General features: G+C 42.4%; 1 protein-coding gene and 1 pseudogene across 2 annotated transcripts; one reads left to right on the top strand and one right to left on the bottom strand.

Annotated features, from left to right (window-relative positions):
- Positions 1-54,859: 54,859 nt before the first annotated feature.
- LOC120113227 (QWRF motif-containing protein 2-like) lies at positions 54,860-103,820 on the bottom strand. 2 transcript variants are annotated; one of them, XM_039134023.1, is made up of 8 exons: positions 103,646-103,820; positions 99,200-99,430; positions 73,398-74,926; positions 70,943-71,062; positions 59,811-59,927; positions 59,627-59,716; positions 55,803-55,910; positions 54,860-55,430 (listed from the first exon to the last, which is right to left on the bottom strand). In XM_039134023.1, the coding sequence occupies exons 3-8, from the start codon at positions 74,760-74,762 to the stop codon at positions 55,374-55,376; spliced, it is 1,857 nt and encodes a 618-aa protein (XP_038989951.1). In that variant the 5' UTR covers positions 74,763-74,926; positions 99,200-99,430; positions 103,646-103,820; the 3' UTR covers positions 54,860-55,373. The 2 variants fall into 2 exon arrangements, with proteins under 2 accessions (XP_038989951.1, XP_038989950.1); XM_039134022.1 differs by lacking the exons at positions 99,200-99,430; positions 103,646-103,820 and having other exon boundaries at positions 73,398-75,152.
- Positions 103,821-117,403: 13,583 nt separating this feature from the next.
- On the top strand, positions 117,404-117,522 carry LOC113461140 (annotated as a pseudogene).
- Positions 117,523-118,777: the final 1,255 nt, after the last annotated feature.

Here is a 118,777-nt window from a genome sequence, read left to right on the forward strand (position 1 = left end):
CGCATTAATTGTTGAGTAAGCCGGAGGTCTGTGGAGACCATGCTCATTAATTGTTGAGTACGCCGGAGGTCTGTGAAGACCATGCTCATTAATTGTTGAGTACGTCGGAGGTCTGTGGAGACCATGCACATTAATTGTTGAGTACGCCACCTAGGGCGTGCGGACGTCAGGCGTATTAATTATGGAGTAAGCCACCTAAGGCGTGATCCTGCGTCGAGCCGTAGGAGAAAGTACTCACAATGGACAGTTGGTGGAGTTCGACTCCCAGGGTCGGGCGTCCTTCAGGTCGGGCGTCCTTCAGGTCGGGCGTCAAGTTCGGCCGCCCGAGGTCGGCCGTCATCCGGTCCCGTACACTACCCCCCGACTTCCGAGTTCGAGCTACTCACGAGCTCGAACGTGGAAAGTAGTAGTCTTTATTATGGTGGCAGGGATCGAAGAGAGTTGAACTACGCTGGCGCCCCCACGCGTCCCGAAGCGTTTATAACGGAAGGGAGGCGGGGGGTGGCGCCTCTTCGCCCTTCGTTGCCGTTTCGTATGGTGAGCTCATGATGGGGTCCCTGGACTTGATGGGGCGACACCTCGACTCTGTATTCGAGGCGCCCTTCCTGAATAAATGCGCTGTCTTGATCCTCGAGGCGGACACGTGGTGTGATCTGGACGGGGGATGTTTATTGAGTCGAACGCTTTGAGGTCGGATGTTAGATTAGCCGTTCGGGGCCTAAAGCCAGGTCGGTCGTCCGGGGCTGAAAGTTAGGCCAGTCGCTCGAGGTCAGACGCACTTAGTCTTGTATCGGCCGAATGGGGACTTGAGAGGCTAAAATTGTGTCGGCGCTCCACGCGTCTCGGGGCTCCTTTAATGAGGGGAGCGGGGGCGACACTTGCTTGCCTTTCGAGGCGATCCGGCGTAGCGGGCCCATGATGAGGCCGCGAGATCCGATGGGACGGCGCCTCGATTCCGTACCCGAGGCGCATGTCCTGAGTAAGTGCGCTACTTCGGCTTCTGAGGTAGATACGTGGCGCGATCCAGGCGAGAGACGGAATTCGGGGTTGCTAATATGGGCCGTTGGAGGGGCCTATATAAACCCCCCATGTCGTCCCTAGAAAAGGAGGCTTTTGTTTGCTTCTGTTGTCGCTTTTCCTTTCTCTTGCTTTCTAGTTGCCGCCGTCTCCTCGGCGACGCCCGGAGCGATTTCCGGCGACCTAAGGGCGATTTCCGGCGACCTCCATAGTAGGTCGCTCTTCCACATTAGCTCGGAAGCTTTTAATTTTCTTTTCCCATCTCTTTCTCTCTCTCCTTCTGTCTCTTCTTCTTTCTTTCCGTCTTTGATCCTTGCTCCCTTCTTTCTCAAGATGGGGCTTGGTCCTGACGAAGTCGGGTCCACTTTGACCGAGGAGGAATTGGAGCTGGTCCGCTCCCATTTTTTCTTCCGACCCGGGTTCCGACTCGAGCTTGCAGGGTCGGAGGATCGGGTGACCAGACCTCCACCAGGTCGGATCGGAGTGTACGTCGATACACTCTGGGCCGGCCTGCGATTCCCCCTCCATGAGTTCGTGAGTGATTTGCTGATGGAATATCGGCTTGTCCCCGCACAGCTCACTCCGAACTCGTGGAGGACTATTATCGGGTTTATGTCCCTCTGCCTTGCGCACGGGATCCCGATCTCGGTGAGCGTTTTCCGCCAGTGCTTCATATTGAAGACAAATCCGGTGGATATAGAGTGGCTGTACTTCACCTGGAGGAGCGGTATGTCGCTCTTCCGGGGCGCCCCCTCCTCCATTCATGAGTGGAGGGGAAAATATTTCTTCCTTTCTTCCGAGCTCTCGTGGGGGTTCGACCCAAGGTGGGGACGTCCGAGTTTGAAGGCCTCAAATAGACTCAGTGGCCTCTCAGTAGACAAGCAGAGGGCCTTTGATGCCCTACGAAGCCTTAGGAAAGACATCCTCTCGACCGAGTTTCTAACCGAGGAAGCTCTGGTGGAGGCCGGCCTGAGCTCGGCGAGCCTTGCAGGTAAGGGCAGTTGTGCTATCCCTTCATCTCTTAACGTTTACTTCGTTTATTTCTTTTTCTTGTTTTTCTAACATTAGTCTGACATTTGGCAAAACTTTTTGTTTCAGACATTCCCAGTATGCCGACTAGCAACACGTCCCTCTTCGCTCGGCTGAAGAAGCGAGGGGTTGAAGCTGGTGGGGCTCTTCCTAAACCCCGGAAGAAGTCCAAGCTGGGCGCCATTTCCGCCTCTGCCGAGGTGGGAGGCCCGGAAGCGGGAACCTCGGTAGCCGTCCGAGGGCGAGCACCGGCCGCCGAGCATGTGAGCTCGAGCTCTGCGGGAGCATCCGATTCGGCGGCCCCATCCTGCCCCGCCCCCGTCTCCTAGCAGGAGGGGCGGACGATCGTCCGACCGCGGCGCTCGGGGCCCGAGCCGAGCAGGGGCCCCGGGGGTCCCGGATGTCGCTTATCCTGGCGCCCCAAGTTCGGACGAGCCGAGCTCTTCGAGGGGCCTAAGGGGAGAATCGGCCGAGCCAGGATCCCCAATCCTTGAGGGGAGCTCGGCCTTCCATGATGCCGATGTTGCGCGCGCGGTGTTCCGACGCGCCATATTTCCAGCGGATCGGGCCGAGTTCCGGAGCTTGTCGCTGGAAGAAATCGTCGATCAAACCTACCGCAACACGGTTCGGGTAAGCCACTCTCTTAATTTTCCTTCGGTCACTAATATATATTTTTTGTCTTCACTTATGGTTGCTTTCTTAGCAGCATGTTCACGAGGTCGATACCCTGGTGTTCATTGCCCAAGGATGCCAGGAAGAGACTCGGCGACTCAGCCAGCAATTGAAGCCGGTCAAGAAAAGAGTCGCCGAGCTGGAGGCCGCGCTAACGGAGGCCGAAGCGCAAAGGAGGCGACGGAGGCCGGGCGACTAGCCATTGTCGAGGACCTCGAGAAGGAGAGGGCTGCTCACTCCCTGGCCAAGTCGGCCCTGCGCGCTTCGGAGGCACGTCTGATGGAGGCCCGATCTGAAGTTGCGGGCCTGAAATACGAAGGCGGGGTCTTGCGCTTGAAGATCGAGCAACTTGAGGCCCGGGAGAGGAGGGCGCTCGAGCGAGCCGAGCATGCCATGGATTTCTTCAAGGATTCGGAAGAATTCTGCAACTGTTGGGGTATGTGGAGACTATTGGTGATGAAGAGAATTGAAGGAGAATTAATTCTGCATAGTTTTGTCTGGCGGACTGTCGGAGTCGACTCGAGCTACAGTCGAGTCGACTCGGGAACAGCCGAGTCGACTCGGGAACAGCCGAGTCGACTCGAGGCTCGTCGAGTCGACTCGAGAGGAGAAAAGCCGCAAAAACCATGTTTCTGTCTGGACTGTCAGAGTCGACTCAAGCTACAGTCGAGTCGACTCGAAGCATCGTCGAGTCGACTCGAGCCACAGTCGAGTCGACCCGAGATCGTGCCAGTCATACTGAAAGTTGTCCAGACGTGCCCGAGTCGACTCGAACTAAAGTCGAGTCGACTCGAGCTCGCAGGAAATCATACGGATGAGTTTTCTTTTGGTGTTTTGTTGGCGTTTCGACGGCTATGATCATCTGAAAGTCTTGAGACTATATATAGGACTCATGAGAGCCCTAGGGTATAGAGATTGCCGTATATTTGAGAGAGACTCTTGTTTTGTGAGGCTAGGGTTCTATCGAAGAAGAGGATTGGGATCCTACTTCTTGTGCAAAGGGAATTCTGTGTGAATCTCTTGAAGAGCGATCGCTTGTGATTGTTCGGGTGTGTGCTATCTCTGTAATCAGATCATCCTAATTGAGATTTGGAGCGGTGGAGGACGTAGGCTACTTGTAGCCGAACCTCGTTACATCTTTGTGTTTGCTTTGCTATTTTCTTCTTTCTTCTTTCTTTGGTCTGATAATCCGTTGCGGTGCTCAAGTGTTTTACCCTATTGATACCAGGGGTAATCTTTTGTCCTTCGCAGCGGAAGCGAAGTGGTGATCCTTGAGTCCGGTGTCGAGGGAGCGAGAGAGTGCTTATCCATTTGTTTCTCTCTTAGCTTGTCCGACGTTGGTGGTTGTACCGGTGTGAGTGGGTTCCGGTGCAGGTCGCTGCCAACAAGTGGTATCAGAGCTATTGGTTTTCTGCGATGGCGGATGAAGGAAAGGTGCGAATTGAGAAGTTCAATGGCACGAACTTCGGATTTTGGAAGATGCAAATAGAGGATTACCTTTACCAGAAGGATCTCTATTTACCTCTTGGAGGTAGAGCGAAGAAACCAGAGAAGATGTCCGATGAAGACTGGAAGGTCCTCGATCGGAAGACGCTCGGCACCATTAGATTGTCACTTGCATCCCAAGTGGCATTCAACATCAAAAACGAGAAGACGACGATGGAGTTGATGACAACATTGTCGCGGATGTACGAGAAACCCTCAGCATCAAACAAGATATTTCTCATGAAGTGGTTGTTTAATCTTCGTATGAAAAATGGCGGCAGCATAGCAGAATACCTCAACGAATTCAATGGACTCACGGCCCAGTTGGAGTCAGTGGAGATTAGTTTTGACGATGAGATTCGGGCATTGCTAATCCTCTCCGGATTGCCTGATAGCTGGGAGGGCCTGGTGATGGCGGTGAGCAACTCTTCGGCGACGGGGAAGTTGATCTTTGATGACGTTGTGGGAGTGCTTCTAAGTGAAGAAGCAAGAAGGAAATCTTCTGGAGCTACGGAGTCATCTGGAAGTGTACTAAACACCTCTGACCGAGGAAGACAAAAGAAGGACGGTCGATTTCGAAGCGACTCGAAGTCGAGATCCAGCAGGTCTCGAGCACCTCAGAACAAGGGAGTGAAGTGCTGGAACTGCGGAAAGACGGGGCACTTTAAGAGGGACTGCAAATCTCCTAAAGGGAAGCAAGGCGACCACACCGAAGGAGTCAGCAAGGATCTGGCAAATCTTGCTGAAGACGGTGATATAGATGCCCTCGTTCTATCTTTATCTACCTGTGACGAGTCTTGGGTGATAGACTCGGGCGCGTCTTTCCATGCTCATTCCAACGGAAGCTTCTTGGAGGATATGAGAAGGGAGACTTCGGCAAAGTCTACCTAGGGGATGGAGAGCCTTGCACCATACAAGGAAGGAGAAGCGCGGAAGTGAAGTTGATTTCTGGATCTTCACTTGAGCTTGAGGACGTACGGCACGTGCCTCAACTGCAGAGGAATCTGATTTCTGTTGGACAGTTGGCGAGCCAGGGGTACAAGACTATTTTCACAGCTGATCAGTGGAAGATATCCAGGGGTTCGTTGACGGTGGCTAGTGGCGAGAAGGTTGGGACACTTTATGTCGCCAACGGCACGGAGAACTCTATTGGAGTTGCTGCAGCAGATGTGGACGCCAAGTTATGGCATTGCAGACTTGGGCACATGAGTTATCAGGGACTGGAGGTGATGCACCAGTTGGGAAAGCTGCAGGGTCTCAGGAGTGTTGAGATGGACTTCTGTGAGGATTGTGTTCTCGAAAAGCAGAAGCGTGTTTCATTCAATAAAGAAGGTAAACCTCGGAAGCAAGAAAAGCTAGATCTCGTGCACACGGACGTGTGGGGGCCTGCACCAGTTTCTTCCATTGGTGGATCTCAGTACTATGTTACTTTTATTGATGATGCTACCAGGAAGCTTTGGGTGTTCTTCTTGAAGCACAAGTCAGAGGTATTTGGGGTCTTCAGGAGATGGCAGGTGATGGTAGAACTCGAGACAGGAAGGAGGTTGAAATGCCTGAGATCGGACAACGGTGGTGAGTATTGTAGCAGGGAGTTTGAGGACTACTGTGCAGATGCTGGGATCGTCAGGTAGAGGACAGTTCCAGGGACACCACAATAAAATGGAGTTGCTGAAAGGATGAACAGAACAATTAATGAGCGTGCCAGGAGTATGAGGATACATGCTGGATTGCCACAGCAGTTTTGGGCGAAAGCAGTTAACACTGCTGCCTACTTGATCAACAGAGGGCCATCAAAGAAACTTGAATTTGGGATTTCTGAGGAAGCATGGACAGCGAAGAAGATTGATTTGGCGCACTTACGAGTATTCGGTTGTACCAGTTATGTCCATGTTGATTCCAGTCAAAGAAGCAAACTAGACGCCAAATCAAAGAAGTGCATTTTCGTTGGATACGGAGGTCAACTGTTTGGGTACCGGCTGTGGGATCCCGAACACAGGAAGATCATTCGTAGTAATGATGTGGTATTCAATGAGAAAATGCAGCAGAGCTATGAATCAGAAATAAAACCTGTTGAGCCGTGTTTTGTGGATCCTGAAGAGGAGTCTACAAATTCTGGTCAGAAGACTCAGTCAGAGCAAGAACCTGAAGCATTGGCACCCCCTCCACAACTAAGAAGGTCCACTCGTAGTACTCATGGGAAGCCTCCTCAAAGGTATGATGGGACTCTTAGTTATTTGCTGCTCACAGATAATGGCGAACCTGAATGCTTCACGGAGGCATTGGAGGTTGATACCAGGAAGGAGTGGGAGTTGGCCATGGATGATGAGATGAAGTCATTGGAGCAGAATCAAACGTGGGATTTGGTGGATCTGCCTAAGGGGAAGAAAGCACTGTCAAACAAATGGGTTTACAGGCTGAAGGAAGAGCAGGGTGGGAAGAAGCGGTACAAGGCCAGGCTGGTTGTAAAAGGATTTCAGCAGAGAGCAGGTATCGACTTCACAGAGATTTTTTCTCCTGTAGTCAAGATGAGTTCTATTCGAGCGGTGCTGAGCATGGTGGCAGTAGAGGATCTTCACTTAGAGCAACTTGATGTAAAGACGGCCTTTCTCCATGGAGATCTCGATGAGGAGATATATATGCAGCAGCCGGAGGGATACATTGCAGCTGGCACGGGTGACTTAGTCTGCAAATTAAAGAAAAGCCTCTATGGTTTGAAACAGGCACCCAGACAATGGTATCTCAAGTTCGATAGTTACATGCTTGAGATATGATACAGGAGATGTCAGGAGGATCACTGTTGCTACTTCCGGGACTTCGGTACATCTTACATTATCTTGTTATTGTATGTTGATGACATGTTAGTTGCAGGAGCTAGCATGCATGAGATTGCAAAATTGAAGCTGAAGCTGTCAAGAAAATTTGCAATGAAGGATCTAGGAGCAGTGAAACAGATCCTTGGGATGCGGATCAGCAGAGATAGGTCTAAACATATCATCAGACTATCTCAGGTGGAGTACATCAGCCGAGTACTCAGGAGATTCTGCATGGAGAGTGCCAAACCTGTTGGCACACCGCTGGGTGCCCACTTTAAGCTTTCAAAAGGGCAAAGTCCGAAGACACGGGTGGAGGAGCTCAATATGTCAAAAATCCCGTATGCATCGGCAGTGGGGAGTGATGACCCAAAGATTGAGTTAAAGATTGATTTTGATGATCACAAAACCTTGAAGTATAATTACTAATGTTTATGTTGCAAGAAGAAAGATATTTATTTTGCTAGAAACATAACAAGTTGGAAGAATAGAAGAAGGCCTCAAAAGCTCTCAAAAAGTTGGAAGAAAGATATACTTAATTGGCCCAAGTTTCAAGTTCAAAGGATTCAAGTTGGAGGAGCAAACTCAAAGAAAGATTCAAAAGAATAGTCCTCGAGTCGACTCCTGAAAGTTCCGAGTCGACTCTGGCACTCTAGAGCTTCAAAGAACAGTGCTCGAGTCGACTCCGGAACTTTACGAGTCGACTCCGACTGAGAACAAACAAAAAACAGAGAGTTGATTTTCAGTGCTACAGTGCTCGAGTCGACTCCCAGGTCGACTCCGAGACTGCGAGTCAGCTCCCAGGTCGACTCCAGGACTGCAAACAGACAAAACAGAAAGTTGATTTTCAGCAGAGTCGACTCCTACTTCAGCCGAGTCGACTCCAGCACGCTGGGAGGCGTAACGGCTAGTTTTTTCTGGGCTCCAACGGCTCTATTCTTGTCTCTAACGGCTAGATTTTTATTTCCAAGTCATCCAAAGCTATAAAATCAAGAGGAGAGCTAGGGAAGAAGTTATGGAAGTGGGAGAAAACATTTAGGGAAGAGATTTCAAAGAGATTACAAGAAAAATCTCCCATAAGCACAAAAGAGCCATCCAAAGCGAAATAGAGAGAAGAAGAGCATCCTAGTGAATCCCAAAGCTTCCTCTCCATCCGTGTGCTGCCTCAATCATCCTCTACCTCGTGCCAAATCAGAAGAGGGTCAAGTAAAGAAGAAACCGAGTTCCTTCATCTTCAAAATTCGTTTGAGAGCTTCTCTTTACTCCATTTGTTTATATTTGATATATTTGCTTAGTTAAGAAGCTTGTACTTGCTTTAAATTCTTAGTCTAATATCTTGTAACTTGATTCAATCAAGGGATTGAATCAAGAGGTTAAGGTTTGTTGGTGAGCCAAAGGAAAACCAACGGTGTTAAGGTTTGTTGGTGAGCCAAAGGGAAAACCAACGTTGTAAGGTTGTGGTTGGTGAGCCTTTGGGGAAAACCAACTGGGTTGATTGTAAACCCGGAAAACAATCGTTGTAAGGTTGTGGTTGGTGAGCCTTTGGGAAAACCAACTGGGTTGGATTGTGAGCCCGTGAAAACAATCGGTAGGTTCTAGTCGGTGAGCCTGTGAAAACCGACCGAGTTCGTTGTGATCTCGCAAAACAACAAGTTGGGTTGTGAGCTTGTAAAACAACCGGCTGTAATCTGAGGAATTATAGTGAAATTCCCAAGAGGTCTTGGGGAGTGGATGTAGGTGCTGGGATGCACCGAACCACTATATTTTTGTTGTGTTTGTGATGCTCTTTGTTGTCTGACTTCCTCACTCACTTACTTACTTAGATACTAAGCTTGCTTAACTCTTCTTCGTGCATCCTTTAGTTGCAAGCATATTCAATTTACTTAATCAAGTCTCATTCAATTGAATTGCATACTTGGGCAAACTTAGACTAATCTTTTATTGAATCCGCTGCTTAATAGTTGATTAGATTAGAATCATACTCTTGCTAAGTTTAAATTTCACTAAGCATCCATACAACTTAGCTTAATTAACTCTAAAAGATTAGAAGTAGTTTAAAAGTTTTTAAAAGACTCAATTCACCCCCCCTCTTGGGTTGTCACCTTGGGCAACAAGTGGTATCAGAGCAGGTGCTCAAGATTAATTATTGATCTCACGATCAAGAGCCAAAGATCATGACAACTCAAATAGATAGTTTTCTAGGAGAGGGACAGTTAATTGATAGCCCTCCACTGTTTAATGGCATAAACTACACATATTGGAAAGCACGCATGCGCATTTTTATTCAATCACAAAACTATTATTTATGGAAAATCATAATAAATGACCTTCACACACTCTCTCAAACTATTAATGAAAAGGACTTAGCACAATTGAATGCTAATGCTATGAACATATTATATTGTGCTATTCATGAAACGAAGTTTAATGAAATTTCTGCATGCTTATCTGCTAAGGAGATCTGGGATACTTTAGAAAATATTTATGATAAATCTCAGATTAGCTCACATGTGCTTCAATTGCGTACTAACAATGAGATTGCAGAATCCTCCACAGTAGCCGAGTCGACTCCTAGTTTGTCTGAGTCGACTCCTAGAGAAGAACAGTCTGAAAGGCAGAGACACAGTCTTGAAGACCCTATGAACGAGTCGACTCCAAGTAGTTCCGAGTCGACTCCCAAGTTAGCCGAGTCGACTCCGACAAGGCCCGAGTCGACTCCGAGGCAGAACAGTTCAAAAGACAGAGAATCATCTTTTAGGCCTCTGAGAACGAGACGTCTCCCGAAGATCTCGAGTCGACTCTCAAGTCAGTCGAGTCGACTCCAAGTAAACTCGAGTCGACTCGAGGAAGAAAGAACAACAAAAAAATTCAAAAGCTTCCTAAAGACAAAGAAGAAGAGGAAGCAAGAAGAAAAAAAGAAAGAGATAAAAAGGAAGAAAGTTTTGACCAAGAAAGAGTCAAGCAAGAAATTAAAAGCCAGAAGCAACAATGAACTACAAAAGGTAACTAACTTATGTTTTATGGCACTAGAAGATAAAGTAGAATCTGAATCTAATGAATTTCATGAAGAATATTCTTATGATGAACTATTAAATGCTTTTCATGATTTGTATAGTGAATGTAGAAAATTAGCTATCAAAAATAAAAATCTTAAAAAGCTAAATCTCGAAATCTCAAAAGAAAAAAATTCTATTGCTGAAATATATGACAAACTAAATTCTGAAAATGAAAGCTTAAGGTTAAATTCAGAACAATTGATTCAGAAAAATCAGAATTTAATTAAAGAAAATCAAAACTTAAATGAAGAAATTAACCAATTAAAATCTTTTATTAACAAATTCACTGTAAGTTCAGAAAGATTAAAAATAATGTTTGAAAGTCAATATGTTGCTTATGATAAATCAAAATTTAGCTTGACTCCTTTACTTAATAATAAATCTCTAGAGAAAAAGGTTATCAATTCACCAAGCAAACCATTAAATAAGATAACTTATTTCAAACATAAAAAGAATGGGCATAACAACTTTACCTATCGTTCTAACATAATTAAATCAAGTGGTAAAGTTATTACAATTAAACAAATCTGGGTTCCAAAAGGAACCATATGTCCTAACTCTCAAGGACCCAAGCAAGCTTGGATACCCAAAATAAAAATATGAGGATGTAGACATAGATGTGCCAAGATACCCATGGAACAAATAGATTCATACAAATGGGTGTTCTAGACACACGTCAAAAAAAATGAAACTTAAAACATACTTATGAAAAGTAATTTTAAATAAAAATAATAATAATAATAATAATGAAATCAGTAATCCTTGCATCTCATCATTATTTTTGCTTTAGTATTTGATTAAAATATGAATTGTATGTATTGATCAATTTTGTGATATAGAAAATACTTTTGGAAATATAATCAAATCACTTCATTTTATAGTATACTTTACTCACTATTGGATAAGTTGCTAAATGATTAATCAATTTATTAAGAATAACTCTATGAATTCTCTATATGCTTGATTGAGAGTTTTTATCCATGGCATTATTGTTTATTGATCATAGATATGATAATGTGTACTTGGTGTGCTTTTGAATATATGCACTATGAATACCAAGATTAAAGAAACCATCTTTGGCATATAAAATCAACTCATGCTAGTATGTACTTAATCTCAAAAGACCTTGCCATTGGCTTACTTAGATTATCTTCTGAAAGGTCAAAGTTTGCTATGCATGCTAACTAAGGAAACAAACAAAAATCAATTTCTAAATCTAAAGATGTTGTTTCCATCACTAAGTTTTCAAAAGCTTACATTGGATTTGTTCTTGGCAAATAAAATTGAAATATTTTCTGTATTTGCTAAATCTTGTAAAAGTGTTTCAAATAATAAAGGTTTCCAAACTATGAAGATAAAGAGTATCATGGCACAGTGTTGAAAACCAAAATCCTAATAAAGTTCATATAGAAATTAATTATTTCAGCACCAAGGACACCATAAGTAAAATAGGGTTAATAGAATTCTTGAAGAAATGAAAAAGACAATTGTGTATGATAGTCATCTACTTAAATATTTTTTTAAAGCTATCATCACTGCTTGTCATACATATGATTTCTATTAGATCTATTTTTGATGAAAACTCCTTTTGATCTTCTGAAAAATAGAAAATGAACTATTACATATCTTTCATATTTATCAGTAGTATATGTTATACTTGATATGGTTTCTTGAAAGTAATGCCAAATCTGATAGAGATATGTCTATTCTTGGATATCATTCATCAAGCAATGCATATAGAATATTCAATGAAAAGATTTTAGTTGCAGAAATATCAATTCATTTTATTCTTTATGAGACTAATGATTTATTATCAAGATACTAAAATCAAATTATATATGTATATGGTTAATCTTTTACATATAACAATCTGAAAACATGTTAATAATTAGAACCAAATTGAGTTTTTCAGAAATGCACTTAATGAAGAAAAATTGATGACTACTAAAAGACTAAATCAAAAAAAGATGAAATAGATCTTGATGAGATTCTTGTATGATTAGAAGTAAAGATCACCATTATCATTTGCTTGCTTTATGAGCTTTATATTCTATCAAATGAGTGTGTAGAATGGACTCCTATGTGCTTACTTTATTAAAAAAGATATATGTTAAATAACCACCATATTTGAAAACACTCATTACAAATATGATAAAGCAATATATGATTTGAAACAAGCATCAAAAGCATGATATAAAAGCTTAAGCAACCTTTTTGATAGAAAGTAATAGTGATAAATCTTTGCATCAAAAAGAAGAATTTGTGATATCTTACTTGCTCAAAGTATACATTGATGACATCATTCTTGGTTCTACTAATGGAGATTTATATGAAGATTTTACTAAGCTCATGCAAGGTGAGTTTGAAATATGTATGATGAATGAATTAACATTTTCTCTCGAACTCCAAATTAAGCCAAACAAGAAAGGAGATCTTCATTGACCAAAGTTAGTCCACAAGAAAACTCTTAATAGAAGATTGGCATGAAGAATGTATGTCTGTGACCCCATCTTGTAGAAATTGAAAAGGATGAGCAAAGTAGATCTATTGTTTTAAAGCTGTATTGAAGCATGATAGAATAACTATTTTATCATACAGCTAGTAGACCAGATTGTATGCTCATTATGTGCCCTTGTGCAAGACTTCAATCTAACTTTAATGAATCATATTTTATTGATAACAAATAAATCATAATCTGAATTTTGATAGAAACAACCGTTTAAGATAAGTTGATTAAAACTTAGCTAACATGTCTTATTGATAATTATCTTAAGCAAATAGAATCTAAGCTAAATTGATTCTGAAAATAAAAAATTGATTTGACCTTGATAAATCTTTCTATTGCCTCACATGCTTGTCCTTGAACCATCTTGGTTAATGAAACTATCTCTTTAGTTCAAGTGATATGTGCTTGCTTATATTTAGGCAATCTCTTGAGTAAAGTGACTCAACATGCAACTATTGTCATATCTTATATTGAGTCATCTAGTTAAAAAATATGTTGGATGAATGTTTTGTATCTTGAAGAAACTAATGACTTTCTTTCAAGAAAGAAAATGAGTTAGTTAATAATGCAGGATCCTTGAGCAAGAAAATGAGAGATCTCAACTTGAAGGATATCTCCATGTAAGATACAATAAACATTCACATGCAAACAAGAGAGAGGACCTTCTTCAGCCAAAAGTTCATACATAAGAAATCTAGTAGGTATTTGACTGAAGAATGCAGAATGAATTGGTAATTCTAGATACTTCTCTCATAAATTAATTGAGCAAAGTCAATAACTTAAATCTTATTATGGCATGATTAAGGTCTTTAATTATAAATTTTTGATATCATGTCTATATATATATATATATTGATTGACTTATACTTTTAGAAATTGTTTCATGGTTGCCCAAACTAAAATATATCTTTGCCTATGTCATAACCATGAAATACACAAGTCTATGCTTAAAATTTTGATTTAAAATAACTTGTGAGAAATTATGAATCCTTGAGCACAATGAAAATGTTGTTTGCATGATATACATCTATATGATACATAAGATTATTTCTTTATTCTACTCTTTCATGTAAATTACTTGAGAATAACAAAAAGAGAGAGAGATAAAGAAAAGAAAATGGATATTATTCAAGAGATGTAAAATCTAAGCAAAGGCAAATACTCCAATCTTAAGGAAAAGCAAAACAAGCATAATATATTCGGCACATTTGGAAGGGATAAAATTCGTAATTAATTACACTTAAACAGGGAGAGTTTGAAGTGAACTTTATAAATTTTCTATATTGCTCATCATAGGGATGGTGCCAATGGGGAGGCTAGTGGTAGTACCCGGCACTATTTGACCCAACTATTCGGTGTAGGGTATATTAGGGACGGCACAAGAGGGAGGCTAGTGGTAGTACCTCGTGCCCCTTCCAACTCCACCGGATAGGGAGCAAATAGAGTATAGAGCATAAGAAAGTAAAAAAAAATGAAAGACAAAATAAATGAAAGTATATAAGAAGAATCAAGTCATTTTTTTTATCACTTGAAAACACACTTTAAGGATGAAATCAATGCAAGATTATATTTAAATAGGGGGAGTTTATTTAAAAAGAATTGATTTTGATCCTTGACATGCTTGTTCTTAGTATTTTTATGCATGACTTAACACATAATATATTTTGCATGTGGCATGATGTTTTGAATTATGAGTTCTCAATATTTTGTAATGCCCCATGCTTGGATAAGTTGATTGAAATAGGTCTTAACTTGGAATATGTCTTAACTTTGCTCACAAGTCTTTGCTTCACCCTTGCCTCAAACTAACTTGTGTTCCAATGCTTGAATGTTTAAAATACTACATAAAGTTTTTTTTTTAAGTAATATTAAAAAGAAATTTCAGTTTTATCATTCACGATTAACTTTGAAAGTTAAATAGATTTACAAAAAGAAGAAGAGAAGGATATTTCTATTTAGGCAAAATGAATTGATCTTGATCTATCTTTCTACTTGCCTAACTTTGATACATAATGTCCTAATACTTGTTAAAATATCCTTTATTTTGTATCGAAACTCAATATTAAATACAAAGATTCTGAAAGTGCTCGAATGTTATTGAAATATGTGTTTTCAATCTTAGTGATTTAAGATGAGCTACAATGTAGAAGATACATATCTAAAATTATAATTGTGAAAGCCTTCTTGGAAATTCTTATGAAAATTCAGAATCTAATTTTGTATAAAAGCTTAAACTTAACTTAAAAATGCTTATATTGTTACATCTTTGTAACCTTAGTTATATGCTTCAATGATCACGTCATTCAGGAGAATAACTGAATATAATTTCTAAATAAAAATTTTAATATAAGAAAAATAGAATTAATTTTGACGCCTTGGTTGATTGTCTCGATACGCATCCGAAACATATCTTTTCTTATCCTTAAAGTGTACTAATATTGGTCTAAATGATGTGTCTTTTAATGATCTTAATTGCAAACAAATATTTTTAAATATATGATTTTATTTTGATATTAAAAAGATTTATTGTGCTTCATGTATACATTGCTGAAAAACTATAATTAAGAAATTGAGTTCTATAAATATATATACTTCAATGATCATCTATATGTTTTTCTCTCCTACATTATTAAAGACTTCCATCAATATATATATATATATTATTAAGAGAGTGAATGATCTTAAGTCTAGAAATATTTCAGCTCACTCAAATGATTCTTAAAAGAAAGAAAATGTAAATGCTTTTAAAAGAATTTGAGCTTCAAATGAATCATTTTCTGATTAATATTTCAGTACATTTTCTCAAAGATTAAGAGGAAGCATAACTTGTTCTTGAAAGATTAAAAAGAGTGATTGCTATAAATTTTGAATAATTCTAGATCACTCTACATTCTTGATATCATAAAGTTTCAGTTTTATTCACGTTTATCATTAAAATCTGAAATTCAACAAAAGAAAAGAATGATTAAAGAAGAATGCATCTTTTGAGGGGGAGCTTTAGATATTCAGTATCTTATCCTATAGTTACTTTAATGCATACCTTGAATTTTATGGATTGATTTTGATGAACCTCCTTATATTGCAAGACTTGCTTTAATTATATAATAAGTTTATACCTTGAGATGAGTTCTATAAAGGTTGTCTTATCTCAAACCTTGAGTCTTATGAAAATAAGCTGAAACTTATAGAAAATATATTTTTGAGATTGACAATTTTATTGAACATTATCTTCAAATTCTAAACTCTTAAATGGAATGATCAATTGAGGAGGAGAAAGAAAATTTCAGAAGGAGAGATCTGATGGAACTTAATCGCATAAATCTATAACTAAAGGAAAGAAAATGAATACTAAATGAAAAGTGATCCTAATACTCTCCAATATGTGTCATCTGAAATTTAAATCTGAAAATCTTTATGATACACCTTGAAGCTTGTTATTTGGTTAATATATCTTATGCATAAATCATGAACCAAATTGCAATTCAAACAGATGATCTTAAGAGCCTCTAACTTAATGAAAAAGGGGGAGAATAATGTGTTGAATTTTTTTGAGTATCTCTCAGAAAATCTATTTTGAGAATTCAGTAATGAGTCCTAATTGGCTTGTTCTTTAGAACTTCAATTTTGTGCCAATTCATTATTATATGTATCAAAATGTACTTATTTTTAAAGGAATAAAAGAACTTTGAAATTATACTTAAAATATTGCTATTATACTCCAAAAAAGAAAATTAGTTCAATTGCTCTCATGCTGCTAAAATACTTAATATATTGGGCAAAAGATCAAAAATGAACAAGCTTTCATACTTATTATTAAAAAATGATTAGATTTTTATTCGTGCTTTTCTTGAATATCATTTGTGGTACTTCTTGAATTAACTTAAGAAAGATTCCACCTACACTTGAGTTGAAAACTATCCTTGGAATCACATTCGATGTGCTCTCATCATCATTTGCCTATTCTAATTAATCTGATTCTGACATTATTGCCTTGAGTTATATGATTCATATTTTTGCAATAATTTGACATGCATTAATTGAAAATCAGAGTACTATAAGGAAAAGAAATATTTGAATATTCTTATCTTTGTGCTTAATGTTTCACTATCTTTTTGATGTTGTCAAAAAGGGGGAGAAATATCTAAGTATATGCTCATAATGCTTTATGTGTTGATTATGTTAAGTTGATTAAATCTAAAGCATTATCATGAAGTATATTTTAAAGATACATACATATTTTCTACTTCATGCAACTTAGTTATGCATTAGTTCTAGAACATAATCTATTTTATATTGCATATACTCCAAGTTTTGTCATCATCAAAAAGGGGGAGACTGATGACCCAAAGATTGAGTTAAAGATTGATTTTGATGATCACAAAACCTTGAAGTATAATTACTAATGTTTATGTTGCAAGAAGAAAGATATTTATTTTGCTAGAAACATAACAAGTTGGAAGAATAGAAGAAGGCCTCAAAAGCTCTCAAAAAGTTGGAAGAAAGATATACTTAATTGGCCCAAGTTTCAAGTTCAAAGGATTCAAGTTGGAGGAGCAAACTCAAAGAAAGATTCAAAAGAATAGTCCTCGAGTCGACTCCTGGAAGTTCCGAGTCGACTCTGGCACTCTAGAGCTTCAAAGAACAGTGCTCGAGTCGACTCCGGAACTTTACGAGTCGACTCCGACTGAGAACAAACAAAAAACAGAGAGTTGATTTTCAGTGCTACAGTGCTCGAGTCGACTCCTAGGTCGACTCCCAGACTGCGAGTCAGCTCCCAGGTCGACTCCAGGACTGCAAACAGACAAAACAGAAAGTTGATTTTCAGCAGAGTCGACTCCTACTTCAGCCGAGTCGACTCCAGCACGCTGGAAGGCGTAACGGCTAGTTTTTTCTTGGCTCCAACGGCTCTATTCTTGTCTCTAACGGCTAGATTTTTGTTCCCAAGTCATCCAAAGCTATAAAATCAAGAGGAGAGCTAGGGAAGAAGTTATGGAAGTGGGAGAAAATATTTAGGGAAGAGATTTCAAAGAGATTACAAGGAAAATCTCCCATAAGCACAAAAGAGCCATCCAAAGCGAAATAGAGAGAAGAAGAGCATCCTAGTGAATTCCAAAGCTTCCTCTCCATCCGTGTGCTGCCTCAATCATCCTCTACCTCGTGCCAAATCAGAAGAGGGTCAAGTAAAGAAGAAGCCGAGTTCCTTCATCTTCAAAATTCGTTTGAGAGCTTCTCTTTACTCCATTTGTTTATATTTGATATATTTGCTTAGTTAAGAAGCTTGTACTTGCTTTAAATTCTTAGTCTAATATCTTGTAACTTGATTCAATCAAGGGATTGAATCAAGAGGTTAAGGTTTGTTGGTGAGCCAAAGGAAAACCAACGGTGTTAAGGTTTGTTGGTGAGCCAAAGGGCAAACCAACGTTGTAAGGTTGTGGTTGGTGAGCCTTTGGGAAAAACCAACTGGGTTGATTGTGAACCCGGAAAACAATCGTTGTAAGGTTGTGGTTGGTGAGCCTTTGGGAAAACCAACTGGGTTGGATTGTGAGCCCGTGAAAATAATCGGTAGGTTCTAGTCGGTGAGCCTGTGAAAACCGACCGAGTTCGTTGTGATCTCGCAAAACAACAAGTTGGGTTGTGAGCTTGTAAAACAACCGGCTGTAATCTGAGGGATTATAGTGAAATTCCCAAGAGGTCTTGGGGAGTGGATGTAGGTGCTGGGATGCACCGAACCACTATATTTTTGTTGTGTTTGTGATGCTCTTTGTTGTCTGACTTCCTCACTCACTTACTTACTTAGATACTAAGCTTGCTTAACTCTTCTTCGTGCATCCTTTAGTTGCAAGCATATTCAATTTACTTAATCAAGTCTCATTCAATTGAATTGCATACTTGGGCAAACTTAGACTAATCTTTTATTGAATCCGCTGCTTAATAGTTGATTAGATTAGAATCATACTCTTGCTAAGTTTAAATTTCACTAAGCATCCATACAACTTAGCTTAATTAACTCTAAAAGATTAGAAGTAGTTTAAAAGTTTTTAAAAGACCCAATTCACCCCCCCTCTTGGGTTGTCACCTTGGGCAACAGGGAGCTTGATGTACGCTATGGTGTGTACGAGACCAGACATTGCTCAAGCAGTGGGAGTTGTGAGTCGCTTTATGAGCTGCCCAGGCTTGGAGCATTGGCGCGCGGTCAAATGGATACTGAGGTATCTGAGAGGAACTGAGCACATGTCATTGTGTTATGGAGGTTCTGAGATCCAGCTACAGGGCTCTGTGGACTCAGACATGGCAGGGGACTTGGACGGCAGAAGGAGCACGACAGGGTACTTGTTCACCTTGGGCAGTGGAGCCGTCAGTTGGATTTCCAGGTTGCAACCAGTTGTTGCATTGTCGACTACGGAGGCGGAGTATGTGGCAGCCACAGAGGCGTGCAAGGAACTAATATGGCTTCAAGGCTTGATGAAGGAGCTTGGGAAGGAGCAGAAGGATTGCATGTTATATTCAGATAGTCAAAGTGCAATTCATCTGGCGAAGAATTCAGCTTTCCATTCAAGGACGAAGCATATTGACATACGGTACCACTTCGTGAGGTCATTGCTCGAGCAGAGACTTGTCAAGTTGGAGAAGATTTATACAAGTCAGAATCCTGCAGATATGTTGACGAAGGTCGTCACGGTGGAGAAGCTGAGGAGTTGTTCAGCTTCTGCTGGTCTTCATGCTTGAAGACGTTGAGGAGGCATCGTACCGATTTCACTAGGATGATCCAGTTTTTCAGTGGGAGCACAGAGGAGAACCAAGTAACAAGAGGATATACCCAAGGTCTCCAAGTGGGAGATTGTTGGGGTATGTGGAGACCATTGGTGATGAAGAGAATTGAAGGAGAATTAATTCTGCATAGTTTTGTCTGGCGGACTGTCGAAGTCGACTCGAGCTACAGTCGAGTCGACTCGGGAACAATCGAGTCGACTCGAGGCTCGTCGAGTCGACCCGAGAGGAGAAAAGCCGCAAAAACCATGTTTCTGTCTGGACTGTCAGAGTCCACTCGAGCTACAGTCGAGTCGACTCGAAGCATCGTCGAGTCGACTCGAGCCACAGTCGAGTCGACCCGAGATCGTGCCAGTCATACTGAAAGTTGTCCAGACGTGCCCGAGTCGACTCGAACTAAAGTCGAGTCGACTCGAGCTCGCGGGAAATCATACGGATGAGTTTTCTTTTGGTGTTTTGTTGGCGTTTCGACGGCTATGATCATCTGAAGGTCTTGAGACTATATATAGGACTCATGAGAGCCCTAGGGTATAGAGATTGCCGTATATTTGAGAGAGACTCTTGTTTTGTGAGGCTAGGGTTCTAGAGAAGAAGAGGATTGGGATCCTACTTCTTGTGCAAAGGGAATTCTGTGTGAATCTCTTGAAGAGCGATCGCTTGTGATTGTTCGGGTGTGTGCTATCTCTGTAATCAGATCATCCTAATTGAGATTTGGAGCGGTGGAGGACGTAGGCTACTTGTAGCCGAACCTCGTTACATCTTTGTGTTTGCTTTGCTATTTTCTTCTTTCTTCTTCCTTTGGTCTGATAATCCGTTGCGGTGCTCAAGTGTTTTACCCTATTGATACCAGGGGTAATCTTTTGCCCTTCGCAGCGGAAGCGAAGTGGTGATCCTTGAGTCCGGTGTCGAGGGAGCGAGAGAGTGCTTATCCGTTTGTTTCTCTCTTTGCTTGTCCGACGTTGGTGGTTGTACCGGTGTGAGTGGGTTCCAGTGCAGGTCGCTGCCAACAGCAACATGCTGGAGGAGGAGACCATGGATGGATTTCTCCGCAGCTTCAAAAATTTTCGTAGGCAGATGGCTCAGTTCTGCCCCCAGCTCGATCTCTCGAGCATCCGTCCGAAGATGATATTGGGCGCCGAATTCGATGACGACGTTCCCACAACCCTCGCATCCGAGGAGGAGTTTGCCGCGGCCGAGGCGGATGCAGCCGAGCAGGCGGCGATGGAGGCTCCTCCTGGGGAAGTCGCCGAAGACGCTCCCGAGGCGCCTGCCAAGGTCCCTACGGCAGATCCCGAGCCCGCATCCGCTGAAGGCTCCCAGGTCATTACCATAGATGACCCCGAGAGTGACGCTGGCGCGACTGCCGCCCCTTAGGACTTGAATTCTTTTTCTCTTTTTCATTCGTTTTCTTCAGTTGTAACCGAGGTCGGTGCTTCAACTTACTGTTCCACCGACCTTCAATTTTGTATCCTAGCCTTTAGGCTGCTTATCAATAGAAACATGTTTTTTAGCTATGTGTTTTGCTTTTCTTTCCTCCGACTTGTCCAAGTATTCGAGCCTGGCTGAGTTCAATGACTTAAGTTTGGACTATGCTCGCTACACTATCAGGCTTAGGCTCGATAAAAATGACTTTTTGGGGTCGGGCTCAGGTCTTAGGACATTTCACCAAGTCTTTGGGCCCGGTTAGGATTGTAGATTTGAGTTCTATGTATTCGAGTTCCGATCACGCCGATTAGGAGGACTCCGAGCTCGGACTCTAGGAACATTCACCAAGTCTTGGAGCACGGATTTGAAGCTCGCAGGGGTCGCCGGGTTTGGCTTCTGGATTTCTAAGGCACCAGGCTCGGGCCTCGGACCTCCAAAAGGGGTATTGTTAGACCTGCATGGGCCACCACTGGGGTATTTGGCCAAGCTTTTGAGCTCGGCTTTTTCGAGCATAGGTTCATAAAAAATGTTAGGGTTGGTCCCTAAAGGGGATCGTGAGCCAATGGTCGAACTGTCGTCGGGGCTTTCATAGTTGTTGGCCTCGGGCTCAGTCGAGGTTCTGGCGAGTGAGTCGGAACCTATAGAGAGTGCCTTGGCCCTCTTGAGCCCGATCAGCGCGCCCGTGGTCGAGGTCGTTTCCACAGGTTAACGTCGATGTCTCGATGCATGGGGGCTGAGTCGAACCCTTATGCAGAAAGGTTTGTATGAATTAACATGGGGATCACCAGTGGAGGAAGCGCGCACGAGGTCGGTGGGACCTCGGTCTTGGATCGACTCAGAGGGGCATCCCGGCCTTGGCCGAAAGGAGGCCCCAATCTCAATCGGGATTTCGCTGGCAGTACATAAGTAGATGAATATAACGAAGCGGATGTCAAGTGGGATGTACCTCTTGCACCTCCGAGACCGAGCGCTTCGTGCTGAAGCAGGTCGTTTTGTTTTCTGGCCAGCCTTCGGAGTCGCCCTTTAGCTTGGGGTTTGTTTTGGGAATACCAATCGAACCGGGAGGTATTGCCGTTGTTGGAGATTTTCACGAGCGTTGTTCCGTTGTTGCTGTCGAATGTCCCGGAGGATCGCCAAGGCACTGTCCCCGGTCTCCTTAGGTTAAGGGAGCTTGAGCTCGCCATCGGCCTAGCGGTACTTCTCGAGGTCGAGGGAGTTTGGAACTCTACGGTCGACACACGGGGCATCCCGACCTTGGTCGACGTATCGAGCATGAGGTCGAGGGAGCTTGAGCTCGCTGTCGACCTGATGACGCTTTCCGAAGTCGAGGGAGTTTGAGACTCTACGGTCGACACACGGGGCATCCCGACCTTGGTCGAGGTATCGAGCACGAGGTCGAGGGAGCTTGAGCTCGCTGTCGACCTGGTGACGCTTTCCGAAGTCGAGGGAGTTTGAGACTCTACGGTCGATACACGGGGCATCCCGATCTTGGTCGAGGTATCGAGCACGAGGTTGAGGGAGCTTGAGCTCGCTGTCGACCTGGTGACGCTTTCCGAAGTCGAGGGAGTTTGAGACTCTACGGTCGACACACGGGGCATCCCGATCTTGGTCGAGATATCGAGCATGAGGTCGAGGGAGCTTGAGCTCGCTGTCGACCTGGTGCCGCTTTCCGAAGTCGAGGAAGTTTGAGACTCTACGGTCGACACACGGGGCATCCCGACCTTGGTCGAGGTATCGAGCACGAGGTCGAGGGAGCTTGAGCTTGCTGTCGACTTGGTGACGCTTTCCGAAGTCGAGGGAGTTTGAGACTCTACGGTCGACACACGGGGCATCCCGACCTTGGTCGAGGTATCGAGCACGAGGTCGAGGGAGCTTGGGCTCGCTGTCGATCCGATGATGCTTCCCAAGGTCGAGGGAGTTTGAGACTCTACGGTCGACTCACGGGGCATCCCGACCTTAGTCGAGGTATTTGAGGAAGATCGAGGCCGGGCTCGACGTCAGCGCGGAGGGACACTTCAAGTCCAACCGAGGCATCTGAACTTAGTCGGGCGTCCGAACTCTATTAGGCATCCGAGCCATGCTGGGCATCCGGGCTTGGTCAGGTAATCTGAGGATCGCAAATGTCCCAATATTAGGAGAAACACAGTATAATTTAAGGAGAATCGTAGGTAAACAATCGTGAGGAGGCGGGATTCATGCTCCCGATCACCAGGGACCCCTTAGAGCTTTTACTGGTAATACATCTGTAGATTCTCGAAATTCCAGCTTCGTGGAATGGGGGTCCCTTCGAGAGACTCCAACTTATATGCTCCGGGTCGTTGTACTCGGGCAATTCGGTACGGTCCTTCCCAGTTTCGAGCGAGCTTTTCTTGCTCGGTGGGCTGAGAAGCTTCGGCTCTCCTGAGGACGAGGTTCCCTACCTTGAAGAGCTTGGGCTTGACTCTGAAGTTGTAGTATTGGGTCATTTTCTGCTGATACCTTGCCATGCGGACTCGGGCGACCTCTCGTATTTATTCGACGAGGTCCAAGTTATTCCTGAGCCGAGAAGAGTTGGAGTCGGCGTCGTAGTGTTCCACTCTCGAGGAGGGGAGGCCGATTTCGAGCGGGATAACGGCCTCCGTCCCGTATGCTAGGTTGAAGGGGGTCTCGCCCGTGGGTAACCGGAACGTAGTCCGGTAAGCCCAGAGGACGTTGTACAGATCCTCGACCCACTGTCCTTTGGACCGATCAAGCCTGGCCTTGAGCCCCTGCAAAATGGTATGATTTGTTACCTCAGTTTCTCCCTTTGTTTGGGAATGGGCGACCGAGGTGAAGCGGTGGTCAATGCTGAGTTCGGAGCAGAATTCTCTGAAGTGGATGTTGTCAAACTGACGGCCGTTGTCAGATATAAGGATACGGGAGAATCCGAATCTGCAGATTATGGACTTCCAAACAAAGTCCCGCATTTTTTGCTCGATGATCCGGGCCACAGGTTCGGCTTCGACCCATTTGGTAAAGTAGTCAATGGAGATGACCAGAAATTTTCTTTGCCCGATGGCTAGGGGGAAAGGTCCCAGGATATCAATCCCCCATTGGGCGAATGGCCAGGGGGCAATAATCGAGGTCAGCGGGGCCGAAGGTCGGCGCTAGATATTGGAATTCCGTTGACACCGATCACACCTCCGGACGAAGTCCATTGCGTCCTTCTGAAGTGTGGGCCAAAAGTAACCTTGGCGCAGGATCTTATGCGCTAGTGCTCGGCCTCCCAGGTGGTTCCCACAAATCCCTTCATGGACTTCTCGCAGAGCATAGTCTGGCTCCGAGGGGCGGAGACATTTAAGAAGAGGAGAAGTAAATGACCGACGATAGAGCTTGTCTTCATATAGTATGTACCGGGGGGATTGACGCCTGATCCGGCGAGCCTCCAGCTCATCGTGAGGGAGGGTCCCATCCTGCAGATAGTTGATGAACCCGTCGATCCAGCTTGGCTCGATGTCGATGTACATGGTCGGTTCAGGTTCCTCTGTATTGGGTATTTGGAGGTATTCGAGCACCGTTGCCTTGGAGATGCGAGAGGTCGCCAGCTTTGACAGTTGGTCAGCCCTGAGGTTCTCCGTTCTGGGGATATGCTGGATGCTGAAGGAGCCTAGGGCGGATATAAGTTCCCGCACCTTTTGAAGATATTTCTGCATTGATGGCTCCTTTGCTTCGAAATCTCCCTGGACCTGGCTCACTACTAGTTGAGAGTCACTGAAGACCTTTAGGTCTTCTGCCTTCAGCTCCTTTGCCAACTTGAGCCCGGCAATGAGCGCCTCGTACTCTGCCTCGTTGTTTGAGGCTGGAAACTCGAGGCGTAGGGCCTGCTCAGCCACCATCCCATCTGGGCTGGTGAGGGTGAGTCCCGCTCGCTACCCCCCGAGGTCGAGGAGCCGTCCACATATAGGACCCATGGCGGCCTCGGGGTTTCCTCTGTTGGCATGAGTGGCAGCTCGGGGTCGTCTGGCAAAGTGCACTCCACGATGAAATCGGCGAGTGCTTGAGCTTTAATAACTGGCCTGGGCCGGTATTCAAGGTCGAACTCCCCGAGCTCAACCACCCATTTGGCAATCCTTCCGGCGCGATCCGACCTCTGCAGTATTTGCTTCATAGGCTGGTCGGTCAGTATGGCTATGGTATGGGCTTGAAAATAGGGCCGGAGTCTCCGAGCTGAAATGATCAGAGCAAAAATTGTCTTCTCAAGCTTAGAATATCGGGTCTTAGCATCCCTGAGGATCCGGCTGGTATAGTAGACAGGCTTCTGGAGCTTGTCCTCTTCCCGGACCAGGACTGAGCTCACTGCGACCGGGGAGACGGCCAGATATAAATAAAGAAACTCGCCTTGCCGAGGCTTAGTGAGTAGCGGGGGGGAGGCCAGAAGGCACCTGAGCTCTTCAAAGGCCTGCTGGCATTCCTCCGACCATAGGAAGTTTTTTGGTCGCTTAAGGATCTTGAGAATGGAAGGCAGCGCTCGACCGACCTGGAGACAAACCTCCCCAAGGCTGCAACCCGCCCAGTGAGCCGCTGCACTTCCTTGACTGTCCTTGGAGGTGTTATCTCTTGCAGTGCTCGGATCTTCTCGGGGTTGGCTTCAACTCCATGCTGGGTTACTATGAAGCCCAGGAATTTGCCCGAGGTGACTCCGAACGCGCACTTCGCAGGGTTGAGCTTCATTTGGTATTTTCTGAGCTTGGAGAATGTTTCATTGAGGTCAGCCACATGGTGCTCTGCTGCTCGGCTTTTCACCAACATGTCATCCACGTAGACTTCCATATTTCGGCCGATCTGATTCTCAAAGATTTGGCTGACCAGCCTTTGGTATGTGGCTCCTGCATTCTTCAACCCGAATGACATTACTTTGTAACAATAAGTGCCCTTGTCGGTGATGAAGGTCGTCTTCTCCTTATCTTCTGGCGCCATTCGGATCTGATTGTATCCTGAGAAGGCATCCATGAAGGTTAGCAGCTGATGTCCCGAGGTGGAGTCGACGAGCTGGTCGATGCTGGAAAGGGTGAAACTATCCTTCGGGCAGGCTTTGTTCAGATTGGTGTAGTCCACACACATGCGCCATTTCTCGTTGGCCTTCTTTACGAGGACCACATTGGCAAGCCAATCTAGGTAGGAGACCTCCCGGATGAAGCCGGCCTCAAGGAGCTTATCCACTTCCTCGACTGCCGCTTGCTGCCGTTCCGGGGCAGAGCCCCGTTTCTTTTGTTTTAGAGGCCTGCAGATCGGCTTCACCTGGAGTCGGTGGACCATGATCTCAGGGTCGATTCCCGGCATGTCGGCGGGCGACTAGGCGAAGACGTCAATGTTGGCCCGGAGGAATTCGATCAGGCGCTTCCTTTTGCAGGAGCTTAGGCCGGAGCCGATCTGCACAGTTAGCTCTAGGCAATTTTCTTGTAAAGGGATTTGATTAAGAAGCTCACCGGGCTCTACTTGCTTCTTCCAGAGGTCGTCCCGCACGTCCAAGGTTTCTATGGGCAGCGTGCGGCCCATTGCCTGATTGGCACCTCGGCTGATAGCTCTTGCCGACTCGACGCTTCAGTTGGTTGCTTCGCTTTGCAGGTCACCATGTAGCACTGTTTGGCTATCAGTTGGTTCCCGCGGACCTCGCCTGCTCCTTGGTCGGTGGGGAATCGCACGAGTAGGTGGTAGGTCAAGACCACGGCTCGGAGGGCATTTAGCCCTGGTCGTCCGAGGATAGCGTTGTAGGCTGAGGGTAGGCGGACGTATAATTAAATTTCAGCAATATTTTAATTTTAAATTATATAATACATGGTTAATTTTTATGCAATCATCACTCATGACTTTGGTAATCTATTAATTTTCTAAATAAAGAATTGTATTATTATAGTTGTAATTTGCAACATATTGGAGATATTTTAGATTTTGTTATTGTAACATATCTTTCATTATATATTATTTTTTTAGTGATTTATCTTCTACTATTAATTTATTTTTTAGAGTGTTGCCCAGATAGACAACCCAAGAGGGGGGGGGGTGAATTGGGTTTTTAATATAATTTGGCTAATTAAAACTTTGTGGATGATTAATTAAAAACTATAGCAAGTTATTTAATTAAAGCCTAGTGCTGTGAGTAATGTGCGGGGAAGAAGATGAGAGACAATGCACTACAAACACAAAGTTTTATAGTGGTTCGGAGCTAACCCTTGCTCCTACGTCCACTCCCCAAGTCTCACTTGGGAATTTCACTATAACCCCCTTGGATTACAGCCGGTTGTTTTGCAAGCTCACAACCAAACTTGTTGTTTTACGAGCTCACAACGAACTCGGTCGGTTTTCCCAGGCTCACCGACTAGAACCAACCCCGATTGTTTTCCCGGGCTCACAATCAAACCCTTACACACGTTGGTTTTAACTTGGCTCACCAACCAAACTTAAACCCCTTGATTCAATCCCCCGATTGAATCAAGTAAATACAAGAGATAGAAGAAAACAGAAAATAGCTTCTCAAAAAGCAGATTTAAGACAATATAATCGTAAAGGAGTTAGAAGCCCTCAAACGCTTTTAAGCTGGTGAAGAGGTATGGCTTCTGGAACTCCGGTCTCCTCTTGAAAGAGTGGTCGACTTGAATGCAGGAGGAGGAAGCTTTGATTGTTGGGAAGAAGTTGTTGGAGCAGTAAATGCAGATCTCCCCTTTTTCGTTTAAGAGCACTTGGAGAGCTTGAAAACTTGAATGCTTGGAGTGGAATATCTGTTATCTGCCTTGCTACAGTCCTCTGTGGCTATTTAAGCCAACCCCCACGGAAACTAGCCGTTACTCTACTTTTTCTGGCCGTTCTGCACACTCTGCGCAGCCTGACAATATGACCGTTGGTGGGTTGGAGTCGACTCGCGCGATCAGGAGTCGACTCGGCTGTAGCAGGAGTCGACTCACGCTTTTCCGGAGTCGACTCGGCAACTGTTCCAAATTTGAATTAAAGTTGCCGTCTTGACTGGGAGTCAACTCGTCTTGACCTGGAGTCGACTCGCCAACTTCTGGAGTTGACCTGGCAATTTTTGGAGTCGGCTCATCCACTGAAGTCCGTGGATCCAAATTTGAATTTTGTCCACTCGAGTCGACTCGACTGTCCTTGGAGTCGACTCGAATCTCAGAGCCCGAACTCTCGATTCTCTGTCGTTTGGCTCATCCAGTCTTGGAGTCGACTCGAACCTCCTTGGAGTCGACTCGGCTCTCAGTTTCCGAAAGTTGGTCTTCTGCCTTTTGACGTGTAGCTTGTCTTGGAGTCGACTCGAGCTGTCTGTGAGTCGACTCGAATCTCAGAGGCAGTAACATGGTCTTCTGTCTGTTGATGGTCGCTCAGTCTCGGAGTCGACTCGTGTACTGCGGGAGTCGACTCGAATCTCAGAGTCCGAAAATCGTTCTCTGACTTTTTCCTTGTGTTCCTCTGAGAGTCGACTCTTACCTTCTTTGGAGTCGACCTGCCAACCATCGGAGTCGACTCGCGTTCCACTGGAGTCGACTCGAATCTCAGACCCGAAAACTGCTCTCTGACTTTTCTGCCTGTGACTGCTTGGAGTCGACTCTTACTTCCCTGGAGTCGACTCGGTGAACATTGGAGTCGACTCGCGCACTTCAGGAGTCGACTCGTTGACAGGTTCTGAGATGAAGCTTTCTGTTCTTCTTTCTGTTCTCAGTCGGAGTCGACTCGTACTAATCTGGAGTCGACTCGAGCTCGTGCCAGTGAACTTGATACTCTTGGAGTCGACTCGTGATACTCGGGAGTCGACTCGAGTCTCAGACATTGGTTCATGCAGACTTCTTAACTTATCCAAAATACTATAAACCAAGTCTAGAAACACTTGGACAGGATTTTCACTGAAACACTCAATTGAATTCATTAGTAATCACAAGATATACTCAATTGCTTTGAGCTCATCAAAATCAAATGGGGTTTTAATCAATCACTCCACAATCTCCCCCTTTTTGATGATGACAAAACTTTGAGTATATGTAAAATGAATTGCTCATAAAACAATGAAGTAAAATCCATAAATGAATTCAAATGTCTGATAATTTAATTTATCCAAGTTTGAAAGGAGTGAAACATTAAATTTCGGAGTTAAAGCTCCCCCTTTCATTTGGAATTATATAAGCCTTCATATTATGCAATCAATTGTTTGGCTTATATGTCATTAATGATTTAGCTTGATTAAAATTCAGATTCTCCCCCTCAACATATGCATTCAACTATATTTTGATTTTCTGAATTTCCTCTTCATGCTTTGAAGTTTTTTTTTTTGAACTGAATTTTATCTTTTTAGAGGGAAAATCTGTCAATTTGTTCTTGAGTAGGATTCAGCTAATCTCCGAATATCCCTTGAATAGATTCTGGAGATTACTCCATTAGGAGCCCCAAAAGAGAGATAATGAGCCTCGAGGTACCGAATCCACTTAGAACAAATTTGTGTGTGTTTTTAAGAATTTATCGTTTTATTTATTTCCATTGATTTCTTTTACATATTTTTTTCAATATTTCTCCCCTTTTACATATTTTACCATATTTTATACATATTTCTCCCCCTTTTTGTCATCATACCAAAAAGAAGGTAATCACACACAATCAATGGCACAATCAACAAATGGCACATCAAATGGCACATAATTGAAGATAAAATGTCTACTCATTGTATTGATATGAATGTGAACACATTTGAGCATACAATAAGTAAGGTAAAACAATACGTCACACAAAAACATCTATGGCCTCCTCGAGGATGAGGCTCCCCCTCTCGAGGATGCATCTCCTCCTCTGGAGGGTGTGGCTCCTCCTCTCGAGGATGCATCTCCTCCTCTGGAGGATGTGGCTCCTCCTCTCGAGGATGTGGCACCTCCTCTCGAGGATGGTGCTCCTCCTCTCAATCGGCTCTGCTCCATGAGGAGGGTGACTGCATCTGTCACATGTCCGAGCTGCGTGATAATAGACGTGGTGGCTCTGCTATGTGTAGTGGAGAGCTCTATCACCGACGCCTGAAGCCCAGTCACCGATGTCTGTAGTGCGTCCAGCTTGTCGATGAGTACATTCGACAAGCGCTCGGCCCCCTCGGTGGTGGTGTGCATGTCACGACCTATCTCCTCTCGCATCTGTCGAGTGGAGCTCGTGACCTCATTCATGCTTTGGAACTGGGCCTGGACCAAACTCCGGATATTGTAGATCTCTTCCCGTACATGAGCCGTCATGTCAGTCACGGCTGTCAAGGAAGGGACCAACTGAGAAGATACGGGTGCAGGAGTGGGAGCAGGCACCGCACCTCGGAGCTCCCGAAGCAGCTCGTCCCTCAGATCTCGGACGATCTCCTGCCGCAGCTCCCGGAGCTGCTCTGGATCAATCCGAACCTCCATAGATGGTGTAGCTGAGGAGGAAGGTCCGGCAAAGGTGGTAGGAGCAGGAGGAGTGGATGGGAGGTCTGGATGGTCTGGAAGGTCTGGGTAGTCTGAATCTGGCTCAGGACTGGGTGATGGTTTGGTGGTCTGAGCAGTGAGAGTAGACTTCCTAACCCAGATCCCTTCTCTCTTCCGAAATCCCATCCTGTGCATAGTCCCCGTACACAAGCGATCAGTCCATCGCAAGGCACGAGAGGGTTCCCTCTCAGGAATGGGAATCTCGTACTGCCTAAAAAGAAGAGTGAATAACATCCCGTATGGGAGTGAGAGCCTAGGTCTATCTAGGGGCTCACACATATACCTATAAATGAGCTTTGGGAAGTTGATCGGGGTGTCCTGAAGGATATAAGACATAATAGCTAAGTCCCTCTCATTCACAAAATCAAATCTCCCTGTCTTAGGGAAGATGGACCTGGACAGAATGCTCAAAAGGATTCTCACTTCAATAGGAAGTGAGCTAGCAGATACCTCATCTAGGGGGGACTGAGGTGGATGCCCTAAGACGACCGTAAGGGCCGCAACTCTATCCTCAGGGTGTGCGGGAGCCACCCCTACTAATGGAAGGTGAAGGATATGGGCAATGAGGTCCTCTGTGACACGCAACGGGACACCTACTACCGTACCCTCGATACCTCCATCTCCCCGATGGACGGTACTGTAAAACTCTTGAACTAGGCCAGGATAGGTGGGAAGGTCCAAGGTGAGGAAGTACTCTAGGCCCTGGGCTCTAAGCCTATCGCCTATGGTGAACCCCTCCCGGGAGAGATAGTCGAAATCGACAAACCTCTCGGAGGTGACGGCCTTCCCGGCCAACGGCCTAACGAGAACCACCCTAGGCGGGGAACGATCCGGAGGTGGTTGCCTCGCGGGATCGTGCCGCGCCTTGGAGCGTCGCTCGGGACCGGCCTCGGGACGGGACCTCTTCCTAACGACGGTCTTACGAGGCATCTTGACTTAAACGGGAAGAAAAATACCTAGAGGACGGTGAAGAACCGACAGAGGAAGCTCGGGACGGACCGAAAATGACCTAGGAACGGACGGAAACTCAATGTCCGGCGAAGAATCGACGGGAAAAGGGCTTGGAGACGATCGGGGATGACCTAGGAGTCGGCTCTAGGGCTTTGTGAACAGTGGCGGCTTGAGGAAAAGTGTTTGCGAAACGACAAACCTAGGGTTAAAAAGTCGGATCCCGACTGCGAGTCGACTCCCCTGAGTTGCGAGTCGACTCGACCTCGAGTCGACTCCAGAATATGCGCGAGTCGACTCTCTGTTAGCGCATGTAGACTTCGAGTCGACTCCCGACAGTGTGCGAGTCGACTCCCCCTCAGCTGCCAACTTTGCGAGTCGACTCCCGCTAATGCGCGAGTCGACTCCCCCTTAGGAGCCGGCTCTGAAACTTACTCGAGTCGTCTCTAACCTTGGCACGCACCTAAAAACCATGCCATAATCGTGCCAAATGAGGGAAAATCACCTAATTAAGGACTGATTTGATGATCACTGCATAGAAACTCTATTTTAACCTCATTCTAATCATCAAAATCAATTAATCTAGTGAAAAACTCCCACTAGGATGGATCAATCACTCCTAATCCCCTTCTAAGCACACTAAACCTCTCTTCACTTAGGGGTTTTGTAAAAATGTCTGCTAATTGATTATCAATACACACAAATTGGAGTGACACATCACCATTCAATACATGATCTCTTATGAAGTGATGTCTTATCTCAATGTGTTTAGTTCTTGAGTGTTGAATTCGATTTTTAGTTAGATTTATGGCACTTGTGTTATCACAATTAATGGGAATTTTATCTTGTTTAATGCCATAATCTTCTAATTGTTGTTTAATCCATAAGATTTGAGCACAACAACTCCCGGCTGCAACATATTCAGCTTCTGCAGTGGATAATGCAACCGAGTTTTGTTTCTTGCTAAACCATGAGATTAGGTTTTCTCCTAGAAATTGACAAGACCCGCTGGTACTTTTTCTATCAAGCTTACATCCAGCGAAGTCTGAATCTGTGTACCCTATTAAGTTTAGGCTAGATTCTTTAGAGTACCACAGCCCTATGTTCTTAGTTCCAATTAAGTATTTAAAGATTCTCTTAACTGCAGCTAGGTGTGATTCTTTAGGATTAGCCTGATATCTAGCACACATGCACACACTAAACATAATATCAGGCCTACTTGCAGTAAGATATAGTAAAGAACCTATCATACCTCTATAAAGTTTTTGATCTACAGATTTACCTGATTCATCTTGGTCTAACTTGCATGATGAGCTCATGGGGGTGCTGATTGACTTGTTTCCCTCCATATCAAACTTCTTGAGCATCTCCTTGATATATTTTGCTTGATTGATGAAGATGCCTCCTTCAGATTGTTTGATTTGAAGCCCGAGAAAATAGTTCAGCTCTCCCATCATGCTCATCTCAAACTCACTCTGCATCAAATCAGCAAATTCCTCGCAGAGGCGATTGTTAGTAGCACCGAAAATGATATCATCAACATAAATCTGTACTAATAACATATCCTTATTTTTCTTTTTCAGAAATAATGTTGTATCTACATTTCCCCTAGAGAATTCATGTTCTAATAGGAATTTACTAAGTCTCTCATACCATGCTCTAGGTGCTTGTTTTAGTCCATAAAGCGCTTTGTTCAGTTTATACACATGATTAGGGTATTGATGATTTTCAAAACCAGGAGGTTGTTCTACATACACCTCCTCATTAATAAACCCATTTAGAAAAGCACTTTTTACATCCATTTGATATAGCTTGAAGTCCTTAGAGCATGCATATGCTAATAGAAGTCTAATCGCCTCAAGTCTAGCTACGGGAGCAAAGGTTTCATCAAAATCTATGCCTTCTTCTTGATTATAACCCTTTGCTACTAGTCTAGCCTTATTCCTTATAACAATTCCATTTTCATCTAGTTTATTTTTATATATCCATTTTGTACCTATTATTGGATATTCAGAAGGTCTCTCTACTAGATCCCACACTTTGTTTCTAGTAAATTGGTTTAGTTCTTCTTGCATTGCATTTATCCAATTTACATCATTTTCGGCTTCTTCTATATGTTTGGGCTCAAAGTGTGAAACAAAAGCTAGATGGTTATTCAAATTTCTAAGAGATGCTCTAGTCCTAACCGGTTGTGATGGGTCATCTAGAATTAGTTCCTTAGGATGCCCGTGAGCATACCTCCAAGCTTTAGTTAGCCCATGATCCACTATAGGCTCTTGGTTTGATGATTCTCCTTCAATCAACTTTTGATTACCATCTTGTAATCCCACCTCATCTATCTTTTCTTCAAGTATTTCAATATCATCATCAAGATTGGCTTTCTTACTAGAGGAGATGTCACTAGAGTCATCAAATACAACATGTATAGATTCTTCTATAACTAGTGTTCTTTTATTAAAGACTCTATAGGCTTTACTAGTTGTAGAATAACCTAAGAATATTCCTTCATCAGATTTGGGGTCAAATTTCCCTAGATTATCTTTCCCATTATTATGTACAAAACACCTACATCCAAAAACATGAAAATAGTTAACCTTTGGTTTTCTGTTTTTCCACAGTTCATAAGGTGTTTTCTTTATGATGGGTCATAATAGAACTCTATTTAATATATGGCAAGAAGTATTAATGGCTTCTCCCCAAAAGTACTTAGGGAGGTTACTTTCACATAACATCGTTCTAGCCATTTCCTCTAGTGTTCTATTTTTCCTTTCCACAACTCCATTTTGTTGTGGTGTCCTAGGTGCAGAAAAATTATGGGTTATCCCCTTTTTACTATAAAATTCATCAAATAATTGATTTTCGAATTCGGTACCATGGTCACTTCTAATGGCTATGACTGAAGACTCTCTAGCATTTGTTACTTCCTTATGGAACTTTTTAAACATGGAAAATGCTTGGTCCTTATGTGCTAGAAACATGACCCATGTGTACCTAGAGTAATCATCTACTATGACTAGACCATATTTATTTCCACCTAGGCTTGTTGTTCTAGTTGGACCAAATAGGTCCATGTGTAATAATTCTAGAGGCCTAGAGGTAGAGACACATTTTATGGGTTTAAAAGAATTCCTAGATTGTTTGCCAAATTGACATGCTTCACAGATTTTGTTCTTTTCAAATTTTAACTTTGGCAAACCTATCACGGAATCTCTTTTAACTAATTTAGTTATTGTGTCCATGCTTGCATGACCTAACTTACGGTGCCATAACCAACTAGCATCATTATCTTTAGTTTCATTAACAACTAAACATTGGTTATGTTTTGCAAGGTCTTCTAGGTCTACCACATATACATTTCCACGTCTAATCCCTTTAAAAACTAAACTATTATCATTAGGATTTGTTATAATGCATAGTGATGGTTTAAACATAACATCATATCCTTTGTCACATAATTGACTAATACTTAACAAGTTATGCTTAAGACCATCAACATATCTAACATTATCTATAAAAGTAGAAGGGGTGATTTGAACTTTACCAATACCAATGATGTGACCTTGGTTGTTGTCTCCAAACGTCACAGCACCTCCCTTCTTAGCTTCAAGGGTGAAAAATTGGTCTTTATCACCCGTCATGTGCCTTGAGCAGCCACTATCCAAATACCAGCAATTTTTGTTGACCTTGGCTGCAAGACACTCCTACACAAGCAAGTCATGTCATCTTAGGTACCCAAGTTTTCTTGGGTCCTTCATGGTTAGTCAAGTTGGTTCCTTTTGGAACCCATACCCTTTTAATTTTTCTTTTAGTTTTACTTTTCCTAAAATTACATGCATTTGCTTTATGTCCTACTATTCCACAACAAAAGCAAGTTATTTTCTTAATTTTAGTTTCCCCAGCTTTAACAAAAAAGTTACTAAGAAGTTTTTGCTTATTCTTTGGTTTATACCCTAAACCTGCTTTATTAAATACCGCACGTTGACTATTTAGTATCATGTTTAATTTTTCAGAGCTATATGTGAATTTTTCAACTATGGGTTTATATTTGTTAAGTTCTTTAGTTATTGTTTGTTTTTCGGCTTTTAGATCATTAAGTTCTTTAGTAAGATCCTTATCTAAGGTTTGTTTATATTTTTTAAGTTCTGAAAATTCCTTAGTTAGTTTTTCATTTTCTTTAGTTAAGGTGTTAGTCTTTTGAGTTAAAAGTAGGTTGCTTGTTTTAAGTTCTATATTTTCTTTGGTGATTAAATCCTTATCCTTAACTAATTTATCGTATTTATGTAGGTATGATTGATTAGTTATTTTCAGTTCTTTATTCTTAAGATTTATAGCCTTATATTCTACCATTAATTCATTAAATGCATCATAAAGTTCATCAAAAGAAAAATCAGGATGCGTGTCGGAAGTTACCTCGTTTTCGTTGGCCATGAAACAGAAATTGGCCTTCTCTTCTTGTTCATCATCTGATGAGGAGGATGATGAGTCGGAGTCCGATAGGGTAGTCACAAGTGCCTTTTTCTTCTTGTACTTACTCCCCTTCTTCAGTAAGGGGCACTCTGCTCTTATGTGACCCGGCTTCTTGCACTCGTAACAACCAATCCCCTCATTTTCCCTTTCCTTACCTTTGTCCTTGCGGTAGGAATTTGAGGGGCCTCTCCTTTGATGATAGGACTTCTTGTGGTTGATGAATTTCTTGAACTTGCGCACAAGAAGAGCCTCACCACCATCTTCCTCATCTTCTTCTTCTTCGCTGCTGCTGCTGCAAGACAAGTCCTTGTTAGAAGAAGTAGATTTAAGGGCTATTACCTTTTTCTTATGGGAGGACTCTTCCTCGTTGTGTTGTTTCATGGTGAGCTCGTGCGTCATGAGGGATCCAAGAAGCTCCTCAAGTGGTAGCTTGTTCAAGTCCTTGGCTTCTTGAATTGCTGTCACTTTAGCTTCCCACGACCTCGGTAGACACCGAAGGATTTTCCTGACAAGCTCACTGTTAGTATAGTTCTTGCCAAGGCTTTTTAGGCCATTGACAATATCAGTAAACCTAGTGAACATGGATGTGATTGTTTCATTTGAATCCATTTTAAATAGTTCATATTTATGAACCAAGATGTTTATTTTGGAATCCTTGACTTGATTCGTGCCCTCATGGGTCACTTCAAGTCTGTCCCAAATTTCTTTTGCTGAATTACAAGTTGAAATCCTATTGAATTCATTACGGTCTAAGGCACAATAGAAGACATTCATTGCTTTAGAGTTTAATTGTGCCTTCCTCATGTCATGTTCATCCCAGTCCATTTCAAGTTTAGGTACCTTAACACCATCTACGTATATGGATGGGATGTATGGCCCATTTACTACAATGGACCACATCTCATAGTCTTGGGCTTGGATGAATATTCTCATCCTAGCCTTCCAGTATGAGTAGTCAGATCCATTGAAGAAAGGGGGTCTTTGGGTGGACTGACCCTCAATGTGAGAAGATCCAAATGGGGTTGTCATTTTGATCTTTTAACTCTTGAGTGGAAGAGTTTTTGGCTCTGATACCACTTGTTGCCCAGATAGACAACCCAAGAGGGGGGGGTGAATTGGGTTTTTAATATAATTTGGCTAATTAAAACTTTGTGGATGATTAATTAAAAACTATAGCAAGTTATTTAATTAAAGCCTAGTGCTGTGAGTAATGTGCGGGGAAGAAGATGAGAGACAATGCACTACAAACACAAAGTTTTATAGTGGTTCGGAGCTAACCCTTGCTCCTACGTCCACTCCCCAAGTCTCACTTGGGAATTTCACTATAACCCCCTTGGATTACAGCCGGTTGTTTTGCAAGCTCACAACCAAACTTGTTGTTTTACGAGCTCACAACGAACTCGGTCGGTTTTTCCAGGCTCACCGACTAGAACCAACCCCGATTGTTTTCCCGGGCTCACAATCAAACCCTTACACACGTTGGTTTTAACTTGGCTCACCAACCAACCTTAAACCCCTTGATTCAATCCCCCGATTGAATCAAGTAAATACAAGAGATAGAAGAAAACAGAAAATAGCTTCTCAAAAAGCAGATTTAAGACAATATAATCGTAAAGGAGTTAGAAGCCCTCAAACGCTTTTAAGCTGGTGAAGAGGTATGGCTTCTGGAACTCCGGTCTCCTCTTGAAAGAGTGGTCGACTTGAATGCAGGAGGAGGAAGCTTTGATTGTTGGGAAGAAGTTGTTGGAGCAGTAAATGCAGATCTCCCCTTTTTCGTTTAAGAGCACTTGGAGAGCTTGAAAACTTGAATGCTTGGAGTGGAATATCTGTTATCTGCCTTGCTACAGTCCTCTGTGGCTATTTAAGCCAACCCCCACGGAAACTAGCCGTTACTCTGCTTTTTCTGGCCGTTCTGCACACTCTGCGCAGCCTGACAATATGACCGTTGGTGGGTTGGAGTCGACTCGCGCGATCAGGAGTCGACTCGGCTGTAGCAGGAGTCGACTCACGCTTTTCCGGAGTCGACTCGGCAACTGTTCCAAATTTGAATTAAAGTTGCCATCTTGACTGGGAGTCGACTCGTCTTGACCTGGAGTCGACTCGCCAACTTCTGGAGTTGACCTGGCAATTTTTGGAGTCGGCTCATCCACTGAAGTCCGTGGATCCAAATTTGAATTTTGTCCACTCGAGTCGACTCGACTGTCCTTGGAGTCGACTCGAATCTCAGAGCCCGAACTCTCGATTCTCTGTCGTTTGGCTCATCCAGTCTTGGAGTCGACTCGAACCTCCTTGGAGTCGACTCGGCTCTCAGTTTCCGAAAGTTGGTCTTCTGCCTTTTGACGTGTAGCTTGTCTTGGAGTCGACTCGAGCTGTCTGTGAGTCGACTCGAATCTCAGAGGCAGTAACATGGTCTTCTGTCTGTTGATGGTCGCTCAGTCTCGGAGTCGACTCGTGTACTGCGGGAGTCGACTCGAATCTCAGAGTCCGAAAATCGTTCTCTGACTTTTTCCTTGTGTTCCTCTGAGAGTCGACTCTTACCTTCTTTGGAGTCGACCTGCCAACCATCAGAGTCGACTCGCGTTCCACTGGAGTCGACTCGAATCTCAGACCCAAAAACTGCTCTCTGACTTTTCTGCCTGTGACTGCTTGGAGTCGACTCTTACTTCCCTGGAGTCGACTCGGTGAACATTGGAGTCGACTCGCGCACTTCAGGAGTCGACTCGTTGACAGGTTCTGAGATGAAGCTTTCTGTTCTTCTTTCTGTTCTCAGTCGGAGTCGACTCGTACTAATCTGGAGTCGACTCGAGCTCGTGCCAGTGAACTTGATACTCTTGGAGTCGACTCGTGATACTCGGGAGTCGACTCGAGTCTCAGACATTGGTTCATGCAGACTTCTTAACTTATCCAAAATACTATGAACCAAGTCTAGAAACACTTGGACAGGATTTTCACTGAAACACTCAATTGAATTCATTAGTAATCACAAGATATACTCAATTGCTTTGAGCTCATCAAAATCAAATGGGGTTTTAATCAATCACTCCACATAGAGTAAATTACTACCATCAACTTATGGTAAGCTCAAAGCATATGCAAAGAAACTCGATCATGGCCGGAGGGCGGTGCTGCTTTCTACTTTCATTGATTCAATTTCAGATTTAACCTAAGCCAAACTGACCTACATGCGCTACTAGCTCATACTAAATATCTTAGAGCACATGTATTGCATATATGCGTCAATGATGAGCAGATCTAAAATGTTCAATTTAGTAACTTTTGTCCCATGGGGAGGATCGTTAAGTATCCAATATTGTGATTGCAACCATATGAATAAAATCTTTGGTGATGGGAAGATTGGGAAGACTTGACACCTGAATAACTTGTGGAGAAGCAGCAGTAGTAACACAATCACATGATGTCAATCTAGAATTATAGGAACCAAGTCGCAAATGAACATCTTCTTGTCTCACTATATACCAGAGGGTCAAAGCATTGGGGAAGGGGAAGTGGCAAGAGACGTTGGAAGTGCCCAAATTCCTGGAAGACTGGTCACAAAGTTTGCCTCCCACATTTGGCCACCCAAAAGAATCCTTGGTGAACTCAATAAAGTATCAGCATATTTGTGCCACACCGATCAATACAGTTGTCACGCCCCGGATCCGGATCCGTGACACGGCCATGCTATTGCCGACTACCGCCCACAATAGCACGAAACCTTATGCAAGGGTAACAGGTAGCCAAAAAAAATAGTCAAACTTTCATATATTAGAGTATTTGTGGTACAACTTGCTGGTTGTTACAAAATACAGAGTTCCTATACAGTTTATGTACACAAAAGTATATATGTTTCATCTCAAAAATAAAGAAGCCTTGTTGCAAAAGAAAAGTGCCTCTGACAGCTATCACTGGTGGTGATCTGAAAGAAAATATAAATGAACGGGTATGAGCTACACGGCTCAGTAAGTAATCCTGCATAATCTTATTGGATCATTTATAATGCTAAACATATTTAAACAGGGTTTGAGAAGCTGACATGTACACTATCTAACAAATCATCATGATAAACATTTATATTGAATAAATAAATCAGTATTTTATATCAACAAGAATTTTTCATAAAATATGTACACATATAACGTAAAAACCATAACCTCGACATGCCGTGGTTCATACTCTCGGATGCTACTGTGAAGTCGTTATCGGCCACTGGCAGGGCCAGCTCAGTTTTTTATCAGCCACTGGCAAAGCCGGCTCAGTCATTCTCGGCCACTGGCAAGGCCGGCTCAGTTGCATTCAGCCCGTAGCATCAAGAGCCCATAGTACTTCTTGCAAGCAGTACACTTAGCTAGATGCAATTGTTATATCAACTTGCACGCATGATACTTTAAAATCAGCATAAATGTGATGCATGTATAGCCATAAATTATGAGATCAGGCATGTTACTTATTTTTCAATGTATGCTATACATGAAGTATGTATATGAACAATACTTAGAAAACCTTAATAAACATGATGCTCACATGATCTTTATTAAGATTAAAGAACATGCTACTTGCATACAAATAACTTATACATTGATAATTCATGTAACATAACATGTTCCATAAAAGATTAGGACAGGTTACTTACAGTAGTTCGCAATCCAAATTTCTTAAGTCCAAATGACAGATCTTTAATCACCTAAAACCACATCATAAGAATCATGTTATTCTCTATTTATTTATTATAGAATTTAGTTCATCTTACTATGGACTTGCGTGGATCCCATCCAAGGATCTTAACCCAATCTAATTTACCCAATTTGAAGCCTTAAGGTTCAATTAAAGCCAAATTGGGTCCACATGGATTAGTTGGGCTATTAATAAAAGGGTTGGGCCTGATTTATGATTAAGTCCAACCTTTTCTAGCTAATTTGGCTTTTTGATTTGGTCAATAGACTTAGTCCCAAGCTCAATTGGGCTTAAATTTTGGTTTAGGGTCAATGTGGCTCATTTGGACCAGAGTCTGAGTCAGTCCGAGATCAATTTGGCCTTCTATCAGTTTAATTGGACTTGAACTGGACCTGATTTAAAATTAATTGGGTCTGCTGAGACCAACGTAACATAAAGAGGATTCAGACCTAGCTCAATTGGGTTTAATTGGGTTCGGATTTAACCCAATTTGCTCAATTGGGTTCGTTCATACTAAGTTAGGTTCAGACTCGACGTCATTTGGGCTTGAATTTAACCCGTTTTATTCAATTGGGTTAGGCTCAATTCTTATTGGGTTTACTAAACCCATTTTCTGTTATTTGGGCCTAACGGGTTTCGGACCCGAACCCGGATCCAACCCGTTAGGCAGACCCGCTTAAGGGGTCTTTCTCGGGTCTTCCAGAGGCTTCGCCTCTTCATCTCCTGCTCCCCTCTCTCTCTTTCGGTCTCTCCCACTCTCTTTGTCTCTCTCTTTCTCTCCTTCGTCTCCACCGAAACCCTAGCCACTCTGGCCGAAACCCCCGGCCTTCTCCTCCTCCAGCCTCTTTCCCCGTAGCCCTCCGGCTCCTCCCCTTCCTCTTGCTGGCAACCGGGGGAGGGGTGAGACTCCGTCGACCCAACGGCCGAGGCGGTGCTTCCACCCCGAAGAAGCAGCGGACGGAAAGCCGGCCCTTCCTCTTCTCCAAAGTGATGCCGGAGAAGAGGAGGGTCGGGAGGTGGGGCCGAAGCCCAGTCTCCTCCGGGAGATCCTCACCTACTCCGACGACGGCGAGGTAAAGCCGCCATCCGAGGATGAAGCCTCAAGCGTCCGGTAAGCCCCTTCTCTCTTTTTCTCTCTATTTTTTTATTTACCTTCTTCTGTTTCCTTTTCCCCTTTTTCTTCTCTTTTTTTTTATAGCGGCGCCACCACCTCTTCATCGGAGAAGAGGTGGGGGCTCAGCTGGGGTTGGCGGCCCTATGGCCCTGTCTGTTGCTGGCTCGGCCAGACTTGGCGGGCCGTGGCCGCCCCTGTGCCCTGTTCACCAGCCGGCCGAGTCCGGTTGGGCTCGGCCCGGATGAACACCGAGCCTGGGCCTAGGCCAGACCTGGGCCATTCTCAGGCCGGCCTGCGGCCTGTGAGTCCGGCCCGCGGCCTATAAGTCTGGCCCGTGTTGAAGTCCAGCGGCCTTCCTCCCATCTCCTCCGTGCCGGTCTTCTCCTCTCTGATTCACTGTTGAAACACAGAGGAGAACACTCCACAGAGGAGTTTCCACCCTTTTTTTTTGTTTAAACCCTATTTACTTAAGTACAGCAGCTCTTACCTTGCTTCGGTTGGTTGCAGCCGAGCAGTATAACCCTCTCGAAATCCCTCCTTCCTCTCCTAGGGCTTCAAAGCTCCTTTATCCTCCAGCTCCAGGGGTCCGGCATTTCTGGTGCAGTCCTCCAGAGGGCTAGGAATTAAGAGGATAGAGTAAATCGTAGGTTAGCAAACTAAAGATTTTTATAACATAGCCTAAGAAATGACCCTTTGGAGAGGTGGCATCCTCTCCTTCCCCCTTGCTCTGGCCTCCAACTTTCCCCCTTCCTCAGGCCAGCTAAGTCCTCCATTAACCGATGATGAGAGGTGGCGGGCTCCTAATTTGCATGGTTAAGGGCCAATAGCTGGCCTTCCCTTTACTGGCCAGCTGGGGCCCTATCATTTCTACCCTCAGGCGTGAGGTGGCAACCCTCCTTAGGCTGCCATCCATGGGTCCAATACGACCCACAATACCTGGCCCAAATACCCTCAAACTGGGCCTCAAAAGTATTGGGCCCAGTTAGTATTGAGCTCGGACATTACATTCTTTCCTCCCTAAATAAATTTTGTTCTTGAAATTAAACATACCTCAATTCTCGAAGAGCTAGGGGTAACTCTGACGCATCTCTTCTTCCAGTTTCCAGGTAGCTTCTCTTTCAGTGTGATTGGTCCATTGGACTTTAACGTAGGGAACCTCTTCATATGTCAAATCTTCATTTATTTGCAGAGGTTCATATGCACCACATGGCTAGGATCCGGAATATACCTTCGTAGTAGAGAGACATGAAGGACATTGTGTATGCCTGATAGCTCTGGAGGCAAGGCCAACTTGTAAGCAACCTTGCCTACTCTGGCAAGAACCTCGAATGGACCGATGTAGCGAAGACTTAACTTGTCGTGTCTCCCAAATCGGGTAACACCCTTTGAAGGAGAAACTTTTAGGAAGACAAAGTTCCCCTCCGAAAATTTCAATGCCCTTCTCCCTCTGTCAGCCCATCTTTTATGTTTGTCCGAGGCAGCCTAAAGCCTTCACTTAATTAGAAGCACTTTATCTCTGGTATGCTGAACTAGTTCAGGACTCAGTAACTTCCGCTCCCCGACATCAACCCAATGTAGAGGAGATCGACATTTTCTTCCATAGAGAGCTTCATATGAGGTCATCTGAATGCTGGAATGGTAACTATTGTTGCAAGCAAACTCTACCAGAGGTATATGACTAGCCCAGTTCCACCTAGATCCATAGTACAAGCTCTCAACATGTCCTCCAGAGTTTGGATTGTCCGCTCTGACTGATCATTAGTCTGGGGGTGATATGCTGTACTGAGTCTCAATTCGGTACCTATAGTGATGTAGCACAACTACAGAGAAAGAAGAGGAGGAGGAAGTAGAAGGGAGGGAGAAGGAAGAAGAGATTATAGAGACACAGAAAGAAGAGAAGAGGAGAAGGAAGAAGAAGAAGAAGAAGAAGAACAAGAAGGAGGCTAGGGTTTTTTCATTCAATCATCAATCGCCTCATACATGAGAGGGGTGGTCTTTATATAGACTTTACACATTGATCCAATTACATAAACCCAATTGACTAGTCTAATAATAAAATAATTGACCAAATTGACTTGACTAAGACAAAAGCAAATAATGCAATAAAAAAAAATAACTCGGACTCAAATAGACCCAATCCGGGTCTGACTCAATCCGGAGGCTCAGGATCATCTAAATGAAGGGCTCTGATGTCCCCATCAATTCCTTCCGGATAGAAAAAACTCGATCCCGTCGAGTATAGGTCTGGCTGGCTGTCGTACTGCTTCAGGAGATCAGGGTCAAGGCGCTACAACTGAGCTCTAGAAATCCACGTCACGTCAGACTTTGGTCGACCTTTCCACCGAACAAGGTAACGTTGGTAACCACCGTTCCTAGTTGAAATAACCTGCTTATCCAATATATGTTCTATTTGTTCTCTGCGTGCATGAAATTTGGGAGGTGGTGGCTCAACAGCAGGTAATAGTTCAGGATGTTCAACATGGGCAGGTATATCAATAAAGAGGTCAGAAAGCATGAATATTATTTTTTTGTATGGGACTAAATCTTCAATATTAAATGTTGCACTAATCCCATAATCATCAGGAAGATCCATAACATATGTATTCAAACTGATTTTCTTTAAGACTTTGAACGGTTCCGCACTACAAGCTTGCAATTTCTTGAACGTTTCTGAAGAAAGTCGTTCAAGCCTAATTCTTATCATAACGTAACCACTTTCACTTAACTCTTTATAACATCTGTGTAAATCAACAAGAAATTTATATTTTAAGTTATTAAAATGACTACAATTGCTAATTTTTTGATGCAATGAATGTAGATGTGATGCAAATAATTGTGCAGACTCAAAGACTCTATACTGATGAGACATGAAAATAAATCTATGGGTTGCCTAGGTTTGTAATCATGCACCGCTTCGAATGAACTCATGCCTATGGACTTATTAACCAAACTATTATATGCAAACTCAACTGTCGATAACATTAAATTTTAGGTCCTACCATATGCATTCGATCTAGCCTATGATATGGAAGGTTGGACAGAGATGCTCCGGAAACTAGATCAATTGCGCATTGGATATCACGCATTGGAGAAAGTGCATCCGGAAGATCATCAGGAACTACAACATAAAACTCCTCTATAAGGGAAACTACTATAGGAAAATGTTCAAGGTTGGACTCTGCATGGGTGTCTTTAGCTACAAGTGCCAACTCAGATGGCTGGTTCTTAATATCTTTCACTACCTCTTCCACAGTAGTGATGTAAAGTGGCTTGGTTGTACTTAGATCAATAATCTCCCTTTGGAAATCATTTTGGACAAAGTCTAATTTTCTGGGTTCGTCTTCATAGTCTTCTATATTTGGTTCATAGACTTCTTCGACATATTCGACCTCTTGGCTCCTAACTTCTAGTTTAGTAATCAGACTGGTCTTAATGGAACATTGGGATGCCATGTGGCCGAATTGTTGACACCTAGAGCATTGGGTTTGGTGCCTAAGAAATGGGGAAGGATTATAGGTGGTGCGACCAAACCGATTTTAGGTTGGGCTACAATAGGGGTTGGCGGTTTAGGTGTCCTAGAATTTCGCATGAGCTTACGGATCTCTTGTTTGAATTCCTCATGTCCAGCCCGCATGGCATCGAGCTGTTCTATGAGAGATCTATAAACGTCGGAATTCATGGTAGCTACAGAGATTTTAGATTGATTAAAATAGTACTCCCAATTACTATGGGTTGGCATACAATGACGACACTAGGTGATGATGTGAAATGCAGTGTCACTACTGAGACCCTAATAAATGTGATGTGAAATACAGGACAACCTACTAATGCCATCCATTATGATTTCAGAGATCAACAAGTTTTCACAAGAATAACTTAAAGTTTAAATGTTGCTATTTTTTACTTCGGTTATTCAGAATTAAGAAATTAGATTGCAATCAAGTAGTACAGTTTTTCTAATCCTAAAGTAATCTGATCGAAGAATGTTAAAAAACGTCCAGTTGCTAGGGTGTGCTAATTTAATATCTAGATTTTAAAAGGCGAATAAGATAGGTTTGAAAGTAGGGGTTCTATGTTTTGAATTTTGACAGCAAAAGTAAATTTCAAGAATATGGCTATCATGCAAGAGAACTAAAACATAATTAAATGAACAAGCCTAAGAAAATGGAAACCTATCACTTGTCGTGAAGCAGACGAGCAGAGTACGACACAACAAGTAGGCTCGGCAAATGACTTCAACCAGACCTGATTCAACAACTTGGCGGGGGGACAAGCAGCGGCCCGAGACATGACTGATCTATGGGCCTACAGCTATGGGCCTGTAAAATAATGGGCTAATGGATCTTGAGAGAAGGGCTGGGGAAATTGGACCCGAAGGCCTTGGTGGACTGCGGCTTAGATAGGGGGCTGATAGGACTCGGGTGAGGTTTTTGGTGGGGTGTTGGGCTCGAGTGAGTTGCAGTGGCCGAAGAAAAAAGGGTTGAGGGAAAAGAGGGGAGGCGGAAGGTGATGGGGGTTCGGGATGGGGACGGCCGGCGGCGGAGCAGAGGCAGGGGGATGGATCTCGGCACCGAGAAGGAAGCACAGGGGTGGGGCGGCTCTATAGTTCGGTGGCGGCGTGCTCAGAGGACACGAAGAAGCGCTGCGGGCGGTCTGCTCAGGGAAGGCGGCGTTCGGAGGGAAAGCTCGGTGGAGGGCTTGGAGGAGGCGGTGCCTAGCAGAGGCGGCGCTAAAGCAGTGGAGCGGCGCTGCGGTCAGCCGCGGAGAAGGAGGCGCACGGCTTGGCAGCGCTGCGGCGACGGAGGGGTGGCGGGGATGGCTGACCGGTGCGGCGACGCTACTCGTCGGGTGGGCGACGATTGGGCAGCTGCGGCACGGTGATGACATGGCTCGGCAACAGTGGCGGCGCGGTTCACGGCGCACGCGGAGGTTCAAGATGAATAGTTACATAGGTAAGGCTTTTTTTTTCTTTTTTTTTGTCTTTTTTTTTTCCACATGCAAAGCACGCGCTACTCTTTTCTTTTCTCTTTTTTTTTGGTTGGAGCCGGACTCGGGCTAGCGGGTAACGGGCTAATGGGTTTGGCTCTTACCCGTTAACGCTGGTCTTCTTCAACCTCCCGATGGATTCGGGAGGGCGTGCCGCTCTCCGCAGTGGTGCTTGCGGGCAGAGTGAAGATCCCGGCCGCAGCTCTGCAGCGACGGGGGCGGCCAACCACAGGTAGGCGGTCATGGGCACGAACGGCAACCGGTCACGGGTGCAGGCGGTGATCTCCTCTGAATATCAGCCATGTTGGAGTTTTCGGCGGTTGTGGCGACGGCTCGGGTGCAGTCAATGGCGGTGCGGCGTGCGGCGAAGGGAGTCGTCGTATGGGAGCCGATTAGCCGAACCTTTCTGGGTTCGTGACAGAGAGGGGAAGCGGCAGTGGGATGCGGTGGAGGAGGACCTTGGAGGAGGTGCTCGGAGGTCGAGGGCGTACGGTGGCAGCATGAGGAGGAGGCAGGGGTGGGTGAGAGCACAGCGACGGGGAAAGGCAAACCACGAAGGGGCTATTCCTTTTTCTTTGTTTCTTTTTTTTTTTTTGTCTTGGCGTTCCTTCATGTGAGGTCTGAAACCCCACGACACAGGGAGTAGGGGTGCAAATGGGTCGGATCAAGTCAGATCCTGGGTGATCCCGATCCAATCCGGTTTTTTGTTTGGGTCCTAATTTTGGACCCAGATCCGACCCGGTTGAAGATCGGGTCGGGTCCGGGTCGGGTTCGGATCTCAACCGGGTTTAATTTTTTTATGCTTTTGGAAAAGAATTTGGGCAAATCTAATTTGGTCATATCATAATTATAAGGTGCTGGGTGACCCATGACTTGAAAGACTTGCAATTGACCTCCAGTCAGAACAGATGACCCCTGACTTACTAAGTAAGTCGGTCTACAAGCCAAATTTCATATCACATTATTTTTTGTCCATATGACTGATTGGACGGAACTTGGTGTCTCCTAGCTCCCCTCTCACGAGGACAAAAAAAATCCCAGACCTTCTTCCAAAATCCAATTCCATTGCAGAAAACTGGCAAATGACCCATATTCAGTTCAGCGTTCCCTCACTTAAAAAAAAAAATAGAAACAAAAAAACAGAACGAAAAAAAAAAAAGCCAGCTACCGAGACACCAGAGGTATCAACAGTGTAATAGATCGAGAGATGATCTTGACGGACCAATATTGCCACGACCCACACAAAAAAAAGAAAAAAAAAAAAACTCTCTTTTGCTCTCTTTTTTTCCCTCTCTCTTTCTCTCTGCGGGTCCGTTCGGTAAACCCAGACCCGACCCAAAAAATAATTCGGATCCAATTTTAGGACCCAACCCGGACCTGCGGGTCCTAAAATTCAGGTCGGGTCGGATCTACGCGGGTCGGGCCGGGTCGGATCTCGGGTCGACCCGACCCATTTGCAGCCTTAACAGGGAGGGGAAGAAAAGGGTTTCTTTCCGTAGCCTGACTCATGGCAGCCTAGAAAAGAAAAAGATTTTGGCAACAGAGGCAAAACCAGAAGCTCTGATACCAAGCTGATGTAGCACAACTGCAGAGAAAGAAGAGAAGGAGGAAGAAGAAGGGAGGGAGAAGGAAGAAGAGGTTATAGAGACACAGGAAGAAGAGAAGAGGGGGAGGAAGAAGAAGAAGAAGAACAAGAAGGCTAGGGTTTTTTAATTCAATCATCAATCGCCTCATACATGAGAGGGGTGGTTTTTATATAAACCTTACACATTGACCCAATTGCATAAACTCAATTGACTAGTCTAATAACAAAATAATTGACCAAATTGACTTGACTAAGACAAAAACAAATCATGCAATAAAAGTAAATGACTCGGACTCAAATGGACCCTATCCGGGTCTGACTCAATCCAGAGACTTAGGATCATCTGAATGAAGGGCTCTGATGACCCCATCACATAGCCCTCTGAAAACTTCTCCAGAATCTGGATACGAATCGGGGGTCGCGATCAGAAATAATGCTCACTGGCACTCCATGCAAGCAATATATATTTGAGCCAGTTTGTCCAATGGGGTACCAATCCTGAAAGGTAGGAAGTGAGCCGATTTTGTGAGGCGATCAACAATCACCCATATTGCATCATTCTTTCTCATTGTTCTAGGGAGCCCAGTAACAAAGTCCATAGTAATATGCTCCCATTTTCACTCTGGGATTTCTATTGGTTCCAGTAATCCAGCCAGCCTCTGGTGTTCTACTTTTACCAGCTGACAGGTTAAACATCGGGCCACAAACTCAGCTATCTCTCTCTTCATACCCTTCCATCAGTAATGTTCTCGAAGATCCCCGTACATCTTGGTACTGCCAGGGCAGATAGAGAAACGAGACTGGTGGGCCTCTTCCAAGATTTCCTTCTTCAGGTCAGCATCAGCTGGAACATACAACCGGTGACCAAATCTCAGGGTGCCATCTGGGTGGATCTGGAGTTCGAGTCGCAACCCTTTCTCCACTTCATCCTTGAGCTGACAGGTGTGCACATCAGACTGCTGAGCGACTTTTATTCTGTCGATCAGTGTTGGTTGTATTCTCAAAGTGGTCAGCAAACTTCTTGCAGTTTGTGTAACCACCTTAACTTGCAACTTGTCAAGATCCCTCTGAATCTACGGTTGAGTAGTGAGTAATGTAGCGGAGCCCACTGCCAACTTTATGCTCAGAGCATCAGCCACCATATTGGCCTTTCCTGAATGGTACTTAATGCTCAAATCATAATCCTTTAAGAGCTCCAACCACCTTTTTTGCCTCATATTCAATTCTTTCTGGGAGAATATATATTTTAGACTCTTGTGGTCAGTGTATACTTCACAGTGTTCGCCATATAGATAGTGTCTCCAAAGTTTCAAGGCGAAAACCACTGCAGCTAGCTCTAGGTCATGGGTCGGGTAATTCTGTTCATAAGGTTTTAGCTGTCTTGAGGCATAGGCTAATACCTTACCATTTTGCATCAGTATGCAGCCTAACCCATTCTTGGAGGCATCACTATAAATAGTAAATTCTCCAGTTGAGGACGGCAAAATTAAAATTGGAGCAGATACTAACCTCTGTTTAAGCTCCTGAAAGCTTTTCTCACAATTGTCGTCCCAGATAAACTTGGCCCGTTTCTTAGTCAAACGGGTCAAGGGAGTGGCTATTTTGGAGAATCCTTCCACAAATTGTCGGTAATACCCGGCCAGTCCCAAGAAATTTTCTTTGACGTTGGTGGGATGAGGCCAATCCACCACCACTTCTATCTTCTTAGGATCTACCGATACTCCATCCTTGGAGATCACATGACCGAGAAATGCCACACTATTCAACCAAAATTTACATTTGCTCAGCTTGGCATATAACCTTTTCTCTCGAAGAGTCTGTAGCATTGCTCTCAAATGATCTTCGTATTCTTCCCTGCTCCTTGAGTAGATTAGTATATTGTCAATGAAGACTATCACGACATGATCCAAATGCTGCCTAAAGACTCTGTTCATTAAGTCCATAAACATAGCCGGAGCATTGGTCAGTCCAAAAGGCATAACCAGAAATTCATAATGCCTGTACCTGGTTCGAAATGTAGTCTTTGGCACATCATTAGCTTTGATCTTTAACTGATGGTAACCGGACCGCAAATCTATCTTGGAGAAGACTTGGGCACCTTACAGTTGATCAAACAGATCATCGATCCTAGGCAGAGGATATTTGTTCTTTATTGTTATCTTGTTCAATTTTCGGTAATCGATACATAGCCGTATACTCCTATCTTTCTTTTTCATAAACAAGACAGAAGCTCTCCATGGAGACGCACTGGGCTGAATAAACATTTTATCTAAGAGTTCTTGTAATTGTATCTTCAATTTCCTTAGCTTAGCAGGAGCCATCCGATAAGGAGCCTTGAAGACGGTTCCCACTCCTGGTGCGAGATCGATAGTAAATTCGATCTCTCGATCAAGGGGTAATCTCGATAATTCATCCGGAAAAACATCTGGGTATTCCCCGACTATTGAAATATCTTCCAATTTGATCTCTTCTCGGGTATCCGTTACACAGGCCAAATAAGCCGTACACCCCTTTCTTAGCGCCTTTCCGGCTTTCAAAGCGAAAATAAAATGCAGTGTTGAATTACCTTGAATGGGTGTGTCGCCCTAAAAGAAGAACTCTTGTTCTCCAGGCATCCGGAATACTACTCTTTTATTGTAACAATTAATATGGGCGTGGTACTGAGAAATCCAGTCCATTCCCAAAATGATGTCGAAATCTTGCATGTCAAGCCGTAGAAGATTTGTTTCTAATTCTTTTTTCCTTATCTGAATTATGCAGTTTTTGTATTTAATGTCAAGAACTACTGTTTTCTGAAGGGGTGTAGCAATATGCCATGGTTCTTCTAATTTCTCAAATGTGCAGTGTAATTGTCTGAAAAAACTAACTAATATGAAAGAATGCGTAGAATCAGAATTGAATAGAATAGAGGCATGAACCGAGTTGACTGGTAAAGTACCTGTTACCACTCAATCGCAAGTTATAGCATCCTGACGAGTCAGTACAAAAACTTGAGAGTTACTCCTCGGCCTCTGGTCCTCTGGTGCAGAACGTCTGGGCTCATCCCTCTTCCAGCTCGAGCAGTCGCGCGAAATATGTCATGTCTGCCCGCAAGCAAAACAAGCCCCAATTTTCTTCAAGCAGGTCCCACTATGGTATTTTCTGCAGCTAGGGCAACCTCGATTTTGTCTCTTTTTAGTCGTAGGCCCCTTGCTGCCTCCAGGCCCACTGCTCTGCCCTCCAGTCAACCTGGTCCTCTACAGGTCATTTCTCTCTCTATCAGACCTTATCAAATCAGCCTCAACCTTTAAGGCTTGATCCAACACATCTCTGTAGCTTGTGAATAGGTGGGAGGATATTCGGGACCGAATCCCGTATCTCAATCCTTGCTCAAACCGGTTTACCTTGCTTCTTTCCTCCTCCATGAACTAGGGACAAAATCGTCCGAGCTCATTAAATCTATTGGCATACTGCAGAACATACATCTGATCCCACTGGGTCAGCGCCAAAAATTCATTTTGCTTCATCTTGCTGACTAAGTCCGAAAAATACTGAGTATGGAATAACCTCTTAAAGTCCTCTAAGTTATTCTATTGGCAGTATAAGCCGTCTCCATGGCCGTTCACCAATATTCGGCATTCCCTTTTAGCATAGGGATTGCCAGTCTGACCATCACTTCGTCGAGAAAATGGAGTGCTCCGAACATTTTCTCCATTTTCCTGATCCATGCTTCTGCTGCCATGGAATCGGGTCCACCATCAAATGTTGGTGGGTTTAGTCTGCGAAATCTCTCGTAGTAAGAATCTGCCAGTTGTATAGCAACCAACTGCATCTGCTGCTATTGTTGGAGCAGTTGTGCCATCAACTGATATACCTCGGCTAGGTCTGCTTGACCTGCTACAGAACGTGGAGAATCCTGAAAAACCACTGATAGCTAGGCTCGGGGGAGGGTGCTCTCCTATCATCATCCATGTCTCTTAATGGTCACCTAGAAGTCAAAAATTTTAGAGTAAGATTACAATAAACTAACATATTATGACAATCTCTATAAGCTATAATATTCTTAACTACCCATTACTCCAGATTTTTACGGTTATTTTCTTGTTTAACCTAGAGCTCTGATACCACAAGATGTCACGCCTCGGACCTGGATCCGTGACACGGCCGTGCTATTGCCGACTACCGCCAACAATAGCACGAAGTCTCATACAAGGGTAACAGGTAGCCAAAAAAAACAATCAAACTTTCATATATTAGAGTATTTGCGGTACAACTTGCTAGTTGTTACAAAATACAGAGCTCCTACACAGTTCATGTACATAAAAGTATATATGTTTCACCCCAAAAATAAAGAAGCCCTGTTGCAAAAGAAAAGTGCCTCTGACGGCTATCACTGGTGGTGATCTGAAAGAATATATAAATGAACGGGTATGAGCTACACGGCTCAGTAAGTAATCCTGCATAATCTTATTGGATCATTTATAATGCTAAACATATTTAAACAGGGTTTGAGAAACTGACATGTACATTATCTAATAATTTATTATGATAAAACATTTATACTGAATAAATAAATCAGTGTTTTATGTCAATAAGATTTTTTCATAAAATATATACACATATAACGTAAAAACTGTACCTCCGATATGCCGTGGTTCATACTCTCGGATGCTACTGCAAAGTCGTTATCAGCCACTGGCAGGGCCAGCTCAGGTTTTTATCAGCCACTAGCGAGGACGGCTCAGTCATTCTCGGCCACTAGCAAGGCCGATTAAGTTGCATTCAACCCGTAGCATCAAGAGCCTATAGTACCTCTTGCAAGCAATACACTTAGCTAGATGCAATTGCTATATCAACTTGCATGCATGATACTTTAAAATCAGCATAAACGTGATGCATGCATAGCCATAAATTATGAGATAAGGCATGTTACTTACTTTTCATAGTATGTTATATATAAAGTATGTATATGAACAATACTTAGAAAATCTTAATAACATGATGCTCACATGATCTTTATTAAGATTAAAGAACAGGCTACTTGCATACAAATAACCTATACATTGAAAATTCATGCAACATAACATGATCCATAAAAGATTAGGACATGTTACTTACAGTAGTTCGTTATCCGAATTTCTTAAGTCCAGATGACAGATCTTTAATCACCTAAAACCACATCATAAGAATCACGTTATTCTCTGTTTATTTATTATAGAATTTAGTTCATCTTACTATGGACTTGCTTGGATCCCATCCAAGGATCTTAGCCCAATCCAATTTACCCACTTTGAAGCCTTTAGGGTTCAATTAAAGCCTCTCTCTCTTTCTCTCCTTCGTCTCCACCGAAACCCTAACCGCTCCGGCCGAAACCCCCAGCCTTCTCCTCCTCCAGCCTCTTCTTCTTCCCCTGCAACCCTCCGGCTCCTCCCCTTCCTCTTGCTGGCAATCGGGGAAGGGATGAGACTCCCTCGACCCACCGGCCGAGGCGGTGCTTCCACCCCGGAGCAGCAGCAGATGGGAGGCCGGCCCTTCCTCTTCTCTGAAGTGATGTCGAAGAAGAGATGGAGGGTCGGGAGGTGGGGCCAAAGCCCAGTCTCCTCCGCGAGGTCCTCACCTACTCCGACCACAGCGAGGTAAAGCCGTCGTCCGAGGATGAAGCCTCAAGGGTCCGGTAAGCCCCTTCTCTCTTTTTCTCTTTTTTTTATTTACCTTCTTTTGTTTTCTTTTCCCCGTTTTCTTCTCTTTTTTTTATATATATAGTGGCGCCACCACCTCTTCACCAGAGAAAATGTGTGGGCTCAGCTGGAGCTGGCGGCCCTGTGGCCGCGTCTGTTGCCGGCTCGGCTAGACCTGGCGGCTCGTGGCCGCCCCTGTGCCCTAAGGCAGCCACAGCTAAGGCTGCGGTGCCCTGTTCACCAGCAGGCCGAGTCCGGTTGGGCTCGGCCCGGATGAACATCGAGCTTGGGCCTGGGTCGGACCTAGGTCATTCTCAGGCCGGCCCGCGGCCTGTGAGTCCGGCCCATTGCCTGTAAGTCCGACCCGTGGTGAAGTCCGGCAGCCTTCCTCCCATCTCCTCAGTACCGATCTTCTCCTCTCTGATTCACTGTTGAAACAGAAAGGAGAACACTGCACAGAGGAGTTTCCACCCATTTTTCTTTGTTTAAACCCTATTTACTTAAATACAGCAGCTCTTACCTTGCTTCAGTTGGTTGCAGCCGAGCAGTATAACCCTCTCGAAATCTCTCCTTCCTCTCCTAGGGTTTCAAAGCTCCTTTATCCTCTAGCTCCAGAGGTCCGGCTTCTCTGGTGCAGTCCTCCAGAGGGCTAGGATTAAGAGGATAGAGTAAATCGTGGGTTAGCAAACTAAAGGTTTTTATAATATAGCCTAAGAAATGACCCCTTGGAGAGGTGGCATCCTCTCCTTCCCCCTTGCTCCGGGAGCCTCCAGCTTCCCCCCTTCCTCAGGCCAGCTAAGTTCTCCATTAACCGAGGATAAGAGGTGGCGGGCTCCTAATTTGCATGGTTAAGGGCCAATAGCTGGCCTTCCCTTTACTGGCCAGCTGGGGCCCTTTCATTTCTACCCTCAGATGTGAGGTGGCAACCCTCCTTAGGCTACCATCCATGGGTCCAATACGGCCAACAATATCTGGCCCAAATACCCTCAAACTGGGCCTCAAAAGTATTGGCCCAGTTAGTGTTGAGCCCAGACATTACACAGTGATCACTGGAAGATAAAATAACATACCTCAAAAAGGACATGCATCACATACAAGCTACACAAAAATGTTTACATACACTGCGTCATTGAAATAGTGGTGGCCTAATAGGGGTACATATAGGAGAAACAAATACGAAAGTAAGTTCAACGAAAAATGAACTCCTTTGTGAATTTTGATTAATTTTGCCACTCATATCGTGACAGAAAGAGGTATCGTTCTTGACAAGTGCAATGCCCACAGTGGAATACCACCAAAGCAACACAAACAATGTTTGCATTTTTTCTGTCTAGGTCTTCGAACAACCATACTATATACCAACGGAGGGATAAGATACAAAGGACATTTTGATAAAGAAAATGTTGATATTTCTTCTTCCTAAACAAAAAAAGATACAAGAAAGCATTACATACATACAAAAGCTTTCCTTTGATCAGCATAAGAGAAGTATTCTGTATACAGCTAATGTATATCCTGCAAGGGAAAAGGCCATTCCTGTGGTAATATGCATACAAAGATACATGAATCAACCACCCTAAGTGAGATCAACAGCAGATTTACAGCACTCGCTTCGCACCCAACAAACCACCATGCCTTATTATTATTGGCACAATCTCCAGTTAGAAAAAGAAGAGGGAGCAGTGATGTTAGTGATCACAAAGGCAGAAACAGAATCGGGCTCTACAATTTCATCTAGTTGGGTTTCCGTTTTAGTTGCAATATGTGTCCTTGCAGGCTGCATTGTCTCACCTGCTTTCCAAGCATTTCATATTAACAAATAATATGTGACAGTTGTCAGTTGTTAAGGAAGTAAGGAACTGTTTTAGCTTGCTCTGATGAGACTGCATCAGGAGGCAGATGGGGTTGCATAGGAACTTGAGTTGGCATCCAACAGAACCCCTACCCACCCACTCACCAAGGGAAAAAACAAGAAAAGGAAAAGAGAAACCAACCCGATGAATCGTGCCATTGCCCATAATCACATGCAGGGAGGGGCACAATTCATGGGAATGTTGGATTACACTTCCGTTCCTGTGGCTTCCATTTGCCTCCTAAAGTGATCACATCGAGGAACCAGTTAAACTGTTTCCAGAAAATAATAAATCCGGCAGTGTGACTTACGTGCGTAGCTGCAACCATGGACAAGAAATCTCTGGATTGATCCAGTAATGCTTGCTCTTGAGCTGCCATTTTAGCAAGTTCCGATACCAAGGAACTCATCCCTTCTACCTGTACACAATGCTTTAAATTTACATCATGAGAGAGAGAGAGAGGATCATTCACATACTGCAAGCCTGACCATACTCGAAGAAATATAATCAGATCAAATAAAGATTGAAAATAAAGGAGAGAAGCTTTTACCCTTATTTTTTAAAAAGATGCATTACCAATCAAAATTTTAACTTTTGCAGAATGCTACAATGACCATTAAACTTTCCATATCATATGGAAATCTCATTGGGTGTGGTGTCATTGAATTTTTGATGAAAAGTATGCTTTTGGAGAGTAGCTCCAAATTTTCAATTCAGAATGAATTGATCCACATATGTCAATAAATAGGTAACAATGCAATTCTCATATAGCTTCAAACTCTACAATTCCAAATATTGGTTATTAGTTGTTAGACATATTGAGTACCATAAAAAAATGGCTATATTGCAACTTTGGCTGTGATTGACCAAAAGAAACACAAAAAAGTGATATCAACGACATTTTAAGAGTTAGTGCAGGAATCTACAGAAAGAATCTCACCAACATTAGGTAGTCTAGGTTTGCATCTATATGCAGCCAAAATACCGAAGCATAATTTTCAACCATTTTGTACTTCCTGAAACCATTATCTTTTATTGTATTTTTTTTAATGATAGTCTCATGTTTTCTAGAATTAACTAGATTATCAATTCATCATAAATCTTATTAGATCTGTTAGTAGTTTCTTTGATGACAAGTGTGCCCTGTATCACTATGTCACTTGTTACACAAGGTCACTGAATATATGTGACATTATTTTTATGATACTGCATCATTATATTAATTTAGCGAAGCATAACTTTCCATTGATTACCTATCAGCTCACCTGAACTGCAGGTATAGCCATCTAGAACTTCATGTAAAAGTCATTGTAGGCATCCCTAACTGATCTTTTTTAAGGATTGCATCTTAAAGTTACCCATAAATTACATATCAGCTCAAAGTCCTAGTTAGGCATGTCTGCAATTGCTTACGACAAGAAAGCCTTAGAATATTACAACTGTACTTACTATTTCGCTTATCACCATTCATTTGCTACTTAACATATTTGACTACCTTAACAAAGGGACTGACCCTCTCTCATTAGACCATTGAGGAGTAATTCTGGACCCATTTCCTAGGTTAGTCCCTTGGATTAGAAATCTTGCTGGCTAACCCTAGTGATTCGGCAGCACTGAGTTGTCTACAGCTATTCATTTCCACATTCACTTACAAATAAATTTCTACTCAAAAAAAAAAAAAATCATCACTAATGCCATTCCACAGGAAAATATGCTTGATATATGCATGCACCAAGTTGTCTATAAATATCAGTTTCGACATATTCTTCCAAATTAATTTCTACTTCTTTGAAAAATTTCCATCCGTGAAGCCATTTGACAAGAAAAATTTTTATCTATGTCTACATATTTGGCAATAAGGATGGATGTTTGTTTAAAAACTAGTTGAGATATTATAAAAACATTTGGCTACCACCAAAGTTTAGATGGAATTCTTAGAGTAAATCTATATTATACATGCAATCAGGCATATTCTGGTTGTGGAAGCATATCTAGGCCTTGGTTCCTTCCAATATCTAATAAGTTCGCAGAATATTACCCAAATACCATACCAATACCCAATTATAAGCATTGGATGTCGGCGTTATGGTTGAACAAGCATTTAGGACAAGGGCATACCACACTTACTGCTAGATGCCAAGCCTATTGAGCTTTACCATTTCCTAAGCATTTTAACTTTTGACTGAGCCATCCATAATCTACTAATGTATGAAACCAAATAAAGGTATAGAAAAGTCTAAAGCCCTGTTTGGGGAGCTGTTAGTAGTAGAGCTTTTGGAAGTGGAGCTGTTGGAAGTAGAGCTGCCTGAAGCAGAACGTTTATAAAAAAGCTGTTTGCTGTTTGGTAACTACATTTCTAAAGTGCTGTGGCACTTTAACATGTGTTTGGTAAACAAACTGAGAAACTACTTTTGTGTGACAAAATGACCATAAAGGATATTACCAGTATTATACAACAAAGCATAATAAAATATAATATATATTAATACATAAATATATGATATAGTATAATATTATATAATATAATATAATATAGTACTATAACATTATGTATTATAGATTAATAATTTAATATAATATTAAATTATTTAACATAACATATCAATGTATTATGATATAATGTAATATAATACTATATTTGTAGTATAATATAATAATAAATATATAAAATATTATAATTATTAGTATAAATTAATTTTTCATCCTTTTAATGACCATTTATCTCTCTAACAAATTTTCTAGCTAGATGATAAAATTGGTTAACAATTACTAATATTTATTTTTATTTATTTATTTATTTAGATCAGATTATTTGCCACTCACTCATTATTTTTTTATTTATTTATTTATTTATTTTATTTATTTATTTATTTATTATTTTATTTCATTGAAATATAGAGGGGTCGTCGGCCATGGGTGGTGGCCGGCATGGTGGTTGCCACCGTGGGCAGCCACGAGCTCCCAAAACAAAAAAGAAAAAAGAAAAAAGAAGAAGAAGAAGAAACAGAGGCAGCGGCGTTAAAAGGAAGAAGAAGATAGAGAGGGGAAGGGAGAGGATGGGTGAGAGAGGAAGAGGCAGGATGAGGGTTTTGGAAAAAAATATAATTTAAATGGAGATATTTTGGTCCAAAAAACAGCTTCCCGACAAAGCTGAAAACAACATTTTCGGAAAACTCCAAATTAGAGCTTCTCCCCAAAAGCTGTTTTCAGCTTCCCGCAAAAGCTGAAACAACTTTCCAAAAATTTTACCAAACACCATTTTTTATCTAAAAGTACTTTTGGAGGGCCAGAAAGTGCTTTTTGGCCCTCCAAAAGCTCCCCCAAACAGGGCCTAAATCATAATCTTACATCACTAAACTGCATGTTCATGCACTTCAAAACCTCAAGAAGTTCATTTTAATTTTGAAATAAAACAACCAACGGCTTCTCTAAAATGATAGAAATCACACAAGGTCACCTCATCTTATTTCTTGGGCACCATAAAAACCACAAGATGATAGAGTTAAGGTTGATGGTGAATCAAAACCTTTGATCCTTTCACATTTCCAACATAGATCAACACTGTTGAATTTGTGGTAGCTGGAACTAAATATATCAGGAAATTCAACTGAAAAAAAAGCCGTTTTATTTGCATTTGCCTCACATTAGAAACATGTTCTGCTATTATTTTTCTGCCCTGACACATCTGTTTATCATACGTAATACATTAAAAGCGGTGAACACAGATTTATATTGAAACAACATTTACGGCAAACAAAGTTAATGATGAACAACAATCATATGATTTCACATTGGAGTGTCAAAAAATTTATGGGACAACTGAAAGTTCAGAAGGCAATCTGTACATGTCATTACGTGGACATGCTATTTATCTACTAATAAAGAACATCGTTGAACAAAAATTTTCGCCAGTTACAAGTCAAAGATTAAGACGCCAATTGCGGTTATCTTGTCCTGCCATCAAACTGTGCAACTCTCTACAACACAAGTTTGACTAGAGAAAGACATTTTAAGGGAGGCACTAGCTCCAATATTACCTTAAAATGATATCTAAACACTCATCAAGCAGAAGCCTAAAAGACATATCTAATAGATAATATATATGTAAAAATGAATATTATGAAGGTAAATCACCTTTGACAATAGAGAACATATTGAGGATCCCATTGCCTGCATCATATCAACTGCTGAATCAACAGCATCTTTCACTTCTTGGATGTCTGCCTGTTAAAAAAATAGAAAATAACTACTTAATTTGCAAAGTTGGGATGAAATAGTTACATTGATTTATTACTACTGGATATCTAAAGGTACAAACCTTTGCTCCTCCAACAATAGGAAGACGGAGCGTGCTAGCCTTCAACGCTTCAATAGCTCCTAATAAAGCATTAGAATGATCTCTATCCAAAAGAGACCACTCCTCCAAATAGGTCATCTGCATCAATTAAATATTACATGTTTAGATCTGCACAAATCAAAACACTTCAAATATTGAGCAAGTCCCGTCATCCTGAGAATTTTTCTAGAAAAATTTTCAAGCTTATTGTATTCAGTATTCACTTTATTGGAAATGTATTTTTATCTCTTTGGTTTCTTTCACAAGTTATGAAGCACACGCAACAGCTTTTGAGATTAAGATTTCACAGGAAATTTTCCCATTACAGAAAATTATTCCTTAAGGATACAAGCTGCCTAGACATTTGCAGCCGATCGACGAAATGTTCCCCATTATACTACCATATATCATGTTTCCATTAAACCAATCCATATTTCTGTACATGATACCAAAAAAATCATTCATAAGAAGCAATTAACAGTTGGTTGAAAAAACAGAGCAAACTAAGGATCACATAAATCACCGGGTAAATAACAATAGAACAGCTGAATATCTCAGACATGCTTGACACCAATGTGGAACTTCTAAAAATGGGTGAACATGCTCCCATCTATAGTCAGAAGCTTCCCATAAAAAAGTGGGGAAACGGACTAAATATTGTGGTTAGCATCTTTTTTTTTTCCTGAAAGAAAAGATGCCTTTACAATACAAGGCCAAAATAATACATAAATCCCTGTATTGTGTCAGAAAGTAGAAACACGGTTTGGGGATAAGATGACTCTTTGGGTATGGCCTCTGTGGGAGGATATCTAGGTTGGGTTGTGGGGGGGGGGGGGGGGGGGGGGGGTGGGGGGGGTGGAAGGAAACCTCATACAATGGCTAGCATGAACAACATGAACAGAAAGAAGGGTGTGGTGTTACGAGTTTGAGCTCGTGAATAAGGCGTTATTAGAAAGAGGCTTTATAATTGGGCAATTAGTATGGATGAGAAAGATTATGATTTCAATAGAAATGAAAGTAAAAATTTGCAGGGCAATAATGGCTAGCATGAAAAAAAAAAAAGAAAAGAAGAGGGTGGGAGGGGGGGTGGAAGGAAACCTCATACAATGGCTAGCATGAACAACATGAACAGAAAGAAGGGTGTGGTGTTACGAGTTTGAGCTCGTGAATAAGGCGTTATTAGAAAGAGGCTTTATAATTGGGCAATTAGTATGGATGAGAAAGATTATGATTTCAATAGAAATGAAAGTAAAAATTTGCAGGGCAATAATGGGGCTAGAAGAAGTAAGACATGAACTTTCTCATTAAATTTGCAGGGCAATAATGGGGCTAGAAGAAGTAAGACATGAACTTTCTCATTAAATTTACCTTGTGGAATAGGGGTTTTTGCATGCTTCCTTCTTTTCTGAAGTATATTTCCAAGTGGTTAAGAAACCTAACTTTGACTACCTTCAGATGGCAAACTCCAATAAAAGACTTCAACATAGCACTAAAGGAAACAATGAAGTCAAGGATAAAATAAATATTCTTAAACATTACCATTCATAATAAAGCTGAAACAACTCATGCCTTAATAAGATTTTTGCCGAACAAGCTGGTTCGAGGTGTATCAAATCTGACTGCTCAAGGGCCGGCACGGTTTCCGACTACTAAATCGGTTTGACCCCTCCCCTCACTATTAAACCCTCCCGGGCTTGCTTACCACTCGACTCTGCACCCTCCCTCTTGTGACTCAATTCTCCCACCCCCCCAACCCTCATTACCTGAATCCACCCACCACCCATGTTCGAGTAAGTTCCTCCCTCTCCCTCCCTCCCTCCCCCATCTCTCTTTTGAGGTCGGGTGAGGGCTAAGGTTCCCCTCACCCACCCTCTTTCTCCCTCCCTCCCCCTCTCTCTCCCTCTCTCCATTTCTCCCTCTCCCCCTCCCTCTCCAACTCTCCTCGTGTCAGTATAACCCGGAATAGCATAGTATGGATCTATACCATGCCAAACTGGTCGCTTGCCAGTACCCCTCCATTACCAATTCAACAAACCTTGGGGCATACCATCATTTACTAGGCTTAAGCATAAACCAAACCCTAGTTTTCATAATTGTTGAGAAGGGTGTTTGTGTTGGAGATAGAGCTGGTTTGTACCAAAAAAAAAGAGATAGAGCTGGTTGTTTTGGGTTTCGAAGGCAAGGGTGAGGATTCCAACCTAGCAATCTTAAGTTGAATTTATAAGCATGGAAGTCAAATTCCTTAGACCGGGATTCAACCCCAGTTTTCAATGTTAGACTTGAAGGAGCTTAGAGCCTAAGATGACTCCAATGTAAGATGTCAAAATCAATTGCACGACCTAAAAAGGTGCATATCCAGATTTCTTATAGAATAAGAAAGCCACACAAATTTGGTTCCTGGGTCCAAATTTCATATTTACTATCTATCTGGACTAGACATACTTTGAATCTGCACTAATTGATGAAGCCCCTTGAATTTATTGCTTCACTTTTCAAATCTGCATCCAGATCCAGGAGAGGGCCCTAGAGTTGGTATAGTCCAAATATCATGCGATTTATAAAGATATTTGATTCTATTATTTGAACATCCAAATTTTTGTGTGCATCAAATACATAAACTTCAAATATCTTAAAATTGATATGATGTAATTGTTGATGAATATTGATGAAATCAGGGCTGATATGTTCAGCACAGTTTTCTATCAAAAACAGGTCATTAGTTAAGCCCGAATCAAATCCAGGTTAACCTAGTCAGAGTTTTATGTAAACCGTCCATTTATTGGCACGTTTTGGTCCAACCATCCTAATTTTAAGTCGTTGGCTCATTTTTATGAATAAAGTATTGTTGCAGGGATCTAAGATTGATGCCGTGCGACACCCTTCTCTCCATCTGCTCCTCCACTTCCACCTTTGCTTTTCTTTTCTTCTTTCTCTTATTCCTTCTCTTCTTATCAATCTGTTACTACACTCTATCTCTCTTGCATATTGTTTCCCTTATGATAAATGGTTGATCCTGTTATATGGCATCAGAGCAAATCTAGGGCCTTTTTTGGGTCTTTTTATTGACTTTTTTCGGAAGTAATCGTCACAAATATACAAGGAGGAAGGGCTTGATCTCTGAGTTATTTTTCTTTTTCTGTTTTCACTCTCCTAATATGCAGGTTATTGAATCCTATGTGTTGTTGGTACTTGGAACCCTCATTTTAATAGAAGCACATGATACCTTGAAAAGAGGGTGGTTCAAGGCTTCGCAGTACTCTGTCCTATATCAAGTGTGATCGTACACTCAAGATAATAATCCAGGACAACTAGATGCTGATAAGGGCTCTGTTTTTAATCCCTTGAACTTATTCTACCATTTGCTGTCAAGAAAAGGTACAGTCACAGAGATCTGCATGTTTGATCTCCCATGCTGAATATTGAAATCTTTCATGCCATGCACTAGTCCCGAAAATCTTTATGGTTGTGTTAGATCTCATTAATCTGTTATTAATATTTCCTTTGCTGCAATCATTCCCTTTATCTGAGCTTTTCTTTTAGAATGGCTGGTTTACACAATGATACAGAGGCAGTGTCTCTATGTGTCATATGTTTGGTGTACAAATAACATCTGCTAAACTGTGTGTAGCCAAGAATTATCTTCAGTGGGCAAAGGCCGTGGACATTTCCTTGAATGCCAAAACAAGCATGAATACCTTGTTGAAAAATCCACCTTCCAGTGGTGAGAAGATGAAGGAATGGAGAAGGAAAATTTTCGAGTCATAACATTATTGTGAAATAGTATGGAACCTACTTCCAACAGCAACTTAATGTTTTATGATACTGCCAAACAGACTTGGGAAATTACTCCTGCTACTCTTCAGAGGAAAACATCTCTCAAATTTATGAAATATATGAGCAGATTTTTCAATTAGAGCAAGGGAACAAGCCACCAACTGAAGGGATTACAGGAGGAACTAAATGTTTATCAACATCTCATAAAGGATGTCTAGAAACAAAGGCAGCAAAGGGAGGAATTCAGAGTGGTTAAATTCCTATCAGGGCTTAGTTCTGGATATAAACATCTAAAAAGTCAACTTATGACCAGTAATGACCATCCTTCTTTAAATAATGTCTATACTCGCCTTTAACGTGTAGCTATTTCCTCTACTACCTTTCGGAGAAAGATCAGCTTCTGTATCTTCCGGTAGAGATGTTGGAGGTCATGATGATAGTAGACGAGGTCATGGAGGTCGTAGTGGACAAGGCAGAGGATGTGAAAGCAACAATATAAAATGTACTAAACATGGTCGCAAAATTCATATAATAGATTGTTGCTGGGGTTGTTGGGAAACCAGTTTGGGCCAACATTACTAGTAGAAATCAAGCCTCTGATGCTTCCCTTAATAAGGTTGGTGTATCTCCCAATCTTGACCCTTCAGTTTTATCTACCTCGAGTAACATGGTTTCCATTCCCAGAGAAGAATACAATCAGCTTCGCAAGCAAAAGAATGCTTCCAAGGCTACTATAGTCCAGTCAAGTACTTTATTAGCAAATCATGCATCCCATTCTTCTCCTTGTATCATTGATTCAGGAGCTTCGGATCACATGACTGGTACTCTTAGCTTCTTTTCCTCTCTTAGTGCCTCTTCTTCTTCCAAGGAGAAGAAAAGGTACATTATCTCCTGTTTCAGGCCAGGGAGAAGTCCAGGCTTCCCCTTAGCATTATCCTCTGTTTTATATGTGCCTAAATTTCCTTGTAACTTACTTTCCATGAGCCAGTTGACTAAAGCGTTGAACTGCAATGCAACATTTTATCCAACTCACTATGAGTTTCAGGATCTCTATACAAGAAAGATGATTGGTGGACGACACGAAGAAGGAGGCCTATATCTTCTTGATCATGGTGGCAGTTCTTAAGCTATGTTAGGTCATAAAGAATCATTAATTAGATGGCATTGTCACTTACGACATTCATCTGTCTCTATTTTACATCCTTTTTTTCCTAGTTGTCCTAATATGTCCGGAACTTTACGTGAGTTGTGTGAATTTGCTAAACATCATAAAACAGTGCTCCATCCCCGTGTTAGCAAACATAGTGGTTATCCTTTTGCACCTGTGCATGGTGATGTCTAGACCTCTCATTCACCGCTCTTAATGGTTTTCTATATTTTGTCACATTTATTGAAGATTTTCTCATATGACATGGCTTTATCTCATGAAAAGAAAAAATGAAGTTTTCTCCATATTTAAAATATTTTATAAAGAAGTGGTTAATCAGTTAAGCACTAATATTAAAGTCAAGGTCGGTGAAACCTTCCCGAAGCAGGCAATTCCGGCCGTTTCGAGCCATACTGGTGGCTTACCGGTTCGCTTCCGACAATGGAAACAAAACTCGTTGCCGAAGCCGAAGAAGGAGAAGAAAAGAGAGCGAGTGGGGGAGGAAGGGAGGGAGAGGGAGAGGGCGGAGGCTGGCAGAGGCCTCGGGAGCGAGGCCGCGGCCGGTTTTCCTACTTCGAGCGAAATAGGAGTCTAACTGCGGGTTAAAAATTTTGCGATTTTTAAGTGAAGTCGGCAAATTTTAAAAATCGTAAAATTTTTAAGCCGCGGCTGGACCCCTGTTTTGTTGGAAATAGGAGAACCAGCCGCGGCCTCCACTAGCCCTCTGTCGGCGTCCGCCACCCTCCACCGGCCTCTCTCCTTCTCTCCCCCTTCTCTCTTTCTTTTTCTCTCTCCCATGGAATGCATGCCGTCTTCTCCATCGGTACAGGCCTAGCACAACCCGTACCGACTCGTGCTGCCGGAGAACCGGTATGGTGCGCAGTACCGATTCCGCCGACCTTAATCAAAGTTCTTAGAATTGATAATCGAGAGATTATATGTCAAAAGAATTTGTTCCTATCTTCAGGATCAAGGAATCTTATCACAAACATCATATGTTGCCACCCCTCAGTAAAATTAAATTGTAGAATGGAAATACCAGCATTTACTTGAGATATCTGGTGCCCTTATTTTTGAAAGAAATGTTCCCAAACGAAATGTTCTAAAAATTTATCGGAGTGATGTGTTAATTGCTTGCTATTTAAAAAATAGAGTACCATCTATTTAGGAAATAAAAGTCGTAGACAAGGTCGGTCGTGTCCTCACGAATCTCTTTTTCCTGTCATTCCTTATATCTTTAGATGTGTTTGTTTTGTTCACAATCTCAATCCATCTTAAGAAAAGTTGCATCCTGTTTTTCCGATGTATTCTTCTAGGATATTCTCATTCTTAGAAGGGTTATAAATCTCAGGATCTTGTTAGACATAAGAGGTATATACGAATGTTACCTTCCATGAAGAAATTTCATATTCGCTGACCGGTCAATTTCTTGAAGACACTTATCTATCTCAAAGAGACAATGCGACTCCATCTCCTATTCTTTCTCTTCCAATTGATGAACCATATCATGTGCCACAAGTTAAAAGAGACATGTCAACTAATCACGTACACTAAACGGAAGAAGCATATGGCCTTTGAAGATATAACCTTCAATCAATCACTTGACTCAAGGAGAGATCCAAGTACAGTTATACACTCTTCCTCTATACCATTCCTAATAATGATTTACCCCTTGCTCTCAAAAAGCCTAAAAGAGCTTGTACTTCAAATCTTATTAGTCATTTTCTTACATTTGACTCACTTTTTCCTAAGTCCTTAGCTCTTGTTGTTTCCTGTGTCTCTACTCCTAAAAATTTTGAGGACGCCCTCTCAAATCCTGGCTGGAGAAAGGCAATGATAGATGAAATGGAAGCACTTCACGAAGATGGTACATGGGAACCGGTACTACTACCTGTTGGAAAATGCACTATTAGATGTCATCGGGTGTATAATATATAATTAAATTTTCAACCGATGGTTTAATTAAAAGATACAAGGTCAGGCTCGTAGCTAAATGCTACAATCAATCATTTGATGTTGACTATTTCTAGACCTTTTATCCAGTAGCCAAGCTTAACTCTATTAGAGTGATTATTTTGTTGCAACGAATCTTAAATGATCCTTATTTCAACTTGAGGTGATGTGCTCTTGCACGGAGGTTTATCTAGAGAGGTCTATGGCCCTGTTTGGGGGAGCTTTTGGAGGGCCAGAAAGCACTTTCTGGTCCTCCAAAAGTACTTTTAGATGAAAAACTGTGTTTGGTAAATTTTTCGAAAAGCTGTTTCAGCTTTTGTGGGAAGCTGAAAACAGCTTTTGAGAGGAAGCTCCAATTTGGAGCTTTTGGAAGAAAGCTGTTTCAGCTTTTTCGGAAAGCTGTATTTTTGACAAAAATGCCCATATTAAAATAACATAATTACATAGTTTGTCCCTTTATAAACCTAAAAATCTGCGGGATCCAAGAACCCTAGCCGTCAGACTCCATTCCGTAAGAAAATGTATTTTTCTTTTCAATTTTTGTATGCATCTCTTGAACCACATTTTAGAAGAAAAAAAATTTAATCCTTTTACATACCTTCCAAAATCAATCTATTGTTTTTTTTTTAATCATCAACCTCGTGGCCCACGCTGAGGTCCTCCTCGAGCGTGGACCACGAAGAAGAGCCCCTGGACCGCGGAAAATTATTTTATGAAAAATTATGAAAAATTGTTATGAAAAATTATTTTATACTCATAATTATAATATTTTATATCTTTATTTTTGTATTATACTATAAATATAATATCATATTATATTATATCATAATACATCAATATGTTATGTTAAATAATTTAATATTATGTTATATTATGAAAAATTAATTTATACTAATAATTATAATATTTTATATCTTTATTTTTGTATTATACTATAAATATAATATCATATTATATTATATCATAATACATTAATATGTTATGTTAAATAATTTAATATTATGTTATATTATGAAAAATTAATTTATACTAATAATTATAATATTTTATACTTTTATTATTGTATTATACTATAAATATTATATTATACTACATTACATTATAATACATTAATATGTTATTTTAAATAATTTAATATTATGTTATATTATGAAAAATTAATTTATAATAATAATTATAATATTTTATACCTTTATTATTGTATTATACTATAAATGTTGTATTATATTACATTACATTATAATACATTAATATGTTATTTTAAATAATTTAATATTATGTTATATTATGAGAAATTAATTTATACTAATAATTATAATATTTTATACTTTTATTATTGTATTATACTATAAATATAATATATATTACATTATATCATAATACATTAATATGTTATGTTAAATAATTTAATATTATATTATATTACCAAATATTAATTTACCATAATAATTATATTACTATTATGCTATATTAACATAATATTATTTTATATTACAATAATATTATACTATATCGTATATTTATGTATTAATTTATGTTATGTTTTATTATATTCTGTTGTATAATACTATGCAATATCCTTTATGGTAATTTTGTCATACAAAAGTACTTTCTCAGTTTGTTTACCAAACACAAAACAAAGTACCACAACACTTTACAAATGTAGTTACCAAACAGCAAACAGCTTTTTATAACAGCTCTACTTCAGACAGCTCTACTTCCAACAGCTCTACTGCCAACAGCTCCCCCAAACAGGGCCTATATGGATTCAACACTTGGATTTTCTCCAACCAAAGGTGCTGGTCTAGTTTGCCACTTTATATGGTTAGAAGCAGAAGTGAAGCTAGGGCCCAGATTTCATAAATACCATTAACCTCCATTAATTCAGTTATGCCCCCCATCCCCCGAACAAAAAAACCAAGCTAAATTTACAGCCTCCCATTCCTGCAGAAAAAAACAAGCTACAATTGTTACTTCTTGCCCATCTACAATCACCCCAACTTATATTTTCAATCAAGCTGAAATTTTAAATGGATTCCTCATCAAATATCGAATGCCTAAATTAACTAATTTAAATTTTAATCAACTTTAACCCTTTTTTTTTGATACGAAGGTAACTCCACCATACGCGCATGAGTACACTCATGAAAGTCAAAAAGAAGAAGTCATCTGACGGGGGAGGGAGCAAACTCAGGACTCTCCCCGCTAGGGGTGCAAATGGATCGGGTCGGGTCGGGTCCTGAGTGATCCCAACCCAATCCGATTTTTTGTTTGGGTCCTAATTTTGGACCCAGACCCAACCCGGTTGAAGATCGGGTCGAGACCGAATTGGATCCGGGTCGGGTCCGGGTCCGAGTCAGGTCGGGTTCGGGTCTGAATCGGGTCCATTTTTTTGTGCTTTTGGAAAAGAATTTGGGCAAATCTAATTTGGTCATATCATAATTATGAGGTGCTGGGTGACCCATGACTTGAAAGACTTGCAATTGACCTCCAGTCAGAACAAATGACCAGTGACGTACTGACTAAGTCGGTCTACAAGCCAACATATCACACTATTTTTTATCTATATGACTGATTGGACGAAACTTGGTGTCTCCCAGCTCCCCTCTCACGAGGGCAAAAAAAATCCAAGACCTTCTTCCAAAATCCAATTCCATTGCAGAAAACTGGCACATGACCCATATTCAGTTCAGCGTTCCCTCACTTTCTCCCTTCAAAAGTTAAAAGAAACAAAAACCAAAAAACAGAAGGAAAAAAAAACCAGCTACCGAGACACCAAAGGTATCAACTGTGTAATAGATCGAGAGAGAATCCTGACGCCCCGAGGTTCCATTGGATTCTGTGAACCTATGCCTGTTGCTATCCTTCCTACTCCCCTTAGGGCTTTTCCACTTCTTTTTTTTCTCTCCCTCTTCAGGTCCATTCAGGTCGGGTCGGGTCCGTTCGGTAAACCCAGACTCGACCCAGAAAATGATTCGGATCCAATTTTCGGACCCGACCCGGACCCGCGGGTCCTAAAATTCGGGTCGGGTCGGGTCTACGCAAGTCGGGTCGGGTTGGGTCACGGGTCTACGCAGGTCCATTTGCAGCCTTACTCCCAGCGGAACTCTCCTGAATGATGCCTATGTTAATTGTATCAACACCCTATCCCGTTTCTTGCCCAACGTCAATCATTTACATGGATGTATCTAATCTCTTCTCCAACAGTGAGTGACCCCTTGTTGGAAGACTCAATGCCCCCTGCTATATTTCTTAGAGGTTTTTCGTATTTTTTATTTATTATCTCTGCTATTTATAAAACATAAGAGATAAAATCTATAACTCTCTCTCTCTCTCTCTCTGTGTGTGTTAGTATAATTCATTTGTTCCTACAATTTGCCTACAATGTATCATGCAAACATTGGTTTTACATTATCATTTTTTGCAGGCATGTGACAAATATATAAGTCAACAAATATATAATTAGATCAAATTATCATGTCATGACATAAGATTTTTTATTTAAACAAAATTATCAGTCAGATATAGTGTCTGCATTGTGAAATTCTAAAAGTGAATTGTAGGATTTTTGTTTCTTTTTTCAGATTTATAGTCCTAATTCAACATATTTTTAAGACCTTTTCTTTTGTAGAATCATCTTATAATGTCAACCATGTTTGTCTTCATCTATATATAATACTACTAATGTAAATATAAAATAAAAACATAAATCTGAAATCTCAAGTGCATTGGAGTAAAGAATCACACAATGCATTGGCTAAGTTTTCAATCATCAAGTAGGGCAGTAGCAATTCAATATTTGATGCAACCTAAGTTCCACTGAAGCATTCTGGATCAAACAGGCCCCCATTCACAATCCTAAATTTAAAAACATGCCTGGAATCATTAGAGGGAAATAGTGTTTGAAATGACATCTTTAAGACAATAGTTCTGTGAAAGCCAGGTTTCTTTCACGGCCCACAAAGGCACAATCCCCCCTCCATCCCTAGAAAGAAGAAGGCTAGTTGTCTAAGATTTTCAAGGAAATACTCAGTAACCATTATACATTAACTTCTAAAACATCCAAATACATAACAAAGAGTGCAGCAATTTTGAGAAATTATAGAAGTTGAGTATTTTACAGATAAGAAGCATGGAAATAATTCAGAATCAAAATTAAAATTGGAAAAGAAACCTTGCAGTGATATCAAAAAGGAAAAAAAAAAGATAGAAGAGAGAGAGAAGGGGATAAAAGACTTACTTGCCCCTTAAGAATAGAAGTTAGTTTTAGATTTTGTTTCAGAAGCTGTAGCTTGATCCTTTTAATAGTGACAGAATCACGCAACTCTGATGTAGTTGTCCATGCATTATACAGATTTTTCTGATACAAAATAAATGAAAGAATTTGATGATAGAGCATCATCTATGTTTCTCTAATAAAGATCAGGGAAAGAATTAGGTTATTAATATTCAAGATCTTACATGCAAGCTAAACCAACACATATAGGATGAAGACAGCTAAAAGAGAAATTAAGATGTTTAACGAACTGGCCAGCAGTTGAAATTAGACTATAAACAGCAGAATTCATGCGTAAGTATTATCGAAGGCCATGTTTGCACTTATCAAATAGAAAAAAGGAAAAAGAAAGAAAGATAACTGCCATTGGATGACCTTTAATATGTGTGCAAGCTCTAATTCCATGAAATTGCATATAAAGCCACACCAAATTGCAATACAGCCTGCACGTTATTCACTTGACATTCTGATAAGCACACTTTTGATGAGCACCCTCGATGTGTAGAATGCTGTGCTTCAATGAAAGGGACAATTGCAAGGACCAGCGAAAATTTGATACACAATAATGAGAGGGAATCCTCCGATAGGCTATAGACGTGCATGCATGGGAGTACCAGTGCATATGCATGCAGACACGTACAGATCAAAGAGACAGGATTGAGCTAGGATTGTAGAGCTTCAATTCTATTAGTACAAAATTGATAATCGCATTATCTAAGCTGACGATCCACATTATTTATCAAGTTGTAACAGCACCTAAATTACCTAGAAACAAAATCATACATTTTGAAGGTCTCCTACGTATACATGAATTGGATATGAAAATTTAACAATTTTAATGGAACTACACAATATTTTGAGTATGTTCATCAATTCAGAAGCATTTAAACTCATCAAATTTTGGTTCATACGTGTATCGTGATGTGATCATGATCAACACTATAGATCGCAAATCCTTTGATTTTTTCATCCCATAGTTTGACTACGTTCTTGATTCCCCTGATATTAAAATTAGGAGTCACACCGCAAAATGTAAGTTGATCCAGGTAGTTTTAGACTGTTATTCTTTATTTTTTTCCTGTAATTATATTTAATTTTACCCAGCAAACACTAAGTCGTCTGCGAATAAAATGAACTAGCATTCCTCCTCTCCAATTTGCACAAAGAGTTCTTCTATAACATGTATAAAAAGATAAAGGTTTAAAGGTGATAATCGATAAACACCTATTGCCACTAGAAACCCACTATTTGCTTCAGAAGTAGTTTGCGCATGTGGTATTACTCCCATATACATAACCAAAAGTGGCAAGATACCACCAAAAATCTTTTGAGGAAAATAGACATGGTTGAGAACAAACGATTTGCAAAATAGCTGACACGACCCATATTGGTAAAAACACGTGCACTAACATAAATTCAAATGAATTATAAAAAATAAATCATAGATCCAAAAGAACCATATATAGAACAATAAATAGCTAGCTTCTAAAGTTTGATAGGCCAGCAAAGAGCAACTATAAAAATATACATCATGGTTGGCTGTACCTCTCCAAACTATCCGATTCGGAATGTACCGAACCAAACCGATAGGGAACCAAGACGGTTCGCCCTATCGGCTCGGTAAATAGGCCGAACCCCCACCGTTTGATTAAAAAGCCCCCCTCCCTCAGATTGAGAAAAAATTCCCCCCCCTCCCCCCCCCCCCACCTTGATTGTTCAATTAAATAGGCACCCTCCCCCCCACCCTGCTCAATCAACATTGCTCGCCCCCTTGGCTTCTGGTAAGCATCCCCCGCCCCCCTCTCTCTCTCTTTCTCGCTCCACTAGGGTTAGGGTAAAGGTTTAACCCTCACCCCCCCTCTTCCTCCCTCCCTTTGACTTTCCCTCTATCTCCCTCTCTTCCTCTATCCTTTTCTCCCTCCCCCCTCCCTCTCCCTATTTTTGTTATGCTTCCAAACGGCACAATACAGACCTGTACTGTACCAACCAAGTTCCATTTTTGAATAAAGCAAATGAGACCCATTTCTGGAGAACCTGCCACAAATATTTCTATTCTAACAGTATTCAGCCACAGAGGCATTATAACAAGGGTCGTGTGGCAAAGGCTCAAAGAAATTATTGTCAAGGAGCATTTGATGGTAGTTCTTATAATGATCGACAATCAGAAAAATTACTTCCAAAATGGCAGATAGCAGGCTTTTGTCAAATGAAGAATTTGATAATTTACTTTTAGGGTAAGAATTGTCCATATCTTGCCACATTAAAAGCAGACTCCCTCCAAATTGATAGGGCATACAACATTCAAGCTCACATATGTAGAAAACACACAGACCAAGAATTCATAACAAGAAGCAGATAATAATTTCAAATGTCGATATATTAAGAAAGCAGACCTCTAAGATTATAATACTGACATTACCTCCGCAGTCAGTCTCTGTACCAGGAGCGCACCATTGGCCCTTGCATTCACCCAACGCCATTGCAAGTGCTGATTATGGAACAGCCTCAGCATGTGTGCTTCCTCAATCCGGTTCTCCCCTTTCTTTGCCCTCCTCACTTCTGCTGCAAAGCTTATAATTGAAGGTGCATTGCCCGGCTGACCAATTGGAGAGGAGCGCACTGATGCATTGTTCCTCGCTTGCAAAGGGCTGGCCATTCCCCTTGATGGAGAAGCTGCAATCTTACTTGGAGAAGATGGCCTCATGGGTCCACGGAGTGGAGAAGAAACCGACCGAGGAGATGACAAAGGGCTGTCCACCAATGACTTCTTCACCAACCCGGGCTTAGGCAGCGACCTTCCAGTCCTCGAGCCTGATGATGATAGTGGTACACCTGGCTCCGGCAGCCGGCGTAGCCTGCTGTTGGTCTCCTGCCAGAACCTTGCAGGCACACTAATTCCACGGGGAGTGACCTGTGCCCGTGGGGGCACGCTGAGCTCCTGCGCCCCTGAATTGCTCCCGGAGGACACACTATCAGTGTCCGATGATGCTGAGAAATCGCCCCCATCAAAGGATGCACGGCGCGTGCCATCGTCGAACACCATCGACTGCTGTAGCAGATGGACGGTTGCCAAGATAGAACCTTTTCTTTCCAAATTGCAGTCCAAGCTCCTCATCAAGGGATTCGACTGCCGGGTTCTGGCAGCCGGCCAGCGGTGGTGGTTCTCAAAGGTCCGGGAGTTCTCCGACTGGTTGCCAGCCCTGGCCGGTGTAGCGGCGGCTGGGCTGGCCCTCCGGCGCTCCGGGGTGGGCTTGCGGGCGGGGCTGGGGGAGGTGGCCTTGGCGCGGCTGGTCTGGTAGAAGAAGGACTCCCCCTGGAAGGAGACGGAGAGGCTTCGGGTGGTGGTGCAGAGGGCCCGGGCAGCGGCGGAGGGCTCGGCGGAGGCGGGGCGGGGGGTGGAGGGGCGGCTCCGATCGACGGACTGGGATCTCTTCTGGGCGGGCCCCGACACCAATGCCGGAGGCGTGGAGGGCCGGGAGGCCAGCAGCGGCGATGGGAAGCGCCGGGAGCTGGAAGAAGAGCTCGAAGAAGAATAGGAATTGGAAGAAGAATAGGAGGTAGAGGTAGTAGTAAACGAAGAAGAAGAAGAAGAAGAACAATGGGAGGAGAGGTAGCGAGAAGAGATCCCTTTGGTGCGGGGCCGGCGGGCGGCATTGTCCTTCTCGGAGGGGTTGAGAGGGGGGCGGACGGGGTTGTGGGGATCGTCGGGGTGGGAGGGGCTTTTAGGGATATGGGCAGCGGTGGTCGTCGGAGAGGCGGCGGCGGCGCGGATGGCTGCGACCATGATCCCCGGGGAGAGATCTGGGTCTCCGCCTCGGCCCTATCTCGATCTCCGCCTATCTTCTCGAATTCCGCCTCCAGCTAGCCATTTGGTGGAGAGAAAGTGAGGGTCACATTACCTGGCGCAGCAACGGACTCCAGCTTCTGTAAACCTTCTCTTTTGCCCCCCTGGAGAAGAAGAGAGAAGGGAAGAGTGAAGCATAGAAGAGGAGAGAGAGAGAGAGAGAGAGAGAGAGAGAGAGAGAGAGAGAGAAGGATTCGGAGTCACTGTAGTCTTTCTCCGTTTCTATGATTTCGTTAGTTATTATTTTAGTCTGTTGTTGCTGTTAAGCTGAGAAAAGCTTGCCGTTTTGCTAAGGAAGCAGCGTCCGTGTGGGGGGGGGGGAGAGGGAGAGATGGGTTTGGGAATTGGGACTTGGATATTAAATTAAGTAGCTTAGATTAGATTAGACCAAGGAAGCACAAGAGGCAAAGAGTGTGTTTTTCTTTGGTTACCTAATAACTTCGTTTTCAGACAAAGAGACAGGTCTCTTTTTTTGTTATTGTTTTTGGTGCTATATGGTCCATGTTCTATGCATACTACTCCATATAACATTAAGCAATTCTATCACAGAGAGAGAGAGAGAGAGAGAGAGAGAGAGAGAGAGAGCAGGAGGGGAGTGAAGGGAGGGGAATTAATTACCAGCCTTTTAGGTTCTTAAAGAGTATTTAAGAGAATTTAGGAGAACTAATAAAGAATTAGATCTTTAATGAATGATAAAAGATGTTTAGACTTGAGAGTGGCCAGTGAAGAGTTTTTTTATTTCAAATGGGCTGTGGGTCGGTGGTCACCACCAAGTGGGGAAATCCAGGTTATTTAAAAGGCAGACTTTTTGGTTGGAGTACAATGGACCCATGTTTCCACCGAATTGGCTCCTGATCATATATTTGAGTCGAGTTTAATTTTAGATAGATTAGATATAAAATACTTATTTTAAAAAACTAATTTCTACTTAGAAAAAAAATATTAAGCTGACTTCTAATAATTAGAATAAATATTAACAATTATAACTATAATTAATTATAATTATAATTATGAGAGTCACGATACAAGTAAAAAAATGCAGGAAAGTAAGAAGATGATGAATAAAAGATTGAAGACGAATGTGGACAAAATGTCAAAATTTGCTTTTAATAGTAAATTAGATAAAAAAATTATTTTATTTTTTTTTCAGAAACAATTGTTTGGTCTAAGATCAAGCTTGCTGTTGGGGGAAAAACCCCAAGTCATACCACCACGGAGGCGCTCGGCCAAAAAGCGCCGACCGGAAAGGCGCTCGGCCAAAGAGTGCCGACCAAAGAGCACCAACCAGAGGGGTGCTCGGCTAGAGAGCACCGATCTGAAAAGATGCTCGGCCCAAAAGTGCCGACCGGAGCGCCAAGAGGCGCTCGGACCAACCAACGACCAAGTAGGGATGCTCGGCTAGAAAGAGCCGACCAGAGGACGCCGACCAGAAAAACGCTCGATTAGAAGGCGCTGACCAGAGGAAAGAGCACGAAATAAAGGCGCTCGGCCAGAAGGGCACCGACCAGGAGCATTAGAAGCGACCCCGCCACAGGGCGCCCCATTGGGCGATCAGCTCGGCTCGGCACCCCTGCCGAGCCGATTGCCTTGACCAGATGTTCAACCCCTACCTAACCCCCTTAAGGGACTTGACAACTCCACTACAACCTGCCGCTATCTCCAAGCCGTCAAGGCATAAGATCTCCGCAGGTATTTGGCACGACCTGCCATTAATGCATGAGACCCCCTCAAGTCTCCGATGCACTCGGTCATTTAATGAACACGGCTCAAGACGATCTCCGGATCACTGAACCATCAAAGCGCATGGCTCTCCCTGACCGCCGGTTCATTCGGTAATAAATGCGCTTACCATCCATGGACCCCGGGCCTACCACGGCCGGCGGTTCAACCACTCCAACAGGTCCGATCGATCGTGACAACTCCCTGGTTCCGGTCTGATTCGGCCTCATATTCCACTACGCCATTAATGGGCCAAATCGCGCCCAATTATTACAAAAGAGGACAAACTCCCCTGTCACCTCCCGGGCAACATAAAATCCCTCTATAAAAAGGAGCCTGGGAGGAAAGAAGGGGGGACCGGAACACAAGTAAACAGCACAGACACAATTGAGCACAATATCCTCTTCATCTTCTTCACCCTCTGACTTGCTCTCTCCACACATTTGCCCCCTCTGACTTAAGCATCGGAGGGCCGGCGCCGGGGAGCCCGGCCACCGGCTTCTTTTTTGCAGAACGGGACCGGACGGGACGCACTCTCCTCTCCGCTCTCTCACACCCCCCAGGAGGGCACAGGAGTACGCAGCCGGTCGGCGCACCACCGTCCGCCCTCCCCGCGGCGGAGCTCCTCCTTCCCCGGCTTCGCGGCGGCCCCCGGGTCCAATTTCCAGCAATAGTTGGCGCTAGAGGAAGAGACCGAGTTCGCTGCCATGAAGCTAAGAAGCAAAGGGGCTTCCAATGCCTCTCGACGTCCTCCACCCAGTCCTGAGCATTCCGTCCGGAACTCACCACCTCTGGCTGAGCCAGTTCATCAAGTTCGGCCGGAGCAGTTTGATGCCCTGGTGCAACAGGTGCAGGCCCTGGCTACCGCTGTCCAAAGCCTGCAGCCCAGGGGCATCCCAACGGCACCGCCTCCTCCAGCTCCAGTTCAACCGGAGCCCCCTACAAGCGGACTTCCCCTTCGAGGTCAGAACTCCCAAGTCCAGGCCTCCCTCTGGAGAGAGCACCCAGCCAGAGGCTATGGAGGCTGGCCACAGCATTCAGAAGCTGAGTCGGTTCCAGGGCAACCTGCGCTCGAACGAACCGCTGCAGCGATCCTTCAGAATGATGAACTCGACAAGAAGGTCGAGAAGCTAGAGCGCCAAATCCAGGCACTCCACGGGAGAAAATCAGGACGTGATAACGACTTCGAGTTCACTACGAAGTCACCCTTCTCCCCGGAGATCGAAGATGAACCGGTCCCACTACGGTTCAAGATGCCCCAGGTGGAGCCCTACAACGGCAAGGCTGATCCCCTTGACCACCTGGAGAGTTACCGGGTCTTAATGGCCCTACAAGGAGCCTCGGAGGCCATGATGTGCAAAGCTTTTCCGGCGACACTCCGAGGGCCAGCCCGGCTTTGGTTCACCGGGCTGAAGCCGAGTACTGTCTCTTCCTTTGAGCAGCTCGGCAGACAATTTGCTGGCAACTTTGCCGCCAGCCAGCCCCAGCGGCGGACATCCGACTCCCTCCTTGATATCAAACAAAAGGAGGGAGAATCCTTCAAGGAGTACTTGGACCGGTTCACCGCCGCAACATGGGAGGTCCGGGAGCTTGACCAGTCAATCGCCATGTCGGCGTTGAAGACTAGAGCCCGGTCCTACAGATTCCTCTTCTCGATCGAGAAGAATTTTCCCACGGACCTCACCGAAATGTTCGCTCGGGCGCGGAAGTATGCCAAGGCAGAAGAAGCCGTGGCGGTTAGGCGGGGCGGGACCGAGCAGAACCCCAAGAAGAGACGTCGCGAGGAGCGCGGCCAGCCCAGAAGCCCGTCTCCGCGACGAGCTAAGAATCCGCCCCGCCCGAAGAGTCCACCCCGGTTGAGAGGACCGCCACAGCAGAGGTCGCCACTCCGCCCGAGGTTCCCACTGCAGGCCCGTGCACCCGAAGGGAGGTATGAAAAGTATACTCCCCTCAATGCTCCTCGGGCTGAAATCCTTATGGAGATTGAGAGTCGGGATTGCATCCGGCTCCCACCTCCGAAGCCAGACACTAGAATCCGGCGTGATCTCCGGAAGTATTGCCGTTTCCACCGGGATCACGGCCATGATACCGAGGATTGTTATCAGCTCCGAAATGAGATCGAAGCACTCATTCGCCGAGGGGTGCTCGATCGGTTTGTGCAAGGCCGGCGTGAAGGAAAGAAGCCAGCCGAAGGAGCAGCACAGCCTGAAGGTTCAAATGCCAACAGGCCCATCGCCGGCGTCCTCAACACTATCCGAGGCGGGACCTCGGCTGGGGAAGCCTCAGGGGAAGAAGCCTCCTCGAAGCGCCCGCGCACCTCTGAAGCCATCTCCTTCTCAGATGATGATCTAGAGGGAGTCGAAACTCCCCATGATGATGCCGTGGTCATCTCCATGATCATAAATAAATTTGATGTAAAACGCATCCTGGTTGATAATGGAAGCTCGGCGAATGTTTTGTATTTTGGTGCTTATTGTAAAATGAGGATGACAAAAGAACAGCTACGGAGGATGAATGCTCCGCTAGTTGGATTCACTGGGGATTCAGTCCCAGTAGAGGGCGAGATCGACCTTCTGGTCACAGCCGGGCTCGCCCCTCGTGAAAGTACCGTGGGTATGAGCTTCCTTGTAATACGCCTGCCCTCGGTTTACAACGCCATCCTCGGAAGGCTAGGACTCAACGCCCTCCAAGCAGTGGTCTCAACTCACCACCTGCTGATGCGATTCCCTACCAGCCATGGAGTCGGTGAAGTTCGAGGGGACCAAATGGTGGCAAGACGATGCTACCTAGCGACCCACGAAGCAAGACAACCAGCCGAGGTGCCTGCCCCAACGACTGACCAGCCCTCAACTAAAGTTATGGAGGCACGGGTCAACCCCCAGAAAGAGCGGGTAGAGCCTGGTGAGTTGTTAATTCAAGTTCCCTTACGAGATAACTTTCCCGAGCTAACCGTGCAGGTCGGCTCTGGCCTTGGCGAACACGAGAGGAGTCGCCTCGTCAACTTCCTACGGGACAATATGGATGTCTTCGCATGGTCGTCTGCAGACATGCCAGGGATAGATCCGGAGGTCATGGTCCACCGGCTTCAGGTGAAGCCGACCTGCAAGCCCGTGCGACAAAAGAAGCGAGGCGCCGCCCCTGAACGACAACGAGCAGCAGCCGAGGAGGTCGGCAAGCTCCTTGAAGCCGGCTTCATCCGGGAGATATCCTACCCGGAATGGCTCGCCAATGTGGTCCTCGTCAAGAAAGCCAGCGGGAAGTGGCGTATGTGCGTGGACTACACCGACCTGAATAAAGCCTGCCCGAAGGACAGCTTTTCACTTCCCAGCATCGACCAGCTCGTGGACTCCACCTCGGGTCACGAGCTGCTGGCATTCATGGACGCCTTTTCCGGATACAACCAGATCCGCATGGCGCCAGAAGATGAGGAAAAGACAGCCTTCATCACCGACGGGGGAACCTACTGCTACAAAGTGATGCCATTCGGCTTGAAAAATGCCGGGGCAACTTATCAAAGGCTGGTCAGCCGGATCTTCAAAGACCAAATAGGCCGAAACATGGAGGTCTACGTGGATGACATGCTGGTGAAAAGCAAGGTGGCGCAAGACCACATAGCCGACCTCAATGAAGCATTCTCCACACTCCGAAAGTACCAGATGAAGCTCAACCCAGCTAAATGTGCATTCAGGGTCACCTCCGGCAAATTCCTCGGCTTCATCATTACACAACGAGGAATTGAGGCCAATCCAGAGAAGATCCGAGCCCTCTAAGAGATGACGCCTCCCGGAACGGTCAAAGAGGTACAGCGGCTCACGGGCCGAGTGGCAGCCCTCGGGAGATTCATCTTTTGCTCGGCCGAGCGCTGCCTTCCATTCTTTGCAGCCCTCAAGAAGCCAAAGAACTTTTTGTGGTCGGACGAGTGCCAGCAATCTTTTGAAGAGCTCAAGCACCTACTGGCTTCCCCTCCCCTGCTCACAAAGCCTCAACAGGGAGAGCTTCTCTATCTATATCTAGCTGTCTCCCCTGTAGCGGTAAGCTCGGTCTTGGTCCGAGAGGAGGGTAAACTCCAAAAGCCAGTATATTACACCAGCCGGGTCTTAAGGGACGCCGAGACCCGATACTCCAAGCTTGAGAAGACCGCCTATGCTTTGGTCATCTCGGCTCGGAGGCTCCGACCCTACTTCCAAGCTCATACAGTGGCTGTGCTGACTGACCAGCCGGTCAAGCAGATCCTGCAGAGATCAGATCGTGCGGGTCGGATCACTAAATGGGCCATTGAGCTCGGAAAATTCGACATCGAGTACCGGCCCAGACCGGCGATCAAAGCACAAGCACTCGCAGACTTTATAGTCGAGTGCACCATACCGGATGAGGTCGAGCCTGAACCTGAGCCACCGGTGGAGCAGACCCCGAGTTTGACATGGACTCTGCGTGTCGATGGCTCTTCAAACTCGGGGGGTAGCGGAGCGGGACTTATCCTCACCAGCCCGGAGGGGGTGGTTGCCGAGCAAGCCTTGCGCCTCGAATTTCCTGCTTCAAATAACATGGCGGAGTATGAGGCACTTGTCGCCGGGCTTAAGCTAGACAAAGAGCTAGGAGTGAAGGACTTGAAGGCCTTCAGTGATTCTCAGCTCGTCGTCAACCAAATTGTGGGCGGCTTCGAAGCCAGAGACCCGACCATGCAGAAGTATCTTCAGAAGGTACGGGATCTCGTCTCGACCTTGGAATCCTTTCATATTCAACATGTTGCCAGGTCGGAGAATCTCAGGGCCGACCAGCTATCAAAGCTGGCGTCCTCTCGCATGAGCGAGCTTCCCAAAAAGGCAGTACTGGAATATCTCCAAAAGCCCAGCACAGACGAGCCCGAGCAGACCCTCTGCACCGAGTTCGAGCCAAGCTGGATGGATGAACTCATCAGCTATCTGCAAGACGAAACCCTCCCCGCTGATGAACGAGAGGCTCGCCGAATCAAGCGCCTCGCCACCCGGTACATACTATACGAGGGAAAGCTCTATCGGAGATCCTTCACCTCTCCCCTCCTCAGATGCCTTCGCCCAACGGAAGCTAATTATGCCCTGCGCGAAGTCCACGAAGGGATTTGTGGAAACCATCTGGGAGGGCGAGCATTGGCCCATAAAATTCTGCGCCAAGGATATTATTGGCCGACACTCCAGAAGGATGCTATGGATTTCGTCCAAAGATGCGACCGGTGCCAAAGGAACGCCAATGTTCAGCGCCGACCCTCGACTCCTTTGACTTCTATCAGCTCCCCTTGGCCCTTTGCCCAGTGGGGAATTGACATTCTAGGGCCATTTCCACTGGCCACCGGGCAAAGGAAGTTCCTGGTCGTCTCCATCGACTACTTCACAAAGTGGGTAGAAGCCGAGCCCCTCGCCCGGATCACCGAGCAGAAGATGCGGGATTTCGTCTGGAAGTCCATCATTTGCAGATTCGGACTTCCCCGCATCCTTATCTCTGACAACGGTCGCCAGTTCGACAACATCCATTTCAGAGAGTTCTGCTCCGAGCTTGGCATTGACCACCGCTTCACCTCGGTCGCGCATCCTCAGACAAACGGAGAAACCGAGGTAACAAATCGTACTATCTTGCAGGGTCTCAAAGCCAGGCTCGACAAATCTAAAGGACAATGGGTCGGAGACCTGTACAATGTCCTGTGGGCTTACCGGACCACGTTCCGCGTCCCCACCGGCGAGACCCCCTTCAACCTAACATATGGGACGGAGGCCGTCATTCCACTAGAGATTGGGCTCCCCTCTCCAAGAGTCGAGCACCACGATGCCAGCTCCAACTCTTCGCAGCTCAGAGGCAACCTCGACCTGATCGAGGAAACAAGGGAGGCCGCCCGAGTGCGTATGGCAAGGTACCAGCAAAAGACAGCTCAGTACTACAACGCCAGGGTCAAAGTCAAATCTTTCAGACCAGGAGACCTTGTCCTCAGAAGAGCTGAAGCCTCCCGACCAACTGAGCAAGGGAAGAAGGACCATACCGAGTCACGCGCATCCGCCGACCCGGGACTTATAAGCTAGAGTCCCTAGACGGGACTCCCATTCCGCGGAGTTGGAGCTCTGAAAATCTCCGCGTGTACCACCAGTAGAACCCTAAGGGGTTCCCCATTATTCAACCATTGAATTTCATTCTATGAATTTCATTTCACAATAAACTGATGGTTTGCGTGCTTATTCCGAGCTCACCAATTCTCCTGATTATCTCATGCCATCAGGTTTATTCTTCTTCCCTGACCACGGTTGGGATGCCCCGGTGCCTCGGGATGATGGAGTACGCGCTCTCCACCGGCAACGAGCTCCCTGAAGATGTTCGTGAGTTCGTGGCGCGCTCTCCACCGGCAACGAGCTCGGCTCGTTCTCCTACCCTGACCACGGTCAGGATGCCCCGCCACAACGAGATGCCCCGATTCGTCAGGATGGCCCGAGACGTCGGGGTGCGGTCTTAAGTGACCGGACGAGCTCGGTTCGTGCTCCATCGACTATTGAGTAGCGGTCCTCTGACCGGACGAGCTCGGCTCGTGCTCCATCGACTATTGAGTAGCGGTCCTCTCTAACCGGACGAGCTCGGCTCGTGCTCCATCGACTATGAGTAGCGGTCCTCTTTGACCGGACGAGCTCGGCTCGTGCTCCATCGACTATTGAGTAGCGGTCCTCTCTGACCGGACGAGCTCGGCTCGTGCTCCATCGACTATGAGTAGCGGTCCTCTCTGACCGGACGAGCTCGGCTCGTGCTCCATCGACTATGAGTAGCGGTCCTCTCTGACCGGACGAGCTCGGCTCGTGCTCCATCGACTATGAGTAGCGGTCCTCTCTGACCGGACGAGCTCGGCTCGTGCTCCTACCCCGACCTCGGCCGGGATGCCTCGAGACGTCGAGATGCCCCGGTTTATCGGGATGCCCCGATGCGTTGGGATGCGGTCTTCATTGACCAAGACGAGCTCGGCTCGCTGTCCGCCGGCTTCAGCCGACGAGCTCGGCTCGTTCTCCATCGCCGGATTTCTCTGCCGACGTTCCCAAAGAACGGAGTCCGAGCAGAGAAGCGTCTTTAGTCGCCTCGGTGCCAGGACGCACACGTCACCTCGGCGCCAGGACGCACACGAACGGACCCCGAGCAGAGGAGCGTCTTTAGTCGCCTCGGCGCAAGGACGCATACGGTACCAGTGTCTGTTCTATTCTTGGATTTTCTCTGCCGACGTCCCCAAAGAACGGAGTCCGAGCAGAGAAGCGTCTTTAGTCGCCTCGGTGCCGGGACGCACACGGTACAAGCTACCCATTTATTTAATATTTTTACATCTTATCTGCTTTTGGACTTTTCTCTACCGATGTCCTCGAAGAACAGACCCCGAGCAGAGGAGCGTCTTTAGTCGCCTCGGCGCAAGGACGCATACGGTACCAGGTACCCGTTTATTTAATGTCTTTACGTTATTCTATTCTTGGACTTTTCTCTGCCGATGTCCTCGAAGAACGGACCCCGAGCAGAGGAGCGTCTTTTGTCGCCTCGGCACAGGGACGCTCACGGTACAAGGTACCCATTTATGCTTCTACATTAACGTTTCTACATTATCTATTGTCCTCGGATCTCTGCCAACATCCTTAAAAAATGGACTCCGAGCAGAAGAGCATTTTCAATCGCCTCGGCGAAAGAATGCTCACGACACCAAACTATTATACTATGGTGAATCCCCGTCACGAGCTGACGAGTATTCAACCCATTTGTTGGAAAAGAATCTGGTCCGCCCCGATAACTCAAGGCTCGGACCCAGAGTTCACTAGCCTCGCTAAAATTTAAGTCCTAGAGACCGCCTTAGGGCTCGATCGAATTCTGGACTAAGCTCGGAAAGACTCTCTGAGCCCAAATCCCTTTGGCATAAGCGTTGTTATGCCACTGGTCGAAGGACTGAGCAATAAAGCTCGGCAAGCTGAACCTAAACCCAAACCCTGTGGCGGGCGAAATTAGAGGCCATAGAGCCCATCTCCTTGGAGCCTAAAATAGATCCGAGCAGGAAAACTTGGGACTATAACAGAATAGTTTCCAAAAATATGTGTTCATTTCAAAAAGGCCCGTAGGCTACAAGGATTCGGGCTCGGCCCTTACAAAATGCGGGGACCGTCCCGACTTAAAAATAACAAAATTACACTCTAAGGCTCGAGCTCGACCACTTCGGCTTCGGCAATGTCGGGGGCGGCGGGCTCAACAGCCGGGACCTCCTCGGCCTCGACAGCGATAGGAATAGTCTCGGAGGCGACCTCGGCAACTTCGGGGACGGCTCCGGCCGCCTCGGCCAGACCTCCCTGGTCGGCCCCCGGAGTTTCTGCCTCCGCCTCCGCCTCCGGCCTTTCGACTCCTGCTCCCGGTCGGAGCAGGTTTACATCAAAATCCGGGAGGAGCCGCCGCAGCTGGTTGCGGAAGTCCCGAAAGCCCTGGATTAGCCCATTCACGCCCTCCTCTGCTAAGAGGTCGCGGAACTCCTCCGACTCGCGAAAGAGCGCCACCGCGCTCTGGGCTTGCTCCCGAGCCTCATGATAGGTGGCCTTCCGCTCGAGGTCCCTTAGCTCCCGCTCGAGCTCTAAGTGGCGAACGCGGGCATTCCCCACCTCCTGCTCACGGGAGGCCAGCGCTTCCTCGGCTTTGGCCAACCGAGCCTCTGCGGCGCGCAGCTCGGACCTCGCCAGTGCATGCGCGCCCTTCTCCTCATCGAGCTCTGCAGTAAGAGCTCGAACCCCCTCCTCGGATGCTCCAACTTTTTCCTGGAGCACCTGACGTTCGGCCTCGGCGGTTTGGTACTTCGCCTCGGCGGCTAGGTACCTCGCCTGGGCCTCGTCATAACCGCGCTGGCACCTCCGGGCCTTCTTCCGGTATTCTTGGACTAGGTGCATCAGCATCTCCGTTTCGTGCAAATGCTGTAAAAGAGACGAAAAGAAAAACATAAGGCGCCACTAGTAGAAAACCTATACAGATTACACAGGTGGAAAATTTTACTTACCCGGACGGCGTTACAGCGGGTAATGTCCATGAAAGCATTGTAGCTCATGGACTGCATCGCGGCCCGGTCGGCTGGGAGCAGCGCGACCCGGAATATCTCACGCGCTACTCGAGGGTTTTCGAGGGCTGAATCACCCTCGAATACCGACCAGGTGGGTGCGAGGGGCACCCGTTCTTCCAAGCCCGATGGGCCCGGAAGGCCAGCATCGGCTGGCCTAGGCGGAGCCGACCCCAAGGCTCCCTGACTGCTCCCCAGCTCGGAGCTAGGGGGTTGGGGTCGAACGAGCGGCTGATTTAACCGCCGCACAACTATAGCGGGGCGTGCAAGCACGGGACCCGCGGAACTCCTCCCCTGGTCGGCAACTGAAGCGTCCTGCCGACCAGGAATCTGCGCTAAAGGCGTTGGGCATGGGGGCGCCACCGAGGCTTCTCTGGAGCCCGAGCCCCTGGAATCCGCGCCCTCCCTCTGACCCGCATCGGAATGCGCGGGGCGAGAAGGACCCGCCTCGGCCACTGCTGTCGCCGGGGGTCGCTGAGGTCGCCGAGACCTTCTGCTTCTTCCTCGGCTCGGCGGGCTCGCCCGAGAGCTCGGCTGCCCTCTTCTGGAAGCGGGCGTAGAGGACTTCACTTTTAGTCACCATCTTTGCGATATCTGCAAAGGCGAACAGGATTAGAACATTAGAACAGTAAGGAAATAAAAAGAGACACTAACTATCCTTACCATGGGGACGTGCCGAGCTCAAGCCCACGTTCACCAAAGCGTCCTCACATATGAGGCCGTTCAGTAAGATGCCGTCCCCGAGGCTGCGGATGGCGTCGAGGATCCCCTGCTCACGTGGAGAAAGTCTGGGGGATTTGTTGATGGACTTGAGCTGAGCCGGTCCCCACCTGGGGTCAAACCCCCAGGACTATGCAGAACCAAGGAAGAAGAATTTTTCCTTACAGCCATGAATGGATGAAGGGGCACCATGAAAAAGTGGCCGACCCGCCCGAAGGGCAATATAGAGCCACTCACCGTCTCCCGGATTCAACTTAAAAATAAAAAGTCGCCGGAAAATGTTGACAGAGGTCGGAATCCCGTGCAGTAAGCACAGTGACAGGAAACCGATCACTGTCCTCCAGGCATTCGGAGCGAGTTGCGCCGGAACCAGCCGGCATACCATCAGCAACTCATTCACGAAGCCGTGAAGAGGAAATCGGAGACCGGCCCAGAGTGACTCTAGGTACACTCCAATCCGGCCTACCGGAGGATCAGTTACCCGATCCCCACGCCTGGCGGGTTCCAAACGGAACCCGTGAAGAGGGAAAAACCACTCTTCGGTCATTTCGACCTCCAGGACGCTCATGGTAGATGCAACCTCACTGGGAAGAGAACCCATTGAGAGAGAGAGATTAAAAAGAAAAAAGGGGGACCTGGGGAAGACGCCGGAGAAAAGAACTTCGGACTGTGAAAAGCTGGGGGAAGAAAAGCTAGAAGCAGAAGGCAATAGGAAGGGGACGGAGGGCCAGGGGAGAGTTTATATAAACCCCCCCAACGGCCCCGATCGGCAAAAGAAAAGCCGCACCCCGTTGAGATGACCACACGTGTCGGTCCAAAAGACAGAACGACGCATTTAATTAGGGCTAACGCTTCGAACGCCGAAGCGCCCCATCGGATCGTGCGGCCCCATCATGAGCCCACGGCGCGAGGACGCCTCGCAAAAAGTGTCCCAATAATGAGGATTTTCGGGAAAGAAGAGACGCCGCCTATTAAAGGCATTTCGAAGCGTCCGATAATTCAAAATGCGCAATAAATTAAAATTTTCGGAATTCGCAATGGCCCAACTAAAGCTACTTCCCGCGCTCCAGCTGGTAGCCAACTGGAACTCGGAAGTCGGGGGGTAGTGTTGGGGGAAAAACCCCAAGTCATACCACCACGGAGGCGCTCGGCCAAAAGGCGCCGACCGAAAAGGCGCTCGGCCAAAGAGTGCCGACCAAAGAGCACCAACCAGAGGGGTGCTCGGCTAGAGAGCGCCGATCTGAAAAGATGCTCGGCCCAAAAGTGCCGACCGGAGCGCCAAGAGGCGCTCGGACCAACCAACGACCAAGTAGGGATGCTCGGCTAGAAAGAGCCGACCAGAGGACGCCGACCAGAAAAGCGCTCGATTAGAAGGCGCTGACCAGAGGAAAGAGCACAAAATAAAGGCGCTCGGCCAGAAGGCGCTCGACCAAAAGGCACCGACCAGGAGCATTAGAATCGACCCCGCCACAGGGCGCCCCATTGGGCGACCAGCTCGGCTCGGCACCCCTGCCGAGCCGATTGCCTTGACCAGATGTTCAACCCCTACCTAACCCCCTGAGGGACTTGACAACTCCACTACAACCTGCCGCTATCTCCAAGCCATCAAGGCATAAGATCTCCGCAGGTATTTGGCACGACCTGCCATTAATGCATGAGACCCCCTCAAGTCTCCGATGCACTCGGTCATTTAATAAACACGGCTCAAGACGATCTCCGGATCACTGAACCATCAAAGCGCATGGCTCTCCCTGACCGCCGGTTCATTCGGTAATAAATGCGCTTACCATCCATGGACCCCGGGCCTACCACGGCCGACGGTTCAACCACTCCAACAGGTCCGATCGACCGTGACAACTCCCTGGTTCCGGTCTGATTCGGCCTCATATTCCACTACGCCATTAATGGGCCAAATCGCGCCCAATTATTACAAAAGAGGACAAACTCCCCTGTCACCTCCCGAGCAACATAAAATCCCTCTATAAAAGGGAGCCTGGGAGGAAAGAAGGGGGGACCGGAACACAAGTAAACAGCACAGACACAATTGAGCACAATATCCTCTTCATCTTCTTCACCCTCTGACTTGCTCTCTCCACACATTTGCCCCCTCTGACTTAAGCATCGGAGGGCCGGCGCCGGGGAGCCCGGCCACCGGCTTTTTTTTTGCAGGACGGGACCGGACGGGACGCACTCTCCTCTCCGCTCTCTCACACCCCCCAGGAGGGCACAGGAGGACGCAGCCGGCCGGCGCACCGCCGTCCGCCCTCCCCGCGGCGGAGCTCCTCCTTCCCCGGCTTCGCGGCGGCCCCCGGGTCCAATTTCCAGCAACACTTGCAAAAAAAAAAATTAAGATCGAGTTTTGCTAAGGTCACCTTACTAGCATGGGTGTTGAACTTAGGCTTGGAAGCCATGTCAAACCAATGCTTCTAAATCGGTATGCTTACCGCGAGATAATGAAGAGGTAACTATAAACTTAATTTTCTGTGCTTAAATATAACTAGAGAATGATGTTAGGAGAGTGCAATATTTTATTGTATAATGTAGTTATTAAGTAATCAATATGCTATTGGTAAACTAATTAAGGTATTGCTCTAAGTGAGTTGGGATCCAACTGAAAGCATGCAGGTGGGTCATATCTAACGCCTGGTAGGAGACAAGGAAGCAGTCTCAATGGGTCCATTCGTGTGGTGAACCTTATCAATCTCTTCCTCAGCCCAATTGGTTTGATACCTCTATTAAAGGTGAAAGAAAAACAAAAAGCCATGAAATTTATTTGGCTTTCCCAAAACCTTGACCCTTGGTCACAAGATGTTAGGGGTGTGAAAGGTGATGGAGCTAAGCAGCTGCCAAATATTAGGCAATGCCTATTCCATCAGTTGGGAATTGTGAGGATGCACCAAAAAATTAGAAATTGTTGAGGAGCAAGATACACCGCATCGGCTGGAACCGGACGATACCATACCGACACTATACTAGTGTGGCACCGGTACGGAGTTCAGTACTGAGACGGCGACTTTTGGTGAGGAGATTTATGCAGTTGTATTGCTGCTAACTCCACCCACCTTTCCATCTTGATGATCTTATGCTTGAAGGTCAATGAAGAAAATCTTAGTTATTGTATTCATTTGGGAATGATCCGCTGGATCCCACGAGATCGGGAGGGAAGGAGAGCACTCAAGAGGGAGAGAAGGAGATTGGCAAGTCGCAGATCCTATCCGATCAAGATTTCTCTATTTTTTTTATAAAAAAAAATCTCTCTAAGTTTATCTTTTAACTAATAGGGATCAAGATCTTTGACCCTTTGCCTTCTCCCTCTACACTCCTACTGCCTCACGTCCCCTTCGACTCTCTTTTCCCCTCCCAATCTAGCAAGATCTAGTGGATCATTCACAAACAAGCCTTAATATGTTCCTTCTCTCACACCGCTCCCTACTCTATAGTCCGCATGACTAGTTAGTAATTAGGAATTTAATGCTGATATATGTAGTTAACATCAATCTTGTTTGCTCACTAGTTTTTTAGGTAATGCACATGATTAGTTGCACTTTAATGGTTGTTTCAATAGCACTGACAAACTATATTTTCGCCTTGCAAAAGCAAACAACCATAATAGTCTTGGTTCCTAATAGTGAGAGACCTTATTTAAGAAACAAAATCAGAACCAGCTTTTCTCAAATTCAAAACTTATAAAATTGCTGTAGAAATTTCGTGTTGTTAAAAAAGAAAAGAGAATAGGAATCTAGTTTTTCATTAGTTACTTAAAATGTATCTTCATAGGCCTCCTACTTGTCTTTTGCAACCTTTTAAATGCAAACCAAAGGGTATCATTCTAAATGTTTCTACTTCTATATGATTCATTTCTGGTCTTCCTTTTTAATGTTTAACAATCAGTAAAGATGGCGAGAATTTCTTTTTTCTAGAAATATGGTAGGCGCATGACCTCTCTATAGGGGTGCCAATCATTTAACACAAATCCTATTGGTAAAAAATTTCAGCAGTTAGACTAGAAACAAGTATAAACAAAGGGTAAAGGTGGGAAAAGTTCATGAGGAAAAAAATCGTTTCTATGTTAACTAACAACTTAAACCTTCAAATTGTGATAAGAGATGGATGGATCAGTAGCGCATCTCACGTACAGCAAAACAAGCAAGTAATGAATGATCTCGGCAATGTATAAATTGAATTTAATCATGTTAATATTTAAACTACAGCATTCTTTTCCCTTCCTAAGGTTTTAAAAGTCCATATCATGTTCCAAAAAAATCCCCACCAGTTAGCATTTTTGTGCACTTCGATTCACTTGAGCTCAAATGACAGAGTGCCACTTCCAAAATTTGGGCTAGCTCGTACATGCATCAAGCCAAGAATGATGTGGAATTGATGCAATTTTTTATAGTTCTATCCAATACATACATATTTTTTGTTTAAAGAAACAATATTTTGTACTGCATGCTAAGCTACTAGGCCACTACATGCAACCGAAGATCCTACGAGGCCGTCAAGCTGGTTCCGGCCAACTTTCTAATCCTATCACGGGATGGTAGCGGATACAGGGAGACCTATGCAAGCAGTATAGCGAGAGCTGACAACATCCAACTTGAGGAGGACCAGCGATGATAGTTGGCTGGATTTAGAATCTGGCATGAGCAAGTGACGAGCATCCACTATCGCAGGACATCCACAGGCAGATGATATGTTGTAAGAGGTTTTCAAATTTGATACGTTGCTCCTCATTTTGAACGGTCATGAAACCATCCCTCCAATTAAAGTAATATTTGAAGAGCTATCCGTTGAAGAACTCAACGGACAACTCAATTAAGGTGGCCTTAAAGAGGGAGACGTTGGGATCCAACGTTCCTCTAGGGGAAGGGAGAGGACAGCCTCTTATTCTCAATTTTTTGGCTTTTCTTGGCCATCCTTTAAAAGAAAAACAGAGAGCTTCTTGGTTTCTTCATGGTTTGAAGAAAATATATATATATATATATTTATTCTTTAAGTCCTCCTTTCTTTTGTTTTCTCGATCTTCTCTTGATCACCTACCAAACTATTGGGTACGAGCATACAAAAAAGGTCCTGCCGAGTTCAAGAAAATTTATAGTATTGTGCACGTCTACAAATTCAACGGTCCGTTATATCTTGGGAAGGGATCGCCAGAATCTAGTGCATGGACAAAGATGGTCCGTTATTTTGGATCTAAAGAAAACGACATCAAAGATGTACGCATCGGAATCAGTTGTTTCAGTGATATTAAATTATTAGTGTTTTATTTGAGTTCTTGAGTTGATTACTCCAACAATTTTGAAAGAGAATTTCACCTATGAAAACAAAGATGGACAAAGTTAAGAACTCATTAAACGATATCCTGAAACTCGAGTCGTTTGATGGAAAGAATTTTGTTAGATGGCAAACAAAAATAGAGTCTTTGTTAGACACATTAGATTTATTTTATATGGTTTCAAACAATCCTTCAACTAAGGACCCAATGGATCATGAACCCGGCAGATCAGCTGCTAAATACAAATTTGATAAAGATGATCGTTTGTACAAAAGTTTGATACTTAGTGCACTAAATGATAACTTATACGACATCTACTCCAGAGCTGAAGGTACAGCTAAGACATTGTGGGATGAACTTGAGTCAAAATATGGTAAAGAAACCGAATCAGAAGAAAAGTTCATCATAGGAGAATATTTTTCTTACAAAATGGTAGATCAAAAATCAGTAATTGATCAAGCACATGAAGTCCAGAATATAGTGCGAAGATCGTTGCAATGGGAATTTCTATAGATGAGAGAATTCAGGCGGCAGCCCTTATAGAAAAGCTCCCATCTTTCTGGACGAATTTTAAAGTCTCTTTGAAGCATAAGAGACACACCCTCTCTTTGGATCAAGTACTAGTGTCCCTTCAAATAGAAGAAAAACATAGGAATAACCATAAACAGGACTTGGGTATTGACTCAGAAGTTAGTGCAAAGGCAAACTTAGTAGAAACGAAGAAAACTAACTTCTCGAGAAATAAACCCAAGAAACACTTTGAGAAGCCAAAACCAAAGATTCAAAAGGAACAGAGCAAGAGAACATGTTATGTCTGTGGAAAATCAGGACACTTTGCCAAACAGTGTAGACATAGAAAGGACAAAGTCAAGGGGCAAGGTGACAAAGTGACTCCTCAGGCAAATATGATAACCAGTTCTGGCTCTACTGGAACCGAGGACAGGTTAGTAATCTCAAAACTTGAGTTAAATCTGGCCTACAATCCAACCGAATGGTGGATTGATACAGGAGCTATTGTCCATATATGTTCTGATATTTCCTCTTTTTCTTTCTACCAGGAGGTTAATGGGAGAACTGTGACCATGGGCAACTTCAGTGTTGCACAAGTGATTGGAGAAGGAGAAGTAAAATTGAAGTTTACATCTGGAAAAATTATTACTCTCCACAACGTGCAACATGTGCCAGATGTTCGCAAGAATCTTATTAGTGGTTTTCTTTTGAGTCAATTAGGCTTTAAATTAGTGTTTGAATCAAATAAGGTTGTAATTACCAAAGGTGGGACATTTGTAGGGAGGGGTTATGTTGCTGATGGGTTAGTTAAATTGAGTGTATTACCATGCAATAATATGAATAAAAATGTTTCTTCTCCACTTGTTATGCATATTGACTCTTTAGAGATGTGGCATAGTAGACTTGGACACGTGAATAACAATACTCTCAAAAGAATAATGAGTTTAGATTTAATTCCTAAATATAATTTAGAGAAGAACAAAAAATGTGAAATTTGTGTTCAAGCTAAACAACCTAGGAAACCATTTAAATCAACAAGTAGAAGTTCTAACCTGCTTGATTTAATACATAGTGATATTTGCGAGATGAGCGGTATTTTGACGAGAGGAGAAAAAAGATATTTTATTACGTTTATAGATGATATGTCAAAATATTGTTATGTATATTTAATAAAAACTAAGGATGAAGCCTTAGAAAAATTTAAAATTTATAAATCAAAGGTTGAAAATCAAACCCAGAAAACAATAAAAAGACTTAGGTCAGATGGAGGAGGAGAATATAGTTCAACAGAATTTGAAAAATTCTATGAGGAACATGGGATTATACATGAGACTACTGCCCCTTATTCTCCTCAGTCAAATGGAGTTGCTGAAAGAAAAAATAGAACTTTTCTTGGCATGATTAACTCAATGCTTACTAGTTCTGGTCTTTCCAACAATTTGTGTGGTGAAGCTCTAATTTCAGTATGTAAAATACTTAATCGTATACCATTTAAAGATAACCAAAAAACACCATATGAGTTATGGTGGGGTAGAAAACCTAGTCTAAAATATTTTAAAGTTTGGGGTTGCCTTGCAAAAGTTAAAATTAACTCTAGCAAGATGACTAAACTGTCTCCTAAGACTTTCGATGCAGCTTTCATAGGATACGCGGAAAATAATAATGCATACTGATTCTTAGTAGTACGATCAAATGTACCTGACATTACACCGAACACTATTAAAGAATCGAATGATGCAGTATTTTTTGAGAATATGTTTCCTATGAAAGAAAAGAGAAAGTTAGAAATAGGAGAATCCTCTAAATCACAAAATGATAACACTGAAATAGAACCCCAGGTTGAACTTAGAAGGAGCAAGAGGCCTAGAATAGAGAAAAACCTAAGAGATGACTTCTACACATTCCTTGTTGAAGATGAACCCTTGACTTATGCTGAAGCAATGAAATCTAGTGATGCACCTCTATGGGAGGAAGCCATTAAAAGTGAGATGGAATCAATCCTTTCACACAATACATGGGTGTTAACCGACTTACCTCCAGGGTCTAGACCACTAGGATGCAAATTGGTCTTCAAAAGGAAACAAAATCCTGGTGGATCCACTGAAAAATACAAAGCTAAATTAGTTGCTAAAGGTTTTAGTCAAAAAGAAGGAATGGACTATTTTGACACTTATTCTCCAGTCACTAGGATAAATACAATTCGAGTGCTTATAGCATTGGCGGCATCTTATAAACTTGAAATCCATCAAATGGATGTGAAAACAGCCTTTCTTAATGGCGAGTTAGATGAAGAAATTTATATGGAGCAGCCAGAAGGTTTTGTAGTTTCTAGTCAAGAGAATAAAGTGTGTAAGCTAGTCAAATCCTTATATGGATTAAAACAAGCTCCTAGACAGTGGCATGAAAAGTTTGACCAAGTCATTTTATCATATGTCTTTAATATTTGTGACTTCGATAAATGTGTATATTGGAAAATATTTGATGGGTCTATTATTATCCTATGTTTATACGTAGATGACATTTTAATTTTTGGTAGTGAACATGTCACAATTTTTGAAGTGAAGAAATACTTAAGTGATAATTTTGACATGAAAGATCTAGGATTAGCTAAAGTAATCTTAGGAATCAAAATTAGAAGGACACAAAATGAGATTGTTCTAAGTCAATCTCACTATGTTGAAAAGGTGTTAAAGAAATTTGGGACGAAAATTACAAGCCAGTTAGCACCCCATATGATCCTAGCATAAAATTAAAGAAAAATGGTGGGGATAGTGTTTCCTAATTAAAGTATTCTCAATTAATTGGAAGTCTTATGTATTTATCTAAATGTACAAGACCAGATATCTCTTATGCTGTAGGAAGACTAAGTAGATACACTAGTAATCCCGATAAAACACATTGGAATGCAATAGAAAGGCTTTTTAAATATTTGAAGGGTACTATTAACTATGGGATATACTATTCTGGTTTTCCTACTGTACTAGAAGGGTATAGTGATGCTAACTGGATTTCTGATTCCATAGACACAAAGGCCACTAGTGGATTTGTCTTTACACTAGGTGGTGGTGCAATCGCTTGGAAATCTTCCAAGCAGACCTTGATTACTAGATCCACCATGAAAGCTGAGATGGTAGCCTTAGAGTTAGCTGGTGGAGAAGCAGATTGGCTTAGGGGTCTGTTATTAGATATCCCCATGATGGATAAGCCTATTCCTGCTATTTTAATTAACTGTGATAATCAAGCGACTATAGCAAAAGTGAAAAGTAAAAATCACAACTCAAAGTCGTCTAGGCATATTGAGCTTCAATATAAAATTTTAAGGAAGCTCACCTCTACTGGAGTTATAACTTTAAGTTATATTAAATCAGTGGAGAACTTAGCAGATCATCTGACCAAGGGCTTGCCGAGAGGACAAGTTCAATATGCTTCGAGGGGGATGGGTTTAAAGCCTATTTTTGAGTCACCGTCAGCGGCAACCCAACCTATCTGACTGGAGATCCCAAGATGTAGGTTCAATGGGACAAACAAGCTGATTGAGTGGCTGGTAGGAGCACCAAATTTAAAGTGAACTCAGTTCACTACCCATCTCTATGGAGCAGGTGCTCAATTGCACTAAATAGGAGGATGGCGTAATGCCTTAATGATATCAAGGCTATTATAGCAGGGTATAGAGTTGCAGTATATCCTTGGAGATATCACCGATGTGAGTGAGACTGTGGGGTCGCAATCAAATAGAGAATTAGGGCTTGTTCTCTAAGAGACACTCACAAAACAAGATACCTGCGCATGGCCGTAATGCGCTACCTCGATGGAATTCACATGCAGGGTTAACTCTTAGTTGTTTGGTATTTTCAAAATCTATACATAAAGTCCAAGATCAAGACTTTGTTCACTTCGGACCAGTGTGGATGGCGAAATACCAACTAGATGAAGGTTCAAGTCCGAAAGACACCTTTCATCGAAAACTAAGTGTACTGAATGTTCGTACTTTAAATTTTTCAAAATTTTTGACATTTTTCAAATTATCTAAAAAAAATCAAAATTTCAAAATGGTGGGGAATGTAAGAGGTTTTCAAATTTGATACGTTGCTCCTCATTTTGAACGGTCATGAAATCATCCCTCCAATTAAAGTAATATTTGAAGAGCTGTCCGTTGAAGAACTCAACGGACAACTCAATTAAGGTGGCCTTAAAGAGGGAGACGTTGGGATCCAACGTTCCTCTAGGGGAAGGGAGAGGACAGCCTCTTATTCTCAATTTTTTGGCTTTTCTTGGCCATCCTTTAAAAGAAAAATAGAGAGCTTCTCGGTTTCTTCACGGTTTGAAGAAATATATATATATATATATATATATATATATATATATATATATATATATATATATATATATATATATATATATATATATATATATATATATATATATATCCTTTAAGTCCTTCTTTCTTTTGTTTTCCCGATCTTCTCTTGATCACCCACCAAACTATTGGGTACGAGCATACAAAAAAGGTCCTGCCGAGTTCAAGAAAATTTGTAGTATTGTGCACGTCTACAAATTCAACGGTCCGTTGTATCTTGGGGAGGGATTGCCAGAATCCAGTGCATGTAAGGAGATGAATCTCTTTCAAAGATAGTGATTACATATCTCGGACCGATCTACAGGTATTATCTATTTTATTTTGGATCTAAAGAAAATGACATCAAAGAGGTACGCATCGGAATCAGTTGTTTCAGTGATATTAAATTATTAGTGTTTTATTTGAGTTCTTGAGTTGATTACTCCAACATATGTTGTGCTGCCTTCCAGATCAACTATGTGTATTACAAGGCGAACAGGACGGCCGATTGGGTCGCCTCTTATGTGGCTCAATATTCTGGTGATTGTTTATGAGATAGACTTAAGACTACCTTTTTTTCTTTCCGTCTTTTGTATCCTCTGACTTACGTGGATGTACTCATACTGGAGTTATATGATCTATTTGTATTATCAAAAAAAGACAGTCGATTAAGTCATCTCTTATGTAGCTCAGTATTCTGGTGATTGTTTATGAGATCGACTTAAGACTACCCTTTTTTTCTTTCCGTCTTATTGTATCCTCTGACTTACGTGGATGTACTCATACTGGAGTTATATGATCTATTTGTATTATCAAAAAAAAAAAAATAAGAGCATGATACGTCAAGCGACCCCAGCTTCATGCACATGTATATAATACTACAACAATATTGGTCAAGTTGGACATTTTCATGGAGTTGAAATCAGGCTCAACTCAATCAGAATTGCAGCTCAACTCAATGGGAGAGAAAGAGTCAAGTTTGAGCTCAACTCAAGCAAATTGGAGCCGTTCATGACTCATTTAAGGAATTAATTAGAGCTCGAGGTCCCCAATGCCCTGAACCATGGATGATATTTCATTGGGTTGGGTCTCTCTCAATGGGACTTGGACAAGGGAATTAGGCTTAAATTTGACCAAAATCCTATGTATCCAAGAACCTAGATCAACTCTAGGTAGCTACTTATGGCATACAAGGGTCAGATACAGATTCATGAAGATCCATGTCACTCATTAGGTTCGGGCAGGTGTGTTGGATTGGAGTCCAGATTCTTATTGGTATTTGCTATATTTCTTTTCAAGCTTTTCAATATTTGATACGATTTCTTAGGTGAGGTTGTCAAATGCTCTCCTAACAAACGATAGAACCCTATCCATAACAAAATATGAAAAAAAAAACTAAATTTACATTAAAATATAATAAAACACAAAAGAAAGAGCAAGAAATGGGCTGATTGGTGATGCAGAGGTCGATGATATGGTGGGGAGAACGAGGGATAGGGTTTGGCTTCTTACATTCGGAACAAGGAAGAGCTAAGAGAATTAGAAATTGTCTAAGTTTATTCTTTTATTTTTCTAAAAATAAATCACTAGTGATATAAAAAGGGTAGTATGATCTCTTGCTACTTAAGGCAAGGGGTGGGATTAATTGAACACAAGATGCAACCAGCAGGTACTATAGCAGGTACTATGATCAGCTAGACCATACCAAACTTTACATAAGCTAGTAGATTTTCAATATCGAAATTTAGTAAATATTTATAGTAGAATAATTCTAACATATTTTTTTATTATCGAATCCTACATTGAGTAAGATTTTATACCAAGATTAATACCTGAAATAGGTCATATCCTATATATACATCTAATACATTATATAAAGCAGCCTTTTGACATATTAATAAAATTTCTTAGAGAGAACATTTCTTACCAATTTGATTCTATTTGTGTATTGATCTTCCAAGCATAAATCTGATAATCAAATCTCTCACACACACATACACACACAAAACTCGCGCGTACACGCATGCGAAAACAGGACAAAAGGGTAGTTTTGAAAATATAGAAAATAAAGAAGCCACTTGAAGAAAGCTTGCAATCAAAGGTGTTCACAATATAAATAGAAGTATCTAAAAGTCATATTAGATATCCTAGTGATTTGCCATGAGTATGCTTTCGCTAGATCTAGATCACAACTAGCTTTTGACTCATGCTAAACCCAATGGGATCTATGGGTTATGATGAGGTTCAAGTAGGTCCAATCATGTACTTCTTGGTGATAACCCTACTTTTGTATATATCTTTTGAGGTATTGTTCATTGCCATATCAGTGGTTGAGATGTTTACTAATTAGTAAACATTGCAAATTCGTTTCAACTAGTCATGATATGCTATCTTTTTTATAAAAATATTTTAATATTTAAAATGTAAACATAAAATAGAGCTCAATTAACTCCATAACAAAATTGAATTAGATTAATTTCAAGCTAGGGTCAAATTATATGCTCTATTATGAGGTAAATTTAAAGCTTTGCTCTATTACACTATGCTCAGATTATATGCTCAGATCAAGCTTGTTTACAGATTGAATGAGCCTCTATCAAGCTGAGAAACGAAAAGAATTCACAAGCAGGTAACCTAACCACTTATTTGACAAATATTTGTACCATTTGTATGCGCATCAAGATTCTAACATGCAAATCTCATCTTGCTGATGGATGGTAAGGGGCAGTTGTATTAGAGATTTGACTTACCTGGTAGGATTGCTCTTATCTGTGCATCAACAATGTATTTCGAGAAGCAAACCAAGTTGCTGATCTTCTTGTCAATATTAGAAGCACACTTGAGGAAGTCAAAGTCTGGAAGTCCAATTTCCCTTGGAAAGTTTGCTCTCTCTCTCTCTCTCTCTCTCTCTCTCTCTCTCTCTCTCTGAGGCTGATACCACTGATTTAGCTTTTATTAGACACTGGGTTTAACCCCTTTCCCTGCCACAAGAGAGAGAAGAAGATGAATAGGAGATAGCTCTTGCACTCTCAAGTTAAGCCCATGCATTTGACATCAGAATGATATTACTGGATGATAGAAGTGAGATGGTTTTAATGGCCAGCAAAATTACAATACTTTGCATATTGTGGATGTAAATTTGCCTTCGATTACATTCTAAGGGAGACATGAGACCAAGATTTATCGTTCTTTCCTTGTAGCTAGCATGCATTTTAAGATATTTTTGTCTGCATCACAGGACAACTTAGATGTGCAATCAGTAAAAACTCATTATATTCTTGCAGACCAACAAGAGTAGCATGTTCTTGAACCATGTCTATGCAGTGTGCTAACACCGTTTAGGTGCTTTAATGCATGACAAACATGGCAATCCATTTTCAATGTATGATTAATTGTGTGGGCTTACTACAACTAACATCATCTACTGAACACACATCTCAAAATCTACCATGCATTGCATCACACTTCAATGAGAATTCTTTGTTTTGTAGTCCAAGAGACCTAGAGAGCATTTGTGTGGTAATGATATAGTTTGTTTGTTAGGTTTTTTTACCAAAGAAGGGCTATCCACAAACTAAGATATATATGAGATTTGTCAAAATACTCATTCGGTTGCGTTTTTTTACAAAATTTATCTATAAAGATGTATGATATTGAAAAATATATATTTGTTTTTAAGTAAAAAAATCTGTGAAAAAAATTACATTATGAGGAGAAGAGAATCAAGAGTCCAATTATGTTTGTTAGCCGGTCGATAGTCGCTAAGCCACCTGAAACCTATTTTATGTCCCACGAAACCAACGTTTTTGACATATGTAATAGAAAGAAAACCTTGCTAACTAAAATGCTCTTTCCATGGAGTATGAAACAAGGGACCAATTGGACCACTGCACGCGCTTCCATGACCCCGATTAGAGGAAGGGGCATCTGTAGTAAGGACCACTTCACCAAGCTCCTCTTTTCTCATGAAGTTTAATTAAAATACATCTCTCTCTCTCTCTCTCTCTCTCTCTCTCTCTCTCTCGGTTAAAATATATAAATAAAGATACTAATATATGAAAATTAACAACTTGTGGGTAATAGCAAAATCAAATCTAATGCAATATTATTGTAACAACTCAAGACCCTACACAAGTATCCAAGATCTACCCAGCGAATGACCGATGTAGGACTAAACACACGCCCGAACGATTCCTCACATACTCCCCCGTTCAAGCTCTGACGTTCTTGTCAGGCTAAGGGTTCAAATCCATTCAAATCTATTCACAAACACTACGATTAGCCCGTTGTCAGCCCTAATGAATCTGTGTTGCAGTGTCCTCTAGTCCACATAAATTATGGGTCAAGTCCGCTCTAATACCATTTGTAACAACCCAGGACCTCACCCAAAATGGTTAGCCGGAAGGTATTATTTGGGTTCCTTAGTATTGTATAAGTACCTAAGATCTATCCAATGAATAATCGATATGGGACTAAACATACGTCCACATAAGTCCTCACAATTATATTACAAGATTTAAGCAATGCTAATTCCTCCTGATAATAAACTTCATTTAGAACAATTATTTTTCATTGCAATGTAAATAATGATCATATCATCTTCCTAATCAAACATTTGACAGAAATCTTAGGGAAAATCTAATGGTTATTAGAAAACAATGAGCAATAATCATGTATAATATCAATATTATCTGATAATGTCACAATGCATAGAATAAGCTATTAGTTTTAAACAAGTATGGTGATTAAATTGAAAAATATTCTAATTTAGTTATGAATATCAATAAATATCATTGTTTCCATGATATGATACCTGTTATAACAAAATAATATAAATCATGACCATCATTAGTTTAATTATTCGATCATTATGTTGACAATACAAGGCTAGCTCCAAATAGTGGTCCAACGGCTGTTGCAAAGCTACAATGATCTTCCTTAAATTATATCATTTATGTCATAATAAGGTTGCCACTATACATTATAACACCGAAAACACGACCAAAAATTATAAACATGCTCAGATCATTGAGGACTAATGCTTCATTTTTCAATTGGTAACAATACATGAAGTAGGACAAAGGAGACATAGCCTTTGTTGCTATGTACTCGGATGAAACTGACTGGTTTAGAGGATCTGAATTATTTGATGTATTTGGAGAGCGAAATCACAACTAGAAGTGTGGAAATAATTAGGAACAAATTCGTCGTCTCTGCTGCATTTATAACACACCTACCTACCAATTAAGCTCCCCAAAGACAATGACCCAAAACAATGGTTCAAGAGCTAAAGTTTTCCATACTATGTATTAAATTGAGAGTTTATTGAAAAGAACTTTTGCAGGAAAAAAATGACGCGAGTGTAAATCTAGAAAAAGATTTGCATGAAATAATGATCATTCTATCGTCTGCTCCTAGATGGACATGAGAAGCTCATCGTCAAGATTAAAATGACAAGATTTAATATAATTGGATTTGTCTAGCAAAAATTATATTTGGATTTAAAGTTCTCGATAGAACTGTTGCTGCACAAGTATTGGATAACTCAATCATGACTTAACTGATGGGTTTTGAAGGGTTTCTTAGGCAACCAAGAAACACAGAAACATCTTTTTCATTTCAAAAAGCACCTTTTTAGTTACTGTTATGAATGCTCCTAACAGTATGGATTCATCTAGTGATTTTAGTCTGTTGGATCCTCACCATGTAGACCGAAAGGACAGAGCAACCAAGGTCCGATCGACACATTACCATGTTACAAGCACATAATGAATTATTTATTTATTTATTTATTTTCCAGTCAATATGTTAAGCTATGTGTGTGTTACTTTTGTTAGAATGAGATATTTGACATCAAATTAGATATCTAAGGATTATGTTTTCTACAAATTTTAGTCGATTGCTTGAAGTGTTTTTAAGGATGAGTTAGGATGACTCATCACTGCTTATGGTGATTGTAAGATGATCAGAACCCTTTTCTATTTGTTGGAAAAGTAATTTCACATAAATATAGTGTGTGGCAATCCTTTGGTTGTACATGATTGTTGCTAAGAATGTTTGAGATAAATATTTTTGAGATGTCCAAGTAATTCACTTCTTGATAGAAAGAAAATTATTGCTTAAAATATTATGGATTGCAGATCATTGCCATTAGTTTTTCAAAATAATTTTGATAGATCTACTTTATCTAAAATAATCCTATCATAGAAATATATTTCATTAAATTTTTCTTTTTTGGAGAAAGAACTTTTTAATATTTGAGGTGTACTCTTCTCAGTGGGATTTTTGAACAATGAGACTATGAGAGCACAGTTCCTGCAGGAACCTTCTGTAGCTGCTGTAGAGTAATTGGACTTCACCCTGTGGCCTATTCAATGGACAATTGGAAGGTGTCTCCCTCCCAAGATTGCAAATTTCATAGAGAAGTGATAGCAGTGTTCCTATAAATCTTGTGGGAGATAGATGACTCTAGGGAGGGTCCTTCATGGAGAAGGAGAGGAGCTTTTTATGGTTTCTAATAAAAGAACAAACAAGGCCTTAAAAAAACCAGCATTCTTAGGAAGAGGAAACAGAGCATGAACCAACTATACTGCCATTAAGTTTTCAATGGATCTTATATAGCATTTAGCTAAGATGGTAGACGACGGTGCGAAAGCTCAATGGATCACAAGGAACACAAGAATTTATGTTCATTCACATTAGCTGTGGAAGTTTTCCACAAAGAGTAGAAAAGAAATTACTACGAGGCTTTGCATTTTAGAAGATGATCACAATACCTGTCAGATGTAGCTACCATTTTATTCATTCCTATGTATCCATCTTCTTCTACTTCTGCATCGATGACTCATTTGAGTCCTTTAAATTTTTTCTTGCAGGCATTACTTACCAAGCATTATGGGAGCTTGAAATCCATCCACAATGCAGTCCAGCTAGCTCCTCTTTTATTTGTGTCTTGGTATTTCATGCCTCTCTTGCATTTTTCCACAAGAATCCAAAGGCTTGCTAGAATTGATAACAATGCACCCAGATTATCCTACTTAAGTTTCCTTTGATTCATAGCAATTCACCACTTAAAGCATTTGGTGCATTTTCCAACAAAAACCACTCGAGATACACTTCCTATTTTAAAGAGAAATAAAGCGAAGGAAGAAGAGGAAAATTAACTCTAATATACTAGTATAGCAATGAGAAAATACCTCAGTGGAGAAACCAGCCACCCAAGAAGAACTTCTTCTAGCTCTGCCTTAGCTTTACTTGTTCTTGTTGTGGCCTTGATTGCTGGAAAGCCAAAGTCTCCAAGCCCAACAACATAGCTATTATCTGCACTCTAAGTTTTGCGAATTGCCCCTTGTATTTAATTTCCCCCCCTCCTTGCTTTCAAGGAGCTTTTGCTCTCCTTTCCAAACATTCGACCTTTTGCCTTTGGGGTCCCGCACCTACCCTTTTACAGATGGTCACAGGCCATCTACTTTTCCGACCACCCCCTCTTTTCACAAACAGATACCAAATGTGGCATTAAAACCCCATGGTGGGCTCTTGTAATACTTTTGTTGAAGCCAGTGGAGTTCTTCCTCCGTGTCTCCATTGATCTCTGTTCTAAGTTCCCACAAAAGCCTCAGGTATCAGGCTTATTGTTTTTAAAATTGGATTGGTTTAATTGACTAGCTTGTTGGACGTGGTTGTCATGATGGTTGCCCTGCTTTCAGGGAAATATTTGGATGATCCATCTGTGACACTCAAATTATTCCATTATGTATCAAATAATATTTTTATTTGCTTCATATGATCAAAATGATTGTGCTACATTAGACGTTACGTCTGCGAGCAGCGTAAACTGATTTCTTGATACTGCCCACACTTTGAATGCATGGCAAAAGGGGAGAACAAGGGAAGCAAAAGGAAAAGAAAGTATTTTGCAATTGGATCCTAATTGCGTTCCAAATCTAAATAATTTTATAGAGTAATTGTAATGGCTTATTTAATAACTCATAAAGGATGCTGTAAGTACTTAATAAGCAATGTGCACAGTGTCTTCTTACATATATTAGCCCAACTTGACATATCTAACAAAAAAAAGAAAGGAGAACCTTCTGACAACATCAATATGAACTATGAAATCAGATTTGAAGCATGTTTGCTGAATAATTAATGAGATAGAGCAGCATCATGAAGGATGCTATCAAGGTTGCTCTCACTGACTACACTTGAGATCTTCAAAACTCATTTACCCCGTGGGCCTCATCAAGAACAAAACATGTAAAAATTCTGAAGTTAAGAAACTTGAACAACTGGAGAGCGAGAATGTAACAACCCAGAATCTCATCCAAAATGGCTAGTCGGAAAGTATTATTTAAATTTTTTGATCCTTTATAAGTACCCAAGATCTACCCAGCGAATAACTAATGTGAGACTAAACATAAGCCTGAACGGGGCCTCGCATACTCTCTCGTTTAAGCTCTGACGTCCTCGTCAAGCTAAGAGTTCAAATCCATATAAATCTAATGACAACCACCACAATCGGCCCGTAGTCAGTCCTAATAAATCCATACTATAGTGTCCTCTAATTCATATAGGTTATGAACCGGTCCACTCTGATACCATTTGTAACAACCTAGGACTTCACCTAAAATGACTAGCCGGAAAATATTATTTGGGTTTTTTGATCCTGTATAAGTACACAAGATTTATCCAGCGAAGAGCTGATGTGAGACGAAACATACGCCCGCACAAAGAGAAAGAGAAAGAGAGGATTTATTTGAGTAAGAAAAAGTTTCATGGCATCTGTTGGTATGTTGGATGCATCAAAACCCACAACATGATCCACTTGGCCACACCAAGAACCACTAAGAAACGAATGCCATGCCTTGGAAAAGTAAAAGCCCAGGGGTTGGTTGATTGAACGCACCAAATGGGAGGGACCCTCGAAACTTTAGGACTTCAATAATTGGAGGAAAATAACTAGCAAAAGCAAGAATAAAAGGAGTAAGAAGTCCAGTCTAGCAGTGGAAGGGTAATCACGAGGTTCACCACCTTTTCCACATTACAATCGATCATGTTTCCTAGTACAGCACATCAAATTAAAAATTATGATCCGAAATGATGTGTATAACTTATTAAGTGATGCAAAATACGGTCAGTGGTCGGGATACTCTCATGTTCATATTTGAATAGGAATAGGATTAAGAAAGAAATCCCATCCGTATTATAAATACCTGGGTTGAAATTACCCCTCAAGATCTTTTAAAACAGAGTGCTGTGATAACCTTCACTGCAGCTTTTTTGTTTATTATGAAACCGCTGGTGATTGGATGGGAGCATGATATACATGTCCTAAGCTCACTCATATTAACACCTATTTATTTGCACTAGACCACTTCAGTTCTAATGCAAATTGGAGAGGATTGCAACTCATTGATCATATTCATATCACAATTCCAGATATATTTTTGTGAAAGTAACATGCTATAAGGGAAAAAAATGCATGAAGGTTTCATGGCAATCTCAATCCTATTCACATTACAAACACCTATTTACATTACACTACATTACATTACATTATGTTATATTATATTTGTTGTTGATAAAAAAACCTACATTTGTAAATATCACATAGAAAGGCGTATATAGATGGATGTCCTAATTAGTTTGTTTAATTTTTTGCATACTTGTTTTTCACCTTAGAAATATGTTTAAGAAGCATGTTTATACCTTCTCTTATTCAATTTAATGGTCATTCTAGAACTTGTTTTCTTTACTAAATGACAAAGCAAACAGAAAACACTGCATGATGACGGAGTTTGGCTATGGCAACAAACTCAATGTTATGGCTAACTGTTATTTCTAATACTGTGAAACAGATAATTTTTAAGAAATTCTTCATGCAAAAGCAACTTAATATAAAAGCTTTGAAAATTTGTTAAAGCCTGGCTTCTAGACCAATTTCTTTACCCTCAATTAAGGTTTGATTCTTTGGCTACACTACTTAACCAAAACATATTCATTATGGAGCATATCAAGGACTTATACTTAGTACTCACTCATCATGTAGTCATGGTCCACAGCCCTCATTGAAAGCAATTGGAAGCTTGCAAGAATGATTATGTCTATGCTTCTCCTTATGAGAGACCTTTGTTGCAAATTTTACTATTTTTGAAAGGAATCGCATGGCCGGAGAGGGATGATGAGCTAAGGAACCCACTCTTCCATTGACAGAAAAATGGAGTAACCTAAAAGGTTTCCTCAAATTGAGGTATCTTTACGTGCTTGTGAATTCTTAAAATGGATTTTGATGTAGAAGTAAGCAAAGAGTTTACCATGCTAGGAAAGAAATTATGATGGTGATGAAGCAATAAAGGTTGTCTACGATAGTCATCGATTAGGGTCCAAGTCTCTCTCTCTCTCTCTCTCTCTCTCTCTAGTTATTGGACTTTACATCCGCACTATGGCATAATTAAAACTACATATGCACCCATTATTAAGTGATTGGCTTGCTTCACTTTCTTCCTATCTATTAATGTTGCATTAATTTTCTAGAGTTCAGATCTTCTGCACTGCACGGTTTGCACTGTAGAGTACTGTGCTGATTGCTATCAAATAAGTAGACTTTGTGTATCAGGCATGACACCTGTTTGATAGCTATCCATCTTTAGAATCGGACAGCGTGGTGGCCATCCAAAGTTGTACAGTTCTCTATGGTGCAAAACGTGCACTGTGGAGAATTCTAGATCTATTTTAGATTTATTTTCTGTTGTAGCATGCATGTCCAGCCCAGAAAATGATAGGCTACCTATGCATGCTAAAGAGAAGGTTAGTTAACTCAACAAATCAAGGACAAAAATGTTGATGATGCAGATGCAATTAATATCCATGGGAATGTTATCTTCGGTAATTTCATGAATTATATTACTTTGATATCTATCTTAGGATTTTTTGAAAATTATTTTCTAGCATAGAATTTTTAGCACATAATTGGCACTTGATATGGCTAAACCACGTGATAACACAATAAAAAGTAATAATTGCCACCACACTAAGATATTTATAAAACGTAACATAGTTTAGGCCTAATTGGTAATGCCCTGGAGTACAATCCTTCTTATAGTCAGGTCCAAACCTTCGGTCCCAACTTCAGTAGCTGAATATGGGATTCACAATGCCAGCTCTAGACTGTAATGTTAAAGCCAAAACCAAAAACCAAAAAATAGAAAAAAAAGGTACGAATTCCAGACTTTTTATCTTTCTTTTGTCCATGATAACCTTAGCTGCTGTAAAAAACTGGCTTAATCATGGTATACCATACCATACCAAATCATAAAGTATAGAACATACCTACCATACTGGTTCAGTACCAGTATAGAGTATAAGAGACGTACAAATACTTGGCACACCGAACCAGCCTATAACCGGGCATATCGTTGGCACACCGAACCAGCCTATATATCGGACATATCGACATAATGACAGGTTGGCATCAGTATAAGATCCGGTATCAAGACAGCATATCTTAACTCCAGCAGTCCCTCGTCACAAAATCAGACAAGAATGCAAGGGTACTCAGAAAAGATAAGAAATAAAGTGGGCTGTGAACCAAAGGGAGAGTTCTCCAATGCAGAGACAAAGGTTAGAAACTCCTTAGCCAAGTGCACGCGGAGACCACACCACCTGACTGGGGCGGAAGATGGCATTCTGAAATAAGTCTAGGTCATAGTCACCATTTCAGCGCTCCAAGGCTGGAGATAAAAGGTTCACAATTTGAAACATTTTCAACCTTTTCTTTGAGCAAATGCTGTTAAAAAAATTCTGACAAATTCATTGAATTTCGGAAGGGAATCGGATAATCAAAAAACTTAGAAATAGAATTGTAAAGCTAAAACGCATAATTTTTTGAAATATTTTGCATACTTATTGATTCAAAGACAAGTATAGGAGAGACAAGAAATACAGAAAATAACAAAAAATATCACCTCATTAATTTCTAACAATAAAGATTTATTAATTTGGTCATAAATAATTTATGATAAATTATAAAAACTATGTATAAGTTGAGCATAATTACACATAACTTTAGGAGAATAATTTAAGAATCATTAACCCAGGAGGATAATCAAGAATAATTTATGATTTTTTTTCAATAATCCCGTGAATGTTGTCACTATGCTCTAGGTTGCAAGCTTTCTAAACTTGCCAAGCCAAGCATACAACCTAGGTTTTCGGCTGGAGGTTCGATCATAAATACGATGAGAAAAGTCTTGTAGGATATCTCACCCTACTATTAGTGGACAAACTGCTATGCGGTGACGAAGGCTGCCACATTGGCTGAGCCGGAGCTAGGTTGATGTCTTTATCATCAAGACCACCCGTTGGACAAAGAAGTTGGCCTAAACCTCTGGCTAGAACTGATCATGGGCTGGGCCTTAGGCCTAAATTATATTTATATTTAATTGGATTTTAGATTGTGCTTATTTAAATAGGAGACATTCTGTGCCCAAGCCTTGGACACAGAGGAGCTAGCCTATGTTGGGCTGCGTTGCAGAAGAAAGACTAGAGACTAGGATGGGCCTCCACCTTTCAAACCCACCTCAATTGGGTAATCAGTGGTTTAGGTGTTAGCTTTGTAGACAACTAGCAATATCAACTTGAGCATCTTAGGGCCATTTGGTATTACTTTTGTTGTCTGTTTTTATTTTCAAAATTCAATAAAAAATAACTGGACGAAACAAATAAGTAACATGAGCCCTTTTGCTTTTTTTTTTTTTTGAATTATTTGAAAAGACCTTGAGAGCTTGTTGCAGCAAAGATTTACTGTTTTGAGATCATCGATGCCTCCATGTTCTCTTATCGGTGATTTACTGCTTTCAAAACCAAGTGAAAATAGAAGCAAAAAATGGCGGAAGTTCAAGGCAAATGTTGTCTCCTCTTCAACCCAGCATCATCTCGAAAAAGAGAAAAAAGATTTCAGATTTTATTGGGTATATCCGTACTAGTATAGTATGATGCGCCCGCTCTAGCAAAAAAAAAAAAAAAAAAAAAGATGTTGAGTTCCATGCTTGGGGTGGCTAGGGGGTGTTGGCGGTGGAACATATGGCATGAGAGGAGTTCCATGCTCAATTGGCCCAGCTTTCATGGCAGCCTTTGAGCTTGGAGTCCATTGTGCTCTTGGTGGTGTTCATGCCGCAGCTTCTTTCCTGAAAAAAGAAGCAATCTTGCTTTCTTGTTGGTATGTTGAAGTTATATTGAGACGGGAGCTTTTAAAATACCATGCAACTCTCGTGCAGTATCAGAAAACAAGCATGTTTATGGAATCCCCCCAAAAAGAAATGACTCAAATCAGGACAGACTCTTCCAATATCATCTAGGAGAAGCACACAATGACAATGCCAAAAGAGTTCAAAGGATATATTTGACCTGGAAATAATATTTCCAATGATAACCCAGCTGATTCCTATGAACAACGGCAACAAAACTACAAGTATTATCAGAAGGCTCGGTTTTAGAAACGAAGGGCGACCCTAACACTATGTAAACAAGAAGTCATATGCCAAGGCGTAGCTTCGGTGGCTTGGACTGAAAGAAGTACCTTCAGTTTTCTGTTCATAATTATTATGGTTATTACACCTTCAGCAGGCACAGAATTTTCAACTCCATGGCTTGTATAGGATGAATCTGCATTTCATTATAAATACACATTGAGTATATTGATCTCCGATAATCAGGTACCGAATATATACTAAATTAAAGCAAATTTATGACACATCTGATATTTTCCTTGCTCGATGTACATGCAATGACCAAGTAACAAAGTATCTGCAACGAGTAATGTCTTAGATTATTTAGTTTAAAGGCTTTCAAAAAATTAAAGAGTTAGATGGAAGATTGCTGTTATAATCTGTGACAACTGGGGTACTATATTTACCATATATTGAAGCAAATTGATGACACATCTGAGATTTGTTGGAATATAGGAAGAGAGATTTCTCTAGAAAAGAAAGGATGAAGAGGCGAAATACTTCAAATTTTTTCTATTCACTTTGGTTCTTGCCTCTTACCAAAAGCACAAACTTACATAGTATTTATAGGACTCCTAGGTACATGTATAAACCCAAATACATGAACTACTTAAATGCATATAGAAAATCCAAATACATGAACTACTTAAATGCACATAGAAAATTCAATTACATGAACTATTTAAATACATGTAGAAAATCCAAATACATGAATCACCACTCTTAAGGTGATCCTTCGCATATTCATGAACTTCCCAAAAGGCATTCATTGAATTAAGTTTATTTTTCCAACAAGATTTTTCCTATTCCATATACATGCAATGACCGAATGGAAGTATCTAGCCATAACAAGCCTCACATTTTATTACCCAGGTTTTGCTGCCCTTAGGTTAAATTCGTTAAATTCAACCACAAAAACAATATTGAAAAACTTTTAACTCAAAGAACATAGAATATAAATCTACGATCTGTTGCATGTCTGAGGGTCGATTTAAATATTTTGGGTTATCTCATCATCTCGATTTGAGAAAAATAGGTCTTGTCTTCATTCTTTTGCATCCGAATCGAAAAATTCTGAGCTTACCTTCTAAAATCTTATGCTCCAAAATCCATCTTGCCTTTTTTCATCCTCTCAGCACCAAGTTCACACTACCTATTAGCTAGTCAAGCACTGTTCTTAATTCTTAGATCCAAAGCTCACATAGTGCGAAAAGACCAATTCCCCAAAAAAGTAAACTGTAACAGATAAAAGGAATTCTGCAAATGAACCCTGAGAAGAGAACCTCGAGTTTAAGTTCCCTATCAAGCAAAACTTGGAATATGTTACAGTAAAACAACAAGTTTTGTCTAAACATCATTATAAACCATCCTTCATTGATAAAAATTTTAATCAGAGCTAACCAACCAATTTATCTAATATCAATTGTCCAAAGCAACTTTAACAAAAATATTTATGAAGATCTCATAAATCAAACAATTATCATAAATTCAGCCAATCTTCAAGAAATCATCTAAACATATGTACTCAGAATAGGAAGAATATAATACAATGGTTAGAGTTTCATAGATGAGTATATTTGTATCATAGCTCCCCACCTAACTTTCTACTTCTTGTTTTTTCTTCATTTTCCTTTTTCCCTTTTGTTTTGCGCGGATCCTCAACTGGATCATGATGACTGAGAGATAAAGTAAACAAAAACCTGCAGCTAAGAGGTGTTGGTGAATTGAAATATAGTGAGCCATGTACCAAGATCCAAATTAAAAAGAAACATAATTAAAATTTCTTTTAACAACTACTTGTTTACGTTACGCTTGTCAAAAGGAAACATGTTTTTTGATATTTGACCTAAATAATATGTTAAAGAAAGATTAGAAAACTGACACACGAAACAGGATAGAGACAGCCCTTCATTGGCTATGCATTAGGTAAATATTGGATACATCAAAAAATCTAAAGTAATAATATCGGTTAATCTTTTAAGGTAACGTCTTAGGTTATTATAAATAATATTAGAACAAATCCGACGCATGGCCTATGTGGATTATGGTACACTGCAGCACGAGCCTATTAAGACTGACCACAGATCTATCATGGTGCTTGTGTTTAGATTTGAATGGATTTGAACCTTAAACTTGGCAAAGACCGAGGTTAATTAAAATAGGGAGAGTATATGAAGACCTATGTGGACATATATTTTGTCTCACATTGGCTATACACTAGGTAGATCTTGAATACTTATACATGACCAAAAATTTTAAATAACACCTCTCAGCTAGTCTTTTTAAGTAAAGTCATGAGGTGTAACAATAATGCACATGAAAGAAATCACTGATCACAATAATTTTCACTATAGGCAAGAAGACTCCAAGCCTTTGCATGGAAGGGATCACATAAAGTTTTATTACTAAAGTTAGGAGTTGTTCTAAATGTGTTTGGAAGCATGGATGATTGTGATCACACAATCATGTGGGCCTCTTCCTACTATAAATATTGGAACTCTGATAATGGATAATAGTATTATTAGGCATGGGATGCACGGAGTCACCAGAGCACCTTTCTTTTTATTTTTTTATTATTTTGAGGGAACAAGATGGTGTTACCTAACCTTTTAAATTAAATTTCTTTTAAATTCCGATAATCCTCCAATCTCTCTTCTTGTTGCCAGAAAGAGTTCAACTATAGAAGATTTGGCCATTTAAATAAAAGATATCAATAAAAGGGACATGATCCTACCAAAAGAAAAAAGAAAGATAGAAGCATGATACAAAAATGATCAGCCTCTTAAAATGATCATGATGAATTGAAATTATTAAACTATTATGCAAAACTGATGTTGATGTTGCAATCGTTATCTTCAGCTTTTTGACCTTTACATTGCTTAAGAGAATGGTATTCAATTTAAATGTAAAGTAAGTTAGCAATGACCTTAAAAACCGAAAGGAGGTGTCTAAATGACCATTTGTGCTAAAACATGGACGACATGCTATGGCCAGCTAATCTGGCACGCTCTAAAGCTATTGGAGGAAAAGGACAAGACAGAAAAAAAAACTAGTCAGGAAGGCCAAGGTGCACAAACTTAAAAAATTCAAGGCATGTCATAAAAATTAAACCCTAAAATTGCCTATAGTCATGAGGTTAGAGACTCCTACCTAAAACTATTTTTTTTTTCCACTTTCTGAAAGAAATAACCTAAACTAAAGAGAGGTATCCGATACAGTGCTAGCAAATTTTGGCCTTTTTTGTCTCGTCGGATAACGTAGGAGGCAATTTCGATGTATTGGTCAGAATCATTAGCCATTTTGACCGATCCTCTGACTCCCCATTTTTGGTTAGGAATAAGTTTTCATTGTCTCACTTCTGATTGCGAGTTTCTTAGTTCCGAGTAAGTGAGATATGTACTTGCATTTCCGAGATAGGGCTCTCTCATGGCATTCTTCCTCTAGCATATCAAAGTCGAATTGGAAAAAGGTAAAAAAACTTCCAATTCTTGCCCGCCAGATAATAATAACAACAAGGCGGAGCCTCTCGTTACACATACCTATCGGTCAAATTTGATGTTCTACTCATGCTATTATTGTCACGTCCCAAATCTGGGACATAACACGGCCATGCTACCGAGAGATACAACCTACGATAAACACCAAGCCAACCATTACATCTAGCTTCCAAATCTATGTCCAATAAAACATAATAAATAAAATTCCAATTTGCATCACCCATTGAATAACAAAGTAAATATAGTTCAGAGCATCTAAATTCAAACATCAATACCAAACTTCATAATCTTCAATATTTAGAAATTACTAAACTACAAACTGATAATCAACTAAGAAACTAAAATTCAGCTACAAGTCGCCATGCTTGCTAGCGTGATCCCCAAGCCTGGATCATTCTTCGTCCCTACTGATCATATTCATCTAGAGAAAAAAAAAAATAAAAATAGAGATATGTGAGCGACATATCTCTATAAATTAAATGAACACTATCTTACCGGATCAAGTATAAATTTTTTCATGCTAGTGCATCATTTATAGAAAATAATAGTTATTGCAAAAATAAAGCATTTTATAGTACAATATATCAAAACTAGTCATAAAGCCAATCATACATGCATAAATCTTCAAAATTTTATTAACATGAGTACAAATAAATTTATATATCATTCTTCAATTATTTAATACATCATAGTTCAAAATATTTGCTCACAGATATTCGTGCTACGGTCACTTTATACCTATTGCAAAGTCTATGTTCGTAATCGACATAGATTTATATTTTATATGCTAACTTTATAGTCGCTATCAGAGCTTGTATTTGTATGGATGCTAAATCTGGGTGTCAATCCTTCCAATTCTAGGAATCATATATAACTATCTGAGAGTTTTTCAAATACTTATATCTTTTTCTTAAAATATATACATAAATAGATAAAAAAATACTAAATAGCATGATCAGATTCATATTTTATAACGTAGCTATTTTCATCATTCATAAAATTATTTTTCATAATAAAGCATGATTTTCATGACACACATGTTAATCTATAATTTTCAGAAAAAGATGATATTTTTACAAGCAAATCATATGCAGAAAAAACATGATAATTTAAAAAATAATAAGGAGTGTAAGACCTGCTTACATCTTTTGTCTTAGACTGTCAGACTTTGCTAGACGACTCTGCTAGACCTATTTAAAATATTAATAGTAAAATTAATTTCTATTTGATGACTATAATAAAATTTTTTAAAAAAAAAGACTTGATCGAGCATATAGTGGTTTCAGATGGATCGGGTCTAAACAATTTGCTCAATAAATCATAGGGAACGAACTCAATTAGAGCCAAGATCATTCAACATGGTTCGTCATCAATAGGTTTTAGGAAATAAAGCTAGGATGGTCAATCTGACAGATTGCCCGGGCACCGAGGCAATTCAAGGCCCCTTTATAGAAGTCAACCTAGGTCCATCAGATACGAGGGTGGGACCCTTCCCTAGGATCCAAAGGTCATTTAGAGAGAAAACAGAGAGAAAACAAAGGAGAGGAAGAGAGGGATGGGTTCTTTCTCTCCTCTTCTTCTTCCTCCTCTTTTCTTTTTCTTCTTCTTCTTTTTCTTTCTTGGACTAGTGCTCGACTATGGTGGTTCAGCCTACAGCTCGTGCCAATGGCAACAGCAGAGAGCAGCCAGTAGGAATGGCCGTGCTCGGCTAAAATAGAGAATGGGAAGAGAGGAGGGTTAACGCCTCTAGCTGCTGCAATGGCAACTATCTCGACCCAAGGGAGCGGCGGGGGATGGGGACTCAACAGTGATGAGTGGAGTCGGGGGAGTTCGGCCGGCAATAGCAATTTCCGGCATATCTTGGATAGAAGAGAGGATATAGCTCTCAGAACAGGGTACTCATAAAAGGGATGATTTGGACGGTGGCACTCAGTCGGGGTAGCACACCAGCCACCAGAGAAGGAGGAGGAAGAAGGAAGAAGCTGGGGAGGTGGGTGGTGAGGGATCAATCGAAGGGGAAGAGGGTTTAAATAGATGTTGAGGGAGAGGAGGATAAGTTCGGTCGAATGGCGGCACTGGCCTCCTGTTCGCTAGTTGTAACCACCCTAACAATTGCTAACCGTTAGCACCGGCCTTGGGGAGATTGTGTCGGTCGCGCCTCCCCCAGTTGTGCCTCCCCCAGTTGTGCCTCAACGGCTACCATTTGAACCATTTGGACAGGGAATCGCCATCCCTTGTTCCAATTTGCTTTTTTTTTTTTTGAATTTGAGTTTGAAGCTGGCTGGGTCTGCCGACTTTAGTCCAGGACAGGCTTAGTTCGTCTAGCTTTCACAATTATAACATGTAACGGCATCTATTTATCTATTAGAGTGACTTTATAGCACCTTCGAAGATTCCTCTAATTCTCTATTATGCAACTATGCAAACTGAATTAGATTATCTCCTACACTATTAGATGAATGTTGTGTAGTTTTTCTCTCTCTCCAAATGGTGAGCAATCCCAACCTAAGGCAAATAGAATGAAAGCAAACACAATAAAAAATATGGCTGTTAGTAGTATTCCCTAGCAAGCAACAAAAGTATTTAACAGTTTCACACATTTCTTTCCCACTTCCAATTAAATTTCCTATTCAAAATTCTGCCAAACAATATGTTTCCTGCTTCCATTACCCCGCCATCTCAATACTCTGTGGCATATAGGAGAGAATGTAACACCTTTAGCAATGATTGGGCAGCCATATTAGACCGTCATGCATGAACCAAAGAACAGCTAAAATACAGCCTCAAAAGGACCTCCCCTTTTAGCACAGCTCGACATCCAAAGCTATTGTCTTTAACCCTTTGGCTTACTAATCTTTTGGGTATACTGCACTCACATTAAGGTATAGCGCAGTTAACTAATGGTATATGGACTCCCTAATTAAAGAGGTGTATGGGTATCTTGAGCACATGCTCGCATTTCTTGCTTTCATTCTCATGTTCATGTTTGTTGTGATGTCTTTTTGGAAGAGAAGACAGTGCAAGGAAGCCAGAGAATTCCCCCTCGAGAAAGCTGAAGTCTTTTAGGTTAGCACGATGTCCTCTAGCCTTTGTACCTCAAGCTTAGGAATCCGCCTCAGTACTCTCGCTAGGGAATTAATATAATTCTCGTGTTGAACTTATGCTGTTCTCCTCATCTGCTTTCCAACAGATTCTTCTAATCTTCTTCTTGGTCTCCGTGTCCTTCAAGTCCCTGCAAATCATGCACCATATCATGGAATTATAATAACAAAGTAGCCAGCTTTCCATGCAAAGGCTGCTTTATTGTACCCTTAGTGGGGCGGGGGGCTTCCCCTTTTTTAGACTCTCATCACTTCAAACCAACGCAGAAACCAACGGGCTTCAACTTTTTCTGCCTTGTGAAAGTTTGACTAGGAGATTTTGATTCACAAGGTATGTTCACAAGCCATTGTTCTCATGCGAGAAGGTTTGGTGGGAGCAATGTGGCATAAGCCATGATCTCTTAATTTCTTCCACTGTGGCACATGAAGCAAACAATAAGATGGATGATGGTTTCGGGACCATCATGCGACAAGGGGATGTGTCTCCCAATATGGCACGGGCCATGATCTCTTCCTCTTATTCGTTGAGAAATATAGAGGACAGATAATTGGAGGTGACCACTGTGGCACATGAAGCAAACAATAAGATGGGTGATGGTTTGGGGACCATCATGCAACGAGGGGATGTGTCGCATAACTATGGCCATTGAACTTGGGTATATTGTGTGAGTAAAATGTGAGGTAACTTGTTCATGCAAGAAGGTTTGGAGGTGGATGATGCGAGTACAAGAGCCAGAAGCATCCTTTTGAAACTGCTTCGCTCCTGGAGGCTCATCTGAGTAGGTCCAGGGTTTGCCTTCCTACTAGGGCCGCTCACAGGCTCTCTGGCTAAATTGAGAGGTATAGGTTAATGGTGCAATCATACCAGCACTAATGCATCGGATCTTATTAGAACTCCGCAGTTAAGCGTACTTGGACGAGAGTAATACTAGGACAGGTAACCCCCTGGGAAGGCCTCGTGTTGCACCCTTTTTATTTTTATGTAAGGATCCGTGCGGGCGTGTGTTTAGTCCTACATCGGTTATCCGCTGGGTAGATCTTGGGTACTTATACAGAATCAAGGAATCCAAATAATACCTTTCGACTAGCTATTTGGATGAGGCCCTGAGTTGTTATATATGCACACACAATTTTCAGGCTTAATGCCTCTTTCTTAAAAATATAAAGTTGCATCATATAACCATTTGAGAATCAAAGGACCATAAACTTTTTTTTGATTTGAAGGATGAGAAAAGCACAAGTTGGGATCTCCCACTCTCTCTAGCAACATCGTGACCAATAAGAGAAAGTAAGGAAGAGAAGAAGATGATGAAATCTTTCGATTTGAGTATGAATTTCTCGTATACAATAGTATGCATAGGATGTATATATAAGTTTGACTATAACAGACTTACGTAAAACGATACGAGGTTTTGTTTCTTTTATCCTTGGCCATTAATTTTCCAGCGCACTTGATAGCAAATCATAACTAGCTACTTAGCCTTTTTCCAACTATTTAAGATCCCCTATTAAATTTTCTAGAAAATACAGGAACATTAGGCTAATCGGTGTATCACAAAAGTTTCATCAAGCGGTGAATAAAATCCATATCCGATAAATCTTATGATATTATGAGACAAGTCACAAATTTCTTCTACAGCCTCGTCTTTTTCCCTAGGTCTAAACTTTTGCTCGAGCACTTGTGTCAGGAAAAATTGTTGAACAACTGCTGTGGGTACCACAAAAGAACAAGAACAGCTATAGTAGTGACATAATTTTTACAGCCGCATGGACCACAAGAACTGGCACACCAGAATCGTCCCACTTGGAGACCATGCTTTGAGCAAGATGTCCTCTCACGCACGAACAAAAAGATCCAGTGTATCTCCCCACATCCTGGAAGTTGGGGCAGTGGAGGACGTATGGCATTTCCAAGTGGCAGTAGATTTTGGGAAAATTCAAATAATACCTTCCGGCTAGCCATTTTGGATGATGCCTTGGATTGTTGCAAATGGTATCAAAGCGGTTCTGGCTCTGATACCATTTGTAACAACCTAGGACCTTACTCAAAATGGCTAGCTGGAAGGTATTATTTGAGTTTCTTAATCCTGTATAAGTATCCAAAATCTACCAAGCGAATAACTGATGTGGGACTAAACACATGCCCACACGAGTCCTCACAGTGGCACAATCAAATTAGAAGACAGAATTTTTTCTATGATATCCTGAACCTCAGCCTAGATGAG

Source organism: Phoenix dactylifera, chromosome 15 (assembly GCF_009389715.1).
Source record: "Phoenix dactylifera cultivar Barhee BC4 chromosome 15, palm_55x_up_171113_PBpolish2nd_filt_p, whole genome shotgun sequence".
Classification (NCBI taxonomy): domain Eukaryota; kingdom Viridiplantae; phylum Streptophyta; class Magnoliopsida; order Arecales; family Arecaceae; genus Phoenix; species Phoenix dactylifera.

Bases quoted from the DNA above. Each gene is read 5' to 3' on its own strand.
- LOC120113227 (XM_039134023.1), bottom strand. From the start codon at position 74,762: ATGGTCGCAGCCATCCGCGCCGCCGCCGCCTCTCCGACGACCACCGCT. The intron at 71,063-73,397 runs GTAATGTCAGTA...ATTTTGTATCAG, and splicing joins TACAGAGACTGACTGCGGAG to AAAAATCTGTATAATGCATG. The intron at 59,928-70,942 runs GTAAGTCTTTTA...TAATTGATGCAG, and splicing joins CTTCTATTCTTAAGGGGCAA to ATGACCTATTTGGAGGAGTG.